The sequence below is a fragment of the Chelonia mydas genome, chromosome 2 (genome assembly GCF_015237465.2).
Source record: "Chelonia mydas isolate rCheMyd1 chromosome 2, rCheMyd1.pri.v2, whole genome shotgun sequence".
NCBI lineage: Eukaryota > Metazoa > Chordata > Testudines > Cheloniidae > Chelonia > Chelonia mydas.
The window spans coordinates 185,848,718-185,977,189 of NC_057850.1; the positions used below are offsets into that span (position 1 = coordinate 185,848,718).

Below are 128,472 nucleotides of genomic sequence, written 5' to 3' on the forward strand. Positions count from 1 at the left end.
TTTTCAGCAGGCCAGGATTCTTCTTGGCTCGGTACGGCTCCAGAAACAAACAGCAAAACGGTTGGGTCTGGGGGCTTCCACTCCCCTCCTCCAGGGAGGGGTCGGCAGTCCCCCCCCCGAGGGTTTCAGCCGGAGCAGTAGCAGCGTCCAAGGGCAGGCGTGGGGGGACTGGCAGCTAGCTGGCAGCTGACCAGCACTCGAACGGCAGCAAAGAAAAACAGCAAAACGAAAAAAAGCATCTGGCCCGGTCAGGGAGGGGAAGCTGAAATAGGGGCAAAAAGTAAGAAATACCCAGGCCAGGGGGCTTTAGGAGAGTAATGAAAGCAGATAGATTAGCAGCAAGCGAAGGAGATCCCTTTTCCCTGGGTAAGGGAGCAGGGAAGGTTACAGAACAATCAGGAACCTTCTGGAGACAATTAAGACAGGCAGATTAGAACACCTGCAGCCAATCAAGAAGCTGCTACAATCAATTAAGGCAGGCTAATCAGGGCACATGGGTTTTAAAAAGGAGCTCACTTCAGTTTGTGGTGTGCGTGTGAGGAGCTGGGAGCAAGAGGTGCTAGGAGCTGAGAGTGAGAACGCGGACTGAGGTGTACAAGCATTATCAGACACCAGGAGGAAGGTCCTATGGTGAGGATAAAGAAGGTGTTGGGAGGAGGCCATGGGGAAGTAGCCCAGGGAGTTGTAGCTGTTGCACAGCTGTTCCAGGAGGCACTCTAGACAGATGCAGTCCACAGGGCCCTGGGCTGGAACCCGGAGTAGAGGGCAGGCCCGGGTTCCCCTCAAATCCTCCCAACACCTGGTCAGACACAGGAGGAGTCGACCTGGACTGTGGGTTCAGAAAAACGGCCAAGCTGAGGGCTGCCGTGAAGCTCCAAGGCGAGCAAATGCGCCAATAAGCACAAGACCCCCCAAGGTAGAGCAGGAACTTTGTCACATATCACATAAAATAACCTATACAGAATATAACAAAATAGAAGTTATAAAAGTCTATTCCAGAGTCTGCAATTAAAACTGGATGTAATTTGGTGCAGATTTATGGACAAGGAGGAGATAGAAGTCTCTTTGAAGCATTATGCAAGTCAATTATTGGGAGACAGCAGAAATCTAGAAGTTTTTTATAGGCTTGAATATTTCATCTAATAAAAGTAACCAAAAAATTAGCATAGGTGCTATTATTCTCCAAGTTCCACATGTATGACAGTAATTCTTATAAAATTTGTAAAAATCAGCTTTGCTTTTACTTATCTAAAATTACCACAATATATCATTTATTAATCATTTTTGCATCAATATTGTGACTTAGCCCCCCCCACACACTTAATAGAGAATACTAATCTTTCTATAGCAGATACTTCTCAATTAAATTCCATAGGATAGTGTGAGGTCCCTAGAATAGAAGTTTTAGAAGTAGCTTCATATTGTTTCTATTTAGTAAGAATTTTGAAGAGTGGTTTGTTATTGTATACAAGTCATACCATAGAAATGGACCTGCCCCTTTAAGAATAAGGTGGGGGCACGCTCCGGGGGCTAGAGCTGTGGTTCCCAACCTTTTCTCTGCCACAGTACACCCTTGATACCTTTAATTATTTCAAGGCATGCCACAATATTGTCTCCAAATGTGGTCATGAATATTCATGAGCCACTCCAGAATAAGGCTAATAGGGCTAAAATCACAACAACCGTGGAGGCGAACATTGGATTGCAATCTGTCTTTTGTGCCAGAATTAACATTTTCAACAGTGGAAACTAACATTAAAGCTAAATATAAGAATTCTGGACAAGAGCATGCTCAGTGGAGAAAGTGATGCACCTGAGAATAATATTAATAATAAATCATTTCTTCTCATTCCCCAAATAGTCTGCCCAAATGTGTGTAACTTTCTCTCTTTTTTTTTAAATGCAATATAATTGTCCCACACAGTCTTGCCAACCTCAAAAGATCAACAAATGAGTCAGACCCAACAGATCAGGAGCTTAGGTCCCAAAATATGTGGTTATTTACAAAGATATTGGTTTTTTTTTCAGTCTGTCTGATTGGTGAAGTGCCTCTGCCCAGAGAGAGAGGGTTAGTGCTGTCCATGCTCCCAGATGTACTGGGTATGAGGATTCTGACCCCCTGCTGCAGGAGTTCTCACCCTCACATCTGCCCATCCCCTGCACAGCAATGAATTCTGCCTCCAACCTCCAAATCAATTCTGTGCCTCTAGTCTCCAAATCGGTTCTGTTCCCAGCCCCCATCAGTTCTGTCCTCACCATCCACCAGTCCAGTGTCACACCAATTCTGTCCCCCCAACCCCCTTCCTCACCTCTTCTCCTGGGGTTTTCCCCAACTCTGGGCGTACTGCAGCAGGGTCCCTGCTCCCTTCCAGGCTTGGGGGCGGGGGGGGGAGTTGACCTCCAAGTGCTCTTCCTCCTGCTCTGGCCAGTGGCTGCAGGTGAGCTGGAGCAGAGGAGCCAACTTGTTGCTCACAGAAGAGAAGGGGGAGAAGGAGATTGAGCTCTGATTGGTTGCTCTGCCCTGCTGGAGGCAGAGCAGTGAGATAGATGACCAATCAGAATGCGGCTTCCTCTTCCCCGTCCCCATTCTGCAGGACTCAGATTTGCTCTCTGAACCTCACTTTAGGGAATGGAATGTGACACATGTATAATACCTGAAAGGAGCCTCGTCCAGGAGAGCAAAAGTACAGACTGCGATCCAGCTCTAATTAAAATACTAATTAAAATACAAAGGAAGGGTTTTTGTGCTCACATGGAGTTTTTCCAAAAAATTCCACAGCACACCTGTTCAGGCCTGACAACACACCCAAGACAGGTTGGGAAACACTGGGCTAGAGCGCCCTCAGTACCCCACCACTGCTGCAAGAGAATGCTGGCCTATAGCTGGATGGTGAGGAAGTCTCTCCTTTAGGAGCCTCTTGCAGACAAAAGGTTTGAATTTCCAGAACAAACCACGTTCTCTCTGAAGGCTCATTCTTTTGATTAAGAATGATATCATAAAAAATTTATGGAAAGGTTATTCTCGCTATAGGTCTAATATCTTATATAGAATCCTATTGGTTGCATATCTATTCTACAGGACATTTCTTTAAGTGTTCCATTGAAGTCAATGGGCATTTAAACTAAGGACTTAGGATATGGTCTTGTGATTACAGGACAACAGCCACACAGCATGGAACTTCTTGAGGTACTTTTTACAGAGTCCGAGTAGATTATGCTGTTTTCTAACTGAATGATACACTCTAGGGTTTGCCGTGGGACACCTGTACTTCTTGGGTGCTGATGTCACTTGGATTCAGTCTTATGCCTAGCTATGCAACTAGGGTGAGATCTTTCATGTGTCTTAAAGTTTGGTGCCTAGCTGCCTTAGGCACTTTTGAAAACTTTGCCTCTTCGGGCTTGTATGTACCTCACTACAGTCACGTATTGTGTGGTGTTCTATCCATACGTTGCATATTAGCACCTCTATCCTATCAGTCAGTATACGTTGAATTGTTTCCAAAGAATTTGGAAATTAGCACAAAGTGTCTTTATAGCTCAGTGGTAATAACATGGCAAACTGTGAGCATGCATTTTGCACAACATTTTGTGAAGTCTGTTATAATCCATGTCAGGGCTAAATCTGGAGAAATCAGTGGGGAAAACTTCCAGGATCAAGCTCACAGTAAATATAGTAGACTGCTGTTCAGTGACAATAGAGGAGAGTAAGATACGTTTTTTTTTTTTTAAATTCTTTATTTTTAGGAAGGTTTCAGTATATTCTCCTGGTTATTACACTTCAAGACATTTTCTGCTATCCGTTATATCAATACAATTCCACTGCTTATTTTATATTCAAGTGCTTATGCCATACCAGTTGCTGTGTTGTCTGAGCCCATCAGTTTCAGTGCAGTTGCACTTAAGTCAAACTGATACACAGAGTCAAACTCTGATGTTAACCAGATTTAGTCAAACCTAAGCACAAAAGGATAATAGCCAATTCAAAGTGAATGCTGGCACCCTGATATTAACTGAAGAACTGCACATAACATTGCCAGAATCTTCTAAGAGAACTTCCACCACAGGTTTCCAGTTTAAATATATCTGTAGACATTGCATGTAAATATATAACTTGGAGGAAACTGTCTGATTTGTCTCCTTTTCTCATCACCTAAATTTCAAGTGGCAGTGTTTTTATACTGGAACTGTTACTGCTGATTCTAAGATGAGGGGAGAGAGCCAGCGAACCGGATACTTCTGAGCATTGTTGACCAGAGACACACGCATGGCCAATTTATTTGCAAGCACAACTGTTTTGAGGTCAGTGGACATGAAAGCAATTTCTGGAATTAAACACTACTGAAACCAAACCATGAACCCAATTTAAATCAACTGAGTTGCATTCTTTTATGCTAGTGTCTAATTTAGCTCCTAAACTAGATCATGTTTCAGACACTGTTTGGTCCTGTCAGCACTGGTTGATCAATTTATGCTAAAAAAAATTATAAATCTATGTACGTGAGATGTTAGTTATAGGCTGATAATGCCTATGTAACCCCTACCACCACCACCAAACTGACAGTCTCAGAAAGGCCCAGGGGTGATTTAACTGCCTTTTTACCTCACAGGATCACTCTCCAGCAACTGATTCTTAGCATAACAGTGAGGTATCATGTATGACTGTTTGCAGTGACATTGCCTGTAATGGATAGTGCACTTAATTTCCCAATCTGTCAGTTTGGTACATATCACAAGTACTACATTAATTTTTTTTTTTAAAAAGGATTGTTAAAATGTGTGCTTTACTTCTCACAGTCAAAGGAAACAAAAGGATTCTGTGTGGATTCTTTGTGCTTGGACAGTTTGGTAACAAATGCACATTTATTTTTATTCTACAAACTAAATTCCAATTCTGAACTGAACATTTGTAGTGGTTTCAGGCTCCCATGTGTACTGTTAACTTTGAATAGTAACTAAGGTTTAATAGTAAAATCTTTCCCTGAGGATTTGATGCTGATCCCACTTTTACAAGGGTAGTCTTGGCAGAATTCAATCTGTATTGTTCTATAATTATGACGGATATCTGTCTAAGCATTTTTTTTCAATTTTTGATTTAAATTTTCATAATAAACGGGATGGGGTCAGGCAATTATTTAATGGCATTGAGATTCAAAAAGTCAAAGCTGCACACCTGTTAAAACATTGTCAACAGCACATAGCAAAATATACAAAGTAAATATCTTTAATCAAACTCTAGTTCTCAAGCAGCATTTTTCTTGCTTATCTGTAAACTTTGATTATTACCAGGGGAAATATTTTTTTCATCTGTTTGTGTATATATTGAAATTGACATTTACTAATTTAAAATCTAATCCTTCCAAGCCTACATCGGGTAACTCCTTTGACATCAATGAACATACATCTGATTTACACCATGGTGAGAGGGGGAAATCAGGCTCTTTAGACCCCAGTCCTTGCTTGGGGTTTGCTACCATGGACTTCTGGTTGCCTTACTGGAAGATCTGCTTTAACCAAACAAGACAGGCTTTTAGTTATACACAATTACTGGACTCAATACAGGGTAGTCTGGGTGAAAGTTAATGGCCTGTGATATACAGACAATCAGACTAGATGATCTACTGTTGCCTTCTCAGCTTGAACTCTATGAATATCCTGCTGCAAACTTGACCGGTTTCAGTGGCATTACTGACTTCCCCATAGGAGATCAGAAGGCCTGGAGGCTTTAAGATTGGCCAGAGTCTTTCAGCAGGATAGGCTTTAGAACATGTTTTCATCAGGTTTTTTTAAATAAGAAATCAATGAACTATTTCTCCAATCAACACAGAGAATCAGCCCCCTCCACCCCACACACACACAATCCAATCCCACCACACATACTCTCCAGCTGCAGCCAAATGGATACCATTTGGTGGGTGATATCACTGTGATATCACCTCCTCCAGGAGGGAGACTAGATTGCGTTGTAAGTGCTATGTGACCACCACTGATGTGGGGGCAAGCTGTATACTGTTTCAAATAGGATGCTATGGGCTAGAGCCACAAAGGGGACTTAGGCTCGGTGTCGCTTCACTTTCTTTCAGGTGCCTTGCCACCTAATGAAAGTCACAGCCTCAAGCTGAGTGCCAAGGCTCCCAGTACACTGCAAGGGGAGGGTTAGGCACCGAAGAATAGGATGCACGCTGAGTGGGGAGCCACCTAAGCTAGCCAAGAGGAAATGATGAGGAGAGGAGCGTGGCCTACGCCCAGCCCCTCAAAGTCCTGATTCCTCTCCTAGAGTTAGGCGCCTAAGCCCTTTCTTGCCAAAAAAAAAAAAAAAAAAATGGTGGTGATTTTGCCACTGCCTCTACCCACCCCTTAACCTTTAGCCCAGGGATTAGAGCACTCACTGAGGATATGGGAAATCAAGGTGCAGATCCCCGTCTGCCTGCTAGGGAGCAAGGATTGGAACCCACCTCTCCGGAGACTGCCATAACCACTAGGAGATGGGGTACTCTGGATCAGGTCTGTCTCTCCTGTTGAAGCTGTTCCACTTTGTGTAAGTAATTAAATATCCATTGGGACAGAAAAAGAGGGTGAGTGACGCTGTAGCCCAATGGCTAGGGTGCTCGCCTGGGATGTCAGAGACTCAAATGCCCGTTCCAATGACCATTTATTTAATTATTTCTACAACGTGGCACAGCTTGAGCAGGAGGGATTGAAAAAGCCCCACCCCAGAATCTTCCATAGCCCAGCGGTTAGGGCACACTCCTGCCAGGTGGGAGATAGAGATTCCAATCCCTGCTCCAAATCAGGCAAAGGGATTATTTGAACCTGGGGCTCCCACAGCCTGAGGGAGTGCTCTACCCACTCTATTAAAGGTCATAAGGGAACCATATCTTCCTCTGATATTTTGTGCATGGCCTGATCTGTTAGGTGTCCTCTGAGAACAGCTACCTGATTAGGCCCCACAGGTGAGTTAGACGGGGGAATACCTAGTCTGAGCATTCTGCTGGGCCTTAGGTATGAGCTGGGTATCTGGACCGTGGCACTGTGTGCATGCTGAATGGCAAAATTTAAGGTGCCTAAGGACTTTGTCACCTGTCCTTGAAGGTGTCTAGCTGAGTTAGGGTTTTGAGGTCCTAAATTTTGGATTTAGGAGGCTAAAATAGCAGTTAGGCACCTAAATCCCTTTGTGTATCTAGCCCTATGGCTGTAAAGCCACATTTTTCCACTGGGCAATAAAACTCAGTGCCAGGTAGCATCATGAACAGGCTCTAAAAGTAGTAGCATGTGCACTTAAAAAAACAAAAACAAACCTTACCTGAAATTCTTTGTGCTTTAAAGAAAAATACATGGCTTTCCCAGCAGTACCAAACACTTATGACCTAATTCTTCTGTATTTGTCCTACACAATCATTGGCATTTCGTCTGTGTGTTGATCCCTCAGTGAAAGGAATTTGAGCTATGCTGATTTATATGTGCTGAGAAGCCAATCTACAAGGCTGTCAAAATCAATTTTAAAAAACACAGTGGCATACACCTTAATATTTTAGGCAGAAAGAATTTATTCATATTGGGTTCTTTAAAAGAAGGCTAAGAATTAGGCTACATTAGACACAGACCAGAGCAGAGTGACCTATCATAGCTCTACATCTTTTGAGAGCTAAAATATTGTTTTGACCCATTCTTTAACTAGGATTAATTCAGACAAATGAACCAAAACACTTTGACATTAACATCTCACCTCCAATATTATTTTATACAAATGTCTGAGGTATTGATTTATTTTCTTCAGTACGCTTAAAAAGTTCACGTTTTGGTGTTATGGAGCAGTATCAAGTGTTGGTATTAATTTTTACCTTACCCTTTTAAATAATGCACTATTGGCTAAGAAAATAATATTTCCTAGACCGGTTCTTCCTAAATCAATTTTTGTAACTCCATTTTCATTATTCAGTTAGTAGGTAAGAAACAACTAAAAATGCCCTCTTGCAACATGGATTTTAATAAGAATGTATTTGTTTTACCTAAAATTTAGAAGCAGTATTGTTAACTTAGAGCTTTTTCTTTTAATTTCTTTTTCCCCATTGTCCTTACAGCATAGTTGAAGAAGTGAAGTGGTTTGACTGTCTCCACTCTAAGAAGATGCTATGCACAAAGCTTCACATTCCTCTTGAGTTTCAAATCTGTTTTTGTTGCCTCCACAGCCGCCATACCAGAATGGAGTGCAGACTTTCTGCTCTTTGTCATAATGCCATTTCAGATTGTAATCTTGACACACTCCTCCATCATGATCCACTGCACAAGCATCTAAAAAAGGCAAATAAAGGTTATGGTTAAAGTTTGTGAGGGAGAGAACCAAAATCATCAGAGCTGGTACTTCAGAGGCAAAGAATATTCTGTTCAAGCTGGCAGACAACAGAATTAGTAAGCTCTCTCAGGTCTTACTAGAGAACACATTGTCTGTCTAGAACATGGTTGGTTGGAGGGAACACGATTCTATTCTCACTTCAACTAGTGAGGTTTTGAAATGAGCGGAGCTACATAGGGGAAAACAGAAGTGAAGGGCCATATGGTTTTCGTGTCTAGACTGGTTTATAAAACAGTTATACCTCGTCTATAGTGATCAGGCAAATCATGTTAGCATGAACTGTTCTAACTATGTAAAAACTGTTCTTATTTTATCCTATTGTAGATGTGTTCGTAAAGAGGTGTTACCAACCACATCTTCCTCCAGCAAACGACACTAAAGGCCATGCTTAACAGGAGAAATCCATGAAAGTCTCTGATCCAAGTTCAATGGTGATAAGTTATAGTGGGAATACGCTGTTCGGAAAATAGGTATAAGTAGTGTAACCTGCAGCAATCTGACATACAGCAGGCCAGATTTTGACCACATTTACACCAGTGTAAATTCAGACTCACTCGGCTGAAGTCAAAGGAGTGACTCCAAATTTTCACAAGTGTATGAAATCAGAATCTGGCACAGAAGGAAAGCCAGGTATCAGGAAAGCAAACAGGAGGATGTAAAATAGTGTGGGACAATAACTTTATCTCGTACTCTCCATCCTACCCTTCTTCCTCATCAGCATGGATATGCTGAATTGCAAATCAGTGCCAGTTACAGCTCCTTACAGCTGGGAATCCCAAGCGGTGGTAAGTGTATGCAGTGAATTGATGGAACATTTTTTTTAAAGTAGGTGGTAAGTGAACCAATGAAGTTTGGGAACTGCTAGATTATACAAGTCTTAAGAAGTTTATATCACTATCAATGAATTAACTTGAGAACCATAAGCTGCAGCTTGTAAATTATATTGTATTTGCATTGCAGCAGTTGATCAACATACAAATGCTCCCCATGCCCATGCATCTGCCCTTTGTCAACAGGAATTCTATTGGGTTGTAGATTTTCAAAAAGGTGAGGGGGAGCCACTAAATTAAATGTGGGTAACTCATATGGAATTTTTGTGACAATATATCTAGTAACCAGATCTTTAACTTTCAGCCTATTGCATCATATAAAGAAAATCTGCAATGAAATACACACAGCTAGGTGGAAAGTGAACAGTTATCACTGGCAGGGTATGATGAGCCTCTGTTTGGATGGGGACATACCTGATGGATGACTCAGTCCCTTGTGCAAGAATGGGCGGTAGTGGAATCATGGACGTACTGTCCCCCATGCTAAGGCCTGTCATCCCAGGAAAGGTTAGTGTTCAGAAGAAGCGGCCCTGTTAGCTCAATAATAATAGAGCAATTTGCTGAAAGTGTCAATATCCTAGCAGGCTTTGAGGATTCGGTTTAATTTGGACTGACAAGAATTAGCTGCCTCTTTGTTTTGTTTAACTAGAACTGCAGCTGTATTTCTCTGATAAAACATTCTAGATCCAAGTTAAAGACTAAATGACAGCACCAGTTCTGCCCTCTGTTACACACATGGAAATAGCACAAAGCAAATTAGGCTGTATTTCATTTGTATGGCCAACAAAAAGCTTAAGAAGCCAGGGAACTGACTAAATACTATGAGTCTGAGACAAAGCCCATTTCAAGCAACAGCAGTCTTTCCACTGACTTCAAAGGGCTTTGCCTCAGGACCTAGAAACCATACCATAGTTAGCATATGCAGCTCCAGTTTCTACTGTCTCCCCTAAGTTTTCTTCATTCTTCTCTGGGACTTCTCCATATTCCTCTAGCTTGGTCTCTTTGGCATTGCCCTCTGTGAAATACTTCTCCTCAAAATCATATTTTTCTTCTTGTCTGACATTTACAGGTTCCTCCTGAGTGGCTTCTGTAATTTCTTCTATCATTCTGCTTTCCATTAGCTCTTCCAAATTCCCAACACTGTCAACTCCACCAAATTCAGGGAAAGGTATCCTGCAGGGGAAATACCTCACTTTAGCAATAGTTTGTATGTGAAGAAGATGGAAAAGGCTCATTCACTCAAGTTATTGCTAATGGAAAACTTTGGGCCTGATCCTGTTTCCATGAAAGCTAACGGGAATTTTGCCATTGCCTTCAAGGGGACAGGTCCCTTATTTGGAGAACAGGCTGTACATATGCAATTGTACTCCCCACACCCCTGAAACAATTCAGAAGGAGTTACCCTACCTCTCCAGAACAGCTACGTGCTGTTGTGCATCTCCTCGATTTAAGGCTTCACACTCTTCTTGCAGTTCTGGAGAAGGATAACTGTTCATTCCCCCTGTAGGAAGAGCACAGGTAGCAAAGTCTAAAAAATGCATGAAATTATTCTTGTGAATTTAAGTAAGGATCTTCCAATAAATAAGCATAGCACAACTAGAGAAACTGGAACCAAGAGACAGGACAAAGGGGAAATAAGTCCACAGAAAATAGCACTGGATATCACCCATATAGCCTGTCCAATAACAGAGGCTCAGGAAACTCCAGATTCACCTTGTGTAGATGCATCTGATTCTCTAATATACCGAATATCTTTTTACAGAAGTTGGAGCTTCTATTAAATGTATTCCTAGTGTGGCTTGAAATCAAAATTAGACTTGATGCTTTTATATTGCTTATCTCAAAATGCTTATGAACATTAATGAATTATTCCTCATATCTGTGAAAATAGGGAAGTAGTATCCCCACTTCACAGAGATGGGGAAAAAACGAGATAGAGAATAAGTGATTTGCCAATGGTCACAGAGGAAGGCTGTGGTAAAACCAGGAATAGAACTTAGTTCTTCCTTGACTGCACACCTGATCCTTTTCAGAATTTGGCCCAAGACATCATTGTAATGTTTTGTATTATAGGTATTTCTATGGTGCTCATCACCATAGTATCAGAATTGAGTTTACCTTCTTTTGTATACTAAGTGTAGTAAGACGAGGCCCTGAAACAGGAACCCTTGTATCAGAGGCCTGAACTAAAGTAATGGTCAAGACTTTGCTAACATAAAGCAAAGTTCAGCTGTGAGCCAGAGGCAGGCCCTGCTCACAGAAGTTGGCAAGAAGAAGGCTGCTAATTGCACGTATACACATATCTAAAAGGTATCAAGTACTAATAGGATGAACATGTGCAGAACATTCTGGTACAAACACATTCCACAGAGATAGTGAGGAACAGGCTGTCCCATCCTAAAGGCAGGGTCAAAAGGATAATATGATGGATAGAGTTGTTTGTTCGAACCAACATGTACCAGAAGACAGGCAGCACCTCAACACACAGAGAGGTTGTACCTTGAAGCGTCAGGAGTGATGTGTAACTTGTTTGTACCTGTGTATAAGAATGCATCCCTGAGTGGATAGCTTTGTCCGGCCTAGGGGGCAGTGGAGAGTCCTGCCACTGACTGAGCCGGTCCATTGTCAGGGGGCACATATTTGTAGTATGTCCTGTAGAGTCTATAGGGAACTATTACTGTGCTTCGTTTGACAATAAACCCTTTGCAACTTATGAGAGTCTGTGGTCATTGGGGGTTCTCTCGGGGTCTGCTGTGTCAGCTATCTGCACAGAGGCAGGACAGCACACAGAGGGAACACATGCACGCAGCCAGCCGTTATCAACATTGAACAGAGCAGAGCACCACACCGGTGACATCTGACGACACTAAGCATGACGCTATAAAAAACTCAAAAACTTCTATTACTAGAAATTCTTGCGCTTCTCATGATTGACGGTGAATGTGCATGACTGATGGTGAAGCATTTCTCATTGCTTCAATAACAGGAGTAAGTTGGATTGTGTGCTACTTACGTTTTAGGAGGTTTAGGAAGACACGACTAAACTTCTGAGCATATGCCATTTCAAGTTTCAGAGCCCTGCCCAGTTGCACTAGGTGCTGTTCTGCTGGGAAGCTCGAAAGCTCTGTCAGCTCGCTGCTGGTAATATAGTTTCCAAGTGCTAGGGTGAACATGATGAATCCTTGGCACTTGGCTTGCAGTGAGACCTCTCTCAGTTTCTGTCTGTCCCAGGAACTCGTCTTACTTCCAAGTATTGTAAATATGACCCTGTGTTGTCTCGGCTTGGGGGCTTTGAAAAATATATTCTCAATTGTCCATTGCAGAGCATGACCAATGGCAGATGGCCCTTCCAGCTGGTGAACAGATTCTTGGATATGTCTCTTCATCAAATGTTTACCACTGTACGTGATCAGATCAAACTCTTTGTTCACTGGGCTTGTGTTTCAGTTGGAGATAAAGCTTCGAGGAGCCTGCTGCACCAATGCCACCCTCGCCCCTTCCTCCGATCCCCTCGGCTGTGAGGTGATAACAAAGTGATCGAGCATGGTACTCACAAAATCTTTGGCTCTCTCAAACTCATCGCTGTCAATGCTGCCAGAGCTGTCCATGACATAAGTGATGTCCATGTTCGCCATGACTTGTGGGGGAACTGTCACTTCACAGTTTGTATCTGGTTTGCATTTATCTAGGCAGGAAGCATTGAACTGTAAGCTATTTTACAGTGTAACAAAAGCAATCACTTTAAAACTGCAGTGAGGGTTTGTTTGTTTTTTCATTTAAAAAGTTTGTCCTAAAAATTATTTTGAAAGCTCTTCTAAGTTGGTCAGATAAACTACACTGACTGACTTCCTTTAAATTATGTTCTGAGATCTCATGGGACATAACGCAGCAGTAGTAACAGAAAATGACCAACATGTGTTGAAGAGCTCATCTGTTTTTTCTTTCCTTGAAACCTAAACAAAATAAATGATACTGGAACAAACTCTATTTTTTATCTGACTGTTGGCTGTCATTCCTAAATATATCTGTCCCGTCCACTCCCTTTTCCTTCTCCCTCCTGGAAATGTGGAAGTTATAGTAAATGAGCCTCTTTTCCCAGAAACATAACTCTATTTTGAGTAACTTCCACTAGAAGGAAAATGCCAAATTTTATCATTTCTTTCACCACGCAGTGGACAACTAAACAGCATTCTTATTCTTATATCTAATTCTTACTATCTATCTTGGCTAGAAAATTATTGCACTAATATCCAGAGGACCTGTTGCTGTGAAGGTCAGCGCATGGATACAACAACAGGCACAACTAACATTGATTTTTGTTAAGTGAAATGAGCAGCCTTACCATAGCAGAATGTGCAATATGTGATGCTTTCCAAGAGCTGATTTTGCTGCCTTTCCCAAATAAGCAGTTGAAATCTTCTAGTGTCATCCATCTGTTTTAAAGCAAACATTTATTTATAAATAGCTTAAACGAGAAGAACTGCACTCAAAGAATAGACCACTTTTCTGAACTAAGGGTATTTCTCTGCTGAAACAAACTATCAATAACTCAACAAGTTAATGGTCATAAGGCTGAACAGGCCCAAGCTAGAAATTGCGTAACTTCTTGGGTATTGTGCCAGTTGTCCATGAGCTCCTGCAGCTGCTGTCCATGATTAGGACAATTAACATGTGGAGGAGGCAAAACATTCAGAATGGAAGGAAAAGTTAGCAAAAAATAACAAAAATCAACCCCCACTCTGATAAAGTACATCTGAAATAAAACTTTATATAAATTCTGCATCCAAGTAGGAAGGTCTAGTAGGTAAAGTGTTGTACTAAGATTCAAGATCAGCTTTCAGTTCTGGCTCTGCCACAGTCATTCTATGTGACTTTAGGCAAGTTGCTAAACCTCTCTGTGCTAAGTTCCTGTCTGCAAAATGGAGATAATAGTGCTTCCTTTCTCCAACATTTTGTCTGCCTTGTCTGTTTAGATTGTAAGATCTTTAGGGCAGACGTCTCACTCTGCGTTTGCACAGCACTAGGCACAATGGGTTTCAGATCCTGGCTGGGACTGTTAGGTGCTACTGCAAACAAATAACATAGCGTGGTCTCAGGTTCTGTGGTGTTTAACTAATATGTGGAGAACTAGAAGAATTCTTCCACTGTCTCCACCTCAAAGAATTCTTTCACAACAATGACAACTCCACTCACAATTACCATGTTCCCACTGACAAGTTAAGAAAAAAGAATCATCTGACTGGATAGCACAGAGTGCAGAAAACCACACTCTTGATCATTACAGTGATTACTTCAGGAAAAAAAATTGACTGCAAAATCCTTAACAAACATCACATCAACCATAATCTCTCCACCCGCCAAAAGAACAGCCAAACAGTACCCAAAAAAATCTAAGCACCGGATAGTGATCAAACTGGCAAACAAAGAGTGTGACATTGTAGTCCTCAACATGATGACTACGTTAAAGAGGTCAACTGATAACTCTCCTACACCACCTACTATAAAGAAAGACCCCACACCACAATTTACTTGGGAATTTAAGGATTCCATCAAATCCTTCCCCATACAACTCCAAGAGAAACTCCACAATCTCACCTACCCACCCAAGCAACCTTCTACATGCTTCCAAGATACACAAACAAGGGAACCCAGGCAGACCCATCATATCTGGCCACAGCACCCTTACTGAAGGAATATTGGGACTCATAGAACCCATCCTCAAATCACTCATCACACAAAAGGCCAGCTTCATCCAAGACACAACTGACTACCTCCACAAAGTCCACAATATTAACAGCCTCCCTCGGAACACCAACCTCACCACTATGGATGTCATTTCCTTATACACCAACATCCCTCACAATGATGACCTCAAATATTTACAAGACAGTGGACAACCCTCTGATATCCACCCCAAACACATCATCAAACTCATCCATTTCATCCTAACTCATAACAATTTTACATTCAACAACAAACATTTTGTTCAAACCATGGGAACAGCCATGGGTACTATATGCCAACCTCTTCATGGGCCATCTTTGAAGAATTGCTGGACCATTGCACCATGAAACCAATAATACATCAATGATATTTTTTATCCTCTGGACAGACAGCTTAAACTCCCAAATAGATTTTCACCAAAACTTCAACAACCACCACCCATCCATTAAGCTCTCTCTGGAACACTCCCACACTAGCATTGACTTCCTGGACACCACAATCAGTTTCAACAATGGAACCCTACAGACAACCATGTAGAAGAAACACCCGGATCACACACCTACTCTCCATAGATCCAGTAACCACCCCAAACACACCAAGAAATCTGTTATCTACAACCAGGCACTCAGATACCACAGAATACTCTCCAAGGAGAAAGTCCAGGATATACAGTTTAATACACTTAAAATTGCCTTTGCCAAGCAAGGACACTGCACCAGAGAAGTAGATTGCATCATGGAACCTACCGCCCAAATGCCCCCAAAGAGAACCTGCTTCAATACAGAAATAAAACCCCCTATGACTGCACGCCCCTAGCTGTCACCTACCACCCCACACTGGAACTCATACAGGATATCAAACTACCACCCATACTCAATGGGGACCCCATCCTTAAAGCAATCTTTCCTGAACCTCCCAATCCTGACCTTCAAACAACATCCCCCCCAACATCACAAGCTCATCATCAGGAGCAAGCTCCCCACAGACCAGGACACACCAACTCAAAGTGGCAGCAGACCCTGCCAGAACAACAGATGCAAAACCTGCAGACATCTCTCCACTGCTACAATGAGCAATACCCGCCCCCCAACACACCTTTCAAGATCCATGGATCCTACGCATGCCTATCACAACACATGGTGTGCCTCATCCAGTGCACTAAATGCCCCAATAACAAATATGTGGGTGAAACCAGACCCTCACTTTGCTCTCAGATGAACTCACACAGGAAAATGATAGATAAAAACAACCTATTACCTATGGGTGAACACTTTGCAGAAAGCAATCACTCTATATCTGACCTATCTGTTCTCATCCTCAAAGTAACCTGCACAACACTTTCAAAAGATGAGCCCGAGTGCTTAAATTCATAACTTTGCTAGACGCTAAAAATCTGGACATAAGAATGGCCATACTGGGTCAGACCAAAGGTCCATCTAGCCCAATATCCTGTCTTCCAACACTGGCCAATGCCAGGTGCTTCAGAGGGAATGAACAGAACAGGCAATCATCTAGTGATCCGTCTCTTGTTGTCCACTCCCAGCTTCTGGCAATCAGAGGCTAGGGACACTCAGAACATAGGGTTGCATTCCTGATCACCTTGCATCTTGGCCAATGACCATTGATGGACCTAATCTCCATTAGTTCTTTTTTTAAGCCTGTTACAGTTTTGGCCTTCACAACATCCCCTGACAATAAGTTCCATTGTATTGTGGGAAGAAGTACTTCCTTGTGTGTGTTTTTAAACCTGCGGCGTATTAATTTTATTGGATGACCCCTGGTTCTTGTGTTTACCTAAAGGAGTAAATAACACTTTCCATATTCACTTTCTCCACACCAGTCACAATTTTATGTACTTCTATGATATCTCTCTGAGTCATCTCTTTTCCAAACTGAAAAGTCCCAGTCTTTTTAATGTCTCCTCATACAGACACTGTTCCATGCCCCTAATCATGTTTTTTTTTTTTTTTTTTTTTGCCTTTCTTGGTAGCTGTTCCAGTTCTAATAGATCTTTTTTGTGATGGGGCAATTTTGTTCCCCAGTCACCCAGTTCTGAGAGATCCCATTGTAACTCTTTGCAGTCAGCTTTGGAGGAGGCAGCATGGGCCAGGGGAGCTGAGGGTTGTGGGGAGATGTGGGGAACACAAGAGCAGTTCCCCTGAAACTGTAACAATGATATATTTTATTTCATTTTTTCTAGCACAGTACTTAAACATGCTTAAATTCAAGCACTTGAGCAGTTCCATTGATTTCAATGGGATGACTCAGAAGCTTATAAGTAAGCATATGCTTAAGAGTTTGCTGGATTGGGGCCTCAATGTCAGAATATATTTAATAAGAACTGGAAAGTCACACTATTAAACTTTGTAATATTAATAGCAAAAGTGGGCCAGTTGTGAAGCTTCCATCCAAATTCAAGTTTCTAAACTTCAGATCCAAACCCAAGCCACTTCACAAGAGTGTTGGGATTTGGAATTCTGAACTGGCCATTCATAAAAATAAACTTGACCCATGAAGGTGAAATCTGGACCTAGATCTGATCATCCTCATGTTTCTGAGTGGTTTGAATTCTCTGTCCTAGTTTGGGGTCCATCTCTAGTTAAAAGTGAACTGTAAAGAGAAAATGGAATGGCAGGCAAGCTGAGAAATGTGACTTGACCATCCCTGCTAACTGGGCTAGGCACAGGAGATTGAGCAGAGAAATCCATTTTTATTTACTTTCCAAAAATTCTTTCAAACCACTATCCTCCTGCCATGAAATCTGTTTTTACAGGTTTGCTAATCATGCCCCATATTCATCATTCTGTGATACTACAGATACCAGAAGAGTCAGATGCCAGAAGAGACATCATAGCCCCAGGAGGGTTAGCATGAGATTTCTGGTACCTGTGGTGCCCAAGAGCCAATGTCTCCTTGTAAACCCAGAAGAGAGAGCAGATTTAAATGTTCAGAGTTCAAGAGAGCATGAAACTGTTAAGAGGTAAATGGGTGGGGTCCGTGCAGTCTGCCTGGAGGATTGAAGCCGGTGGGTTCGGACGGCCAGCCTGGGACGATGGATCCCCCTCGTCCCCCTCCAGGGGGTGTCGAGAGGGGACCACTGCTCGGACGGCTCCAGCCCCCATTGGGTGCATTTCCACTGAGGCGATGCACCACAACTGGCTCTGGGTCGGCTGGGCCAGTGGACGGTGTGAGGTCGGTAGTGGCCCCCAGCGCACCGGGATTGGATCTTCTTCGAGTCGGGTGGCTTGGGAATGCAGCCCAAAGCTGGTGGTAAACTCCATCTAAGGCTAATTACTGGCACGAGACCGATAGTCAACAAATACCATAAGGGAAAGTTGAAAAGAACTTTGAAGAGAGAGTTCAAGAGGGCGTGAAAACATTAAGAGGTAAACGGGTGAGGTCCACGCAGTCTGCCTGGAGGATTCAACCCGGCAGGTTCGGTCGGCCAGCCCAGGACGATGGATCCCCCTCGCCCACCTCCAGGGGGTGTCGAGAGGGGACCACCGCTTGGACGGCCCCAACCCCCATTGGGTGCATTTCCACCAAGGCGGTGCGCTGCAACTGGCTCTGGGTCGGCTGAGCCCATGGAGGGTGTGAGGCCAGTAGTGGCCCCCGGTGCACCGGGACCGGGTCTTCTTCGAGTCCTGTTGCTTGGGAATGCAGATTTAAATGGAGAGGGAAAGTAATTTTATATGGTTAAATTAGAACTGATTCCTGACATAATTATTGGGTGCTAATATTATCACAAGAGCTTTAAAAGATCATATCAAAGGATTGGTTTACAAATATCTCTGTTCTTCACATCAGTGGTTCTCAACCTTTCCAGACTATTGTACTCCTTTCAGGAGTCTGATTTCAGCCCTAGGTGGTGGGGCTAGAGCTTTGACTTCAGCATGTATATCTTAGCTTCGCAGGGACCCTGCTTGCCACCCCCTAATGCTGGCCCTGCACTTACAACTCCCCCCTCAAACCCATCCCACAACCCCCAGACTGAGAAATACTGATCTAGTATATAGAGCAGTGTAAACACATCAATGTCTGTATGAAATTACAGTTTGTACTAACTTTGCTAGTGCTTTTTATGGAGCCTGTTGTAAAACTAGGCAAATATCTAGATGGTCTACCCTACAGAAGACCTCTACATCCACCCAGGGGTACGTGTATCCCTGGTTGAGAACCACTGCTTCCAACTGATAAAATACATCAGTGCAATCGAGAGCTTTTTCATGTGTAGCTCTCTTTTAGAACAGTCTCCGTGTGCTATTACATAGTATCGTAAAACATGACATCAAAAGTAGCTCTAGAAATCAAAACTCCTTTGTCTCTTGAGTACTTGCCCTAAACGCTGCTACATACCATCAGCACCTTTAAATTGTGCCCTCCCTGCCCCCCACTATCAGCAGTTACCAGTCGCCTCTGGTTTGAACTTTCATTTTCTTGCTGGAGGGTTCCTGACATTTCTTGAATTTGCAACCCGGGGAATAAACAAGACTGAAATGTAGACAATAAATTAAAGTAAATCTGAGGCTTCACACTAGTCTTGTTTTGTTTGGATTACAGTTCCATATGGTCTTGCCCTTGGAAAGCATTTGTTACAGCAAGAATAAAATATATGGTCCTGAAATGTGTTGCTTTAGCTTGCCAGTGTGACCTTCCACTGTGGGGGTCAGACATACGCCTTTTACTCATCCCGTTGATTTTAATATATTGCTACACAACAGGCAGATTAGCTGTGTTTAATAATGGAAAACAAAATCTGATCCTTAACTTCCTAATGGCAAAATTCTTTGTGGCACTGGTGGTAATAAGGACTGCCTCTTAAAATGTACTGTGAATACATGTAACATGGTGTTCATTATGAGATTTTTGTTACTGCAGTTATCTGATGCTGTTAACCTCACCTACAGTGCTTGGGTACACAAGCTGCTTATGCCAGAAGGTAGATATCTGTGCTTCTGGGTTTTTTCCCCCCTTGCATAAATTGAGGCAACAGTGGGATAAACCCTACAATCTTATTTTGAATCTATATTTTATTTATCAATTTTGTTTTGAATCTGTATTTATGACACCAGTGGGACTTTTGCTTGAGTAAAGAATGCAAGATTTGGCCCTATACATTCTAGTTGAGAGGAAAGAGGATGAGGAGCCCTGGTTAACGTTATTTTCTAATTACTGCAAATAGATTATTTATTCTATTCAGGTTCTTATACTACATGTATTACTCTGGTACCTGAGCACTAATTGGTTGTTTCACTCTGCACCTCTCCAAGTTGGGGCCAGAGTGATTTCATAGTCACAATACTCAAGCCAGTACTGGGAATCTATAGACAAAAAACAAATCTCAGGTTATCCTGTTTTTTTTTTTTTTTTTTTTTTTTGTATATCCATGTAATATAAAAGAACACTGATAAAGACACAAGGCCTAATTCTCCTTTCAAGGGTTGCACTGGTGCAATTGGAGAATTTGGTCCATTTTCTTTAGCCATAAACATAAGAAGAAAACAAGGAAAGAAAAAGTGGAACCACTAAGCATTGAGGTTGAGGTGGAGATTAAAGATAATCTAGGTATGGGCTAACACCTAAATGAATGCTTTGCCTCAGTTTTTAATAAGGGTAATGAGGAGGTTGGAGGCAGTAGCAGGGTGGCTAATGGGAACAAGGATATGGAAGTAGAAACTACCACATCCAAGGAAGAAGCCAGGCTCAAACATTTTAATGGGATGAAATCAGGGGGCCTGGATAATCTTTATCCAAGAATATTAAAGGAACTGGCACATGAAATTGCAAGCCCAATAGTGAGTGGTTTTCATGAATCTGTGGACTCAGGGGTTGTAACCTAGGAAAGGAGAATTGCACATACCAAGTACCTATATTTAAGAAAGAAATAAAAGATCTGGGAAACTGCAGGCCTGTTAGTTTGACCACAAGTGAATCAAAGATCTTAAAACAAATTTTGAAAGAGAGAGTAGTTAAGGATATCGAGATAAATGGTCACTGGGATAAAATACAACATGGTTTTACAAAAGGTAGATCATGCCAGACCGACCTGATCTTTCTTTGAGAAGATAACCAATTTTTTAAACAAAGGAAATGCAGTAGATCTAACATATCTGGATTTCAGTAAAGCATTTGATACAGGTCCACATGGGAAATTATTAGTTAAATTGGAGAAGAGGGGGATGAATAAGAGAATTGAAAGGTGGGTAAGGAACTGGTTAAAGGGGAGACTACAGAGGGTCACACTGAAAGGTGAACTGGCAAACTGGAGGAAGGTTACTAATGCAGCTCCTCAAGGATCAGTCTTATTTAATATTTTCATTAATGACCTTGGCACAAAAAGTGGGAGTGTGCTAATAAAATCTGCACAAAAGTTGGAGATATTCCCAATATAGAGGAGGACCGGAATACCATACAAGAAGATTTGGACAACCTTGAAAATTGGAGTAATGGAAGTGGGATGAAATTTAATAGTACTAAGTGCAGTGTCATAGCTTTAAGGACTAACAAGAAGAATTTTTGCTATAAACTAGGGATGTATCAGCTGGAAGCAACAGAGGAGTGGAAAGACCTGGGTGTATAGGTCGATCACATGATAACTATGAACCGCCAACATGATGAGGCCATGAAAAAAGCTAATGCAAATCTAGGATTCATGAGGCAAGAAATTTCCAGTAGAGATAGGAAAGTGTTATTACCATTATACAGGGTACTGGTAAGATGTCATCTGGAACACTGTGTGCAATTCTGGTCTCCCTTTTTTAAGAAAGATTAATCCAAATTGGAACAGGTGCAGAGACTGGCTACTAGGATGATCAGAGGAATGGAGAACCTACCTTACACGACTTACAGAGCTTGGCTTGTTTAGCCTAACAAATACAAAAGCTGAGGGGAGATATGATTGCTCTTTATAAATACATCAGAAGGATAAACACCAGGAAGAAAGAGGAGTTATTTAAGTTAAGGGCCAATGTTGGCACAAGAACAAATGGATATAAACTGGCCATCAGTAAGTTTAAGCTTGAAATTAGATGAAGGTTTCTAACCATCCAAGGAGTGGAGTTTGGGAACAGCCTTCCAAGGAGAGTAGTGGTGGCAAAAAAACCTAACTTGTTTAAAGACTGAGCTTGATAAATTTATGGACGGGGTGGTATGTTGAGATTGCCTACAATGGCATATCCACGACTGCTATTAACGAATATCTCCAAAAACTGGCAATCGGACACTAGATGGCGAAGACTCTGAGTTACTACAGAGAATTCTTTTCCAGGTGTCTGGCTGGTGGGTCTTCCTGAGTTGCTCCAGATCTAACTGATTGCCATGTTTGGGATCGGGAAGGAATTTTTCTCCAGATCAGAGACTGTTGTTTTTTTTACCTTCCTCTGCAGGGTGGGGCACAGGGTCATTTACTGGTTTGAACAAGAATAAATAAATAGTGGATTCTCTGTAACTTTAAATCAAGTCTTGAAAGCATGATCTGAAGACTTCAGTAACCCAATTAGAGGTTATGGGTCCCCTACTACAGGAATGGGTGGATGGGGTTCTGTGGCCTGCAATGTGCAGGAGGTCAGACTAGATGATCTTGGTTCCATTCTGGCCTTTGAGTTTGAGACTTTGGCCTAGTAGGGCCCCATAAGACTGGTGGGTGACTGCTGGTATGGTTAGTGTGTGCTTAAATCTGTTTAATTTGTTTTTAATATGTTTTGGGAATGCCTTTACCTTTAAAATAAGTATGCTTGCCTAGAAAGAGCTGGGTGGTAACTTGTAACTGCTGGCAATACACTGTTCATAGCCCTAGAAGAGAAAGCAACACACAGGCAGGCACTGTCCATTAGGCAGATTGGCTTGCTGGGGATATCACAGTATGTGGCAGGGAGCTGTGCAACTTTAAAACCCCCTGGTCAGAACTTCAGAAGGGAATGGGTCAAGGCTTCCTGCCCAGAGAAAAGTGATGGCTGGAGAGCTGAGACCCAACTTGGCACTTCTGGAGTTGACCACAGAGGTGGGGATAGAAGTGCAGTTACCCTGAAACTGTGACAGTAGCTAAGGCAGCATTTAGCCTCAAAGCCTGCTATTGCTGATGATACAGAAGGAGGTGAGAACTCAGCTTGCATCTTAGGTTGATCTGAAGGGCTGGCAACAAGAAAAAACGTTTTTATTTAACTTAAAACTGAGCACAGTTGATATAGAAATAATTCACAGATAAGGAATACGGAACCCATGGTACCATTTGTGGAGGGTTTCTTTGCAGAGCAGAACCAAAAACTTTAAACAACCCCTGAAATGTTTGTTGTATGTGTTCCCCGACAAATGCTTAGCAATTGTCAATGTTAGAATGGAACATTCTATGACACTGCAAGTGAAATGAGCCTGGTGTAATCTGGATTTACACCAAGACAGATAATAACAGAAGTGAGTCAGTTGTTTGTTATTCATGGTCATGAAATAAATCAGGATTAATTTTAATTCAGATGTCACTAAAATATTCCCTTCTTAAAAGCTGTTATGATCTAAACCAGAGGTTCTCAAACTGTGGATCGGGACTCCAAAGTGGGTCAGGACCCCATTATAATGGGGTCATCATGGCTGGCTTAGACTTGCTGGGGCTCGGGACCCAAGCGGTGCAATGAAGTTTGAGAACCCCTGACCTAAACCTTCCTTTTATAAGTTATTAACTTGAGTGCATAAATATTCTCATGAATTAGCAAAGTAACTGTTAATCAAAAGGATGATCACTTCTCACTGAGATTTCCCATTTGCTGTAGGCAGCCAGCTTACCGAGAAAGCACGTCTGATATTAGGGACTTCACTGAAGGCAATCACAACAGGAGTGATATCCAGGGCACCAAACTCCAGCACTGCTGTGTTGATGGAGGTAGCATCCTGTGATGGACCACTGGTGAAAAATATGGCAACTTTTCTTACGAGAACACCCTGACGAACCCGCTTGAACACATTCCTTGCAATGAATCTCATGGCCATTCCAATATTGCGTCTGCCCGAGGACCTCTCCAGCGGTATTCTCTGGACTGCTTCCAGCAGCAAGTTGTTCCTCTGGAATTCTGAGAATCGGATGAGGTACCTTGTATTGGTATTGTATGAAACTATGGAGATGCGGGCACCAGTCGGACAGTTGCTTTCGCTGAGCTTGATGACCCGCAGCAAAGAGATCACAATATCCCTCATTCTTTCAAATGCTGCTAGGGTAACATCTTCAGACATATCGAGGGCAAACACCAATTCAGTTGGATATACTGGACATTTGGCTGTACCTTGAAATAAACATACTGTGTGAAAGGGTATCCATAAACCAATGTTGTCATTGTTTCTACAGTCTAAGGAAGAAAGAGTATAGAGCTATTTACCTGATAAGCAAGCTAGAAGGGAGCGACGGGAGAGAAAAAAAAAGACAATTATTTTATTTTACAGTTACCTTGATTAGATTGTATCCATTCATACAGTGGCATGAAATTACTATAAGGTGAGTGCACAACTGGTTGAAGGACCAAACTCAAAGAATAGTTATCAGTGGTTTGCTGTCACTTTGGGAGGACATATCTAGGCATCCTGCAAGGGTCAGTCCAGAGCTATTTAATATTTTCATTATTGACTTGGATAATGGAGTAGAGTGTACGCTTATAAAATTTGTACATGACAACAGGCTGGAAGGGGCTGCAAGCACTTTGGAGGACAGGTTTAAAATTCAAAATGACCTTGACAAATTAGAGAGTTAGTATGAAATCAGCAAGATGAAATTCAATAAAGACAAGTGCAAAGTACTACAGTTAGGGGGGGAAATCAAATGCACAACTACAAAATGGGGAATAAATATCGAGATGGTAGTACTGCTGGAGAGGAACCTGGGGGTTACAGTGGACTAGACTGTGGCCTGCGTTGTGCAGGAGGTCAGACTAGCTGATCATAATGGTCCCTTCTACTTAAATATCTATGAATCTATGAATGTGTCATCAACGTGACACAGCTGCAAAAAGACTAATGATTCTGGAGTGTATTTACAGGAGTGTTGTATGTAAGACACAGGAGGTAACTGTCCCGCTTTATTTGGCACTGCTGAGGCCCCCAGCTGGAGTACTGTGTCCAATTCTGGGTGCCACAATTGAGCTGAGAAAGATGTGGACAAATTGGAAAGAGCCCAGAGAAGAGCAACAAAAATGATAAAAAGCTTAGAAAAGCTGCCCTGTGAGGAAAAGTTTTAAAAACTGGGCATGGTTAGTCTTGAGAAAAGAAGACTGAGGGGGGAACCTGAGAAACAGTCTTCCAATCTGTTAAGGGCTGTTATACAGAGAACCATGATCAATTGTTCTCCATGTCCACTGAAGGTAGGACAAGTAATGGGCCTAATCTACAGGAAGGGAGATTTAGGTTAGATATTAGGGAAAACGTTCTACCTATCAGCGTAGTTACACTCTGGAATAGGCTTCCAAGTGAGGTCACAGAGCCCCCATCATTGGAAGCTTTTAAAAACAAAGTGGACAAGCTGCTCAGGGATGCTCTAGGTTTACTTGGTCCTGCTGCTGCACAGCAGGCTGGACTTGATGACTTCTTGAGGTCTCTTCCAGCCCTATATTTCTATGATTCTGTGTGATACTCTTGCTTTGAATAAAGAGCCTGATTCAAAGCTGCTTGAACCTTTGGATTAGCTCCAGAATCTGTATTATCTGCTTCTGTCATCAAGGGGGAAATTGTACCTTCTCTTCTCCTATCCACTGGTGCAAAGGACCCTACAGCAGTCAAACTGCAGGTCTGCTGAGTAGAATTTAAGAAGGCCATGCTTAGGGTATTTACCTCCTACATGGCCCGGAGCCCAGAGGTGTGGAGGTTGCGTGTGTTCTATTGCAGAGAAGGGTGGGGGCTCCATGGCTGAGGGGCAGGTGATAGGAAGGTACTTTCCCCTCTCCAGCACAGAGTTCCTCAGTACCCAGTTGAGTTACTTGGGCAAGGTGCTTTGGAGAGCAGGTTAGCCCAAATGAGAGAGAGACAAAGAGGAAGGAAATATTAATGGGAGCCAATTAAGGGAGATCATGTAGTGGAAGACACAATGAAGATGACTGGATGTGGAAGCTGCGGTATGTACATGATCCTGGAGGGGGTACCTGGAAAGAGTTTCGTCTGCATGAAGTGCCATCTGGTAGAACTGATGGAAGAAAAGATCCAAGGATTGGAGATGCAGGTGGAAAGTCTGGTTGAGTTTAGAAGGGGGTTCGAGTGGATTATGGAGCAAAGACATGAGGCAGCTGAAGGGAAAAGCTCAGACTTGCATATGGAAGCAGGACTGAAGAACTCTGAGGGGAGACTGCTGGGTGAAGAAAATGGACAGTGGAAGCATGTGACTAAGAGAACCAGGCAGAGGAAAAGACGGGCTAGTGAAGGAGAAATAGAGCACAAGAACAGGTTTGCAGAGTTGGAAAATGAAGAAGGGGCTCAGCAGGTGGTCACTGAAGGTGGAAGGGCAAGGAAGAAGAGAAGAGCAGCTAGTCCTATAGGAAAAGGGGAAGAATCAATGGTGACTACAACAAATATGAGCCCCAAGAGGATACAGGATGGGTTGAAGAGGATTACAATGGAGAATAGGAATGCAAAGAATTTGCAGCCAGAGGGAACAGGGAGTAGACTGGAGAATCGCACTGTCACCAGGAAAAGGCAGGTCTATGTGATCGAGGACTCCTTACTGAGAAGAATGGACAGGCCTGTAACCAGAGCTGATCCAGAGAATAGAAGGGTGTGCTGTCTTCCAGGTGCTAAGATACGGGATGTGGACCTGAGGTTGAAGAGGATCCTAAAGGGAGCAGGAAAGAATCCACCGATCGTCCTTCATGTGGGAACAAATGATACCGGTAGATTCTCGCTGGAATGTATCAAGGGAGACTATGCCAGGCTGGGGAAGACACTTAAGGAAATCTAGGCTCAGGTGATCTTCAGTGGGATTCTGCCTGTTCCTAGAGAAGGGCAACAAAGGTGTGACAAGATTATGACTATCAACAGATGGCTCAGGCAGTGGTGCTATAAGGAGGGCTTTGGGATGTATGGCCACTGGGAGGCATTCATGGTCAGAAGACAGTTCTCTCGGGATGGACTTCACCTGAGTAGGGAAGGAAATAGTCTTCTAGGATGGAGGCTGGCACAACTGATTAAGAGAATTTGGGGGAGATGGTTGGGAGATCTCCACACCGGATTTTAGCATTGAGAGGAAGAAATCAAAGTAAGAAAGGATACAGCCGTGGGTAGGAGAATGGACATAAGGAGTTAGGGCAGTGTGGATACCAGTCTAGTAGGTCATACTGGCTGTAGAATGTCTCTGCCTAATCGGGTACAGAATGTGAGCGAGGCCAAACAGCAAAAATTAAGATGTTTGTACACCAATGCGAGGAGCCTAGGTAACAAAATGGAGGAACTAGAGCTACTGGTGCAGGAAGTGAAACCAGATATTATAGAGATAACAGAAACATGGTGGAATAGTAGTCATGACTGGACTACAGGTATTGAAGGGTATGTGCTGTTTAGGAAAGACAGAAATAAAGGTAAAGGTGGTGGAGTAGCATTGTATATCAACGATGAGGTAAAATGTAAAGAAATAAGAAGCGATGGAATGGATAAGACAGAGTCCATCTGGGTAAATCACATTGGGAAAGAAAACTACTAGAGCCTCCTCTGAGATAGTGCATGGGGTATGCTATAGACCGCCGGGATCTAATTTGGATATGGATAGAGCCCTCTTTAATGTTTTTAATGAAGTAAATACTAATGGAAACTGCGTGAAACTTTAACTTCCCAGATATAGACTGGAGGACAACTGCTACTACTACTAATACTAATACTAATAATAATAAGGCTCAGATTTTCCTGGATGCGATAGCTGATGGATTCCTTCATCAAGTAGTTGCTGAACCGACAAGAGGGGATGTCATTGTAGATTTGGTTTTGGTGAGTAGTGAGGACCTCATAGAAGAAATGGTTGTAGGGGACAACCTTGGTTCAAGTGATCATGAGCTAATTCAGTTCAAACTGAATGGAAGGATAAACAAAGATAAATCTGCGACTAGGGTTTTTGATTTCAAAAGGGCTGACTTTCAAAAATTAAGGAAATTAGTTAGGGAATTGAATTGGATTGGACTGAAGAATTTATGGATCTAAAGGCAGAGGGGTCTGGGATTACTTGAAGTCAAAGCTGCAGAAGCTATCGGAAGCCTGCATCCCAAGAAAGGGGAAAAAATTCATAGGCAGGAGTTGTAGACCAAGGGGGATGAGCAAGCATCTCGGAGAGGTGATTAAGAAAAAGCAGAAAGAATACAGGGAGTGGAAGATGGGAGGGATCAGCAAGGAAAGCTACCTTATTGAGGTCAGAACATGTAGGGATAAAGTGAGAAAGGCTAAAAGTCAAATAGAGTTGGACCTTGCAAAGGGAATTAAAACCAATAGTAAAAGGTTCTATAGCCATATAAATAAGAAGAAAACAAAGAAAGAAGAAGTGGGACTGCTAAACACTGAGGATGGAGTGGAGGGTAAGGATAATCTAGGCATGGCCCAATATCTAAGCAAATACTTTGCCTCAGTCTTTAATGAGGCTAATGAGGATCTTGGGGATAATGGTACCATGACAAATGGGAATGAGGATATGGAGGTAGCTATTACCATATCTGAGGCAGAAGCGAAACTCGAACAGCTTAATGGGACTAAATTGGGGGGGCCCAGATAATCTTCATCCAAGAATATTAAAGGAATTGGCACATGAAATTGCAAGCCCAGTAGCAAGAATTTTTAATGAATCTGTAAACTCAGGGGTTGTACCATATGACTGGAGAATTGCTAACATAGTTCCTATTTTTAAGAAAGGGGAAAAAAGTGATCTAGGTAACTACAGGCTTGTTAGTTTGACATCTGTAGTATGGAAGGTCTTGGACAAAATTTTGAAGGAGAAAGTAGTTAAGAACATTGAGGTCAATGGTAAATGGGACAAAATACAACATGGTTTTACAAAAGGTAGATTGTGCCAAACCAACCTGATCTCCTCCTTTGAGAAAGTAACAGATTTTTTAGACAAAGGAAACGCAGTGGATCTAATTTACCTAGATTTCAGTAAGGCGTTTGATACCATGCCACATGGGGAATTATTAGTTAAATTGGAAAAGATGGGGATCAATATGAAAATTGAAAGGTGGATAAGGAATTGGTTAAAGGGGAGACTACAGCGGGTCATACTGAAAGGTGAACTGTCAGGCTGGAGGGAGGTTACCAGTGGAGTTCCTCAGGGATCGGTTTTGGGACCAATCTTATTTAATCTTTTATTACTGACCTTGGCACAAAAACTGGGAGTGTGCTAATAAAGTTTGTGGATGATACAAAGCTGGGAGGTATTGCCAATTTAGAGAAGGACCAGGATATCATATAGGAGGATCTGGATGACCTTGTAAACTGGAGTAATAGTAATAGGCTGAAATTTAATAATGAGAAGTGTAAGGTCATGCATTTAGGGATTAATAACAAGAATTTTAGTTATAAGCTGGGGACTCATCAATTAGAAGTAACGGAGGAGGAGAAGGACCTTGGAGTATTGGTTGACCACAGGATGACTATGAGCCGCCAATGTGATATCACCGTGAAAAAAGCTAATGCAGTCTTGGGATGCATCAGGAGAGGTATTTCCAGTAGGGATAAGGAGGTATTAGTACTGTTATACAAGGCACTGGTAAGACCTCATCTGGAATACTGTGTGCAGTTCTGGTCTCCCATGTTTAAGAAGGATGAATTCAAACTGGAACAGGTACAGAGAAGGGCCACTAGGATGATCCGAGGAATGGAAAACCTGCCTTATGAAAGGAGACTCAAGGAGCTTGGCTTGTTTAGCCTAACCAAAAGAAGGCTGAGGGGAGATATGATTGCTCTCTATAAATATGTCAGAGGGAAAAATACCAGGGAGGGAGAGGAATTATTTAAGCTCAATACCAATGTGTACACAAGAACAAATGGATATAAACTGGCCATCGGGAAGTTTAGACTTGAAATTAGACGAAGGTTTCTAACCATCAGAGGAGTGAAGTTCTGGAACAGCCTTCCAGGGAAGCAGTGGGGGCAAAAGACCTATCTGGCTTCAAGATTAAACTTGATAAGTTTATGGAGGAGATGGTATGATGGGATAACATGATTTTGGCAATTAATTGATCTTTAACTATTCATGGTAAATAGGCTCAATGGCCTGTGATGGGATGTTAGATGGAGTGGGATCTGAGTTACTACAGAGAATTCTTTCCTGGGTATCTGGCTGGTGAATCTTGCCCACATGCTTAGGGTTCAGCTGATCGCCATATTTGGGGTCAGGAAGGAATTTTCCTCCAGGGCAGATTGGAAGAGGCCCTGGGGGGTTTTCGCCTTTCTCTGTAGCATGGGGCATGGGTCACTTGCTGGAGGAATTTCTGTACCTTGAAGTCTTTAAACCATGATTTGAAGATTTCAGTAGCTCAGACATAGGTGAGAGGTTTTTTGCAGGAGTGGGTGGGTGAGATTCTGTGGCCTGCGTTGTGCAGGAGGTCAGACTAGATGATCATAATGGTCCCTTCTGACCTTAATATCTATGAATCTATGTATATATTTTTTCTCTTTCAAAGGCGTAGTTGAAATGATACATTTCTATAGCTTTACTTTTTTCCTGATGAGTTTGACAGTGTTATCAAATGTAAAACGGATGGGCTGAATCTATAGTGACTGTGTGTGTGTCTCTCATTTATATTGTTAAAATGAGCATCGTACATGCAAGTGCAAGGTAGCCCTGGAGGCTAACGCCTTGTATTTATCCACGGGATGGGTACAGCACAGGCAGAGGCAGTGCAAGGTTCCCTGAACTATCCATCAAGGTGACCCAGCCTGTACCTGGAAGGGTTAGCTCTATGCAGGAGATGGTAACTCACTTTCCACATCCTCTTCAGTCCATGGCCCCTGTGCTGAGTCTGCCAACAAGGGTGCTCATTAACGAGGACTGTGACCCGTGGTGAATGATTTAGACGCAGAAAAAATAAACGGGGAGTACAAACTTGTTTCTCATACATTCCTGAATAGCCACAAGAGGTAACAACTTGCAGTCACTACCAGCTTGTGTCAGACTGATACCAGCCACCTAAAGACCTCAAAGCCTCAGATCCATCCCCTGAGCCATTGAGTTGCCCACTATGTTTCCATTTAAAAACTATGGCTATGCAAATTCCAACAGGGGAAAAGAAATAAACCCAGTACTTACAGCAGTTTTCTCGTGTGAAATTAACAAGTCCACAAGGCTGTGGGGGGGAAAATGAAAAGATGGTTAAGAGCCAAGAGCCAGAGTCAGCTCCCACTGGAAAATCCATGGGACTCTTTCCATTGACTCCCGTGGGAACTGGATCAGTTGCCAAGTCCCGAGCTCACTTAATCCTGCATAAATCCAAAGTAACAACCTTACAGTCTGTACAGTTACTCAGGATGTACACTGGTGTACTTGAAAGCAGGATCTTACCCTAACGCTATAGTAGAAGTTTCCTACGTTTCATTGGACACTTAACCTTTCTCAAATGTATGAAGTAGATACTTTTTGAACTGTTCATTTTGTATAATGTATCTGTGCATTAAGATCTATAAGATCATGGGACAGTCGTTGGCCTGGCCAGTGCTGCTGGAGGAGTGGAGAGGGTGCCAGGGGAAAACCTGATAGTCTCGGCAGGATTCTACAAGATGAGGAGAGCACTATTCTGTGAGGGGCATATTTCTGCACATTGGAAAAGGAGCAACAGGTGCCCCCTAGTTAGCTCATGCTATTGACTGCTGAGTGATCTTGCCTGAGTTGGACATGTGCCTTAGCTAGCAGGCATGTGACAGACCTGCAATAACCTGGACAAAGCTTACGGAATTAAGATAAACATTATTGATTTAAGTTTAATAATTTGAGGGTCCATTGTATTAAAAATGTAATTGTGTATGTGTTGTTGTGGAATTGTATGTAACTGCTTCAGGAGGCTGACTAGTGCAATCTCTGGAAAGTATTAGGAACTTCAAAGGGCTTTCGGGGATAATATGTGTGAGGTTGATTTCCTAGCCAGTACCTGGGGGAAGGAAATGCAAAGGGAGGGGCAAATTTGCATTTCCCTTCTCCCAAGTTACTTTGCTGTTTACCCTGGAAGTGTGTGTGCTTGGGTCAAGGCTTCTTTTGCCCTCTTTCCTCACTCTAGCACACCCATATAAGAGGGCAGGGTCTAGCCCGAAGTCCCTTTTGAGGTTCTGTAAACTAGTCCAAATCACAAAACTGAGAAAAGAGTTTTAATGTTTTAATTGTTTGCAAAACTTTTGCCTGGTTTAAATCCATATTAAAAAATTGTTTCTAAGTCCTTAGTTATTTATTTCACACAGGGCTGTAATTGTTTTACTGCAACAAGTACATGAAGGAAGCTTTCCTTCAATGGCTAGTAGCAAACTCTGTACAGTCAATGCTTCTTAACTGGAAAAAATGAAACTTAACTACATGCAGCATGCACTTAGGTTTTAGAAATGAGATGATTACATACAGCCATGGCTATGGTACCCTTTGGTGCCCTGGAAGAGATTTAACAGCGGGTTAGAAAATCACCCTCATACTAAGAGCAGGAACATATTTAATATATATTTAATGATGACAAAGGCCCTAGGAAAAAATCAGGCATTTCTGTGTTAGTGCACGTGTTGTTTTCTTGACAACTATTTATGGCTTTCCAATGTGATTGCCCAGAATATTTCCCGACACGGATGTCTGTAGACTGTTGCACAGTTGGGATGAAGACTGTCACTTTGACGTACTTTCTCCAACGAATTTTTCCTGCATGTTACCTAAATTCAGCATTTGCTGCTGCTGTAAAGTGGCATCACTCAGGATTATATTAGTTTCCAAAGTTCTTGCTAGTAGAGGGTATCACGGTTCAGATATATCTGCACATTCGACCCCTCTCAGTATGCAAGACCTCTTGCCTTCGCGTCTCTAGAGTGGAATCCCATGATTCTCCCCTTCTCAGACAAGGTGCTGGGGTATAGCACCTTGTGTACCAATCCTGATTGTTCAGCAGGCCCAACTGTATTTTGCTGCCCTGCAAGACTCCCCTTGAGGAACTCTGACTTGTGTGTGAAATAGGGACCCAAACAGCCTTTTCAGAACAAAGTATTGTTTAATCTTATCTGCAGGAACACAGCATAATAAGAAAAAGGGTTTAATAGAACAGTCTGCATGCTTCTGTCTTACCTAAAGTGTAGGCAGGCTTATATATCCAAACACTTCTACCTCCGGGACTGGGTGGACATTCTATACCCCTGCAATCTCTGCCTCTCTTTCTCCTCATTTTCAGGGGCTCGTGTTTTTACCCACTCTAAAGTTCTTTGTTTCAGCATCTGAATGGAATTCCCCTGCCTCTGTGTCAAGCAAGGCATGTGGAACCCAGCATGTCAGAGGTAATCTTTAAAGGGATCAACACCTGTATTGTCTCTAAGTATCAGTGAATATGTAGCTACCAGCAATGTTTGCCCACTTTCCTGTCTACATGCAAACTAACCCATGCCTAAATTTACCCGTAAGTAATCATATAGCAAACACCACAGGAACAATAAAACTAGTGGATGGAACATATAATATTTGGAAAAAGTTACAGGCAGCTCCCTTCCTTCATAGAGGGATCCCCCTGTCCTGGCTCCCCACAAGGATCCTGCTCCAGTGTGAGGCAGAAGACTCCCTTAAGGACAAAACAGGGAGTATTGATTGAAATAAAAGTGATTTAAGTCACCAATTTTAATCATTATCTAAAATCATCAAGGAGGAAACCTTAATTTAAATAATTGATTTTAATCTGGGTTTGCAACTGTATTTAAAGAAAGGTTCATTTACTTGGTTGGTAACCATTACATGTTGCTTTGCAACTCAGGATAGCCTTTACACTAAATTTGGTATTTCTCTTTGCTAACCAGGAGGATACACAATCACTACACACATTTTTAAGCAATTATACCGATACATACATTTATTCGGATTTTTTATTTTTGCATTTCTCATTATTTTTTTAAATGGTGAATGATATAACTCTTAGCTCCTAAAGTAACTTCATTCTTTCTTTAGGGAGGCAGTGTGGGGTAGTGACGAGAGCACTAGACTAGGACTCAAGAAACCTGTGTTCTATTCTTAGCTCAGCAACTGGTCCTGCTGGGTGACCTCTATGTCTCAGTCCTGCCTGTGACTTGCACTCCATATGTTTTATGGAAATATGCTTATGAGTGTGAACAGGATGTAACCTGAATATGCTTTATGCAAAAGGTCTCTTGTAAGGTATCATTAAAAAGCTTACAATCTACTGAGTGTGTTCATTCTATTTGTATGACTATCGTTCTTGTACCTAAAACTAGAAATATGAAGTATTACTCTGAGGTCCTATTGTAATTATACAAAGTGTGGGCCATTAATGGTGGCTTAGGATCTTGATGGCTCCCATTAACTAGAACAATTGGTTGTAAATGGCTCTGTTTACTTGTAAGCCTTCCTGTGTCCCTGTAAGTCAGGCCAGAAAGAACGGAGGCTTGGGGCCTCACAGGACAAGTGACCATGTCACCTGGTACTGGAATCCATCTTAAACCTGGTGCTTTTCCATTTAGAAGGAGGGGTGGGGACCCAGAGAGACAAAAGATTCCTGCCTTGTGCCAAAGCTATAAAAGGGGGTGGAACAGAACAAAGGGGGCTGCCAGTTATGAGAAATCCCCTAGTTACCACCTGAGCTGCAACTAACAAGAACTGTACCAGGGGAAAGGATTGGGGCCAGACTAAGAAGGAGTCTATTCTGTGAAAGAAGCTTATTGGAACATCTCTGAGGGTGAGATTTACGTGTATTCAGTTTCTTAAATGTATTAGGCTTAGACTTGCGCGTTTTCTTTTATTTTGCTTGGTAACTTACTTTGTTCTGTCTGTTATTACTTGAAACCACTTAAATCCTACTTTTTATACGTAATAAAATCACTTTTGTTTATTAATTAACCCAGAGTAAGTGATTAATACCGGGGGGGAGCAAACAGCTGTGCATATCTCTTTATCAGTGATTTCATAGAATATCAAGGTTAAGAAGGGACCTCAGGAGGTCATCTAGTCCAACTCCCTGCTCAAAGCAGGACCAAATGCCCAATTTTTGCCCCAGATCCCTAAATGGCCCCCTCAAGGGTTGAACTCACAACCCTGGATTTAGCAGGCCAATGCGCAAACCACTGAGCTATCCCTCCCCCCCCATAGAGGGATAGTGGTATAGAGGGTGGACAATTTATGAGTTTACCCTGTATAAACTTTGTACAGAGTAAAACGGATTTATTTGGGGTTTGGATCCCATTGGGAACTGGGTGTCTGGGTGCTGGAGATGGGTGACTTGCTGAGCAGTTTTTGGTTAAAGTCTGCAGCTTTGGGGGTGTGGACCAGACCTGGGTCTGTGTTGCAGCAGACTAGTGTGCCTGGCTCAACAAGACAGGGTTCTGGAGTTCCAAGCTGACAGGGAAAATGGGCTCATAGGTAGTTTCAGCACATCAGGTAACAGTCCCAAGGTGGTCTCTGTGACCAAACCCATCACACCCCCCATTTGTAAAATGGAGATAATGATGCTTATCTCCTAATAAAGTGTTTTGAAATCTATCGATGAAAAGTGCTATGTAAGAGCTAGCTATTCTTCTCAGCAGTTGGTATAACCACTGAAACATGTTTATTGGCTAATACATGGTTCATTTTTTCACTTGGGATTTGTGTCAAACTGTATTTAGATGGAAATAGGAATTCAATTTAAAATATACCAAAAAAGCACTATTTTTATTTGTTAACTAAAATGATCTTATGTGTTGGGAACATAAGAAATAGAAGTAGATTTATCAAAACATGTAAACTAACAGAGTTATTACACAAAGGTGGTATTAATTTAGTCAGTGAATTCACAGATTGTTTGGGTTATCACAGACCAGATTTTCAAAGGTATTTAGGTGCTTAAAGATGCAGATAGGCACTTTTAAAAATCCCACAAGACACCTAAAAAGATTATAATATTCATAAAATATTACAGACAGTAAAGAGCTCAATTAAGTGCCTAACTCCCATTGAAATAAACGATATTCCCCCCAATTGTGTACATAATTAAAAAAAGCAGCACTCTAATATTTGAGGTGGCCTCATTGATGCAGCATTGTATGTATTTAAACAATTTCAGTAGACTATAGTAAATTTTGGCCTTAACACAAGTTGTCATAATTTCACATTTAAACACGTTTGTTTTTAAAAATAAAAATGTGTTTAAGTTAAATAAAAATCCAATTTTGAAATTTTTTCAATCAATTTTTATCTTCCCTGGGAGTGAAAAGATTGGGGAAGGTACAATTCTGCCCTCAGTTAATCCCATGCCATTCCATGGACTCCAGCAGGTTTTCTTGGGCATAGCTGAGGGCAGGATACATCTGTCTATTCACGCTTGACTAGTGAACTACATTTTATTGTGAGCAGCATTGTCAAATGCATCATTAATTCCAAATCCCAAGGTTAATATTCAGTTTTTAAATGTGGCACCTGTGGTCCTGGAGGCCCTTGGTCCCCTGGATTTCCCTCTGAACCTGGAAATCCAGCATTTCCCTAAAAATAGAAACTCAAGAATAGTTATCAAGTCAAATTTTCAATTTGTTGATTCAATGTTTATAAGGACAGACATGGGGGACAGATCCATCGCCGACAAAAATCTTCATAGCTTCACTGAAATCCAGTTGAGGAGCTGGCTTACTGCAATTTAAATAAAGATGATGTAATATACAATATAGAACAGCCCTCATAAGTAATAGAAATCAGTGAAGAACATTAATGATTGAGATCATCATACCTCTTAGACCTTGAAGCAATAAAGTAATAAGACTGATTTTCAATCCCTTTATGACTAGGGGCCACTAAACTCTAGAAACTTTCTTCAAGGCCCCCTTAACATATACTTATCAGAAAGAGTAAGAGTGTTTATTATACTTACCCTTTTCCCTCTAATTCCTTTGGACCCTCTATCTCCTTGACTGCCTGGATCACCATCTTCTCCCTACGAGTGAGTCAAAACCAGAATCTCTGTAGTGAAGAACACACACACAAAAATATAGACACACACAGTCCACAGCAACATATACCAAAATCAGAAAATATCCATTTTATATACCTGTGGACCGGGGTATCCTGGGAATCCAGATTCTCCCTGGTATCGGGGAAAAAAAGAAACAGACCTTAAAACTTTATTAACCTTTTCACTGCTCCTTATTTGAAGATATTTTTTAATCAGAAAAAAATTAAAGATTTCTTAGGTACAGTCAATTTAATTTACAGCAGCCATTTTTCAGCCTCAAATGGCACCATTCCATTCTGCCCATTTTAAAGCTACAGCAATTTAAATATTTCCAATGGTTTTTATTTCTCTTCTAATTACTATTTTATTAATTTTTTTGTTTCATTTTCAGTGAAATTAAGTGGAATTCTATTTTAGTGATCATATGACCATTGTATATGGTTCAAATCTCACTTTCCAGGAGCTGTTTCCTAATGGTACCAATGTGTTGGCCCCTCCCTTATATCAATCAATGGGGCATTCAGATTCAAGGGTTAGATCAGAAGTAGGGTTGTGTTGTTGTCGTGTTTATGTTTACTTCAAAGAAAGGAAATTATTTCACAATCTTTTGTGTGCTTTTTGTCTGCAGGTAAGAAATGTAATAGCTTCCATGAGTACCAGTCAGAGCTAAAGTACATCCTTTCCTGACCAAGAAACTAGCAGAATTCACTCTGTGTCTTTGTAAGATTGTCCCATGCATGTGTCTACCATGCATAGGAAGCTCTCTCTTATGAATCGGGACACAGTGATTGTTCTCACACAACCATCAAAATGGGGGGTTGCCCAAGAGATCCTTCAAACATGATTCTACCACAAATGATTTATTTCCATTTGCATGGTAGGTTTGTTTTCCTAAGACATTGCATTTAATTAAGTGTAAGTTAGCTAGTGAACCTATACAATTTATAGTAACCTTTGTAGAGGACTATATTTAAGTCATCCCTTTGTTGTTGTTAAGTGTTCCCTTTGTTGTTAGGAGGATCCCAACTTTTTTTGGATTAGATTCTGCCTCAGCTTTGGCTAGGCACACTATGAGGGAGAAGGGAAATAAGGAACCTTGTATGGCTCACATAAGGCTCAGAACTGGCCAAGCTCACCTAGCGACTAGGCAGATTGCTATCCATTTACTCTCTCAAATGGTGGGAAAGGCTAGGGAGTGAATGGAGCCCTGGCTCCCCCTTCTGCTGTGGAACTCATGGCCACAGGAAGTTGTTGAGGGCAAGAACTGTTCAAAAAGGGACTGGATATTTACACTGGTAACAAGAATATCCAGAGTTAACATATTTAATAACATTTTTGCAAGGGATATTAAACCTCACGCTTCAGAACTAATCTCTAGCACTTAGAGAGAAGGATGAGATGTTTGGGCAGATTACCTCACTTCTGCCTACTACAGGGTTTAAACCAGTGGTTCTGAAACTTTTTTTTACCGGTGACCCATTTCACATAGCATGCCTCTGAGTCCCAATCCCCAGTTTGAGAGCCCCTGGCTTAAACCTTCCTATGGAGCATTTCATAGAATCATAGAATATCAGGGTTGGAAGGGACCTCAGGAGGTCATCTAGTCCAACCCCCTGCTCAAAGCAGGGCCAATCCCCAACATTTGGTGCTGGTCACAGGCAGGGATAGGACACTGGACTAGATGGACCTTGGGTCTGATCCAGTCTGGCAATTCCTTTATTCCTTGTTTCATGTACAGCATGCTGGGTAATAACATGAAAGCAATCCATGCTTGTAAAACTACACTGACTCTTTATGAAGAGAACTGTTGACAGTGATATTGCAACGGCAGCTAGAATTCATACCATGAGCACAGCAACTGACTTCCAGTGCCTCCTCCAAACTCTTCCCTCCTGCAACCCATGCTCCTCCCTCCAAGCAGGTTGCTATATTACTAAGTAAAGCTAAATTGCAATAAGCATGCCCACACAAGGTTTTGAACCAGTTTAAATCTTTTTTAAACAGATTTCAGTTCAACAAGAGAGATGCTCATATAGACAAAGCCCAAGGTAGCTATCAAGGAGTTAAGTGATTTAACCAATAGAAATGTATTCAGAACTTCCAGGGAACAATTTCTATTGGAGCTGTCATTATCACCCTTACGAAAGCTCAGGCTAACTGCAGCAGACTGGTAAAAACAGATAATTATTTAGCTGAAGTATGCCTAGCATAAAGTTATGAAGGAATTTTCTCTTTCTCTTAATGAAAGAAAAGACTCGCCGGGGCGGGGGGGGGGGGACGGGGGACGGGAGAGGGAGGGGCGGGGTTAGGAAACTTTGCTAAGAAGAAAAGACACCAGGAAGATGGCACCTGGTATGCCATTTGTTTACATATGAACTAAAAGGAATTATTAATGCATGCTTAGATCAAGACTGAGAAGATTCAGGGTGGTGTTTGAGCACAACACACTATTTAACATTGAATCTGACGTGTATCAGTATTAACAGCTAACATGGATATGCTTGCCGGTTCTTTCTATATTTTTCAAAAACTTCCTTCCCAACCTTTGTCCTTCGTTTTATTTCTTTTTTTTGGTATGGCCTTTAAGTAGAACAGTTGTTGGGGATTAACTAGAGAAAAATTTTACAGAGAAGAAAGCAGATGCAGTGGAGCAAGTTCTGAGATTGACACTCATCTATTCCCCTCAGATTTATTTTTGGAAAATATTATTATAATATTGTCTGTTAATAGACTTTCTTATTTCTTAAAGCCAGTTTTCACTGGATGGTGTCCAGAAATCTTTTATCATCCTTTGTTGTATGCAGGGTTTTCTGTTAATTCCAACCAATAAATATGCATAATGATTGGAATGAATATTATAGGATTTTTATTTATTTTGAATTAGTATTGTTGTAAAATTTTGTGGTCAGATTATTTTTCAAATGGGTCCCTGCAATGTGTTACACATTTTTTGTTAGCAAATCATTGCTGTCTCTCCATGTACTCGGGAAAGGGAATTGAGCGAGAGCGTGTCACAAGCTGTTTTTGCTCAAATTTCCCCCTTCCTGTCTCCACACCCAAAACAAAACAAAAAAACAACTACTAAATACAAATATCTGGGGAGAAGTTCACAGACTAGCGGGCCAGATCCTCAACTAGTGCAGAGGAGTTATCCATTGATTCCAATAGAGCTACGCAGAATTCTATCAACTTTGGACCTGGCCCTTACTTTAGATCTTTTATTGTAAATAGTTTCTATATTTTTAGAAGAGATTATTTAATTATTTTTGTAAATAAATATTAACTTAGGGCTAGATGGTCCCTAGCTCTTCCTTGCTGAGCATAAGTGCATGGGGATGTCCCAGGAGCCACTATGCCAGAATTGGAGGTAACTACCACTGCTGCAGCTCCAAATTCAGAAAGCCTGATATACAGGTACACATAACTGGGGATGGGATTAGCCTCTCGCATTCTGGGGAGGGACTCGGACAGTGTCCGAAATTTCCTTTGTCACGACAAATAAATGACTGGTATCTTATTAGGCATGACATTCCATGACAAAGACCTCTGCTTGATCTCACCTTTGCTCCTTTGCTTCCTGCAGGACCATACCCATTATTGCCATCTGGGCCCTGCACAGGTTGGAAAAGATACTGTCGGTTAGTTTCAAATGTAGAATTAGCTGTAAATTCAATACTCCATTGGCCTAAAGGAGCACTCATGATTTTGGGACCTTAGAAGCTGCGGCTGATTATGTAGTGGAGGGTGTCACAGACACAGTCTAGCAGCTATGGCAAAAGCCACCAAGAGAAGATACAGCCTAAGGCCAATATCCTCCTCTCCAATGTACAGGGCACCTCACTTATATTTTCTCTCTTCCTGAGGGCAAAATTCTTCTCTCCAATCCACAATGAGAGGAGAATTTTTCCCTGGAAGTCTTGAAAGGAGAGAAGGATAGGTCCAGTACAGAGATTGCATCTTGACTGGCATATTCATTTGCCTGGACTCCACACCAAATAAATAAATATGATTGTAAGATAGTTGCTTGAAGATGAGAATAAGTTGTTCTGCTCTTCTGTCTGATGGGTGGCTGAAAAAGCGCAAGTATCTTCCTTGCAACAAAATAAAGATACATAGACACTAAGACCAGAACACACCATTGATGATCATCTAGCCCGACCTCCAGCATAACCCAGCCAAGAAGGCTGTGACATTAGTGAGAAGACTGAAAACTGAGTAAAAAGATTTTAAAATATCCTAAATGGACAAAAATAGAATGAAAAAGAAAATGAGATGAACTGCAAGGCCTCAACTCCCAGCAGTTAACACAGAGAACCCGAATAGGAAGAGCAAGACTTACAGGCATGCCCCTTGGGCCAGCGGGTCCCAGCAGACTCGTCTCACCAGGATCTCCAGGTTCACCCTATTACAATTTAAATACAAAAGAGATGACACTTTTTATATTTGGCTTACCAGGGAGTATTTTGGTTTTAGTACAAAGGGGTTAGTCACTGGGGTAAGAGTTGCGCTTGCATTTTCTGCAGATTAAAAGATGTAAATAGTAAAAGTTCAGTAGCAGACCAGACTCAAAGCTTTTATGGGGGCTTCTTCTCATAGGAACTGGAAGGCACAGATCGAGTCAGACAATGCTGTGTGCACACATGCAGCCAAATCCCACAGGCCTTACTCTGGCAAAACTCCCATTGTTACCAGTGGCGGTAATGCCTGAATAAGGCCAGCAAAATATACAAATCACAATAGGAACCTGACTGGAACTCTTCTGGCATGAAACACAAGTGATGTCAGAGTGAATTGAATTATTCAGCTTGTCATTGTGAAGTATGCTCTTAGCTATGTTCTTGGTTCTAGTTGGATTCCTTATGCTTTTCACTATCTCATGACACAGTTTATTCCAGCAAGAACCACACCAACTAAATAACAAAGCCAGACTGAGGAGACTGAGTGTGGCACAGCACTTCTTAGATGGTGACTTACTCCAGTAGGAAGCAGCATTATCTGGTGGCTACAGGCTGGAGACAGGGAGTTAAAATTTCTAGGTTCTATTCCCAGTTTTGGTCTTCTCACTTCCACTCTCTTAACCTCAGTCTATCTCTGTAAAAAGTGAGTTTAACAATACCTACTTCAGAGAAGTTGGGAGGCTGAGTTAAGTAATATTGGTAAAGTACTTTGAAATCCTTGGATGAAACACCATGTATAAATGATACTGTTGCTTTTCTTTAATAGATTTAGACTGCATATCAAAGACATAACCACAGGTAATTCAATGAAAGGAAAGGAGGGGCTAAAAAGTCTTACAAAGAAACAAACCATAAATCAAAACCTCCTAATGTGATATCAGACTAAAAATGTGGATTTCAATCCATTTGGTCTAACATCCTCTTGACCTAATCATCCCCACAGTATGCATGCTTGGCGGATTCCAACGTGATGGCCACTGTCTTGCTTGACACAAAAGGGATTGATCCAAGGACCTCCAGCTGTAAAACCATAAACTGCTACCGCTTGAGCTAAAGAGCCAAGGATTTCTTGTTGGGGTTGTAATGGACACATATCCTCTGCAGATTGGGCACAGAGGGGGAACTGTAACACACTCATCTATGGGTTACACCTGCACCCCAGCATGCAGGAGCTTATTGTGAGTGACCCAGGCCAGGATCACTCTATGATGATTGATCTAGGATGGGAACCAAGGCATCTAGTGGTTAGAACAAGAAATGGGAAGTCAGGTTCCACATGTATCATCCTACTGTAGCTCTGCCACTGATTGGGCAACCTCGAATAAGTCACTTAGGTCCTGATCCTCAAAGATATTTAGGTACTTAACTCCCATTGAATCAGAGAGTTAAAGTGCCTAAATACACTGGACCTAAGCTTTGCTGCCCATATTTATCCATATGTAAACTATACTAATATTTACCTATATAAGAGGGGTTTTGTGTTTGTAAAGTGCAATGAGATCATTGAATGAAAGGTGCTGCAGAAGTACAATGTACTTCTTAAAATACTTACCTGTGGTCCTCTAGGCCCTGGATTCCCAGGAGAGCCTGCTGCACCTGAGGCTCCTGGATTAGCCTACAATCAGAAACACAAATTAAAGGATGCATTAGAAAAAAGATAATGGCTAATGTTCACCAGAGCTTGGAATGACTCTAGAAGTATTCATTACATTTGGCCCATCTACTGGCATTTCTCAAAGCTTTCAGGAACCACAGTAATAGTGATGTGCAAGACAGCCATGCAAATTCTTTTCTCTTTTCCGTGTAAACTCTTTGAGATTTCCAATATTCCTGAGATATTATTTGTTAAAGCATCATAGAGGCTATATATACACAAAGTAACTGGATCTGAAAGCACGAGTCTCATCACACAATTGAAGTTTATGCCTAAATCTTGATATATTTGTCCAGATCCTGACTGAGTTACACTGGTGTAACTCCACAGTAATTCTGTTGAAGTCAATGGTGTTACACCAGTGTAAGCGAAAACAGAATTCCACCCACAGCATCTATGCTGTCCCCTGTTCTTTCATCAGATCCCAGGCTTGAATCTCATGGGCAAGTCCCTGTAGCCACTCCCAAATGAAAACTCTTACTAACTAAAAGGGTTTAGTTACACTGGTGTATGCCAAGAGTAAGCAATGGAGTTACTCCAGTATACATCAGTATAACTGAGCGCAGAATCTGGACCTAAGCGTTTTCACTGTAACCATGAAAGAGCTCAGTAACACAAAGTTTCTCTTCTCTCCTGATTTACAAACCAACATTTACTTTCAAGTCCATTATTTTGGCACCATATTATCAAGGTCTACAATGACTAGTGTAACTCTCTCATTTGGATGTTCATTACTAAGCTTTATAACGAAAAAATCCTCCACTTACATAGATCGTATTTACAAAGATCCAAATATAATTTTGAAAAAACACACTGTCGAGAAGTAGACAAGCATAGGGTGCAAAATAAGGATATATTCTTTAAAACTAACCTGAGGGCCTGGTATGTCTTGTGGTCCAGGAGGGCCTCTGACCCCCTGTGGTCCTCTTAGACCCTGGTGGATAAAGGAGTTTTAAAAAAATTATAATGTTGCTAACGTGCCAGGGCAGAATTTCACCCAGGATATTTGAAATCGGTGTGAACAAAATATTCCAAAAGGAAAACAGAACATTGAACCTAATGGCATGCTTTCTCCATACATGTCATGTAAAATAACTCAGACTTTCTTTCTGCTACCTGTGAGCCTCGTAGGCCAGGATCTCCTGGATAACCTGGTTCCCCACGATCTCCTCGCCCACCCTGCCAGAAAGTGAGAGAAAAAAAAAAACAAACACTTTACTTCATGACACGTTTACATCTACAAATAAACTGATCAAGCAATATTACTGCCGTTTACAGAAAGCTACAGTGATTTGCAAGCAGCAACCACCACTGAAGAAACATCAGCTGAAAAGAGTGGGGGCCAGGTAGCCTTTTTCTTGTTTTGGGGTCTGAGATGGATGGAGGAGAGGGAGTAGGAAAGGCTAGTTGTATTTGTTTCACATGGTGATGAATTCATTTCAACAGGCCAATGTCAGCACTAATCTAGTGCAGCCCACTCAGTCAGTGCAAGAATTATCACTAGCCACAGTATAGAGGCGACAAGGGTGGTGGGAGTGGAGAGTTTCTTGAGTCTTCTTCCCTCTCCACATGCACACCTCTATTGAATGTGGACTAGCCCAGCACTGAGAGTTTTCCCAAAGGTGGGCACCGGTATATGCCTCCCAGTTTAATTCCAGTTGCTCAGAAAGCTGCATCCCAAATCTCTGTGGAAAAATTAAGTTGTTAGTTTTTAAGATCAGCAGCGGAGTGTCACTCACATAAAGATGGCATCTGCACATGAGTCAGTTCAACTGATATCCAGGAGAAAGATCTCTTCATATTGTCTCTGTTGGACTGAGTCAAGTATATGGGTTAGATCCAAGCAGTTCTGGAGAACACTGGAGGTGGTCTTTCATTGGGGAAATTATAAACATATGTCCAAAGATTCTGTGGAACTCAGGCAATTCCAAAAAAACAAGTCCTGGGAAAAATTGGATTTAAAATAATATACTCCACAGTTCTGAAGAATTCTTCATACTATGACTGAACTGGGAAGGAAATCAAAGGAAAAGAAAAAAAAAACCACGTGGATCTGAACAAACCTAGTGGTAGCCAAAGTTAAGATACTACAACATTGGGCATCTGATACAATGCCAGCTGTAGAAAAATGTGTCCCCCTCTATATTTTGCTGTATGCATGATTTTCTCATACAAGGCACATTGGAGTTGGACCCAAAGCCCATTGAAATCAATGGGAGTCTTTCTACTGACTTCAGTGGGCTTTGGATCAGGCCCAGAGATAACTCTCTCTTTTTCTTATGTGCTTCTCTTTTTTCTTTATTTCTCTTTTCTTCCTTAACACTTTCTCTTTTCCTTTGCAACCTTACCTAAAACTAGTAGTGTTGTTCATGTGTACAATGCACACATCTTCTCCTAGGCTCTAGCAGACTTACTGTCTTTCTGCCCATTGGTTATCCCTGTCTCAGAATGGCTGCCTTTTGTACTTCTTGTAATCAAAAAGTCATTGTCACGAAGTATTTAAAGTCTGCCTTTTTTGTTTTCATGGAACGCAGAAGCTGATTGGAGGTGAAACTCCAAAACGTTTTCCTTTTCAGAAAAATAGTGAAAAAGTGCCATGTTGCTGCTGGATGGCAAAGTACTTTATTTTTTTGTACCACTTTAACTCTAGTGCTGTCGGTTTAGCACCTCTTAGAAGCCATTAAAAATCGTAAAACTGCATGGACATTAGTGAGTGCCATTTTGGCCCTCTCTGTGCAATTAAAAGACATCAGAAGTTTTGTCAGCCCTGATCACAAAACACTAATATCTGTCTTCATTTGAACGGCATTGGTTTTTTGTTTGTTTGTTTTAAACACAAAATGCTCCAGGCTGCCTGATCTAGTAGGAGCAAAACTTTCCCATGCTGTTTATTTCGAGAGCCAAATCCTGTGGTCTAAAAAAGGGCTGCTGAAGACACTAGATGCAGTAGAGGCCAGGCGATTCTGCTTGCTGTATAGGGGGGAACAGCATGTGGGTCCCCCTGCACTAGTGTGCTGTGGAGCTGTGTTCTCTGCATCCCAGCACACAGATGGTGTCTGGGGTGAGACGAGGCCAGAGGATCTATGACTACATAGAACCAGCACCCAGACCTGCTGCGGAAGAGTGCAGCAGTCAGAGGGCTGCTGCTACCCTACAATTGCAATAGCAAGCAAGGAGCATCTCCATTATTGCTGGAAGCTTTCAGTCCGGGCAGAGGCCTTAGCCCTGAATGCCCATTAATTCACGCAGATGGCTATTCTATTTTGAAAAGCTGGGATGTAAGTAATTAAGAGGAATTGACACCATTGTAATTCGTGTGCAAAGTTCTCAGTTGTGGGCCCAGCTTTGCCCCCTGACTTTCTGAAGGGATGGCTGTGCATTAGGGACAACTGCCCTAAAAGGACTTGTCCGTTTCTACACCCAATGATTTTATGAAGAAAGGTCAACATTTTCTCTGACAACCGCATTAGAACTCCATTGCTTACTAGCACCACATAGTACAGCCAGACAAAGGACAACACCCCTCATCCCCTGCCCCATTCTCTAAAGCTGTGATTTGTAATGGTCTTAAAACTGACCTGTTAATCTCACAGAACATCAATTATTACTTTTTGGCTGAAGCCCTAGAGCAAGATGCAGTCTTAAATCACTTAGATTTCCTGCAGTGACACCTCCCCCTCCACCCCCCCAAAAAAGGGGCACCAGGAAAGAATGTAATTTTCTGTTTGTAACAGGACTACATCAATGCAAACTAGGTATCCTTTAGTTTGCACCAGCAGGGTTTACAAATTGGCATTTAAAGCACAAGAGCTCTACAATTCACACCCCCAGGACAGCACACCCACACAGCCATACCAAGTAGAAAAGACCTAAGACAAGGTTTATTGACACCAAAGGCAGTGATTAAAAAAGAGACTAAAGGGGAATTCTATATAAAGGAAATTCAGAGGCAGCAATACTAATGTGTAATATTTCATTTTAAATATCCAGTCTTTCTGCAACATTTTAAATTAAGCATTTGTCACAGGAACAGGAGATCAATTCTGAAAATGTCTGATCCTTTCCAAGGAAGCCCCCAGATACCACTGTAATGTGTTCATTAGAAAGTCACAAGATACAGCAGGCTTTAAATCCAAACCTTCTTAAATAAGGCATAAGAGTAAAGCTCTGTCTTTTTAAGGCTGTCTGAGGGAAAGGGTAGCTGAGTGACAGTTGATCATTCTTGTAACCTGCCTTAAGGTCCAATTTTGGTCCCCACACTACAGAAGGGATGTGGACAAATTGGAGACAGTCCAGTGCAGGGCAATGAAAATGATTAGGGGGCTGGGGCACATGACTTAGAATCTTAGAATATCAGGGTTGGAAGGGACCTCAGAAGGTCTTCTAGTCCAAACCCCTGCTCAAAGCAGGGCCAGTTCCCAATTTTTGCCCCAGATCCCTAAATGGCCCCCTCAAGGATTGAACTCACAACCCTGGAGAGGCTGAGGGAACTGGGGCTATTTAGTCTGCAGAAAGGAAGAGTGACAGAGGATTTGATAGCAGCCTTCAACTACCTGAAGGGAGGTTCCAGAGAGGATGGAGCTAGGCTGTTCTCAGTGGTACCAGATGACAGAACAAGGAGCAATGGTCTCAAGTTGCAGTGAGGGAGGTCTAGGTTGGATATTAGGAAACACTATTTCACTAGGGGGTAGTGAAGCACTGGAATGAGTTACCTAGGGAGGTGGTGGAATCTCCATCCTTAGAGGTTTTTAAGGCCTGGCTTTACAAAGCCTTGGCTGGGATGATTTAGTTGGTGTTGGTTCTGCTTTGAGCAGGGGATTGGACTAGATGACTTCCTGAGGTCTCTTCCAACCCTAATATTCTATGACTCTATGATTAAGCCTAATCCTTTAGAAAGTAGGGCCTGATTCAAAGCCCAGTGAAGCCAGTGGAAAGACTCTCGCTGAGTTCAACGGATTTTGGATTAGACTCTTAGGATATGTCAACACTGCAATAAAAGACTCACGGTTGGCCTGGATGAGCTGACTTGGGCTCACAGGGCTCAGGCTGACGGGCTATCAAATTGTAGTATGAACATTCAGGCCTGGGCTGGAGCACAGATCTCAGACCCACCAAGGGGGAAGAGTCCCAGAGCCAGGGTTCCAACCCCAGCCAAAACATCTACACTGCAATTTTATGGCCCCACAGCCCCAGCCTGAGACAGCTGACCTGGGCTAGCCATGTCTGTGCTATGGGTCTTTTATCACAGTGAAGATGTTTCCTAAGACTTGTGCTACAGTGTGAGGTATGACTGCAGTACAAGTAGACATCCCGGCCGAGCCTGAATAACAATAGCAGTGCAGCCGCAGCAGCATGGGCTAGCCACTCAAGTACATTCCAGGATCCTGAGCGGGTTTGTACAGCTTATACTGCTGCCCACGTTATTCAGATCAAAGCTAGCTCAGGTATGTCTGCCCATGCGGCAGTCATACCTCCGACTGCAGTGTAGACGTAGCCTTAGTGGGTAGGCAGACAAGATGGACGGAAATAGAAAGTGCAAGTAAATGAACTCAGATGAGGGGTGGTGGCAGGAGCAGTAGCAAAGACCAGTGACAGAATGAAAGGTACAACTGATTAAGTGAGCAGCCTCAGGACTCATTGTAGGTAGGTAAGTGACCATATCAGTAGGTACAGTAGAAAGGTCATGAAAGACAGAGACAGAGGAGCCTTAAACACAACAAGGGAAAAGGGCTTAGAAGCCAGAAAAGATAGGAGACCCCAGAATCAAGGAGAAAAAAAAGAGTATTGTAGAGCAAAAAAGTGACCCTGAAAATGAAAAGAAGGGAATACTGTGGCACAGAGACCCCCTTGGCAAAGAGTCCCCTTTTCTTAGCAAACAACTCTCACCTCAGACCTGACAAACTCACTACACCAAGCACATCTTGCAGGATATTTATCCATAAAGCAAAACATGTTAGGTAACTACAGAAGGCTCATAACTTGTCAAGATTTATAATCATTGCAAGATGTGTGTGCAGCTAATATTTAAGGAATACTGTATTTATATTGAAAATATGCTTTAGAGACTTGGAGTAAAAGTTAGTCACCAGGGGATAGTGTAGCTGAGTGATGGCCCCATTGGGGCTGTCATCCCGTCCTGTTTAGCTGGTGATGCAATGCAAAGCTCTATTGTTTAGCCTTTCACAATACTAAGACGTGCAATGTAAAATCATCAGAGGCAAAGCATCAAAACCTCTTAATGGTAAAAAAAAAAAAACCATTATAACAAGACAGGGCTTTGCCCTGCCCGTGAATAGAAACAAAAGGCTTTTTTCAGTGTAACATGAGAGGGAGAAGCAGTCTGTATCCATTCACTGAGGAAAACCCTGTGTGGAGCTGGGATGTTTTTGTGAATGTTGGGGCCTGCTTCTTGTGGAACCAGCCAGCTCTGCAACAGATTGAACTCTGGGAGGCGGGGGCAGGGGAAAGCCTACTTTATTAGATAGGAAAGGTAACAATTAATAAGGGTAGAGTCAGGTTATGATTTTGTTTTGTATTGTAGCCATTTCTATCACTGTCTCTCGTTTCTAGTTAAGTCTTTACCCTTCTTAAATAGACCTATTTTTGTTTCATTATAAGTGCTCATAAGTGCTGTGTAGTTTACAGGAGTAGTAATTTAAGGTAACACTGGTACACTAGGGACACTGTGCCTTTGGGAGCAGAAGATCTGGGATTTCTGAGAGTAGCCAGTGTCAGGGGCTGGATATCCAGGGGAATGATTCAAAAGGACTTAGGGACTGGGGTGCACCTACTTTTAACCTACAAAGTGAAGACAGAGCTGGCGTAGCCCAGAGGAAAGCTCTGGAGTGGCTGAAGGGCTGGTGCTATTACAGAGCTGACATCCAGCCAGGCACAAGAAAGACTCCCCTCATGGCGGAGGCAGGGGCTATCAAGGTGTCTCACAGTTCTGGGTGCCCCAAGAACGGTCATAAACACATAGGATCAGATTCAACTCTGGTAGCGAAAAAGGGCTGGACAGTGGCTGGATCCGGAATTGGGTCCCTGGCATACAGCAGCTCCCAAAGGGTGCAGAGCTGCCATAATCATCTCCTGTGCCACTCCCTCCAACCTACCCTGCAGGGGGTACATGCTGAGGGTGAGGGATGCTGGACTCTGGCTACCCTCAGCTGACATTCAGTCTCTTGGGTACCATTGCCACACAGCATCAAAGGCCAAAATGCTTGTAACGGATTCCAGCCCCGGGGGTTCCTGGCCAGGAAGCCAATGAGACAGAGGTTTCGTATTTAGATATAAACTCACACGGCAAGTTGTGAAGTAGGAATGTGACAAAGGCACTATCTGAGGGGTCACCTGGAAACCAGACTGCAGCTGTCATGTTCCCCTGGATACTGAATTTGAATCAGACTGCCCCCGATGTCACAAACTCGCGATGCCTCACAACAGCTCATAGCAAGCCAAAGATCAGTGCGTGAGATCCACCTCCACCAACAAAGAGACCCCATAAGCTACTGGGAAGTGCAGAAGGACAAAAACTCAGTAGGACTGTATATCTATTCAAAGACTGGTTGGCTGAAGACAGTGTTATGCCATTGAAGGGACTCTTCTGTAGCCTACATTTTCTTTGCATAAATTAATGTTTTATTCAATTTTGGATGCTATTGTTATTTATTAAGTTCCTCTTTGTGCTTGTCACTCAGTTTAAATTTATTCACAGCATTATTTTGCTTATGTTTGAGAAACCCGGCAGCCCTTAGACCTTTCTCATGCTCCCTAATGGAAATGCTGCCAGAATAAGAAGCAAGTAAGCATTTCAGTGCCTATCCTGTGCATATGGGAGGAATGTGACAAACTCATGTAAAACTCAGCAGCTATTTCCAGGGGAACGGCAATGGATATTTGAGGGGCTAACTCCACACACACATACATCCAACCTGAAGAAAAGCTACACTGCTGTGGAACAGCGGTACCACAATTGCTACTTGAGCCCAGTGACTGGAAGTGTGCTAACTGCCCTACTACACCAAACCCACCCCCATGCAGTTCTTAATCACTGGAACCACATCTGCATGAATTGGAATGAAGGGGATTGCACAAGGTGTAAATCAGGAAAGAACCTGTCTCTTACCATTTTGTAAGAGATAGCAGCCATGTATAGCATCATGTATTCAATAAGGTGGTGGAGCTCTGCTCTCCCCTGCAGTGTAGAGCAGGGCCCTAAAGGCACAATCTTAGCCTGAAGATAGTGCCATAGAGCCAGAGGCAAAAGCGCAAAGCTTCTCTACATTTAATTTTTGTTAAGACAAACAAGCGAACAGCTCTGGGAAATTGCTTGGTGAGATCTAGAGAAAGATGCAGACTAGTAAAAGGAGAAATGAAAAATCAGAAAAACTAATATTATCCAAAACATATGAAGAATTACATTAAGACATGCCTATTGAGGCACTATAGTTTACGAAGTGACTGGTCACACATCACTAACATCATTATTTGCACTGAAGGAGCACGTAGAGGTCAACCAAGAACAGGACCTTACTGTGCTAGGTGCTCTACAGAGTAATATGGTCTCTGCCCTTAAGAGCATAAAACCTAAGCAGACAAGACAGAAGACAGGTAGGGCAAAAGGATATAACATGCAAGCAGAATAAGCAAAGTCCTGGTTTATAAACATCATCACAGTCCCACCATATTTTCTTAAGGTACCATGGGGAGGGTTTGTTTCCCTGCTTTTAAAATCATAGAACCTTCTTGAATTTCTTCAATGTTATTTTACTTTTGCCAGCTCATTATTAGATCCATCTGCTTTCAGATTTTCTTTGGTAACTGCATGGTTGAAGTGACTCCTGAGATAAACAATTCTTTTTCAAGTACACTACCTAAAACTTAACCAGCGATAGAATGGAGACAGAAATGTCTTCATCAATTAAATCTCTCTACAGTGTTTCTCTTCTTTGTTGCATCGCAGGGGTTAAACTGCTAATGGTTTTATAAGGGAGATACATTTTTTTCAGATTGTGCTTTAAGGTTCTTTCCTGGCACCTCCAATCAGTAGTAATTACTGTAGTACAATTGTGTTCAATCTATTCCTGTAACAGGTCTGAGCCCAATAGTTTGGAAGTTAAATTTTCCCATAAATTCCACTAGTTCCTAGAATTCTCTGTCCACTGTAATTCAAAGAATTCTGTATTTTAATATCTTGGAGCTGATTTGCTAGTTCTATTTGCAATCAGAGCACAGCTTTTGATTGGGGGGGCAGGTATTTTTGTTTGTTTTTAAGGCAGCTTCATTTAAAACTAACAACAAGTTTGAAGAACAAATTATTATAAACTTGCCCTGAATCAATTTAGGCTGGAAATTACAAAAAGATTTCTAACCACCAGAGGAATGAGGTTCTGGAACAACCCTCCAATAGAAGTAGTGGGGTCAAACAACCTACCTAGCTTTAAGATGAAGCTTGATAAATTTACAAATGGGATTGTATGATGGGTCACCTATGATAGCAGGGGACTGGACTTAGTGACCCAGGTGGTCCAGTCCTGTCTTATATTTCTGTGTCTCAGATGCATATCTACTATCCCTAATCAAGACCATCAGCATTCCAGCACTTGGAATTTCTCTTCCTGGGCCGGCTTCAATCCTGTGTGTTATTTTTGTGAGCACCAGAAGCAGCTCATGTGTTGCGGGTGCTCAGAGCTGGATGAAATTTGGAATTCCCAGTTCATGGGGAAATTCTGCCATTTCAAAATTTCCTGCTAACTGGAGAGTCCAAACATTTCCATTTTGGAAACACAGTCTTTCCAAAATCAAATATGCTTCCCAGATTCCAGTGCCCCCCAGCTCCAGGGCAGACCACAGGGCCCAGAGGGCTTCCAAACTCCCAGGCCAGCTGGCTCCCCAACTCCCACAGCTTGGGCAGCAAGCTGACCCAAAAGTCAGGCAGCCTGGGGAACCAGCTGGCCCAGGTGTCTTGCTCTGTGGCTGTGAGTCTGGAACCCTGAGAGCCACAGCTCAAGTCAGGGCTCTTACTGCTTCCAGGCTCCCTGATGCAATGCCAGGCACCTAGACCCTGAGAGCCAGGGCTTGAGCTGGGGCTCAGAAGGCTCCCTGGGTTGCCACACTCCTGGTTCCAGTGGCAGGAACCTGGAACCCACACTAAGCTCGGAGCCAGGGCTCCCAGGGCTTTCAGGCTCCCACCTCAGCAGGAGAGAGCCTGGATGTCCTGAGATCTGCATATTCAGGACTTCCAGGCTCCCTGCCACAGAGCTAGAAGACAAACCACAATCAGAACCGAGGCTCCCAGGGTTTCCAGGCTCCTCATTCTGATACTGGGAGACGGGAAGCCTTGGGGTCCCTGGCCCTGGGGCAGACTGTCCCCAACAGCCCACTAAGTGAGCCGGCAAGGAAATAACAGGGTTCTGTTGGAACTCTGCTTGTGACTCAATGAAACTTCATTTAACCTAAAGTGTTGTCACAAAACTTCTCAGGTTTGACTCATTGCCATTTTCCAACAAAACTCTGTTTTGTTGGAAAATTTCCAATCAGGTCTCATTGTTGGTAACCCTGTAGTGGAAGAAGAGGGAACTCTGGTTGTGTGTGTGTGTGTGTGTGTGCGCGCGCGCGCGCAGGGCAAGGCAAGGCAGACGTAGAAGGAATCACTCATCTCTGTCTTGCCTTGTCAACAGTAGTGCAGATATTCACAAACCTTCAGCCAAGTTTTGTGTTGGTTTTAAGGAGGCTTAATATAATGGATCTGCACCAGCCTGCCTCCCTTCTTCTCAGTGGTCAGCTATTGCCCCTCACTAACTTTTTAATTTTTAACTGGTTGAAAAATATGTGTAAGCCTTAGAAGCTAGAAAATTCTCACATTCTTATCTAGCAGTGGTTATAGCTCCATTATTTGATAGAAATGGCACCAGTCCCTTGGTTTAGCTTTAAAAGAAACAAACCATCCACTGAACAGTGTTATCCTATATACACCACAGAGGCAAAATTCTGACTTTGGCTATCCATATGCAAATTTCATCAGTTAAAATGGAAGTTCCACATGCATATCCCAGTGGGAAATTTGGACATCTACTTTCTGGATTTGATTCTGAAACCAGAGATAACTTAAGCATTTGTTGAGCAAGGTTGCAAGATGGCATTTTGTTGCTTTACACCAAACATGACCAATCCCTGTTCTCCATTATCACATCGCTATACAGAGGGCTGGCATAAAGATTCTTTGGACATACCCCACATTTAATGGGGTCATTTTACATAGTAGTGTGTGTTTTCAGGTAAGGACTAGGGAGAAAATCATCAGGTCCCTCAGCCTTGTGTTGCAGGAATGAGCCCAGCTGCCCATTCCTTATAACCTAAGTGATTGACTTACCTCAGCTGATGTCAGTTTACATTGACGAGGCTACCATCACAAAAAATGAGCTAGAAACAGGCTTTTATTTCAGAGAAAGCTAAGATTCTCCTTTACATTTTTGCCCCTTCCAAATCAAAAAGACTGCTGGTCACATGTTTCCTGGGACCTAAAGGCTGAGTAGGCTTGCAATGGACTTCCTGATTATTAAATACTTGTGTTCAGTTTCTGTGATTACACTGAAAATATCCCCTCTAAGACAGGCAAAAGCTCAGACTTGAGAGATAGCTATGTACACATAGCATATACCAGTAATGATCACTGACCTTTAAGCCCTGGGGACCTCTCCGACCTTCTGCACCCTAAAAGACAAGCGCAATTTATCCAGAACTATGACCAGTAAATGAAAAATAATGGCCCTGGAGCCAAACATGGTACATTAACGGTGGGGAAATGGCTATTCCCAGACAAAAAACCTTGGTTAAGTGAAATTGAAGTTGAGTGTTCATATCAGTAAATTAAGGGTAGAAACTTTACAAAAGTATTACATTTATCAAAATACAGTCATTAGAAATGTAGGAAATTCAGAAGGAATTAAGCCTTAATAGGCTCCTCTGACTTCAATGAGTCAAAATAGGCTTGTCAGCTCCCAATGAGCTTATATAGGCTTGTGGGGGAGTAAGAAGCTTACTAAGGCTCATGGGTAGGCGGGGAAGGATTAAGCTTGTCTTTGGTGACTTTCCCAAGTTTCTAAGGCTCATGGAGGGTCCAAGGCCCCCACTGAGCACAAGGCTCAATAGTGGTCATAAATCAGGAATTCCTTGTATATTTAAAATTTGGCAGAAGACGGTACCTCCATACAGACCAACCCTTCCAAACTTGAGGCCAATATTCCTTTGTTGTAGATTTTTTGTGTGGATAAAAAAAGTGGGGAGCAAAATAGGGCTTATAAATGGCGGCAACATTGCATCCTCAACTATGGATCAGCTACTTCCATTCTATAAGGATAACTGCTCTTACATCAGTGCCCTCTTCACCCAACACTCCTGGCACTCCATCTGTTCCCGGTTCTCCCTGCAAAATGAAAAGACACAATCAGCCTTTTAAAAAAAAATATCAAGTACACATATTTCTTTTTATAGCCCTTCTTTGATATTTTTCCTGGAAATTTTTTCTTCTAATTGGATTGTAATCACTCAAAGCACAGCATTTGTTAGACCTAGTTCTGTGGAAAATGTGGTTAATTAAAAGTATCTAGCCAGAAGGAACTGGTCTGCTTTTCGGTTCCAACCCTTCAACCATAACCATCTGAGATTAGACAAAGGCTTTTGTGGGATCTTTTGTCTGTCCCTGTCTTCCAGAGAAAGCAAACGGTGGGGATTCTGAGGAAAGATTAATCAAAAAGCAGTGACTTTTGTTGCCAGGAATTTATTAAAGTGCAGCTTTTCTCTGAAAAGCGATTATGCAAAAAGGGCAACTTCTTAAGGTCCGGGGCCTGATCCAAAGCCCACTGAAGTCAACAGGGGGGTTTCCGTTGACTTTAGTGGTCTTTGGATTAGATCCTAGATATATTTTCACACAGTGAATCAGCTTACCGTAGACCAAGGAGTTTTTGAGATGTGACCAGATTTCATATGGATATGCCTATACCCACTGTACCTCTAACTTTGGTATTTGAATAGAATGTAGATAAACCCTTCCTTACAGCTTGGAAATCAAGAAATGAGGAACTATGGGCAGAGCTCCTTTGGTTATTTTATTTGTACTGCATCATTGCCTATCAGGATCAGGGCCACTGTACACACATATACTAAGTTTCAAGTTCCTGCCCCTATGCGCTTACAGCAAATCTAATTTAACCAGAAAGGATTCAGAAGACATTTTGTAAGCATATATCCAAATCTGAAGAAACAGATCAGAAAGGAGTTCAGTCTACTCTTAAGGAATAAATCATTTTTAGCAAGCTGACAAGGATGATTTTGGTATTCAGAATGCTTGATTTATTTTTTTTCTAAGCAGTACAGTATGAGAAATCCATGGTATTTCACTCATCAGAGTCCTATGAGAAATGAAGTTGGTGGCTCAATCCACCCTGAGAAGTCTTCTGTAGAAATATATTCATGCTGAATCAAGGTAACAAATTACAAATGATCTTCCTTCTGGTCAAACTGCATTCGACATCCATCAGCAAGCACAAAAACATTACCAGCTGTAGGCACAGCATGGCATTTCTATGGATTGATACAATAATAAAAAAGGGGCACACTTCTCCAAAGCCCTATGTGCTGCAGACACAGGTTATAAAGTAACATATAAAATTAAATAGCAGCTCACCCCCAACAACTGATAGAACTCAACCCTCTAAGAAACACACAGGTCTCCTCCCCACACAGCCCTGTTAGCCCTTAACAGTGCAAAGCTGTGTTTACCTGCTGCCCTGGCTTTCCTTTTTCACCCTCTGGACCAGAGACATTGTTGTTAATTCCAGGATCCCCCTGAAAAAGTCAAGACGATGTTAATTATTTTCGGTAATTTCTTCTTTGCTAGTGTAGCTGCAAAGGCAGGATATGGAAATAGGAGCAGAGTAATAATAGTAATAATAATAATAATAATAATAATAATAATAATAATAAAAAAGGATTAATTCAGAAGATGATGGTAGCAAGAGGCCTCTGCAGATGCATTTCCACAATCAAAAATGAAAAGCTCTTTGCCCAAAGAGATGAAAAGAAAGTATCTGGATGGGCAATGAATTCAAGCTTGTAATTAAATGGTTGATCTGTCTGTTTAGGTATAATTACACAGGGTCTATGTAATAAGATTCCAGGATTGTCACTGTTTGTCATTCTGAAGCCTAAAATGTCTGAGTCAGTGGAAGTGATGGAAACAGCTACATGCATGGCTGAGAGTTCCTTTCTCTTAAAAATATCACCAGGTTCATTCATCACTGGGATTCACGGTCTGTTAACACACAAATTGTAAGTTCTCAGCCATTTTGCCTTTACAAACAACACCTGTGCAGTGTACAGCTACAGTAGCTCCGTGTCTAAGGCGTGCCTAGAGTCCCAGATCATTGTGATATAAGAGGTAACTCAACCAATCCTACCTTTACCCTAGAGCTAATTTGTATGCAACAGTTTCATTGGTTGCATAAGGGAGACTGCTCAGATGGTGGATTAACTGGCCCAACAGCCACACCCCTGCAAAAGCGGGGGTTTACATGTGCTGATAAGAACATAATCAGTGATCTTCAGCAAGATTTTATCCTGAAACGAATTGAATTATGCACAAATATTGTCCTTTTTTAATACAATACAGTTGGACTCAGGGAATGAAATCCTGACTGAAATCCACTGAAGTCATGACAATGGCTAAATTCTCATTTGCTTCAGTGGGGCCAGGATTTCCCTGATTGTTACTAGGACATCTGACAGTGTTCCCGTCTTAACTGAGCATTAGAAATTGGCAGGAGCCACATGATACTCTTTGCTATTTGGAGAAAAGGTCTGCAAAATGCACCTGAAAAGGTCCTGAACCTATGGTGTGGAGAGAGCAGAACCTCCACTGCATTCTAACTCCTGGTCCTCAGACACAGCTGAAGCTGCTCCATAAGATTAGGGCTCTGCAGTTCATAACAAGGAGGGGTGAAGTAAAAAAGCAGCTGCTCTCTCCATCAGTGTACATTTCCAACCAGAAATCAGCCCCCGAGTTTCTTCTAGTGGAATCAGCAGTAACTCCTCCAGATGGCTGCAAATCTGTTTAGAGGATGGGGTTTCAGTTCAGCCAGCAAGTAGGGATTGCATGCCAGGATGTTTACAGAAGGGGCTGTGTTACCATGGATAAGGAAGCGTTCTGTTATTTTCTTTGTTAGGCCTGTCCTGTAGTAGGTGACTTCTGGGAACTCTTCTGGCTCATAAACAAAGTCCTTACCCATAACTATTTTACATTTGGGGACAATGTATACCTTCAGATCAGCGGCACTGCTATGGGTACCCGCATGGCCCCACAGTATGCCAACATTTTTATGGCTGATTTAGAACAACGCTTCCTCAGCTCTCGTCCCCTAACGCCCCTACTTTACTTGCGCTATATTGATGACATCTTCATCATCTGGACCCATGGAAAAGAAGCCCTTGAGGAATTCCACCATGATTTCAACAATTTCCATCCCACCATCAACCTCAGCCTGGTCCAGTCCACACAAGAGATCCACTTCCTGGACACTACAGTGCTAATAAACGATGGTCACATCAACACCACCCTATACCGGAAACCTACTGACCGCTATTCCTACCTACATGCCTCCAGCTTTCACCCTGACCACACCACACGATCCATCGTCTACAGCCAAGCTCTGCGATACAACCGCATTTGCTCCAACCCCTCAGACAGAGACAAACACCTACAAGATCTCTATCAAGCATTCTTACAACTACAATACCCACCTGCGGAAGTGAAGAAACAGATTGATAGAGCCAGAAGAGTTCCCAGAAGTCACCTACTACAGGACAGGCCTAACAAAGAAAATAACAGAACGCCACTAGCCGTCACCTTCAGCCCCCAACTAAAACCCCTCCAACACATTATTAAGGATCTACAACCTATCCTGAAGGATGACCCAACACTCTCACAAATCTTGGGAGAAAGGCCAGTCCTTGCCTACAGACAGCCCCCCAACCTGAAGCGAATACTCACCAACAACCACATACCACACAACAGAACCACTAACCCAGGAACCTATCCTTGCAACAAAGCCCGTTGCCAACTGTGCCCACATATCTATTCAGGGGACACCATCACAGGGCCTAACAACATCAGCCACACTATCAGAGGCTCGTTCACCTGCACATCCACCAATGTGATATATGCCATCATGTGCCAGCAATGCCCCTCTGCCATGTACATTGGTCAAACTGGACAGTCTCTACGTAAAAGAATAAATGGACACAAATCAGATGTTAAGAATTATAACATTCATAAACCAGTCGGAGAACACTTCAATCTCTCTGGTCACGCAATCACAGACATGAGGGTCGCTATCTTAAAGCAAAAAAACTTCAAATCCAGACTCCAGCGAGAAACTGCTGAATTGGAATTCATTTGCAAATTGGATACTATTAATTTGGGCTTGAATAGATACTGGGAGTGGCTAAGTCATTATGCAAGGTAGCCTATCTCCCCTTGTTTTTTTCCTACAAACCCCCCCCAAGACGTTCTGGTTAAACTTGGATTATTGCTGTGCACATTGTAAGATGAGCTATTGCCAGCAGGAGAGTGAGTTTGTGTGTGTAGTTTTTGGAGGGGGGTGGGGGTGAGGGTGAGAAAACCTGGATTAGTGCTGGAAATGACCCACCTTGATTATCATGCGCATTATAAAGAGAGGTTTCAAAGAGGGATGGGCTATTACCAGCAGGAGAGTGAGTTTGTATGTGTGTGGGGGGGGGGGGGGAAGGGTGAGAAAACCTGGATTTGTGCTGGAAATGGCCCTACTTGATGATCACTTTAGATAAGCTGTTACCAGCAGGAGAGTGGGGTGGGAGGAAGTTTTGTTTCATGGTCTCTGTGTGTATATAATGTCTTCTGCAGTTTCCACGATATGCTATGCATCCGATGAAGTGAGCTGTAGCTCACGAAAGCTCATGCTCAAATAAACTGGTTAGTCTCTAAGGTGCCACAAGTACTCCTTTTCTTTTTATGAATACAGACTAACACGGCTGTTACTCTGAAACCTAAGATGGGTATGTATCTTGGGGCATCCACAGATTTCAGGTGCCAAACCTCCAGCCATTAATGAGAGGGGAACGCTCAAAATTCCTTATCAGAGACAGGCAGGAAATGGGATTTTTGCTGGATGAGAAAACTATCAGAGAGAGAGTGAGAAAGAGAGAGACCCCCCAACCTGGAATAGCCAAAAGTCCCCCGTCTGTCTGAGTTATAGCAAGGAACTAAACCTGCGTCTTCCACATCCCAACTGAGTTCCCTAACCACAGGTCTGTTGGATATTCTGGGGTGGGGATTTCTCTCTCTGACCAGAAATTCCACCCTAGACCTGAGAAACTGATACATTTCCACAAAATGTTTCAGTTTTATCAAACTGGCATTTTCCAACCAAAAGCCATTTAATCATAAAAATTCCTGACCAGTTCTATTCCCGATTTCCTCAGCAGGGTAGTGCATGGTCCAGGATTATCAGGATGCCCTCAAACATTACAACAAAATTGACATTTGAGGCAACTTCATCACCAAAATCTGGACATAACATGACAAATCTGGACTCAAAGATGAAGGTTAAAAGCTCTATTGCTATTCACTTCACTGAAAGTCTTTTCAGCCTGTCAAAAGTTAAGAGATACCACAGACTTTACTTACATGGTCTCCTCTTAGACCAGGCTCTCCACGCTCACCCAATTCTCCTCTAGGTCCTTTTCTACCTTTAAGTCATGAAGAAAGCACATACAATTAGAATACAGGTAGAGAGCTACAGTATTAATGTCATTGTTACATCTTTAGGGCCAGATCCTCACTGCCATAAATTTGCATAACTATTAAATCAATGGAGCTACACTGATTTGCAACAGATGAAAATCTGGCTTTTACACTTAAAATATATCTAACCAGTTTATATCAAATAATTAGAGAATGTGCAGCTGTTAAGAGGTCACAGAGGTTGCAGATTTGGCAGTAAAGGTTGAAAAGGTGACAGAAGCTTCCATCAGGGCTAAATACACTTTACCTGTCTTCCTGCGCTGCCTTTTTCTCCAGAAGATCCAGGAGATCCTCGTTTTCCCTAGAAAAATAAAAATACAAACAAACAATGTTCTTTCTTTCAGGTGAACCTCATTAATTTAATTCAGTACATGTGAATAAAGGTTACCTCCGATCCATCAGTCCCATCAATTCCATTTTCACCATCTTCACCCTGTTGGTATAAATAAAAATCCACATTAGCACACTAGTGAGCATTTTGGGGCAAGGAACCTGTCTTTCTATATGTACAGTAAAGCACCTAACATGATTTTGAATACTTTCAAAAGAAAGAATAATAGTTATTAAAAATATGAACTTCTTCAAGAATAAGAACCCTCTTTACTTTGCCATCAGTCATTTTTTCACATCTCCTTTACCACTTGCAGCATCCTTAAAATCTCAACAGCTTCCAGTATATAATCAGTTTGCATTTGATCTAGCATTTAGGTTCTCTTGTATTTTTGGTGCTCAATTGTTTTACTTATTTACAGTGTATTGTGTTCTTTTTAGGGCATTTTACATTGTGGTTGTTATACTTAACAGCTGGTAACAATTCATAGATTATTTATGGATTCAAAGATGACCTCCTGTATAACACAGACTAGGAAACTTCCCCAAAATAATTCCTAGAGCATCTCTCTTAGAAAAACATCTCTTTACTGGAAGTACAAACTATGTAAGAGTTTTGTAGACTTTGGGACAAATAAAGGCAATCCATTTTAATGGATTGTTTTAATAGAATTGTGCTTATTGGCATCAGGGTGGATTTTGATACTTTGACTCTAAAACAGCTTCACTCAAAACTGTGAATGCCTCCATGTTGTGTTAAAGATGTCATTTATCCAAACATTCTTAGAGCCAATCTGATGGGTGTGTAATTAGTGTTGAGACACCTGCTTTTGATTACTCCTTTCCCAGGGCAGCAAGGGCTAAGAGCTCTGAGAGGACGACATAGTCAGATCCAGTGGAAAGCCAATGATTCCTCTGGTTGATCTCAGAAAAGGGTTGATGGGATCTGAAAGTAGTCCAGTCAGTCCTTCATAACTGAAATTCTTCAGCCAGGAGTTTTGTTTTTTTACAGGACTGGTAGGATTAATACATTACACAATCTACAGTCACCTTTTTGTATTGCAGCTGAGATCATATCACTAAAAAAATCAGAGCAAGTATCAGCCATTTCTGGAAGACAATGTCTTACAAAATAGCAACCCAAACCTCAGAAGCTTGTAATGTGAACTTGCTGTTCAGATGAAGAATTTGACCTTTGAATGTAATTGTCCTGAAGATTTACAGCTACAAGACATTAATGTCAGTGGGGGAACTCCTGAAATGTTTTAGAATTGCCCTAGTAGTTTTCTTTTAATTGAAAACTAAATGGTACTTGGAGTGCTCATCTTCTCCTTTTGTTTACCCTTTACAAAAAGAAGAAATCTGATGCTCAGCTGGAATAAAGAAAGAGATGAAAAGGGACCTTAAATTGTTTTGTTACCTTGAGAATTGAAATGGGTAATACGCAAACACCCTGAAAGTGACTTTAAGGGCCTCTTCTAAAGACCATTGAAGTCAATGGGACTCAATCTGATAGCTCTGATATCTTCGTAAATTGTTGTTAGCTTGGCCTTGGCAGTAATTAGCACTATATATTACATGCTTATGGGGCAAATTTCATTAGTTAGTGAAGGAGAGAAAATTAGACTGTTCCAAATCTTAGCTCATAAATCAGTGTTTACTGTATACTGTATAAATATTCCACAACCACATCCTAAGAGATCACCGCTTTTGTTTTTGCATTTTTTTATTTTTCTTTCTTGTGTTAACAGATCTGACCCCAAGTTTATAGTATCACATACCAAGTACAGTTTTTTCTAAATAACTGTCTCTAAAAGGCTTGCATGAAACCAAAGTTCTGATTCTCTTGACCTTACTGAGTTACCAATATTGAATCCTTTCTTTGAAGTGGAGAGTTTCATTTTTAAATAACTTAAGAGGACACAATGAGCAGAGTGACTGAAGTATGTGTTATGGCTGAGATGCACATCCCAGATGAGAATGTTAGCAATGAAAGATATACACTTTCCAAATGAAGTTTCGTAATGGTAGCCAAAAAAGGTGAAGGAGTCTTTGTATGTCAATAGGGTGGGCTTTGATTCAAGGACTGCACTAGTTTTTAGACTGCACTTTATCTATGGAACACACATTAAGGCTGACATTTTCCTAAGGCAATTAGGCATGCTCACGAAAGCTCATGCTCAGATAAATTGGTTAGTCTCTAAGGTGCCACAAGTCCTCCTTTTCTTTTTGCGAATACAGACTAACACGGCTGTTACTCTGAATACTATCATTGGGTTTCAGCGTGATTTGGATACCTAACTCCCCTAGGCTCTTCTGAAAATCCCACCCTAGATTTCAGTCCATTTGAGCCAAAATCAGCAATGGTTTTGAAATCAATAATCGGGGCTGAATTGACCCTTCTTTTACTGTTATGTGTTTTAGATCTTTAGAAAAAGAGAAAGGTAAGGGAATTCAGGAAACAGACTTACCTACTCCCAGTACCTTTGCATTACCTCCTAGAACCAGCTAACCAGAGCTAGGGGAAGTTCTGGCAACCCTCTCTTGTGCCCCAATAGCCATAATTTGGCCCTTGGAATAGTGTCACATTGGTAATTACTGCTGACTTTTTCACTGTGAGCAATTTAGGTCAAATTTCTGCAGTCGTTCAGTTCAACTGAATCACAAATCCATCGTCTCTTAATAGTCTAGGAGCAGTTCCCAACCCAGCATACATTTGCACAATTATATTGCAAATCCACACAATGTTTTTAAACTCAATTTTTGATACCCTTTGCCTCTGGGTCTTTAGCTAGCTTTCATACTTTCATCCTACAACATAAAGTAGAGATGACAGGACTGTGTATAACCAAGAGCCGTTTTATTGGAAGAAATTATAGAAAGAACACATACCCGAATTCCTCGATAGCCTCTTGCTCCCTGAAATTAAAAATAAGTTTTGTTAAAATTTAAACTATACCAAAAAACAGCTGAAGTGTTTTCTAGAGCTGGTGCAGGAGCAAGAAGCAGCTTGCTGAATCGATCACAGGCAGCTGCCAATGAAGGATCGAGTTTCAGGATCTACCCCATGAAAGCTCCTTGGTGCCCCAGGGCAAATTGACATTTCTGTTCCTGTCCTAGCAATCAGGTTGGTTCGGCTTTAACTCCTCACTAGGGCTCTGTAGCAGCTCCATGGGTGGGAGATTCATTGGGGAGCTGCTGAATCAGCAGACTGTCCAGCCACCATTGCAATGTTCTTGTCCTGGCCAGCGCCACCTAAGACTAGATACAAGACCAGCACACCCAGAAGCTAGAGGGTCACTCTGGTATTCTGAAAACAGGGCATAGCCATCCATAGGTCCTTAAAGAATGCAAAGAAGGGAACTCTTCTAGGTGCAAAATAGGTATATGGAAAGTAAAAATAAAAGGGGGGGGGGATAAAGAATTCTTCTAACACTTGCCTTAGGACCTCTAACACCCGGGCATCCTCCTTCTCCTTGAGTTCCATTGAAGCCCATTGGACCTCTCTCCCTCTACAAAGCAAGGTAGAGTGTTAAAATTCATGCGTTAAAAATTGGTCATTGTTATTTAAAAAGCTACAATTAAAGCAAGCCAGAGTTCTTTAACTATCATCATCCACTGCACTAGGGACCTGACTAGGGCCCACTGAACTCAATGGGAATCCTCATATTGTCGTGAAAGGGCTTTGAGTCAGTCCCTGCGAAGTTTGAGCTGCATCACTGTTCTATGTACTTACTATCATGTTGTGTTTTGTCCCCCCACCACACACAAAAAACTTCCTGACTCTGAAATCTTGATTTTTGAAGATTGATTCTTTTTAAAACTTGTCCTGAACTGAATACCCCTTTCCTCTCATATGGACATCTAATCTTGGAAGGATTATTCTATGGGTCTCTTAGGGATGACATGTAGACTGGTGAAAAGATACAGATATTTTGTTTGCAGTGTTGTTGTAGCTGTGTTGGTCCCAGGATATTAGAGAGACTAAGTGGGTGAGATAATATCTTGTTTCGACCAACTTGGCGAAAGAGACAAGCTTTTAAGCTTACGCAGAGCTGTTCTTCAGGTCTGGGAAAGGAACTCAGAGTGTCACAGCTAAATACAAGGTGGAAGAATCTTTAGCAAGTAAATGGTAATTAAGCCCCAAAATATCTCTGGTTTGACAGTGGCTCCATTTGGAAGGATTTACCTTGTAGACTGCAACTTTTATTAGTGTAAACAGTTCAGTTAAGTACCCAGGTGTTCTGGGCAAGGGGCCATTTCTATTCTTGTTTACAATTTGAAGGACTTTCACTGAAGTCAGTGGAGTTCTCCAGATTGACCCTGGTGTAACTAAGAGAATTTAGAGCGAGCAGTGTTTTTCCTTTGCGTGATGGCAGTTCAGGACTGGATTTGTCAGACTAACAACATAACAATGCTGGGCTGGGTTCTCTGGTCCATTCTGCCTACTTGATGCTTGATTCAGCCATAGCTGGACAGCAAAGAATTCCCCAAGCACACAAGAACTCTCCATTGGTGTAAGGCTGGCATATGCGGCTGAGTCAGCTCCTGTGCCAGCCACTCCACCCCCCCAAGATAGGAGGAGAGAAGGGGCATATTAACACCAAGACAGCGGGTATTGGTGAAGCAAAGCTTCACTACCCCTATCCTCCAATGGTATAAAGTCTCCAGTGGCATAAATTAGATCAGGCCCCCCATCTGCCCTAGTGGAGCTCAGATGCAGTGGCAAATTGAGCCCCTGCTGTGCAAATAATCTATCACGAAGTGTTGGAAAGTACTTTTCTGTTCCCACTCTAAGCATGGTGGGATCAGTTTTTGAGTGGAATAAATCCGAGTCTTGCTCAGTTAATGACTTCAAGATTGGCTTCAGTATTCCATAAACAAACATAACAACAAACAACAGATGAACGGCAAACTACAAAGAACCAGAATCATTGTGTCTCATCCAACTGATGAGCAAAAACTTGTTGCTGTTCAGTGACCTATGAAAAATGAATTCATGATGTCAGTCCTGTTCTAAGTAAATAGTCAGGTGTTTATGTCACGCACACAAGTGCCAGAACAAAGGGCAATAATGGGTGCCCTTCTGGCTGTCGCCAATAATTAAATGGGTATGAAGTCTGAGCTACCTTCCAATTCCTAGAATGGTGACGACAGTGGAGTCGTACAGATGTAGCTAAAAGCAGCATTAGGTCTGCAGGATCTTTGTTACTCGTCATCATCCATGAGGAGGGAAGAATTCAGCTCAACTCTCAGATTCCACATTGCATTAGTAGAATTGGCAGTTAGAAAAATAACATTTTTATAGGTAAACTGAGCAAATTTGTTCAGAAATCATTGAGATGCAATACAAGTGGACCCTCATGATGCCATTTCATAGTCGTCATTCAGAGAAGACTTGCACTTTACAGATTTTAACAGAAAAAGAAGAAAAACCCAAAACATTAGATATGCACCACTCCACACACCTATATAGAGAAGAAAAAATTCTAAAAATGCTGAATATGGAGTTTATATTCTTATCTGCCAGCCTGGGGATTTGTGTCTGCTCCTCAGAATGGAAGTGAGGATACACTTTTCAGTGAGCATTCTAAATTAAATTAAGACCACTCTAAACTAGCAATACCTTATAAGAATTCAACTAAGGTCTCCCTGGAAGATGCACTTAATATTCTAGAGGGGCTAAAGTGCCTTTCCTGAATTGGGATGTTTTTTCTGAATCAGGGCTTTAGTATGTAAAATTCTTTCCAGAACTAGTTTCTTAATCAGAAAAAAACATAAAAGGCACTGAATCTGAAATACTAGGAGGTGTCTAATTTCTATTCAAGTCAATGGAAAGGTTCCCCTTGACTTCAATAGGGATTGGATCAACCCTTTAGACGTTTGCTTTCTCTTGGTCTCATTTCAACCTAGATGAACTATTTGCAGTGGACATGTTAGTCTATAGATATAGCCACTTTTCTCTGTTCATAAATTATCCATTGATAGACCTTGACTTTACTCATTTGTTATTTGAAATTATGTATAAGTGGTTTCTGTGAATATGTTTCTGACATGAAACATTCACAATGATGTTTGCTTTGAGTCATTACTACCTGGGTTGTGTGATTAGCTATCTATTACAGAGTATTGTTCTGCTCCTTAATCTACTAACTGCTTCCAAGATGGACAAGTGAAAACTTCCCATGTAAGTACTTGCGAGCATATGGATTTGCCCAAGTATTTGAATTCCAGGAGCAAAAATTCACTCACAGAATTGTTTGCAGTAAGGGGTCATGAATGCTGTCAAAATGAATTCAAGGATTTATCTAAAAGAGCATTAATGATGTTTTTATTTCCCATGCAATGTTCACCAGCACTAGACTTAATATACTTTGAAACAATATAATTTATTCCATTTTATTTACCTTCACTTTAGCAGAGGCCAGGCTGAGGGATTTCTCCCAAAATGACTGTAAGAAGTCTGCATTCAGATATGTGTCCACAATTGTCTGGACAACTAAGAATTTCTGGACGATCTCTTCGTCATAGGCTTCAAAATCGGAGTCAAACAAGGACTGGCCGTTCTGTACAAACACTTGGTACTTGAACCTGATGTTGATTTGAGACTCAACAGTACAGCTGTTGTTAGTCAAGGACTCCATCCCGTGTAGAAGTTTGGGCAGATACTTTTGCAGTTTCTGCTTCTCATGCAGTGCAGATATAGACTTCATGCGCCTTGAAATATCAATTCCTACAGAAACATCTATGTTGCAGTCTGAGAAGGGGGTAGGGAAGAAAATCAGTCATCAGATCCAAGCACTATTTTATGATCTTGATTTCTATCTGTACCAGTGACAAAACATGCTCAATTTAAAACTGGAAGAATTAGAGAGCCAGATCTTCAACTGGTGTAAATTGGTATCACTCCATTGACTTGCATGGGGCTATGTCAATTTACCCCAGCTGAGGAGCTGGTTTATATTATTGCACATAGTCTCTCTAAACCACCTAGCTAGGAAATAGCACCAGCACTCAAGCCTGTAAAACTATTTCTATGTGATATTATTTACTGCTGGATTTGTTCTTCTGGGGCTGCATGCAGGGAGCCTGCCTTAGCCCCACGGCACCAGGGGTGGTGGCAATCCCGTGGGCTGGATCCAAAGCCCTGATGGGCCAGATCCGGCCCACAGGCCGTAGTTTGCCCACCCCTGCTTTAGCCACTGTCTGCATAGTTGTGGATGCACTGGTCATGTCCCACTGACCCAGCTTCCAAGCTGCAAGTCTCCCAAATCATCTGTGGTGCTCAGAGCAAGGTGCCTGATTCTGTGTCAGTCTTCTAGACAGGACAAGAAGCTGGAAGTCTAGAAGCCCTGAAAGCCATGGCTGAGCTGGGAGCGTCAGAGCATGGGCTGTATTTCATTTCAAAAGTTTTTTAAATGAAACATTTCAATCATTTTGAAAGAATTTTTTTTTCAGATTTTCCCTTCCACAGGAAGTTTCTAAAACTGTTACTTTTCATTCCAAAAATGGAATGTTTGTTTGTTTTTTAAAGAATTTCCCATGGAACAGAATTTCCAATTTTTACCCAGCTCTGCTACCGACCCTTGCATGAAAATAGGAGCTTTGCGTTTCTTATGAGTTAGTCTGCACCCGCTGCTTATGTCCTGCTGAAGTTCAAGGCCAGATTAGGTAAAATAGGAGCTTTGTGTCTCTTATGAGTTAGTCTGCACCTGCTGCTTATGTCCTGCTGAAGTTCTATCTGGCCCTAGAACTTCAGCAGGATGTAAGCAGCGGGTGCAGACTAACTCATAAGAAACACAAAGCTCCTATTTTCATGCAAGAGTCGGTAGCAGAGCTGGGTGAAAGTTGGAAATTCTGTTCCAAGGGAAATATATATATTTAAAAGTTTCATGTTTTGGAGTGGAAAAAAGAAGCCATGGCATGCTTATATATATATTGTGACAGGGTCGGGCTAGATGGCTACAGGAGAGTGATAGAAGGCAGATATATTAGCCCCAGATTAAGCAGGTCCCTTTTCCCTGGGTAAGGTAACAGGGGTGGTTCCAGAACAATCCAGAACTTGCTGGAACCAATTAAGGAGGCATGATCTACAGAAAAGTGATTTCTTTCCTTTGCTTAATCACAAAAGTGTGGGACACTTTAGATAGATATACTCAATAAAAGATTTCTGTGACTTACCCTGGCTAGGATGATCTTCCAATTCACAGATTTCAGTGACAACCTTCCTCTCTATGGTTTTCAGCTCTTCAAAATTCTCCAGCACATACACCCTGCGTGCATCACCAGCAATTCGAAGCAACTCAAATGAGTTTGGACTTCCTAGGCCAATTGCAAAGATGTGTGTCCCATCATTCCTCAGAGCAATAGCTGCCTCATCCACCATGTCGTTAGACTGCCCACCAGTAATCACTACTAGGCTTTGCAAAACTCCTTGTTTTTTCCTGCCACCATTGGCAGTCTCAAAAAAGCTCTTGACAAACCTCAGACCTTTACCGGTGAAGGTGGAGGTCTTTAATTGGACAATGCTGTCAATCTGTTCCTTTATGGCTGTGTCGGAGTGGAATTCATTGAGATATATTTCCTTCTGGGGATCTTTGCTGTACTGGATCACACCAACTTGGACTTTGTCCTGAGCGATAATAAAACTGTCCACGATTTCCTTCATGAATGTTTTCCTGGCAGAAAAGTTATTTGCAGGTATTCTTTCTGACCCATCAATCAAGAATATAAGATCTGCCTGTTGGTTGCCACAAGCTGCAGGGGGGAAAAAAATTTACTTAGCTATGCAAATCTGGGAGAGTTCAGTCATTGCCTTCGTTCTCATTCATTTCACCTTTCCAACACCCTGCTCTCTTTGGGTGAAATTTCCCTCTGGGCAGAGATGCCAGCACAAGGGCAATCCACCACATAAGTTCCACTTAAACCCTTAGGTCCTCTGTGCAGAAAGAAACGTCACCATGTATCAAGTAGCAAATGCTGGGAGAAACTAGCTCCTGGACACTTTATACACCATAACTATGACTTATTACGGAGAGGAGGTGAGACTAGACTATGCAGAACCTGTGTCTGAAGTCAGACTGTCAGCGGAATAAGGTTAATCTTTAATTCTCACTGAATGACAAGCAAGTGGTGGACAGTCAGCAGGTGTAATCAAGTAAAACACCATCCCTTTCTCGCCAAAATCTGAAGTGTCATACTAAGAAAAATTGCTTGCATTCTAGGAGACGAATGATGAGCTTCCTGACTGCCTTGAATGGCATGGGAACCAGAAGCTCTGTTGGTTTACTAGAAGGTTGGGCAGTTTCTTGTTTGTGAACAAGTTTGTGCTGCAGGAGCTCTCTATCTCTAGTGCATGACATTTATTACAGGCAGCTTCTCGTCGGTGAGCTTGGTACTTCAAACTGAAAGTTTACATCAGAATCGTACAATGCTTGTATATTTCAGTGAACTCAATACTGTAGATAATGTAGCAGTAAAAAAGTGATTGTGGTGAAAAGAAACCAGCACAATATGCTAGGAGAAGAGTGTGTAGAGCAGTGGTGGGCAACCTGTAGCCCATCAGGGTAATCCGCTGGCGGGCTGCCAGACAGTTTGTTTAAATTTGCATGGCCCACCACAGCTCCCAGTGACCGCGGTTTGCCGTTCCCAGCCAATGGAAGCTGAGGGAAGCAGCAGCCAGCATTTCCCTGCGGCCCACACCACTTCCTGCAGTTCCCATTGGCCGGGAACGGCAAACTGCAGCCACTGGGAGCTGCGGGCAGCCGTGCAAATGTAAACAAACTGTCTGGTGGTCCACCAGGGGATTACCCTGATGGGCTGCAGGTTGCCCACCACTGGTGTAGAGAGTCTTTTCTCAAGAATTGTTTGAGGTGAATGAAGAAGTAGGGTATCCAAATAATGTGGGTATTTTCCCCATGTCCCAGAAGCACTTTAGAAAGGGAGGACATTCTTCTGCTGGGAAAATCACCCATTTTGCAAGCCTACGGCCACACTCTCAGTGGGTAAAGGCCCATTTGATTTTTCAGCAGACAGAACATTTTGTGCATATATTTACCACAACTGCAAACAGATTTGTTACCACAAATGTGCACACAAATGGGTCTTTAGACACTTACATACACATTTGCAGTTGTCCTGCTAAATATAGGTGTGTTATTGTGGTACATTTCTACAAGCACAAGCGAGCCTCTACATGCTGAAAATTTGCCTCTCGTAGCTTAATTCTCACATAGTCAGAGGTGAAAATAAGCCGGTCCAGTCCGGTATGGCATACCAGAAAGAGCCGGTACACAGCCGACCATACCGGCAGGACCGCTGATGAGGGGGGCCAAAAGGGGCAGCTTCCCCAGGGATCGTTCTTTTCAAGGAAGCCTTATATAGGACAATTATGGAGTAAGGTGCCTATAAGGGATGTTTAAGCTAACCCAGGCAATTGGTGCTTACCTTATCTCTGGAAGTACAAGGGTTTTTATGCTTTATACATTTTTATTGGCTGAGTGAAGTGAGGCCCTTTACCTCAATTTCATGGCATACCTCTCTCTGTCTGTGACAAATAAATAAGAAATAATGGGGGGGAGAGGGCATGGGGTATGGGAAGGGAGAAAGGGAGACTCTGGCATAAGGAGAAGGGGGAACAGGGGGCACACAGAACGCCGGGCGGGGAGGGAAATGGAGGAGCCCAATATGGAGGGAAGAGGGATATGGAGAAGGACAAGAGCCCCTGGCATGGGAAGGAGAAAGGGTGGCCCTGGCATGGGGTGAAGGGAAAATGACGGGACACACAGAATCCCTGGCATGGGGAGAAGGACATAGGGGGGTCCTGGTATAGAGAGAAGGGGGATCGAGAGCACACAGAACTTCTGGCAGGAGGAGGAAAGGGGGGGCCCTGGTATGAGAGAAAAGGGAAACAAAAGCCGTGATCCAGCAAAAGCACTTGAAGCACACGAATGTTCCCATAAACATCAAAGGGCTTAATCATGTGCTTAAAGTAAAGAACGTGCTTTGCTGGAAAAATGCATAAGAAAACGATAGTGGGGGGGATCTGATTTTTGACACGTGTGCTGCTTTCCATACTGGAAACTGTCTCTACACTATTTCCACCCACCCCTTAACCTTGTCTCAATAGAACATTTTAAAAATGGATATTACCTGTGACTGACATTGCCTGTGACAACCTAGATAATCTGGATAAATGGGAGAAAACATATAAGAAAAAAAAAAACAACAGCTCAATTTAAAGGTCTCACTTACCTGGCTTTGCCTCATCACATACTGTATGAGTGAGGTCTTCGTGTGAGCTTTCCAGTTCATTATAGCTCGGTGCAAAGAACAATTTCTCTCGCTCTCCCACAATTTCTTCAAGCTCTGTTCTACTCGCTTCATCCACTCCAACAGCAAAGACATTGATACCATCTTGCTTCAAAGATTTTGCTGCTGCTGGAAGATTGGGTTTATCCAAGGGTGAAGTTGGCTGATCAGTAATAAGCACAAGAATCTGGGTGACACTAAAAGATGATGTACGACCTCCATAAGCCATACCAAATCTCTCCCTGGCAAAGTTCAAAGCCCTTGCTGTGAAGGTTAGCCCCGGCATAGGTCTCAAATTAGAGATTGCTTCTCTGACCTGCGATTTAGCAGAGTACGTATTCAGTGAGAAATGATCCTGAGGATCAGTGCTATAGACCACAGCCCCAAACTGAACATTGTCTTTTCCAACCACTGAGTCATTCACCACAGCCTCCATGATCCTCTGCATGCCCTGGAACTTCAAGTCTATGATGCTTCTTGATCCATGCTCTACAAATATGATGTCTGCAACTTCAGTCTTTTTGCATGCTGTTGTTCACAAAACAAAGGAAACAAAGCAGCAATGTTATGATCAGGTCTCTCTCCTCCTTGCTCCCCCCTGAGTAGTTCTTTTGATCCAACTGCTAGCTGAAACCAGAAAGTGCAGGGACATTCCAAAAAGCAAGATACAAAGAAAAACTAAAAAGGACGGCTGTGGGCATTTCTTTTTGTCCAAAAGAAAAATACATACCTGCCTGAAAAGAAATAAAATACGGCTCCTGAGGAAAACCATGAGACTATGGTCTGTAAAGAGAGTGGTCTTATTTTCTGCTATTGCATTTCACTTTACCATCATTGGTTAATATCACAATGGAAGAAAAGCTGAAGATCTCTACTAGAAATATGTGGGCAGAGAAGAATCAAACCTTATAAAGGATTAATAGTAAACACAACAAAATAAAGAAGAATTAGAAAGACCCAACAGGTTATTACTATCACTTACAATCCTCCGGGTTGCAAATTTCAAAGAGAATCTCCTTTTCCAGAAAGGTAAGGGAATCAAAGTTATCCTCGAAGAACACTTTGTCTTGACTGCCAGCAATCTCCACAAGTTGGGAGTTGTTTGCCTGGCGAACACCAATGGCATAGATGGTGATACCTTTGTCCCTAATGGTCTCAGCAGGCTCTCTCACGATATCTTGGGCCTCCCCATCTGTGATCACTATGAGATACTGTTTTACTCTGGGTCGCCCTCCTTTGGGTTCATCAAAGTAAGAGGAGGCAAAAGTTAGGGCTTTCCCGGTCATCATTCTGGATTTAATCTGCCTGATTCCCAAAATGGCTCTCCTTAGGTCAGTCCTGCTGCCGTAGCTGTTGAATTGGAACTCCTCCTGGGGCTCTGAACTGAACTGCAACAAGCCAATCTGAACTTTATCAGCCCCAATATCAGACCTGTTCACAATCAGCTGTATGAAATCCTTCAACTTCTGAAAATCAACAGGGTGGATACTCTCAGAGCTGTCGACTAGCAAAATAATGTCGGCTTTCATGTTCTTACAGGCTGGGAAAGAAAAGAAAAGACAAAATTCTGAATCTCCTCCTGAATGTATTTGCCAACCACTCAGACTGAAAACTACACAGAAAATCATGTCTTCCATAGCAGACCTCAAGGAAAATAAAAGCCTAGTGTTTACTAACAGCTAACAGTTACTGTTAAATTCTAAATAGTAAGGATTTATGTTCTGGTGCTGAAGATACTGAGTTTCATCTCCACTGATGACCATGGCATGTATAAATATGTAACCACATCCTGTTACACAGGCTCCTTCCCCCATCTCAGAATGTGGCACTGTAAGATTTAGACGCTGCCCTTGATCCACAGCCGCTCTGGATAAAGTCAGTAATGTGGCCCTAAAATGAGTACTTCATTTTTTTTGACAAACTCACCTGCTCATGCTCAGACTTGGGGATCCAAAATCAGAGCCTTCATCTGTCTCCTTTAGAAGAGCAATGCACTACAGCCACATGTTGTTCTGGACTGTACCCACAGTGCTCAAAACGTGCGTATGTTTAGGGTCTCAAATAGTCTAGCATTAGATTATAGGCACTTCAGAGCAGGGGGCTGCTTTCTGTTCTATATTTGTACAGTACCTAGCACAATGAGGTAGGAACCTTCAAGAGCTACCATACTGTAAATAGTAAATATATATATATTTTTACATACATAATGCCATCTTTAAGAATTTCAGCCTCTGGTGTCAGACTTCATTTTCTTTTGTGAGATGTTCAGTTAACGAAATTATACCCTCCCTGTGTCAGAAGGCGAAGGACAGCCTGGATTTCATCTGGCAAAGCATGTTGCGTCTTCTGAGACAATTTACACAAGAGTAAAGTTGTTTATTCCTGTTTATTTAGCAAAGCTATCTTCAATATGCACCACATCTGTGCTGAGCTAATGCAAATAGTAAATACTATTAATTATTATAATGAGCACATCCGGGTGCTGTCTACTTTCTAAGCGATTGGAGTGATTTAGGAAAACCTCTTACCTTCTGGGGAGCAGATATCCTGCACAATATCATGTTTGATGAGCTTTAAGGAATCAAAGTCGTTTACAAAAAACATTCGCTCTTCTGTTCCTGCGATGTCTTTCAGTTCCTTTTTAACTGCATACCCGACGCCAACGGCATATATAACAATCCCTTCTTGTCTCAGCTCTTCTGCTGCCTTTGTCACCTGATCCTGGGATTCACCATCCGTAATGACTATCAGCAACTTGGGAACATTGTCCCTGGTGGCCTTTGCAAAAAGACTTTTCATATACCTTAAAGCATCTCCAGTATTGGTGCCACCTCCTGACTGCTGAATAACACGGACTGCTTCCTTTAACTGATTCACGCTGCTGTACTGGCTAATCACGAATTCTGTTTGAGGAGTGCTTGCATACTGAACCACACCAAAGCGAACTCCATTGGCACTGACCGGGAACGTGAGGATCATCTCATTCATGAATACTTTCATGTCCTGGAAGTCATTTGGGAATATACTGCCAGACCCATCAATCAGGAAATAAATATCAGCTTCCTCTGTGTCTACACAACCTAATTGAGAGGAAGCAAAGGGAAAGGTGAAAGATCTTCCAATTACTGCAGTGCTACAGTATAGTTTAATAGCAATCAAAAAAAAATGCTGGCTATAATATTTGGTGTTGAAAAAATTACTACATTTTCTAAGCCAAGGGCAGACAAAAATCATAGGAGTCAGGATAACATGGGGCCAAATTTTGCCTAATTTACACCCTGTACACACATATAACTTAATCCAAGCACTTGGCATGTGGCCATAAGGTGTTCACAAGTGTTGCAGGACTTGCAATGCCAAAGTTCTCCAACACGAGCAAGACTATTGACAACCTATTGTCTGCATCAGTGTTCACCCAGATCCATGTGGATATATGTGTGCATTTGTGTGTATACAGGAGGACACACAACCAATTTTGTTTAACTTAAAACGTGGCTGCTAACACTGTAGCAAAGCACTCTTTCAATAGGATCAAGCCAGCTGTAAATCAATGCAGTACTTGTCCCATACAGTTGAATTATCTTTGAGCCACCACTAAGGCCCATTGCTTGGATCAAGGGGATACTGATTGTACCTCTGAGGATGATGGCGATGGTTTGGCACCCCAGAGGAGGCCTGGCCAACCCTGAGGGCTGACCTAAATTGTGCCCCTTCCTACCACAGCCCCTATTGGTGTTGCAGTGGCATGGAATAATTAGCGGGGAGGAACAGCCCAGCTCCTAACCCACATCTGTTCCTAACCCAATATGCCCCCAATGTCAGGGTCTCCTGCAGAGCTGGCTCTGTGCCTGGCAGAGAGGCCCTTGCATTGGTGGTATTCACTGGTGGTGAGCCTTAAACCCGCCCTACAGCATCCTTGCGTCAGCTGCATCACCATGCCTGTATATTTATCACTGCTGGTGGGTGGAGGGCAACAGTGCATGTCCCCTGGCCATGACTTCCAAGGCATGGGACTCTGGAGATAAATAGGGTCTTCCAAGAGGTCAAAGGCAAAGGGGGATGATGTGAGAGGGCAGATGAACTCAGCCCTCCTTCTCTGTGTAGGTAGGGAGAAGATCCATGAAAGGTTCTTGAGTGGAAGGGAGTCCCCTCCTCACCTCAAGCTGTACATTCTGATATCATCACAAGTCTCATTTTTCAATGATAATGTAAAAAGAATATGACTGAATTCATGGCCCTGGATACTTTATTTGACAAAGATAGAGGGCCACAGTCTGTTCTCAGTTACACTGATGCAAATTCAGAGTATATCCTTGAAAGCCAATAGAGTTACTGAGTTTCCATCAATGAACCTGAGCAAGATTTTGGGCCGGATGTTCATATGTCTCTCTTACCTTCTTTCAGGGTCCGTGATCGCACTGGGACTACAAAGGTTTGTGACACAATCTCACTGCAAAGCTGTTTCTTTATTTTCCATTCAATATTTGACAGCTGCAGAAAAGATTCCAAGTTGGTGACGTGTTTCCTTGCGGGATACGATGCAATTTTATCCATCTGGCTACTCTCTGAGATATTCTTGGTGCCCACAGCGTAGACAGCAACTCCATGATGTCTCAGTTTAGAGGCAGGCTCATCAAAGTCATCGTAAGACTGGCCATCAGTGATAACCACAGCTAATTGCTGTACTCCTTGATTTTTCCTGCTACCTGCCTTTTGAGTAAAAACCTTCTTCCTCAGGAAATCTATGGCAGCACCAGTGTACGTGCTCCCACCTCGATATGGCAATTTTGTCAGGTAGTTCAAGATATCTGATTTGTCCTCAAATGTATCCAGGGTGAACTCTAGCCTTGGTTCATCACTGTACAACACCAAGCCAACTCTGATATTATTTGGGCCAATATCCAGAGCATTGACTATTTTGAGCAGAAAGGTCCTGATCAGCTGGAAGTTTCTTAACCCAATTCTGCTGGATTCATCCACAAGAAATACAATGTCTGCTACAGATGCTCTGGAGCATACTAAAAGCAAACCAATCAAAGGAAAAGGAAGATAACACGGTTACTGTAGGTTAGACTGCGGGATCACTGAAGGATACAATTGGGATAGTTTATTAAAAGAAACCAACAGCACAAATAATGAGCTAGATGGGAATGAAAGAGAAAACCAGTTCCAAAATCCTACAAACTTCAGAGAGTTCAGATTTAGATCTGAACTTCATGGTTCAGGCCCATTTTATAATGAGTCTGAATCAGATATTAAACAGATATAAAGGGATATTAAACTCCCTTTTGTCCAAATTATGGGGAAGTTTGCAGATTGAGTCTCTCTCACAGCCAAACCAAGACACTTAATCACACTACCACAGGACTTTAGGGAAGTTCTTCTTTGGATCTGAATCTGGAGTTTCTTACTGCGACCCATCTCGAGAAAAAAAAAGTGAACAGAAAAACACTGGGCAAAATCCTCCTCTTAGTCACAATGGGCCACCCCTCTGAAACCAATAATAGGAACTCCTGGGTGTAACTGAGAGCAGAATTTCACTGCATATAACCAGTGCAGGTAAGTATTAGCAACTTTATGTACACAGATACTGCATCCTTACTGCCATGTGGCTACATAGGCGGTCCAATCTTTCGCAAGCACTAAATTCAGACATCTGCATTCTGCCCCCTTCTACCTAGTCATTTGATATTTCTCTTGTTTATGGGTGAATTATAGAGTTTCTCTTCCTACAAATGTATTCAAGCAGCTGTTTTCACTCTCGTGACATACTGTACCTGCTGGCACTTTTGCATCTAGGGCAGAGTCATACTGTTGTTGAACTGACGCTTCCAAAACATCAGTAATGTCCTGGTGCAGCTGACTGATGCTCTGCACTACATTGACTTGGTAAACCAAGGGAGAGGTGGCTATCACCTCCATTTCTTCCCGATCCGAATTTTGGACACCGACTGAGATGACTTTCACTCTGATCTCTTTCAGCTCCTCTGCAGCTTCTGCAACATCATCCTCTGATTTGGCAGAAGTGATGACCACTGCAAACTGGGGGGTGCCTTGGCTAATTCGGCTCCCAGCCTCTTCTTTGAAAAAGACTCTGTGCAGAAACTCCAGGGCACTTCCTGTTTGCAAAGGGCCCCCCAGGAATGTGACACGCCCCTGGATGTGATTGAGCACATCTTCCTTGCTCTTATAGGTGTTCAGTAAAAACTCCACATGGCCTTCCCTGCTGTACTGGGCTAGGCCGACCCTGTATTTGTCAGTCCCAACATCAAGCTGGTCAACAATTTGGTAAATGAAATTTTTTATTTGCTCGAAGGTAGAAGACCCCATATTCACAGAAGAGTCAACGAGAAAAACAATGTCAGCATAGTGCTTTGTAAATGCTGAAGAGAAAGAAAAAATGTGACAAATTAGTGAAAGGGGTGGCTGTCAACTTGGAATCAAGTCTGGATTTGAATTGTAAACAGAACTGAAATTGTAACTACTGCACTGATTGTTCTCTACTATTTTAAATTGAGAATTCTACAGCCTATTGCGTGGATGGTGCTGAATTATAACAAAGTAACATTATATGACCATTGTTCCTGCAGCTCTCTGGAATAGACAAGCATCCCACGAAGCTATCCCTGTGAAAACTTCCATGGGGAAAAAAAAATCCCAAATCTACATCTGACTATATTTATATACGTGGGGCCCTAGACTTGCTCCCATTGAATCTTCCATTTACTTCTACAGGAGAAGGATTGAGCCACTGATCTTTATGCTCTGGGGCTTCCCGTTCTGTTAAATCACAGCTTGTATATCCATAGACCAAACTGCACTTCTACTTTTGTTATTGAGACATAATTTCCATTGAAGGAGTTTATCTAGCTAAGGCTAAGGCTACACTTACAGCAACATGTAGAGTATGGGCACAACACATGTAGCTGCACACTGAATTGAAAGGTAGGCTGCATCCACACTTGTTACTGTGGTGTGTATCTACACACTGCAGCGAAAGGCCTTTTCCCGCTGCCTCCTCTCTGCCAGAGCTCTTCTCCATTGCTGGAGGCTTTCACTGTCGCAGTGAAAGGCTCCAGCCACAGGGTGGCAGTGGGACACTGCACTGCTAAAAAAGCTGTGTAGACATGGGAGGCACTGCTTGGGCATGTGGAATACATATCCTGGGGGTTCAGGCATGCAGGCATTCTCTTCTACTCGCTTAAGCCATGCTTCACTGTCTACATTGCTATTTATACCCATGCTACCTGAGAGTGCAGTGTCTTTACTCTACATTCTGCCGTAAGTGTAGCTGGACCCTAAGGGGCTTATATGAGCCCATCACTGTACTATCTGAGCTCCTTGCAATCTTTAATGTATTTATCCTCACAAGATTCCTGTGAGGTAGGGAAATGCTAACACCCCATTGTAAATACAGGGAACTGAGGCAAAGAGAGACTAAATGACTCGCCCATGGTCACACAGGCAGTCTATGGCTGAGCAGGGAATAAAACCATTTTCTGAGTCCCAGGGTAGTATCCTTGCAACTGGATCATCTTTCCTCTGTGATATTTTTTGTGAGGAAAAAAAATCCCTACTGAAATGTGATTTGCCATGGGAAACATCAAATGGACACAGAAGTTTTCATTTAGTATCACAATACTATTTCAAACTAAAAATTGTTTCATTTTAAACTGAAAAAATATTTTTTGTTTTTTCAAATTTGGGGGGAATCCCCTTATTCTTACTTTCCCTCCTTTTCCCCCTTTGGAAAAAGGAAGGGGAATTGAGAAAGTAGAGAAAAAAATGCTTTTCACACCTTTGACTGTTTAATCAACACTATGAAATGGTGTGAAAATATAGTTACTGCCCCCCTGGCCACACACACAAACACACACTTTGTTTTCCAAATTCTGGAAAACAGTACAAAAGTGTTGGACAGTGAAGAAACCGCAATCTCGAAACAAAAAACGTTGGGAAAATAACAAGTTTTCATTGAAAACTACATTGATTTTATTTAAAGAAAAAACGTCATCAGAAAATTCTCAACCAGTTCTAGTCAGATGGAATTTTAGCTATTTCACCTAACCTGTGAGCCTGAGCCTGATTTCATTTAAACCCTGACCTTGGAAAGCCCCTTAAGCATGTGCTTAACTTTCAAGTATATACTTAAAACCCACTGACTTCAATGGAACTCACCCACATGCTACAATTTAAGTACAAGTTAAAGCTCCCCTCCTGAATAGAGATGCTTTCCTGAATTGGGGCCCAAATCAAAATTAACTCCATCAAAGCGAGTGGAGTTACACCAAGGTAAAACCTGTGTAAGAATCAGGATTGTTGCATTGGTGCACCAAAAATGTCTGAAATGCCACCATTGTAAGGGCAAGTTATTTACCTTTAATCTGGCTCTCGACTGCAAAGCACATGGTTTGCAAAAGGCTTCTGGGGAGATCTTGAAGGACATCATAACTGTCAATACCAAACAGAAATGTATTTAAAGGCTTGTTGGCTATTTCCTGAAGCTCAGTTGAATCCTGGACATTGATTCGAACCACATAGACAAGATGCCTCTGGCTTTCAATTTGTTGGCTGGCATTTTGACCTCATCATTGGATTCCCCATTAGTGATCAGGATGACTACCTGGGGGACGTTTTCCAGAGCTCTGCTACCAGCAGACTCAGTGAAATACGTGTCCTGACAAAATCCAGAGCTGTGCCTGTGTAACTCCCTCCGCTCTTATATGGCAAATTCTGTATCTGTTCCAGAATGTCACTTTTCAGTGAATATTGATTCAGCAAAAACACCTTGAAGGTCTCATCGCTGTACTGGGCCAGTCCAATCCGGATCTGATCGCTGCTCACATTAAGGCTTGAAACCAGGATGTAGAGGAAGTTCTTCACTTTCTGAAAGTTTTCTGGGCCAATACTTGTTGAAGTAGGCACTAAAAATACGACGTCAGCCAAGGTGGCTTTTGTGCAAACTACATGAGAAAGGTGACACAAAAAATGAAAAGGCAAGTTGTTTCATTTCTTTCACAGTTGTGAGCTACTTCCCCCCACCAACCAAAATTAAATGGTTTTCAAACTGATTTTTTATTTTTGATTCAACAAAGTAGGTTTGTGTTTAGAGTCTGCCAACCCACGGTGCTGTTTTGGATATTTTAAGCTAAACAGATACTGTAGGAACTTGTCACAGTAAGTGTGTGTTCAAAGTTAGTTCCTCAGAGTGCCTGTATGAAGTAGAGAAAGGGATAAGGAAGATGCAATGAAGTTAAGACCCACGATTTGATTGCATGTCACAGTTTTAAACACTTCACCTATGAATATGAAAGAGAAAAGAGTGGGGGGGAGGAGAAAAGGGGCTTGTGGACATACCTTGGGAGAAGTGGGTGATTTGGTTCACCTCTTCTACTGTGCTACAAAGCACCTGTAGCATATTATGAGAGATATCTGCAGATCAGTGAAGTCTCCCACTTCATAGACGTGCTTGTCATCTGGATCACTAGCTATCTCTTGAAGCTCCTCCAAACTAGCATCTTTGATGCCAATGGCATACAGTGTGATGCCTGCATCCTTGACTTCCTTGGCCGGTTCTTGGATATTATCCTGAGCCTGCCCATCTGTTATCACCACTGCAATCTGGGGGACGCCTTCCTGCCTTCGACTTCCAACAGTTTCCTCAAAGTGATTCTCCAGCATGAACCGTAAGCTCTCCCCAGTTTTTGTGCCCCCTCCTTTGTAGTGTAATGCTTGTATCTTCTCTAAGATGGCTTCCCTGCAGTTGTAAGTGCTCAAGAAGAACTCAGTGTGTGGAGCATCGCTATATTGAATCAGACCTATCCGGATTTTATCTTCCCCAACATCAAAGCTGCTGACCATGATATACAAGAAGTCTTGCATCCTTCTGAAGTTCTCTTTTCCTATACTCCAGGATCCATCCACAAGGAATACAATGTCTGCAACAGAAGCTTCCCTGCAGACTGAAGAAACATAACTTTTTTCAGTTCTTACTGGATGTATTATCTAATATTACAATCTCAGTCCTTGTTTGCTTCCTGGGGAAAATAAGGCTACTTAAAGTAAAAATTCAGTAAAAAGCCACCACTCCTGCCTGTTGAAATTCCAGCTATCAGTTTGCCTGAAAACCCTACATACTGAAGCCAGTGGTCATGGATGTGCAAGTTCCTGGAATCACAAGAATGCAAAGGGATGATGCAATGTGCGTTTGCAGATCCATTCTTATGAACAGACAGGGTACTGAAATTCACACATACCTGACTTACTTATCTGGCCTGGTCACAAGAATAGATGGTAAAGTATACACATGCATGCCTGTTGATATATGCACTTAAGCATCTTCCACCACAATGCCCAGCACTTGTGGTTTGGTGACGGTGTGTTGTCTTACTGCAGTTTTAGATCACAGGGAAATTTACTCACGTGTGTTTTATGGGCCCAATACTACAATCATTTACTACGAGGCATAGTGTTTATTAGTATGGGACTAAGGGCTTGTCTACACAGCAGGACAATGCACACAGTCTGACAGTGTGACTTCTAAAGCGTTTCAAACAGTACTACGATAAAATGCACTAGAAAACCTTTAGTGCCCACTAGCTGGGACCACACAGACCAATTAATGTGCAACACACCAGTGCACTTCAGAAATCACACCCCAGAGTGTGCATTACCCCAACAGGTAGACAAGCCTTTAGTCATATTGACTTAAACAGGAGTAAGCACTATGTCATGCAATAAATACTTGCAGTATGAGGGCCCTGGGTTTTTAGTCATTCCAGAATGGCACGTCACCACCACCTGACAAAAGGGTAAAATGGTTATGACCCCCTGAATTGTTAAACATAAGGAAGATGGCCTGCATACTGACAGATTGCCTTCCTCAATTCTTCTATCTTCCAAAAGGGCTAAAGAATTGATTACAATAGTCAAAATGTTGGAGTGCTTATAACTTATCTAGAGTTGATAAGCAGCCTTGCAATTAGCAATCAGTACTAGATCTGAACTGCATGTGTTGATGGAATAATAGGCAAAGCTGGCATGAGTCTACTCCCAAATATAAATATGCTAATTGTCAGCTATTGCATGCTCATTTGTTTTTAGTAATAAGATTTTTCCCTAAATTTTGAAAGCACTGAACATCAGTACACTTGAACCAAAAACAAACAAAAACCCCAAAAAGAAAAAGAAACACCACTAAACCATTTGCCTTAAATTTAATTCTGTAAAATTATCTGTAATATCCTAATGCAAATGTACTCCTGGTGAAATTATGTTGCAAGAGCTGTCTGGAATTACACAAAGAATTAAATGGCACCAGGGGGTTGTTTTTTTACATATATTTGAATGGATAAGAAGCACAAAGCCCAATCCTGCTTCCATTAAAGGCAAAGGGAGCTTTGCCGATACCTCAATGGGAACAGGAGCAGGCTCATGCTGTATTACCAGTTGTCTGGTCAGGGGAGCAGAATTTGGCTGCAAAAAGAAGAAGAAGAAGTGTTTTCTGGTTGTCCATTCTGAAAGCCTCCCTAGAGAAAAAGAAAATAAAGCCATGAGAAACATACAGAACATCTGCCTGATAAAGAACTTGTTAGTCTTGAAAAATAAAGTTTCTATAGAATCTTATTGAATTTAAGGACATCAGCTCATGTGATGTTTCCTAGCTGTGTACAGGACTGCAATGTACTTCACCATGCCTTGATCTTTCAAAATGCTCCCATCCACCATATGGACATTTGCATTCAGATGCAGACAGACTGATACTGGAACGAATATAGATAATCTGATAACCTCACTGGATCAGGAATAGTCAAATCCAATACATATAATTTGAGGGGACTCAAACAAATCAGTGCTGACTCAGCAAATATTCCGATTCCCATTCCTGTTGTCAAGTTTACATTTTAAATACTATGAACAGTATTTTATCTTCATATTTTCCTCACTCACTATAGGAAATAAAGTGTTTGATCCTGGAGCGGATGAGACTTAGGCTACTGACTTGAATGGGAACATGATCAGAGCCAAAATGAACTGGCGCTGATGTATGCGTACGCAATGAGCTTTTGTTGCTGTACGAATCAAAACCTACCTTGAGCTAGGGTTAAGATGTTCAAAGATGAATAGGGGCTTAAAATTAAGAAAAATGGGAGTTGTGTCCCTAAATCCCTCATTTGGCTTTGAAAATCTCAACCAGATGGCTGTTAAATATTCAGATGTTACTTAGTGGCCTTTGGTTAAAACGGTCATCAATTAATAAAACAATAATGAATTTAGAAATGGAATACACCAATAGAGATAAGACCAACAGTAACACAAACTGACATTACTGAATCCATGAGCAAATGCCACAAGTATGCTCATCCCAATTCAATGTTCAATTCCCATCTCCTTTCCACCTAGGGTTGCCAGGTGGAACGACCGGTTGAAAAGGGACCCTGGCAGCTCCGGTCAGCTACGCTGAGCGATCCCTTAAAAGTCCGGTTGGCGGGGCTGGCAGCCTCCCTACATGGTTCCACGCAGCTCCCGGAAGTGGTGACATGTCTCTCTGGCTCCAAGGCACAGTGGCGGCCAGGGGGGCTCCGCACGCTGCCCTACCCCTAACTCCACAGCTCCAATTGGCCCAGAACTGCAGCCAATGGAAGCTGCGGGGGCGGCACCTGCGCGCAGAGGCAGTACACACCACACAGAGCCACCTGGCTGCCCCTACGCCTAGGAGCCAAGGGACATGTCTCCGCTTCCAGGGAGCCCCCTGAGGTAAGCACCACCCAGAGCCCATACCCCACACCTCCTCCCGCACCCCACCCCCCTGCCCCAGCCCTGAGCCCCCTCCCTCACCCAAACTCCCTCCCGGAGCCTGAACCCTCACCCTGCATCCCAAACTCCTACCCCAGCCCTGAGCCCCCTCCTACACTCTGAAACCCTCATTTCTGGCCCCAACCAGGAACCTGCACCCCCAGCCCAGAGCCTGTACCCCTTCCTACACCTCAACTCCCTGCCTCATCCCAGAGGCCCCTCCCACACTCTGAACCCCTCGGCTCCACCCCAAGCCTGTAGCCTCCTCCTGCACCCCAAATCCCTCATCCCCAGCCCCACCCCAGAGCCCGCCCCCAACCCTCTGCCCCAACACAGAGCCCCCTCCCACACCCTCAATCCCTCCATTTCTGGCCCCACCCTGAAGCCCACACCCACAGCCGGAGCCCTCACCCCCTCCTGCATCCCAACCTCCTGCCCCAGCCAGATAAAAATGAGCGAGTGAATGAGGATGGGGGAGGGCAAGCAACAGAGGAAGGGGAGGATGGAGTGAGGGGGGTGGGGCCACGGAGAAGGGGCAGGGCAGGGGCAGGGGAAGCGTGTTCTGTTTTGTGCGATTAGAACATTGGCAACCCTATTTCCACCCTCTTTTCTGACTCATGGAAAGCATAAGTTTGAGCCACGTATTCAGCATAGGCAATGGAAAGTGTTGAAATGGGCAGAGAGACTTCTTTTTAAAAATGTTTTAGCTTGTGTAAACTATGTGACAACAACCTATTGACCAGAAGAAAAAGAAATGTTGAACCACAGCAACGAAGCCCAGGCTCGTCTCTTTCTGCAAGCTCAGATGGGAAGATTTCACATGTTGTTTTTGTGACATGGCTGAAGAGCCACTTCTGCTCTTTCTGACTGGTTCCCAGCTGCCCTTCAAAAGCGGCCTGCTCTCTAATACTCCCCTCAAGTTCTGGCCAGGATCAGAACTGAACTCCACAGTACAAAGCACAGAACGTTAGCAGATGGAAGAAAATATATTTGGTAAACATTAGGAATAAAAGGGCTGGATGGCCCCCTGTGCTGACAGGAGCAGAGGGGAGCCAGGTGGGTTGGTTCTGTGCAGAGGAGGGAATGAGAAAATGAGGTATGGTGACTATTAATTCTATGGCCTGTGTTTTGTAGGAGACCAGACTAGATGGATCCAAATGTCCCTTCCGGTGTTTAAATTCTATGAATATATGAGCTCCACATCATGATTGCCTGCTGCATCAGAGGCCTGACAAAGGCCCTCCAACCCCTACGGTGTTCAGGCTCTTCAAGTCAGGAGAGAGGGGTGGGAGTTAATGGCTTCCATGTTTGCTCTCCTCCAGATCCTGTAGGCAGCTTAACATATATTATTCACACACAAGTTAATGCTGCTCATTATCTCAGGCTTCCCCATGGCTTCTCAAGCACAACTCCTGGGCAAAGCAGTCAATAGCAGCACAGACTCTCCAAGAACCATGATCAGGGAGGGGCAGAGGAATAGCTCATTACAGAGGTCAGGCCTTCCCTGCAAAATCCCCCTGATCTGCAAAGATGGGAGAGGAGTTTCCCACAGACACCTGGACTCCTCCGGCTTGGATCCCTTGGTCTGAGCACTTCCATTGCCCCCAAGCCCTTCCACTTTTAGGGGAGCAGTAGAATGAAACTCCACAAGCTGAGCAGCACGAAGCTTTCTGGACCCTCTGTCCCCCTCCCTCAGTTTTTCTGCAGAAGAGTATAACATGGCCCAAATCAGTGCCTGAGGTAAAAACGTGCACTCAGTGCCTCAGGTAAAAATGTAGCTCTGTGCTTTACTGTCATTTTCAAATTGCTTTTTCTGAATGCTACCTCCCCTACGACTGAAACTTCTTTGCTAAGATGAATTTTAAAATTTAAATACATTATCCTATGAGTTGGGAAGAAAACTATATAAAGTAAATAAAATGCATTTCAGAATCCTCTTAATAAGACAAAACAGTTCTACTGATGCTGTAACCAGGGTCCCAGGGAAGCCAGCTGAGGTCACTCCATTAGGGTGAACTGCAAAGCATGGGGTAGACAATCCCCAAAGCTGGTGGATATTACAATACATAGGTTTACCAAGCCAGCACAAAACAGCTTCTGTATTACCTCACTGGTTACTCAGAAGTCAACACAACAGTTCCCTTAAAGTAACCCAGCCTTGGGCCTCCACATAGGCACCCAGGTCAGATATGATGAGGATTAATGAAAATCTTATTTCGTCATATAAAAAGGGTTCTACCAATCCCAAAGGATCTGACACGTATTACACTTTGTATAAGATTCATTGCAATTATATAACAGTGGTAGAAATAATGATTTGTATGGTTATATTTTAATTAGACAATGTCACACCCCCAACACGAGATTGGTGTAGAAGGGCACAATTAGAGCTCCTGGATACAACTTAAAGACCTTCCAACATTGACATGAGCTGTGTTTATACTGAATTCCTTGCAAGGCCAAATTATTGATGCATGCGAACACAATTCTTCCAGGCTTTTTCTGTCAGGATCGTCATACGATCCTGGGTCACTCACTGTAACTGATTTTTAACCCCTAAACTCTCCATATCAGAATTAATTTTTACAACCATGTGGTTCTGATCCAAAAACCCAATTAACCTGTGGTAATTTGTATCCAAGCCAGACTACCCCACTGTAATCGGGGCCCCAGCTGAGGTCACTCCATTAGGGTGAACTGCAAAGAATGGGGTAGACAATCCCCAAAGCTGGTGGATATTACAATACTTAGGCTTACCAAGCCAGCACAAAACAGCTTCTTTATTAAATCAGTGGTTACTCAGAAGTCAACACCACATTTCCCTTAAAATAACCCAGCTTCAGGCCTCCACCTAGGCACCCAAGTCAGATATGATGAGGATTAATGAAAATCTTATATCATATAAAAAGGGTTCTACCAATCCCAAAGGATCAGACACATTACCTCCCAGATAAATGAATATTCTGGATCTTACCAAAATACACGCTTACAGCCAATTCTGATTAACTAAATTAAAAATTATTAAAAAACAAGAGAGAAAGAGTATGGTTAAAAGATCAATATACATACAGACATGAGTACAGTTTGAGATCAGATTAATAGCAGAGATGGTGAGCTTTGTAGTTGCAAAGAGTTCTTTCAGAAATAGTCCATAGGTTATAGTCCAATGTTTATATTTCAGGGCAGTCCAATCAGAACTGGGATCTCAATCTTGTGACTCAAACGTCCCCGATGAAGCTTAAGCAGATCTGAGATAAAAAGGATTGGGACCCAAGGGTCTTTTATATAGTTTTCTAGCATTCACTTGACCATCCCGGGTAAACAATAGGCTTTTGATGTAACCTTCTGTTTCCTAAACCCCACCAGTAATTAGTTACACAAATTAACATAGGGCAATTTATCCATTAGGCAGTCTATCACAACTTCAAAGAGACATATAGACAATGACATTATTTCACCCAAGATTCATCTAAATGTTAACATTCCCTTTCGATCTCTGAATTAATAGTCATAGTGACAGACAGAAACTATCTGTTTACATGGCTAGCATCTAAGATACATGCAATTAATATCACCTCTAATTCTCTAACAATATAGGTTTGCATTTCAAAGTTCTAGCCAATCTAACATCGAATGGCCCTAATTACCATCCACATACTTTCTAACATGCCTCTAAAGGTTGGCTTTGGGTTAGTTGGCCTGCAAGCTGTTCAAGCCTTTCTGGCCATGTGTCACGCTTTGTATAAGATTTGTTGCAATTATATAACAGTGGTAGGAATAATGATTTGCATGGGTATATTTTAATTAGACAACATCACAAATGCTATAGTACATTAGATGGAATGTGCTTTGTAAGCATCCTGTAGATATCGTGTTGCTCTATGCTAATACATGGTTAACCCTCTGAGCATGCACACACTGTGAACTCACTGTTTCAGGTGCTTGAGCAGACTCAGGGCTAGTCTACACTAGAAGCATCTGGTGAAGACACTCTATGCCGATGGGAGAGAGTTTTCCCATCAGCATAATAAGACCACCTCTGCAAGAAGCGGTAGCTATGTCGGTGGGAGAAGCTCTCCTGCTGACATAGCACTGTCCACACCAGTGCTTAGGTTGGTGTAATGTATGTCGCTCAGGCGGGTGGCTTATTCACACCCGAGAGACATATGTTGTACCAACATAACCATAGAGTAGACAAGCCCTCAATCTGAATTCAGTTCTCATGCAGCTAATCAAAGTGCTGGGCCTTCCCTCCTGACAATCTTGTCTCCTGACATGAATGGAGTGAAATTTTTCTATCAGAACTTTTTTTGCGGGAGAGGAGAGGAAATGAAGATTTAGTCTGACTGAAACCTTTTGTGAATTCATGTCAAATTTAAATTGTTTCGGACAAAAAACAAACCAAAACAAAAAATTCCCCCCAAAATGAAACATTTTGTTTCGACATTTTTAAATGAAATGTTTTGATTTGAAACAACTTTTTGTTTAAAAATTTCCTTTGACTTCATTTATAAAAAATGCAATTAAAAGTCTTAAAAACAGTTTTAAGTCAAAACCAAACTTCTCATTTCAGATCAAACAAAACATTTTGTTTGACCCAAAATTAATTTTTTCAATTTTTTGGAACTGCCAGCTAGCCAAAAAAATAATTTATTTGCACCACTCTACTCCTGAGTTCTTGCTAAATATTACTGTGACCTTGCGCTCCATATGTTTTATGGAAATATGCTTATGAGTGTGAATATGATGTAACTGGAATATGCTTTATGCAAAAAGTCTGTTGTAAGGTATCATAACAAAGGTTATAACCTATTGAATCTATTCCTCCTATGTGTATGTATGTATCATTCTTGTATCTGAAGCTAGAAATATGAAGTATAACTCTGAGGTCCCATTGTAATTATGCAAAATGTGGGCCATTAATGGTGGTTTAGAATCTTGATGGCTCCCATTGACTAGGACAATTGGTTGTAAATGGTTTATTTACCTGCACACCTTCCTGTGTACATGATGGCATATATCACATTGGTAGATGTGCAGGTGAACGAGCCCTAGATGGTGTGGCTGATGTGGTTGGGTCCTATGGTGGTGTTCCTTGAATATATATGCGACAGAGTTGGCCATGGGGTTTGTTGCAGGGGTTGGTTCCTGGGTTTGTGTTTCTGTCGTGTGGTGCGTAGTTGGTGTTGAGTATTTGCTTCAGATTGGGGGGCTGTCTTTAAGCGAGGACTGGCCTGTCTCCCAAGGTCTGTGAGAGTGAGGGATCATCCTTCAGGATAGGTTGTAGATCCTTGATGATGCGTTGGAGAGGTTTTAGTTGGGGGCTGTAGGTGATAGCTAGCGCCATTCTGTTATCTTCTTTGTTGGGCCTGTCCTGTAATAGGTGACTTCTGGGTACCCTTCTGGCTAGCAATGTCCCTCTGCCATGTACATTGGCCAAAATGGACAGTCTCTATGCAAAAGAATTAAGAATTGTAACTTTTAAAAACCAGTAGGAGAGCACTTCAATCTCCCTGGACACTTAATAACAGACTTAAAAGTCACCATTCTTCAACAAAAAAAACTTCAAAAAACAGATTTCATCGAGAAACTGCAGAACTGGAATTAATTTGCAAACTTGACATCATCAAATTAGGCCTGAATAAAGACTGGGAGTGGCTGGGTCACTACAAAAAAATAATTTTCCCTCTGTTGATACTCACACCTTCTTGTCAACTGCTGGGAATGGGCCACATCCACTTTGATTGAATTGGCCTCATTAGCACTACAAAAAGTAATTTTCCCTCTTTTGATATTCACCCCTTCTTGTCAAATGTTAGGAATGGGCCACTTCCACCCTAATTGAATTGGCCTCATTAGCACTGACTTGGTAAGGCAACTCCCATCTTTTCATGTGCTGTATATTTATACCTGCTTACTGTATTTTCCACTCCATGCATCTGATGAAGTGGGTTATAGCCCACAAAAGCTTATGCCCAAGTAAATTTGTTAGTCTCTAAGGTGCCACAAGGACTCCTCATTGTTTTTAGTAAATTGTGTCTCCCAGTTATGCGTGAAGATGTAGTATGTAGAACGACAACGAAGAGGAGAGACTGAAAACTAGCTAACACTTTCAAACAAAGGATTTATAGACTGAGGATTGGTCTGCAAAAAAAGAAATGCTTTGAAAAGATTTGCATTGTACATGATGGCCTAGTCTTACACAAAGCAGAAAAAAAGAATAGCCATCTGGAGATCAACTGAGGTCAACAAAGTACAGCATGATTCACATGCAGAGAAAGGCAGGAAGCAGACAATGTTTTCACTACCAGTGAACATACTGTCATCAGTATCCAATTTTTCTTTTCAATAATGACAGGCCAGCTGATGAATAAAATACTTGTGGCAAGTATCTGTGATGATTAAGAGCATTGAAACTGCAATCTCAATTACCCAATAAACTATTTCTTAACTGTCAAGTCACAAATAGTTGTGCATTTAAAGAACTGTTTGTTTCCGCAATAGAGTAGATTGGTTTCCTTGGAGCAGTTTGGTCTGCCATGATCATATGCTAAGCAAAACCAGAAGGGTCTGGAGTTTAGTCTAAATACAGAGGGGAATAATCAATATGCACTTTATGGTGTTTTAAATTTGACCCATGATTGAGGAAAGCCTGTGTTTCTTCACAGAGGAGTTCCCCTTCCCTTACTTTAGCCCTGTTTAGGATAATTGCAAGTTGGCCCTGCTCCACTGATTTGCTGGAAGGGGCTCTTAGGAAGCCCATTTTAGAATTCTAGCAGCTGGAAAGAAGGTTGGGACTATTTCCCTGCCTCTGGTGAAATTCCACCAGGATCTAGTGGATAAGTTACTGCACCTGGACCCAGCAGATCTGGTTCTGTTCCTGGCTCTGGCACTGACCTGCCATGTCACCTTCCATATGACAAAAAGTGGAGAAGTGACTTTATTTCACTCTCACCCTTTGTCTGTTTTGTCCATAGAAATTGTAAACTCCTCAGGGGACAGGGTGTTTCTCTTACCTTATGTTTCTACTGTGCCTAGTCCAATGGGGTTCCAATCTTAGTTGGTATCTCTAGATGTTATGGTAATATTACTACCACTAATAATAATAATGGTGACCAGGTGTGCAATATTCCTTGAAGTGTGGCAAATGTTGATGTTCTTCAAGGCACCACAAAGAATTCTTCAAATGCTAGAATGTGGTTTGATTTGGTGCTAGCAGGAGATTATTTGTTTTGCCTTTATTGAAGGTGGCAAGGGAAGCAGAGTATATCAGAATTAGTCCCCTCTGTATTTAGGATAAGGGTCCCCCAAAGGATTAGAGCTGCAAAGCACAGGACGCCTCTGAGTTTATCAGATCAAATGAGCCCATAGTGTGAAATAAAATCCATGTACACAGGCTTTTTAAAGTTCCAGGAAGAAATATATTCATGGCCATGACCTGTGCTAGGAGCTGGCAGGGTTTCTACAGGAGGTTTTTGGTTTTTGTTTTGTTTTTACTGGGGAGTTTTTTATTTATGTTTCTGCCGTGAGTGCTGAAATATTAATGGAAATCTCAGGGTAATGAAACATGATTAACAATTATTCGTCACAAACATTTATCCCATCTTGGCTTGCTTTTCTGAGTGGAATGCAGTTGAGGTTTGAAATCTCATAAATACAGATTAACAATTTAGAGATTTGTGACTTCTCTACTTGGAAACACATAAAAGTGTCTCCAAATATGATAGAAGAAATAGGGGGAACTGAATTTATAAGACTAGGATTGTGTGTATGTTTCTGAATCATTTCTCAGTAGTTCTGTGTAGAAACCCTGCCTGCCTAAATTCTAATATAATCTTCTTACACATTCTGCACAGGTTCCTTCTCCAAAGCGATGACTCCAAATCTGCCTGGTCTGATTGCTTTTGAGAAGGGCACAGATAGATTTCACTAAGCATGCCTAGGAAATACTCCAGATACTGCGAAGAAGAGGCTGTCCAATCTCCCCAGTGTACCTTCACATATCTTTCTCTCTGAATTATTAATAACTCTGGGCAATATTCCTGCCAAAGTTATTATACTCTGTTAAATTGAAATGGCAATGTCAGAGAGGCATATGCTAGGGAAATTTGGATTTAAGTCTTAAATATGAAATGCAACTCCAGATGTACTGGTCTCAGCATAATACCAGAAATATAGACCCCCTAAGAGATGTACGACCTAAGAGAGGTGGGCTCTGGCTGAGCTAAGCTTGGTACGACACACAAGTTTGGAAAAATAGGGGGCTTTAAGACACCTTTTTTGTTCCCCCCAATCCTGGGGTCAGCAAGGGGCCGATTCAACCCCAGAAGCAATTGCTCTATGCTACTATCAAGGTAATGGTCCCCCTAGAGTTCATTCTACTATCTGGGGACTGTCAGAGCATGAGGTTCTGAGGCCACACCTGCTCCGGTCTCCAGCCCAACACACCAGCTCCACTGGCTGTGCACCACTGAGAGATTTCGCTGCACAAGGGGAATCACCAGCTGCCCATTTAGGTAGCTTTTCAGGCACTGAGCAGCACAGACCAGCCCAAAGGGAGCTTAGGATCTGGCCTGTACAGGACTCTAATATCTGATTTAGGGTGGAATGTTGATGTGACGCTTTAAACCTGTTAAATGGGCTCTTCTTGTCCAGAGCCAAAAGGCAAGTGATCTTGGTTTAGAGTCAGTTTCAAAGGTGGAGGTACATGACTAGTGATGTGCTTGCACACCCTTGAGCTGACTATTTTAGTTTTCAAGTCTGTGAAATTCCTCTCAGTTTTGGAAGATGGGATCAAATTAGAAACTAGACTTCAGCTGTGGAAATTGCTCCTGACTTTAAGGTCCATTTAAAGGCAGTGCTCAGTTTTAGCACATCTCCAAAAGACACCACAAACCAATCTCTGATGCTAAACAACAGAAATGTGGATTGATGCCTATCCCAGGAAAACCCTCACTATCTATGGTTAATAGTTGTTGCCAATGTTCCCCCACCGCAGCCATTCTGATGAGCAGGAATTGCGGGATCATATCTGCCACCCACCTTATGCTACAGCAACCGAATTATGGCCCCAACACAAATGCTGGCTGGTGCTTTCTCCTGCCCTCCCTAACACTCTTACGCTGGCATAGCCACAAGACTTACTTAGTTGATAGACAAAACAAGTTCGGTCAAAGCCCTTGTAATTTAACTGTGGCATAGTCCATGCCATCATGGTTCTGTAGAAAGTTATGGAAGTGGACTTTTCCCCCCTAAACTATTTGGAATCACATTAAATGTTTCTCCGGACCGTGAAATAGAATCCATTTTATATGATGATTTGTGGAAAAATTGATGTACGACTGTAGTTTCACTCTCAGCAATCCCTTACAAACGAGGCAGAAATGGAAGCAAAGTACCAAACTGAGTTCCTAAAGTCCCAGAGTTACAGTTCAGGCTCATCTCTAATAGAAAGAAGCATTTGTGTTAGAAAGTGTGTGAAAACGATGTTCTTAGAAACCAAGATTATCTCTTGTAAACTCATTTTACCTTTTAACTGTCTTTAAGCTGACCCCCCTGTGCAGATGCATTTTATATTCATGGTTAACATGGCATTTGTGTTCTTCTCACAAACAACACTGCTAGAGAATAAACATCTGGACAACATTATTAAACCAAATACAGTAGAAAAAACTGGGGTAACTTCCTGATGTTCTTGAAAAGCTATGGACCACACAAGAGTGTTTGTCACACATTAGTTTACAACCAGACTTACTCCCACAGAGTTTTTAAAAGATAATTTGCAAGCAGCACGCAAACAATATATATTTTGCGAAGTTTAGTGTTCTTTTCTAAGGACAAGACATACAAATACACACACAAGTGGAAAGTCTGTCAAGAAAAACAAGAAGAAAAGGAGGACTTGTGGCACCTTAGAGACTAACAAATTTATGTGAGCATAAGCTTTCGTGAGCTACAGCATGCGTGCATCCGATGAAGTGAGCTGTAGCTCACAAAAGCTTATGCTCACATAAATTTGTTAGTCTCTAAGGTGCCACAAGTACCCCTTTTCTTTTTGCGGATACAGACTAACACGGCTGCTACTCTGAAAGAAAAACAAGGACATCCCTATAAGTTATACGTGTTCCTGGTGCGGGGGAAAGGACTTCCTTAGTATGACTAGCTAAGGAAGACAAGTCTAAAGTGAGAACATTATACTTATACAAACTCTGGAACCCCTAAAGCAACATTTCCTAAAATGTGGGACACATGCCCCTTTCTTTTCACCTCTCCCCAGAGGACCATGAAGGACTAGTCAGGGGAGCAAGGAAGATCCATACATCAGGATGGGAGAGCCTTTAATAACAATGGAAGGATTGAAGGAAGGGTGCAATCAAGCCCCACTTTCATTAAAATGAAACCAACTTTCAAAAGTTTGGGAAACATAGCCCCAATGGATGGCAACAATGGAAAATTATCACAGCTGCTGTAACATGAAAAGGATTTCCCAGGGGATATGGAAACAGCACAAGTTTCCGAAGACTAACTGGAAATGCAAGATAATGCAATACTCGAGTTTTCAAAGTCCCAGCAAAGGTCAAAAGACAAGCCAGTTTGTTGGAGACCAGAGTCAACACAAATGAATGGGCTACACCATTTGGCTGAGATTTGGGGGATTTAGTCACACAGCTCCTATTAATTTTCAGGAAACCAGTAAGGCTGTATCCTTTAGTTGGCTTTGAAAATCTCAGATGTTATTCCTGTAGTGAAACAATCTGGGCCAATATGAATTTATGGAGATTTCAAAGTGACCATCAGTCCTGTATTCAAAGTGGATTAATAGCCACCACCATGCACCACTATATTAAACCTACACTTATCATAAACTATTAAAATAATTGAAATTAAATACAAATAATTATACTACTCAGTACAAAAAAAGTCAGACCACTGAACTGGTGGAAGTCAATGGCCTAGCACCCGGAACCAGCTGAAGTGCTAACTAGTTTTTGACAGCAATAGCCTCTTCTGCAGGTACAAAGACTATTTTCTTCATTTTCAGTTTATTCACCTAGTTTAGTTCAATGACTAGTTCATTCATAGTTACAAAACCAATTCAGAGTTAAAAAAAAGCAGGAAGGCTTGTTTTTCTCTTCCAATCTATGAATAGAAATTAGGTCTGAAAGAATGAGAGCTACCACTTCTAAAATATTGAAGGACATAATGGCCAGAAACAATCAGTTCAATTCCCTAACAACAGATAATACTGCCTTTGTTTAATAAGTCAGTTAGTTTTAAATGCAAAACATGTTTAAATAAACTTACTTTTTGTTTCTTATATATCCAGCACATTTAAGGTAGTTTTATTCAGCGAATTTTAAAAAATTGGAAAAATACTGTTTTTGTGCATTTTTAACTGAATTCTAATTTCCCTCCAAATCTAGCTTGACACAAATCACAAGTAGAAAATTAATCATTATCTGGTAAATAAGAATTGCATCATTCACCATTTTCTAACTTAATACAAAATATAAAAATTAAAAATGCAAATACATGTAAATTAAGATCTATAATTGCTTAAATAAATGTGTATAGATATAGTGCATCCAGCTGGTTAGCAAAAAGAAGAACCAAATTTAGCATATAGACTATATTTAGTTGCAAAATAACATGTTTTAATAGTTACCAACCAATGAGAATCAATCTTTCTTTAGGTAAATAAGTACAAATGAAAAACACAATTAAAATTGATTATTTAAATCAAGATTTCCTGCTTGCTGATTTAAATGATTAAAACTGGTGATTTAAATCTCTTTGATTTAAATCAATCCCTGCTGACTGTCTCCAGCCTCCTCCTGGCAGCTGCTTTAAATAAATAAGATTATGAATTTAAAGCAGGTGGTGATCAAGCTCTCCATTTGCTACTGTCTATTTTGCCTTATTTCCCCAGAATCATAGGAATTCACTGCTTCTTACAGACTGCATAGATAGTTGGCATAGGACAACTTCATTCCTAGCTCCAAGAGATAATTTCATGGCCCTACCTTCGGAAACTCATGTAGCAAATCATTTAAGAGTACAGTATCATGGAATCACACCCTGACTAATCAATTCAGGAACGTGATCCCACACTAATGCTGCCAATTAGGTTAACAGTCCTTTAACTCCACATGTATCAAGATCTCTCTGCACACTCTGCTTATTGCTGTATACACGTTATTCTTCATTTTCTCTCTAATTTTTTGCCTCAGTTAAGCAGAAAGAATGCGATCTTGCTCATAACAAGTTCTAGCCCCACCTCTGTCTGTTTGAATGAATGGGATCAAATAGATTCCTCCTACCTGGTGAAGCACTTCAGTTTGATCTCTAATTTTTCTGTACTGCCTTCATTCTTTAGAAAGTGTATTGGAAAAGCTTAAGCCCTGGAGTACAAAGAGAAAGATACACACAGCTTCAGTCCATATGTCTAGTTTTTCACATCAGTTTCTCTCATCCTCTCTTTCCTCCCCCAAAAGCAAATTAGAAGTCTACATTCCTCCAGCACAACTTTCTTGTCCTACAAAACAGTGAAACAAGTAAGTCTCCCTACTCCCACCCCCATCTGGTTTCACTGAAACATTTTAATGCTAAGAGAATGATAATGCACTTATGAAAATAATGAAAATATTTTCCAAGTGTCAACTCTATGCAAATAAGGAAAACTTTGATCATTAGAAGTTACTTTATCTACGTGGAGGACCGATGCATTATTTTTATAAGTGCATTATCAATCTTTTAGCATTAAAATGTCTCTGTGAAAAAAGTTCCATCCATCTAAGAGGCTGTAAGGGGAAAGCATATTTTTCTGGTGGAGCCATACACAGATATATGGCAAAACACTAAATCACTTAAGAGAGGATTGGAGAAGCAAACATAATGCAGTTGGTGGCTTACCTAATTGCCTGGAGGTCAGTGTGATTAATGTGTCATGGGCCAGATGTTCCAGAGGTTGCTCTCCCTCAGGCTTCCCAGCAGGGTGAGTGGCTGCAACTGGCTGGGGGTAGGGCCAGCAGTGGGGGTTAGGTTGGGAGTGCCCTCCCACCCAAGCAGACCCTGCTAAGTATACTCCTGGGATAACCTGCCCCCTGCCTCAGCCTGCATTCATCCCTAATATCAAGACATAGGCTGCTGCAAGCAGTCAAGGGTCTGCCAGACACTAGGAGGAATAAGTCTGTGCTAGGAAGTTGCATCTAGACTTACTGAAAAGGCGGGTCACATTGAAGTTCATTCATTTACTGCTAGCTTTTTTATAAAGACTTTCCATCTTTCTTTCCCAAGTGGTGGTTTAAAAGTTTACTTGCTTAACCATTTAGATGAATGGTTAACTATTTATAAGATAGAAAAACTGCCTTCATTTTGTGATGTGATTATGAGTTTCCCTTTGGTTGGTTGTCTGTAGCTTTTAAATCAGCATTTACATTTTTTTAAAATGTCTAACGATTCATTATTACAAGTGCATTTATTTTTGCTGCTGGTGTGAAATGAAAAAAATACAATGGGCTCCCGATGTAAAAATTCAGATTCTGATCCAAACTTTCTTAAAGTTCCAATCATCCAATGTGAGCCCCACCTGGAGAACAAAGGGTTTACTAACCAGACCACAGAAAACAGTAATATTCCTCTCAATTCAGGAGCCCACACATATCACTGGACCTAGTAGCAGCACATCTAAGTATAATCTGTCTTAAACTCAATTCAACCCTAACAATGGGGCCACTAATGAAACCAATGGGATTACTCATGTGTTTACAATTAAGCACATGTACAAAACCGGAGTGTTCAGCACCTTGCAGAATCAAGCCCTAAACGCCTATTTTCCCCACTCAGGAAATGCATTTCCCCCTTTTCTGTACAAAGTATGTTTCAGTTATTTACATCAACACCTGCCAAATATAGTTTCATCCAACTTGGTCTGTGGCCCTAGACCAGAGCAGTTTGAAAAAAATAGATTTTTTTCCAAGGGGAAACTTCCATAAAAAGGGGGGGGAATCATTTTCAACAAAATTTTTCATGGACATTTTTGATTTTTGGTGGAAATTTGGGGAAAAAATGGGCTGAAAACCAAAATATTTCAATTTGGCAATGCTGCTGCAACGTCTCTTGGGAGTTGTAGTTCAGGTGCTTCAAGAGCTGGTTCTCCTTTATAGGCCGGGATCTCTGGTTGGACAACATCTCCCATGATTCACCACAGCCCACTTCCTTAGAGAGAGGAAGAAGCACATCATGGATGATGTAGTCTGGCTGGGGAGCCTAACCCATAGAGAAGGGGGACGTGAGACAACTTAACTATAACTCCCACAAAGCACAGTCCACAGTATTTCCAAATCAAAATATTTCAGTTTTTGGCTGAAATATTTCAGGTTTGGGTCTTTTGTTTCCTTTATACAAAAATCTAATTTTCTCCAGAAAACAGATGCTTTTTATGAAAAAAATCATTTTTTTTAAAACCTATTTATCTGTCAAAAACAGTTTTGAAGGAAAATTTTAAACATCTCTATTTTATACCTTTATCTAACTCCTTTGAGAATTTCACATATTATGAGTGCTTATAGCAACCCCATATAAGTATTATTTGTAATTTTATTATTATTTTAGTTACAAAAGGTTGATGTGAGCTTAACTTTAAGCACGAGTCCCCTCATGAAAGTCAGTGGGACTATCACATGCTTTAAATTAAAACATGAGAATAAGTGTGTACAGGATCATAGTAAGGGAGTTGATTAAAGCTAATTTCCCAGAAAAGTAACCAATCCCCTTGAAATTTCACATGGCACTTCTCATCTCAGGCTAGAATGGGAAATTTAAAACTTAAAATTAAAAATAGAGTTTTAAAGTTAAAATGTTTTAACTTAGTGTCCCCACAGTTGGCACTGACAAGGGTCAGCCTTAACAGTGTTTACCAGTAGAAAAGAAAGAAACAATGATCAGTAACAAATATTGTAATCAAACTAAAGCTATCCTAAAAGTATTGTAAAATGTCGTGTCTGAACCCCCAGGATGATACAGATATCTATAGGTATCTTTGTTACATTCATTTACTGGACTAGTAGAAAAATGTCAGTAGCCTAAAGGTTAATAATATCAGACCTACTTACAAGCTTCACATCTTTTCACTGACCCATTTAGTAGAGGATAAGAAGTTGAATAAGCACAAACATTTCATTCATGAAGATACCTTGTAGGCAGAGTCAAAATTGCTTAAGACAGTGGACAGATGTGAAACTCTTGCTCCTAAGAACATTCAGAAAAGCAGCTCATACACAGGAGTAAGTATTAAAATCCAGTCTTATCTGGAATAAGTTATTTATTAAAATCCCATTTTAGAATAGAAACGGTGTTAGGCATGTAACTCTCATTTGGCACTAACTAAGAAATTCAAAATCCTGGCCAACACAATGCACCATTAACATAAGAACAGCCATATTGGGTCAAACCAGAGGTCCATGTAGCCCAGTATCCTGTTTTCCCGACAGTGGCCAATGCCAGGTGCCCCAGAGGGAATGAACAGAACAGGTAATCATCAAGTGATCCTTTCCCCCTTTCCTTTCCCTTTTGCTCATTCCCAGCTTCTGGCAAACAGAGGTTAGAGACACCATCCCTGCCCATCCTGGCTAATAACCATTGATGGACCTATCCCCCATGAATTTATCTGGTTCTTTTTTGAACCCTGTTATGGTCTTGGCCTTCACAACATCTTCTGGTAAAGAGTTCCACAGGTTGTGTGAAGAAATACTTCCTTTTATTTGTTTTAAACCTGCTGCCTATTAATTTCATTTGGTGACCCCTAGTTCTTGTGTTATGAGAAGTAAATAATACTTCCTTATTTACTTCCTCCACTCCAGTCATTATTTTATAGACCTCAATTATATCTCCCCTTAGTCGTCTCTTTTCCAAGCTGAAAAGTCCCAGTCTTATTAATTTCTCCTCATACGGAAGCTGTTCCATACCCCTAATCATTTTTGTTAACTCATTGTCTATTCATCTTACCCGAGCCTCAGAGCAATGGAGCCATCAGTATGTATCCTGCTAATGTAAGCGGTACAGACATTTAGAATGGGGCTGTATAGCATGTGTGTGACCATAATAGGCACATCTAGACAAACCAAAGGTGGAGTGACGGCCTGAACTCTGATTTGCCGCCTTTTGTTGCTTTGAGGTATCTGTCTATACAGTGTTTCCATTTGCAGACCTGCTGTGAATATACAGCCATTTAGGAGTCTTCTGCAGCCATTTTGAAGTTTTAAAGCTTTGGTTGGGATTGTCAAAGGAGTCTAAGAGTCCCCCATCTCCCGCAGGCTTCTCTGAAAATTTCAGCCTTTGTTTTTACTTTAAAATGACAAATTTGATCATGAAACAAAGTTTTTAAAGCTTCAGAAACAGTCATGGGGGAATGCTCATTACTACTGTAGTGATTAAAAGGTGGTAGACAACAGCACCAATCTGTACTAGGAACACATAGTTAAATTAGTGTATGTGACAGGTTGGAACCCTTGGGAAGCCACCTGATGTGCTGAGATACCACTGAGTCTACCTGTTCTTCCAGCAGGGTCCACCTTTAACCTGTCTTGCTGAGCCAGGCTCTTAAAACCTCCTCTAACACACACACACACAGGCAGGGCCACACCCAGCAGCAGATCAGGTCTGGGAAGACTCAACTTAAGGGCCTTGCTCCAACACTCAGATGTCCACCTCCCTTGGAATGCAGACCCAAAGATATATTATGAAATTCGGCCCCTCCCTCAATGTGGAGAAAGGTATACACAACTTCTCAACCCCCCCCCACCCCCCATTAGAAATTACAGAAACCAAGTTTATTATTAAACAAAATAAATTTTATTAACTATAAAAGGCAGATTTTAAGTGGTAAAAGGGGTAACAAACAGAACAAAGCAGATTACTAAGCAAATGAAATCAAACACACAAACTAAGCTAGTTTCAAGTATTTCTCACCCTAGATATTGTTGCAGGCAGTCTGCAAAGTTTCTGTGGTTTAGAGTTCCGGTTATATTCCTTTTCAGACTGGACCCCTGTCTCAGTCTGGACTCCACCCCTGCCTTCCCTTTTGCAGTCTTTCTTCTTGGGCAGACAGGCCATGGAGAGGAGTCATCCTGTTTGCCTTCCTCTCCACCCTTAAATTGGATTTACAAGTTTCCCAAACTTGATTCCCCGCCCCCTTTCCTTATAGTGGAAAGTTACAACAAGTCATAGAATCATAGAATATCAGGGTTGGAAGGGACCTCAGGAGGTCATCTAGTTCAACCCCTGCTCAAAGCAGGGCCAATCCCCAATTTTTGCCCCAGATCTCTAAATGGCCCCCTCAAGGGTTGAACTCACAACCCTGGGTTTAGCAGGCCAATGTTCAAACCACTGAGTTCAAACCAGTCCCAGGTAATGTTTTAGTATCATGTGACAAGACCACCTCACTCAGTAGTATCACAACATCCTTGAGTCAGTGGCAGTATGGAGTGTCGACGGGAAGGCCAAGCTTTTCACAGTCCATTGTTCTCGCTGATGGACCATCCTCCCTGTCTGGCTTTTCCATTGTTGTACCTGAAGTGCTGGCAGTGGGCATCACCCAAAGTAGCATAGTTGAAATACAGATGCACAGTCAATATTCCTAACTTCAGATACAGAAATGATACAGGCATACAAATTGGATAATTGCATTCAGTAAATCATAACCTTTCCAATAATCCCACATGAGCCATCTTGCATAAAGTATCTCAGTTATGTCATATTCATATCAAACATTTTCATAAAGAATATGGAATGAAAATGTCACAGTGTGTGTTTTACTATCCCTTGGGCCAGGCATAGCATAGCGTAAAGTAAATGCAGGGATAAGCTTTGACAATACAGGGTTCTTTACTGAGACATGTTTGAACCCTTCTGACAGTTCTGCACTGCTTTTTTATTTCAAGGATAGCACATATCAGCTATTCATGTGACTACTCTACCAAATGTGACTTTTCATTTTGGGAGACATTTTAGTTTGCACTTGACCTGCATATGTGTCTTTCAAAGAGTTCTTGTGCTTTGTGCCTTCGTACAGGTGTTCATAGGGAATCCCAATGGAAATGAAGGAGGAGAAAAACCCTCCACTCTGCTTGCTCTGAGACTGGGTAAGAGAATAACAGAAGAACAAGAGGAGAGAGATGAAGGTACATGATGAATCCTGTGTATCTCTGGAAAAGGAGAGAGGACTCTCTGCAGACTACTCAGTAATTTAAATTGTATAATATGTTCTGATACCACAGTGATGGGCATAGTATGAGAACATAAATAGGTAGGTTTTGTGTGTGGGAGACTTTTCGGACTCATGATGCAATGTCTCATGAGATATGAAAACAATGCTGTGTGAAACTTTCAGACTGAAATCTCTAAACTCTAGAAGATTTACCTGGCTTTGGCCAGAAACAGGAACTCTTCAAGGTTCACACAAACCTTGAAGACTCAAGCTGGGCCTTTCCTTCTCACAATTTTCCCTCCCCTAACAGACTCTAGCTTCCACTTCACATGCTAGGAGCTGTATGAACACATAAGAGAAATCCCTACCCTAAAGAGTTTACAATCTAATTTAAGACTATTTTTATTCTGATGTGTATTACTATAGCAGCTAGGAGCCCCAGTCACAGACCAGGACCCCATTGTGCTAGGCGCTGTACAAACACAGAACAAAAAGACAGTCACTACCCCAAATTGCTTACAATCCAAGTATTAGACAAAAGACAATAGATACAGACAGACTGGCTGGGGAGCACAAGGAAACAATGAGACAATTTTATCTCAATAGACAGGACAGATACTGAGTGGAGAAAGGGATAGAACACACAAGCAGAATGAACAATGTGATGGTGGTTAGTTCCTTGGATGATTTTACTTAGGATGGGATCATCTAAATGGAAAGAAAAGGGAAAGGCAGGGAAGGGAAGGTGGCAAAGGGGAACAGGGCAGACAGAGGAGAGGGTGAAGGGGCAGGTGTGGAGTGAAGCTAGGGTAGAGACTGAGGGAGAGACAGGATTGGAGCAAACAGCCAATCAGTGCAGGCAGAGGAAGTGAGACCACTTTCTATGGATTTGACTGGAGTATCCAAAGGTGGAAAGGGTCCCTGCTTTGTCTAAAAGACAAGGTGAAAAAGCTGAGTTTAACAAACAGTTAGAGGGAATGAGGGAAAGAGGATGAGGGTGACAGTGAAAGGAAAAACATGGTTACACAGACTCGCCTTCGGTTGTGATGTTCCATACATAAGGGGTGACAATGGAATTCTTAAACAAATTAGATTGGGAATGCCTTAATCCTGACTACCTGACTTTACTTTTAAAAAAATGCTGTTGTATTCATTCATTTACTTTAAAAAATGATTACTTATTGCAAAGTATTGAAATATTCATTTCTCTTGCCAAATGGTATGATAACTAAATTCCGATAGAGTCTCACGGACTTTCAGATTCATCATTTTTAATACTTTACCTGGCAAATCTGCTTTATTATAGTATGTTACTTTCAGATCTTGTGTGCTATGCATTGAGGTTTTTGATGCAGAGCGGTTTTTATTTCAAGCAAATTCTACTCTTTCATATCTAATACCAGTTGTCCAGTTTAAATATTTTCCTGCAGATAAAATAGTTTGAAGGTAAACACAAACCAGCTGATAGGAGCAGGTATTTTCCTTACAGTATCTGCACGCAAGAGACTGAAAATGTATATTCCTATGCTACTGTTAGTGTAAACAACAGCCCACAGAAGGGCCACACGCTAAAGCTTTGATGCTGAAGGATTTTTATGTTTATCTTTTCTTTTAAAAGAGCAGTCTAATGACTGAATTACAGGCCCAGAAGGATAGTATCTTTCAAAATTAAGACTGAAGGGCCTCAGGGTATTGAGCGAAAGCCCCAGATTGAAAAACGGCTACCTTTTTAGGGACAGATCTTTCCTGTCACACGCCAGCTAATCTTCCCTGCGGGAGCATGAGAGTTTCAGACTCTGAACCCAGATCCAAGTTAAAGTTTGGCAGCTAGATCTTCTCTCCATAATGAGCAAAACCAAAGAAATATAGGGATAATAATCATAATCTGGATCTGACTTTTGCAGCTCAGACCCATCTCTAACAAGGAACAGATGTAAAAGTGAGTTACCATTTGAAATCACAGACTTTAAGGTCAGAAGGGACCATCATGATCATCTAGGCCAGTGGCTCTTAGCCTTTCCAGACTACTGTACCCATTCAGAAGTCTGATTTGTCTTGTGTACCCCAAGTTTCCCCTTACTTAAAAACTACTTGCTTATAAAATCAGACATAAAAATACAGAAGTGTCACAGCCACTAATACTGAAAAATTGCTTCCGTTCTCATTTTTACCATATAATTATAAAATATATAGATTGGAATATAAATAATATACTTACATTTCAGTGTATTGTATATAGAGCAGTATAAACAAGTCATTGTCTGTATGAAATTTTAATTTGTACTGACTTCGCTAGTGCTTTTTATGTAGCCTAAGCAAATACCTAGATCAGGGGTCAGCAACCTTTCAGAAGTGGTGTGCCGAGTCTTCATTTATTCACTCTAATTTAAGGTTTTGCGTGCCAGTAATACATTTTAGCATTTTTAGAAGGTCTCTTTCTATAAGTCTTTAATATATAACTAAACTATTGTTGTATGTAAAGTAAATAAGGTTTTTAAAATGTTTAAGAAGCTTCATTTAAAATTAAATTAAAATGCAAAGCCCCCCAGACCGGTGGCCAGGACTCGGACAGTGTGAGTGCCACTGAAAAAATCAGCTCACGTGCCGCCTTTGGCACGCGTGCCATAGGTTACCTACCCCTGACCCAGATGATTTGACATACCCCCGGAAGACCTCTGCCTATCCCCATGGTAGGGAATCACTGATCTAGTCTGATCTATGTGAGTTGAAGGGTTCTTTGTGCCATAGGGACCCTTGGTATGAGTATCTGTGCTTTTGTGTTTGGGCTTGTGGTAAAATTTTAGAACTGCCAGAAGTCTCTTAGTCTGCCCATATTCTGTTTTTTCTTGGACTCAGTCGTGCAATGAGCCCCATAAGGGATGGGAAATCGATGCCTGTGCATAGCTCATTGTAGGATCAAGGCCATAGTTTGCAAGTTCTTCAATGCAGGAACAATCTTACGATGTGATTGTATCGTGCCCAGCCCAATAGGGCTGTGATCCCTGATTATTGGGGGCTACTGTAATATTAACAAAATTAAGGCTAATTTCTGACTTGTGATTGTGGGTGTCCAAATGGAGGTGCCTCAAAAGGGCCAATCTAAATGTGGTTTTTAGAGGGTGGCTCCTCACCAAAATTACAGGCCTTAAAGCTACCACTAAAGAGTTCTAATTTATTAACTTTTACATGAATCAGCACAGAAACACTCTTCCTTTATTTCTTTACTTTAAGCATTTCAAATAAAAATGATGCTTTGTTGCTTATTTATAATAGAAATGAAAAACAAGGGTTACATAATAATAGAATGGGGGAATCTTGTGTGAGCTGTGTAAAAATGATTGAGGAGGACAAGGTCTCCTATGATTTCTGGATCTGAAAGTAACATTTGAAATATAGCTCAGATCTGGCAGCAATGGAGACAGGACAAGTAAGCAAGCTCAAAGGGCTTGTTTAGATAAAGTGTAAAGATAAAGTGGAAGTAATGGATACAGAAAGCATGAGCTATTGAATTCATGCTATGGAATTGAGATCTCAAGAATAAGAGAGTGTTTGGAACAATTGCAAAGAGAGCTGCCATTCTTCTTTTGTTAACAATTCTGATTATATATTTGTTTTTAATATAAAGGCCCTGCTCCTACAATCCTCACAATACAAAACTCTGACCCAAGTGAGTTCACAGGTCCTGATTTTCCTCTCATTTACAATGTTGTAAATCAGGGGTAATGCTGGTGAAAAATTTGTGAAAGAGAGAGGAGAATCCGGCCCACTGTTTTCAAAAATATCTTCACAAAACATGGCCAGCCTAGAATTGGAGAAGTTTCATTGTTGTTGGGAAACTACAGAACTAAATGTATATTCCTGTTCCCACCTGTTACGGGCATTGATAAGTAGTCTTACATATATGTTGTACATAAAAAAAAATTTAAGAGCTTTGACTAAGAGCCATAAAATCTATTTCTAATAAGAAACAAAACCAGCAAATGTTAGGAACAGATAGCTTTTTATAAGTGTGCTGCACTATTTACAGTAGATTATTTTTCAGTACACTAATAATATGATTTGACATGTTGTTCACCTCTCTCCTAAACATCAGCAGGCAACTTCAGATATTTCCCTGGGGTAGAGAGCTAGTTTATATAGGTAAGATAAGATCTAGAATGTTTCCTGGTTCTTATTTTATCTGCAAATTCAGCTAATTGTAGTCTCTTGTAGAGATAAGCAGATAGTAGACTATACATATCTACCTGTGTTTGCCTCTTTTATCTGTGAGGGTGAGTTACATGTGGTTAATTCATCATATGCCTGGGAAGTGTGTATAATGTGAAGACATTTTCTGATACACCTTTACATAAAGTTAAGTGAATGATTTACTTTGAGTTATTTGGAGTAATCTTTTTTAGTCAGGCAAAATTCCTGTTCAAACCAATGGGACTTTTATCTGAATGAGGATTTGGCTGTGGATTCTTGGAGCAAAAATGTAAAGGAGTTCACATAATCAAGCTGGAGCTTAAGAGCTTTGTAGCCATCAGCATTACAACAACTATAGCTGTTGCTAGAGTGATAAGCACCAAGCAGCCATCTTGGAAAGTCTCATGCTGTTTTGAAGACACAGCACAGTAAGTGAAAAGTGCTGGAGAGAGTGGGGAGGCTGATACTTTGTCGGATATGTAATAGAAAGAGCAGTTAGGTGTGTCACTGTTATGAAAGATGATTTGTGAACTTCTGCATGTCATAGCTAAGGTAGAATTGAAGGAGATATAGATGTAAACATTAATCATGAAAATCTTATTACTGTTAGAGCTGTACAAAAGATGAAAGTTCCATTGTGTAAAGGATTTTGAGATTTCAATGTCTGCCTTCGTTCTGAGTCAGAGCAAAAACTGAACATTTCAAAAACTTTCCACAAAGGAAAATTCACAAGAGAAATTGTTTGGGGTCATTCAAAATGTTTTATTTCAGTACTGAGTTTTTAAAAATAGTATTATATAGTCTAATATATAATAAAGCAAAGTCAAAAAAAAATCACTACCACTAGTTCTGAACATATCCAAATGAGACATTCACATTGTTAGAACTGTTTGCCATTTTTTTCTTAAACGAAGTCCTAAAGAAATCGATCTGATTTTACAAAGCATTTGGATGGAGCTGCAATGGAATATGGTTCTGTCAAAGTTTCTTAGACTAGCTCCAATCACTATATTGATACATACTATGAAGGGTTGCTTTTAGGTGCAAAGGTGTCCTCATACAAGGGGCATAACAATTGTAATATCAGCCTGGATCACCCACTCCCACAGAAAATCTCACAAGAAAGATCTGGGGAGTGAGAAAACCTGAGTTTGCACCAAATTGTTGTCCCTGGGGAAGGGTGAGGTTCCCTCTCTTACCTCTGGAATGAGCAGTAGTTCTGCTCCCAACCCAGAAGTTTCTGCAATGCCCATTGGAGACACGGCCTGCATGTACATGGCCCTCTGTGACTTTGTTAGCGCAGCACTGGGGGGCTCTGATGAGCTTTGTAACCCTTCCCTTTGCCCCTGAGTTGTGCACTGTGGACCTTGGCCATAGCAGAGGATCTGACACCAAACATCTGCTTAGTAATGGAGAAATATATGTAATTTTATCAGCTTGTAGATGGTAAACTTCTATTTGTCTGTTACTATATTCTATTGATTCAGAGATCAAAAGGGCATATTAACATTTAGATGAAACTTGGTGTAAATAATATTGTCTTTATATTTCTCTTTGAAGTTAGTAGTAAGCTACTGATTAATCTTTGGATGGTTAATGGCCTTATGCTAATCAGTGCAACTAATTATTTGTTTATACATAGGAAATAACTGTTAAAGCAACAATATACATTTCCTTGTCTGTGTGTTACCTGCTGTCAAGAGGCTATCACAGCCTGCCAGAGATCTATACAAGAACTCTGGCACCTGATCCTTTTTTCATCTCAAGTCTGCTTGAGTTTTACTAGGGGAAGTTTGAGTCACAAGACTGAGATCTTCAGTTCCAGACTGGATTATTTCTCATGGAAGAATTTAAAACAGACTCTGCACATGGATTGCCTATGGGACTATAACCTATAGAACTGATTCTGGAAGAACTTTCTACAAATCAGCAGCTCACTATCTCTACTATGTAACTGACCCAAGAACTTTCTTCATAGCTGTATGTATAATGATCTTTTAACCACAATACTCTCTTTAAGAGATCTTTTAGTTTAGTTAATAAGAATGGGCTATAAGCATGGATTTGGGTAAGAGCTGAAATATTCATTGACCTGGATAATGTGTCCGATCCATTGGGATTAGTAGAACTTTATATATGGTGAATAAGATTTTAAATAATCCTCACCATATTTGACTTGGCTCTCTGGGTGGGAGCCGAGGGCTGGGTTGCTTTAAGGGAACTGTGGTTCTGGGGTAAACAGTAAGGTATTGTAGAAACTGTAAAGGAGTACTAGTGGCACCTTAGAGACTAACCAATTTATTTGAGCATAAGCTTTCGTGAGCTACAGCTCACTTCATCGGATGCATTCAGTGGAAAATACAGTGAGGAGATTTATATACACACAGAACATGTGTTGTTGCTGGCTTGGTGAATCTAATTATTAGAATAGCCCAGCAGTTTTAGAGATTGACTGCCCCATTCTTTGCGTTTTTCTCTGATTGAGTAATCTCAGGGCTTGTCTACATTGGCATTTTACAGCGCTGCAACTTTCTCGCTCAGGGGATGAAAAAACAGCAGCCGAGTGCTGCAAGTTTCAGCACTGTAACATGACAGTATAGATAGTGCACCAGCGGTGGGAGCCGCGCTCCAAGCTCTGGTAGCTACGCCCCTTGTGGAGGTGGGTTTTTAGAGCTCTCTCCCAGCACTGTGCCATGACTACACAAGCCACGTTAAATATACCATGATACTTGTTAATTCAGAAAAGTTCATAGGTAATCTTGACGTGCATGGAGCTCAATGTCTTATTCTATAGCTTTAATTTCTATATTCTATCACTTTAATTTCCTTTCCCTCGTAATTTCTTCCAAAAAAAAAAAAACCACTTTCCACTACCAAGAAATCTATTTATAAAAGTGAAACTACAGAGCACTGCATAAAGTCACATCAAACCTTTGGTACAGACGAATTGAGATTTTTTAATTCAAAAGTTATAAGTGGCAACACATACTCTAAGCAACATTGAAAATCAAGCCTCATGAATGGAATGTAGTATTACCATATTATTTTTTGATTCGGTTAATTCTTTGGAAATTTGTGCCCTGAGGTATTTCCCTTTCACTGTGAGTAGTATAAGGGGCCTACCATCAATCAAATGTAGGCCCTACCCACCTGTCACCCTAAGACCCGCCCCCTGGGAGTATTACTTCTGGGGTCAAGACTGACACAAGACCAAAAGCAAAGGGTCTCATGTGACCCCTCTAAGAACTTCTTCCACCTCCCTCTACCAATCAGGCTGGGTTTCAACCAGAGGACCTCCCCAAGAGCAGATTTGACCAATCATGGGGGAGTTCTGGGGTGGGATGACCTGCCCAGAGAGGGTCATGTGACTCCTCTAAGAGCTCCCCCTACCAATCAGAGCATAGCACTGCCCCAGGAAGTCCCAGCACCATGCGGAAGATGCCATTTCATTCCAAGAACGCATGTTTTAAAAATTGTGGAAAGTCTGAGAGGAAACATGGACTCCTTCACCACCCCTGTGCAATCTTCAGATTTTGTTTTAGCTCCAAGGGCCTTCAACCGTCTGCGGAGAAAGCGCTACATCAGTGACAGTTCTGAAGAGGAGGAGGGAGCAGCCATGGGTAGCCCTTTGGCCCAGCCATTTATGGATACACTGGAACCCAACCCCGAAGTGAGGAAGACCGACGAGCATGATGGCCTCTTGTTGTCCACCGCTATGGAGGAAGGCTCATGGGAGTCACCGGTAGACAAGGTGAATGGAAGACGACATCACTCAGGTAAATGAACAATTAAGAAGTGATGGTTGAGGATGGGGTGTAATGGGGTTAGGAATCTACCCCGGGTTGTGTAAATCTAAAAACAAGTGGGGGCTTACACTGTTTCTTTTCTGAAAAAGATCTCGACAGCTCGACAATGCCTTTCTAGAGGCCTTTGAGAACTTACACATCGGTTGCCCTGTGGGAGTAACTATATCATGCATCAGCTGTGTTTGCTCATGTCTGAGACACAGATCTGAAGAGGAAAATCCAGAAAAGGACAAAATGGAAGAATGAACCAGCTCAGACTCCCTAACGGTAGGGGTCATTGTGTCCATTTTCACAGGCAGCTGTAAAAGGTCATGTTAAACCAGGCGATTAATAAAACTTGTTTAAATTTATCAATATGAATGTGTCTCTGCCATACTTGTGTTATGGAAAGATGGTACAAGTAACAGTCATGTCTACACAGATGGCTCTGTTAAAGAAAATATATTACACCCCCAGGGAAGATGGGAGCTTCAGCAGGGTGAACCCTCTTTTTCAAGCAGCCAAAAAGCATAGTAAAACTTTAAATAGAAGACAAGCAAGAGCTTGGCTTTCAGACGAGGATGCTTACACTTTACACAAACAGGCTTGAATACATTTTAAAAGAAACCAGACCATTGTTTCAGATGTGGATGCGCAATGGCAGGCAGATTTGGTGGATATGCACCAGTTCTCCAAACACAACAGCAGTTTTAGGTACATCTTAACAGTGATAGACATTTTATCCAAATATGCCTGGGCCTTAGGCCTAAAAGACAAGATGAGTGGTGAGGTATCCAAGGCCTTTAAAGCTATTTTCAGTGAAGGTCGCATGCCTAAAAAATTACAAAGCGATCGGGGAAAAGAATTTTTAAACAAACCTTTAAGCAGATTGTTAAAGCAGCATGACATTCACCATTTTGTTACTAATAATGAAGTCAAAGCAAGGGTTGTGGAGTGATTCAACAGAACTTTAAAAACTAGGATGTGGAGATATTTTACAGCCCATAACACCTTTCGCTACATCAATGTTTTACCTGACCTTATAAAGAGTTACAACCAGAGCTTTCACAGAACTATACATACAAGACCCACTGATGTTAACCCTTCAAGTTTTCTGAAGGTATGGAAAACGGCTTACAGAGACAGTTTTAAAATAAAACCAGTTGTTGCCCCTTTTAGAAAAGGTGACCACGTGAGGTTTTGAAAAAGGTTATGAACAAATGTTTACCGATAAGATATTCATAGTGGATGAAGCCTTAACTAGGGGCCAGAGATCTGTATACCAATTAAAAGATTACAAGGGTGAGATGGTTACTGGATCTTTTTACCCTGAAGAATTACGAAAAGTAAACCCCAAATGAGACAGGATTGAAAAAGTTCTAGTGGAGAAAGGAAAAGGGAGAAAAAAGCAGCTACTGGTGAAATGGTTGGGGGTGGCCCGATACATTTAACAGCTGAGTGGAAGCCTCTCAACTCTATGACATTTAGATGAAAACAAAAACGATTCCTCCAGGAGGGAGAGGGTTACATTACTTTGCCCAGCAATGCCAGCCCTGCGATTTTTCCCCAAAACACCAGCTCGAAGCTAATTAAGCCCTTGGATCTCCTGGGTGCCTGGGAGGTGGGGTTAGTGGAAATACCGTACCCACACAGCTGGAACGCTATCAACAAAAGACACCCCTTTCAAAATCACCTTTGGAGATATGGTGTGGCGTTTCATCCTACGATGAGGTTATTACTCATCCACACCTGAATTACTGGATCATATGAACAGTACCATAACTCATCATCCTGGACTGCATGAGGTGTCGTGAACTATGACCCTGTGGGCAGAAAAGTTAGACTTAAATCTGCCGATTTTACTTATGTTTTCTACCAGCAGGGAGCTAGCTAACATTCTGGATCTGGGCCCCACGCACAGCGTCCAAAAAAATCCCCTTCTTGGCAGATATCACAGCGGGTTTCAACTCCTTGTATCTATACACTGATATCGTAAAACACCAGTTTGTGGGGAACTTTTCCATAACACTGTGTCCCCGTCCGAGGAAGGAACAATGAGTTTGTCACCATCACCTACGATAAACCTCATTACGTCCCTGTCAGTAAACAAACACCATCACCATTGAAATAAAGACAGATCAGAACAGACACGTCTAATTTCGCTTTGGCAAGGTGATCATCAAGCGGCACCTGCATCCCCGGAGAGAGCGAGGTTTCTAAAAAGCAAAGCGCTATGGTGACCCTAAAAAATTATGGTGACCCCACTGTCTACAGCAACGATGACAAAGCCCAGGCTGGATATGCCCTTCCTGGATATCATGGGCCCCCCCCGTGATGTACGGGGCTCACATGGGCGGAATATTCCATAGCGTCTCTTGAAACGCCATACTGCTTTTGAGGAGGGGGCTAGAGATTATTAAACCCCAAGTAAAAACCGCTGTTCAAAACATAGTAAACCACTTCTCCCGTGCTGTTCTGCAGAAGGTGGGGAATCCAGTTACACAGGAGGGATTGGGGCTGATGTACATTAAAAGGAGGAAGAGAAAGAGAAATGAGTCATACCTGCAAAACCCTTTAAAAGAAGGGTTTTAATGCGCAGGCCCGGCCATAAGCGAAAGTCCAAGAGGAAGCCTGGGCAAAAGAGGAGATGCTCTCTGCCTGGTAAAAGAGATATTTTAACCAACATGGCTTTTATTCACCAAATCCGAACTAGCCTTGTTCCAAATAGCCCTTATGCAGACCAGCATCGAGAAAAGCATCTACATCGAGGTGCTGCCTCCATTGGCCATTACAGAGGCTGCCCCACATTGACTTTTTTATAGCAGGGAATGGCATAGATTATATGGATTTAAACAGGCTGCTGTACCTATTGTGACAGGTTGGGTCACAGAGACCCCCTTGGGACTGTCACCTGATATGCTGGAATTACCTCTGAGCCCATTTTCCCTGCCAGTATGGGACTTCAGAACCCTGCCTTGTTGAGCCAGACATGCTAGCCTGCTGCAAACAGACCCAGGTCTGAACCACATCCCCCAAAAGCTGCAGAGCAGGTCACCTATCTCCAAGACACGCCAAGACAACATGAAGAAATGGAGTTGGATGGCGGGAATCTAGGGTTTGTGTGGCGGGCAAAGCTGACTGCCCTGAGCAGAACAATAGAGCTGCTGGGTCACCTACACAGAGACCTGTTTTTTCAAGAAAAAACTTTTGTTGAATGGTGTGGATGTGAAAATTAAACTGATGTGCAGTAAAGATACCTTCTGTTTAATATGCAGTGCAGCCGAAGGCTTTAAACTGCTCATTGTATCAGCATCCCTTTTTGTGAAGGGAGTAAGGGTGGCCCCGGGCGTCCGTCTGGGGCATGTGGAGGCCCTGCTTACTGCTAATGCTAAATACCCCGTGGACCATGTGGGAAAGAAAGTGTTTAGCATCCCTGTGAGCAGCAGGGTCAGTAAACAGGAGAACCTGTTCTTGGGACAGTTACCCAAAATGCTTGTCCTAGGATTTGTGGATAATGATGCCTTTAGTGGAAGTTACACTAAAAACCCCTTTCATTTTAAACATCATGGTATTAATTTTGTGGCCTGGTATGTGGATGGTGAACATATACCAACCAAGCCTCTGCAACCAGACTTCAAGGCCGGACACTGCGTGAGAGAATACATGAATCTGGTACAGATGGCTGGTAAACACATGAAAGATCATTCTCTGTTAATTGACTGTGAGGAGTTTGCACAGGGTTACACCTTGTTTGCCTTTCATAGAATATCAGGGTTGGAAGGGACCCCAGAAGGTCATCTAGTCCAACCCCCTGCTCGAAGCAGGACCAATTCCCAGTTAAATCATCCCAGCCAGGGCTTTGTCAAGCCTGACCTTAAAAACCTCTAAGGAAGGAGATTCTACCACCTCCCTAGGTAACGCATTCCAGTGTTTCACCACCCTCTTAGTGAAAAAGTTTTTCCTAATATCCAATCTAAACCTCCCCCATTGCAACTTGAGACCATTACTCCTCGTTCTGTCATCTGCTACCATTGAGAACAGTCTAGAGCCATCCTCTTTGGAACCCCCTTTCAGGTAGTTGAAAGCAGCTATCAAATCCCCCCTCATTCTTCTCTTCTGCAGACTAAACAATCCCAGCTCCCTCAGCCTCTCCTCATAAGTCATGTGCTCTAGACCCCTAATCATTTTTGTTGCCCTTCGCTGGACTCTCTCCAATTTATCCACATCCTTCTTGTAGTGTGGGGCCCAAAACTGGACACAGTACTCCAGATGAGGCCTCACCAGTGTCGAATAGAGGGGAACGATCACGTCCCTCGATCTGCTCGCTATGCCCCTACTTATACATCCCAAAATGCCATTGGCCCTCTTGGCAACAAGGGCACACTGCTGACTCATATCCAGCTTCTCGTCCACTGTCACCCCTAGGTCCTTTTCTGCAGAACTGCTGCCTAGCCATTCGGTCCCTAGTCTGTAGCGGTGCATTGGATTCTTCCATCCTAAGTGTAGGACCCTGCACTTATCCTTATTGAACCTCATCAGATTTCTTTTGGCCCAATCCTCCAATTTGTCTAGGTCCTTCTGTATCCTACCCCTCCCCTCCAGCATATCTACCACTCCTCCCAGTTTAGTATCATCCGCAAATTTGCTGAGAGTGCAATCCACACCATCCTCCAGATCATTTATGAAGATATTGAACAAAACCGGCCCCAGGACCGACCCCTGGGGCACTCCACTTGACACCGGCTGCCAACTAGACATGGAGCCATTGATCACTACCCGTTGAGCCCGACAATCTAGCCAGCTTTCTACCCACCTTATAGCCTTTGACCTGTCTCCTGACCAGGAATGTGCCAATCACTATTCCCAGATTAAAACTGGGATCCTGAGAGCAGAAATACGTTTAGGAAGGCTTTGACGGCCACTGTCAATATGATCGTGTAGGGGGTTTTTGACAACATCAGAGAGAAAGCAGAGGCGAAATGTTCTGTTTGACTACATGTGAACATGGACGCTGTGCAGCTCTCACGTGTTTTATTAGCGGATCCTTACACGAAAAAGAATTGCTTAGATGTGTTCCCTTGTGATTGGCTCCCGGGCGACAAGCTGTCTCAGAGACCCCTAGGTTTGGTGGTCAACACACATCCACACAACCAACTGGCTGAACATTGGCTCGCCTTGTATCTGGTGGAGCATAACCATGTTTTTTGGCTCATACGGGCATCCCCTGAACACTGTGTTGTTCTATAAAAGCATTATGAATTTTTTAAACAAAAATGCCACCAACATTGCGTTTCACACTAGACGATTACAAGACCCACACTCCATTGCCTGCGGCTATCACTGTGTGTTTTTCTTATATCATAGTAAGGGTTTATCTTTTGAGCAGATTTTAAAATTGTATTCTAATGACTTAGTGCAAAAGGACCGGATGGTGATTAATTTTGTAAAAAAATATAAAATGTAAATTCTTGGGCATGCCTAGCCTTGCTCAAAACATGTTTCAACAAATCCAGACATGTATATCTTGCAATGATTTTCATAGCCATGTTACTCAATAAAGCACCCCAGGTGAGGGGTTTAAAGGCAATTGATGTTTGATGGGTTGTTTGTTTTTTTAAATTCAGAAAAAGTACACAGATATTAAATTTTTTTGGAAAAGTATAGAAATGCTTTATTTAAAGCAGAACATTACCAGTTTTAATTTTTTTTAGAACATAAAAACATTACACAGCCATTTGGATCTTTTAGCCAATTTTCATTTTTTAGATGGCAAAAAAGGGGTCACTGTTTCTCAATCCACCCTGGTGTCGGCGGTCAAGACCTTCGGGCATTCCAAAAAGATCTCTGTTGGCCACATTGCCCATGACAGAAGATGGTAAGTTCCGTTCTGCCATGGCATTCATAAACACATCCCCATCCTTTAGGTACGTGTCTGCTAGGAACAGGGTGCGTCTGGGTGACGGCTCTGACTAAGCGGAGCATGTTAGAACCATTAACCACAGAGCCTCTGTACACAAAAGGCTCTTTATCTTTCCAAGAAGAGATATTTTTATCCTGGCCCAGCTTATTTAGCAATATTAATGCATTTTTCTTATAACACTTATTTGTGTTATCCAGCACCTCCTAAGCAACAGAGTTTGAGGTCTTTGGTGTTTCTGGGGGTTTGGCAATCACACTATGTTCCTGTTCCAGTAAAAACAAACTTATTTTCCCTTTATCCGCTTCGCTCTGCTTCATGTATGTTAGGTACTTTTGAAGCATGGCTCTGTAAAGTTTAGCCTTTTCATATTCGGCCAAGTCAGTCCTCTGAAGAACAGACTTCATTTCAACATCCAGTAAGTGAGTTGCGGTCGTTCTGATATTTTCCTGTGACGGAGGGGGAGCCGTTATTGCTCCAGTTGGTGGCTAGGAACCACGTACACTTTTTTGGCACACTCCATTATCGATTAGTCAAAAGCCCCGTTATCAGAGGGATAGCAAAACTTAAGAGGTCCAATAAACCCCCCAGACTGCTTCACCAGAGGAAGCTCTCTTTTAAGTGAAACCCTTTTATTACAAAGTTTTTTTTGTTTTTTTTTTTATAAGCGTGTCTTTTTCAGCATGCGCGCTTGATTCTGTGTCAAAGGTATGTTTTCTTTCAAGGTATTGAGTGCTATTTCTGAGATGGCTGCTACTAAATCGTCAAAGGCCGAACACAGTTTAACCTTCCTTTGCTGCAGGGACTATTTGATAAGTAATTTTAAAAGGACCAGGTTTCTTTTCATGCAGCTAGACAGGTTTTCAGTCAGCAACCCCGGCTGTTAAAAAGGGCCTGCTGATAATTCGTCTCTTTTTATACCCAGCTGTTGTTCTTTTCAAAAGTATAAGCCACTGGCCAGTCTGGAGGGAAAAGACTGATTCTTAGTCTGTAAGCTTCTGGTGTGGAAGCATTTAAATCCACCACCAGGTAGCTATAAGGTCTTTTGGTAGCATCCTCAAAAGCTTCTAGAAAGGATTGTGCTTTGCCAGGGTACATTTGCCAAGCAATCATAACGATTTGTAATTTATCACTGGGGTTTATGAACAGAACCATGTACCTTTGTTTAGGTTCATCGTGCGACTCTTTTCCCCTGACAAAATACGTTCTGAACTATTATATAATGCTCAGGTTCCTGTGATGCACGTACTTGGTAAAGGCTCTCTTGATTTCATAGCTTTCACAAGCAGAGTTCTTCAGATCGGCTACAATAATCATATTTACTTTATTGGTAGGAAACAAGTGGTCACCAAAAGTATCGGGCAGCCCCTCCACAAAATTGATAAAGGGATATTTACCAAGTAGTTCTTTATACGGAGGTTGCCAGCAACTGTAACACCACACAATGTTCTCAAGCATAACACACAACGTTTAGCATTATCCAATGCATTTTTTATAAAATAACTTTTCCCACAGTTGTAGGCCCTGTGAGAATCACAGAAAAGGGGTGTTCCACCTCGTATCCATTTTCAAAAGCTGTAGGGCAGCGTTTTAAACCCTTCTCCAAGGACCCTCTTGTTGTAAACTACTTTCTGCATTTTCTTAAGGGTCTTGGTCTCTATTTGCCACTGATTTTTGTTCTTTATGATAGAGGGCTGCTGCACCTCTATCTTTTTTTGTGGTGTTCTCTCCCAGGGCCACACTATAGTCCAGGACTAGATCTTTCAAAGTTGATCTTTTCACAGTTTGCTACATTCAGGGTAATCCCTTTGACTTTCATACAGGCCTTTCTTCTGATAGCTTGTACCCATATGTTTTTGGGCCAGCTGACACAAACTTGGTGATGTGTTGATCTGGCGGGATCTCCCCTAAATAATCCCCCAGAGGAGGGTTCCAGTCACCCTCCCTTTTCACAGAGTCAGTGTCATGGTACAGGCACTGCTCTTGCAGCCTGTCTAGCATGTTGTCTAGTTCTAAGTGGGCCTAAGCAGTGGTGAAACAGGCTATGAAGATGTTGGTATTGCCAGAGACCAGTCGCATTTTTTGCATGCTTGCAAGACACTCACACTGTTGTCCAAAGTTGTCCCTGTCACAGGGTTCTGTGCTTTTTCACAACAGGTGACACAGCCCTGGTAAAAACACCTGTTAAACTCAAGGTTGTGCATACCCCATCAACGACAGTATAACCGTCTAGAAAGCAGGGGCTTACCTGTAATTCCCCACCCTGTAAAGCATGCCGTATCTGTATATTTTCTTTGTGAGCGGTATACAATAGCCACTGAATAGAGGGCGTCAAATATCTCTTCTGCCTGTGATAGTTGTCTGGAGGGAGAAGAGCTACTGTGTTAGGCCACAAAAAAACCAAACTTGTACATGGAGACAGGAGACAGATGCCAGCGTTCTGTACCAGAAAGGATCTATACACAATTTTACCTCTGAATTTACCAGGGCCTCTTGCTACAATATCTCCCATTTGTCATTTTCATGATCTCTTCTCTGTACAGGATACAGGCTGTCATAAATATAAAGGGAAGGGTAAACCCCTTTAAAATCCCTCCTGGCCAGAGGAAAAATCCTCTTACCTGTAAAGGGTTAAGAAGCTAAAGGTAATCTCACTGGCACCTGACCAAAATGACCAATGAGGAGACAAGATACTTTCAAAAGCTGGGAGGAGGGAGAAAAACAAAGGGTCTGTGTCTGTCTGTATGTTGCTTTTGCTGGGGACAGAACAGGAATGGAGTCTTAGAACTTTTAGTAAGTAATCTAGGTAGGTATGATTTCTTTAAATGACTGAGAAAAGAGCTGTGCTGAATAGAATGACTATTCTGTCTGTCTTTTTTGTAACTTAAGGTTTTGCCTAGAGGGATTCTCTATGTTTTGAATCTACCATCCTGATTTTATAGAGGTGATTCCTTTACTTCTATTAAAAATCTTCTTGTAAGAAAACTGAGTGCTTTTTCATTGTTCTAAGACTCCATTCCTGTTCTGTCCCCGGCAAAAGCAGCCTACAGACAGACACAGACCCTTTGATTTTCTTCCTCCTCCCAGCTTTTGAAAGTATCTTGTCTCCTCATTGGTCATTTTGGTCAGGTGCCAGCGAGGTTACCTTTAGGTTCTTAACCCTTTACAGGTAAGAGGATTTTCCTCTGGCCAGGAAGGATTTTAAAGGGGTTTACCCTTCCCTTTATACAGGCACATCTCAAAATGTTGACATCCTGCTGATAATATGCAAGCTCTTTCTGCAAGTCAAACATCTCATATCGGTTGTCCCGATACCAGTCAAGAAATTCTGCTTTCTCCCCAGGCATCATGCTATCTATGCCATAGTTCTCCACCCTGGGCACAGGCCCCCCATGTAAATTTAGTTTTCTAAAGTGTTAAAAAAAGTGGGCAATTCCCTTTGCAGCCTTCAAACCCCATCGCCTGCAGGAGCTTGCTAAGCTTCATGGGCAAGAGGTTTAAAGAGTCTGTAAAATGAATGCCCAGGGCCTTAATTTCCACACACATTAGTTTACTACCCTGAGTTATCAGTTCTATGCACATCTTTTCCTTCAGTAACAGTCTAATGACGAAGTACGCATTGTAACCTTTGGAATAGTGCACTAGGAATGTGTAGTCCTGGAACTTTTTGCCAATAAAGGTCTTAAAGGTAGAAGGACACTCACCACCCTCAAATTCCCTGGATTTTTCTGGCTTTAGGAACATAGCAAAAAACTTAATTTGGCACATGCAACCCAGTCTCCTGCATGCATTCAAAGTTGTAAAAAAATATTTTTCCGATGATTTGGGCTTTCTAATGCTATCCATAAAACACAGGTGGCTGTCTACATCACTGGTGATCAAACCCTGACACTGCTTACAATGCCTCCCTTTACACCTGTGGCCCTTGTCTATGTGAGACTGACACTGATCACAAACTTTTAAGACAGTCATTCAACTTGTTTTTTCGATGCACAGTTGACTGGTTTGTCTAAACACTCTTTGTAGTGACAATACAGTCTACAGCTAGGATACCTCAGCTGCATGGCCACACTGTCTGAGCATGTTGCACTCAAGCAGAGGTAACAATGGTACCTGCAATTGGTGAATCTAATTATTAGAATAGCCCAGTAGTTTTAGAGATTGTCTGCCCCATTCTTTGGGGTTTGCTCTGATTGAGTAATCTCAGTGAGGCCCCTCCAGTGACCCCAGTCACAGCTGCATTTCAGTAATGGTAAACTGAATGTCTTATGTAATTTAATATACCGGGGTACATTTATGTTAATTCAGAAAAGTTCCTCTTTTCTTGACAGACAATGAAGCGTACTTGACGTAGTCTTGACGTACATGAAGCTGAATATATTACTCTATATCTTTAATTTCCTTTCCCTCGTAATTTCTTCCAAAACTTTCCACTGCCAAGAAATCTATTTATAAAATTAAGACTACAGAGCGCTGCATAAAGTCACATCAAACCTTTGATACAGGCCAATTGAGATTTTTTAATTTGAAGTTATAAGTGGCAACACATACTCTAAGCAACACTGAATATTAAGCCTCATGAATGGAATGTAGTATTACCATATTTTTTGGTTCTGTTAATTCTTTGGAAATCTGTGCCCTGAAGTATTTCCCTTTCGTTGTGATTAGACTTATATCACAAAAGCCTTTATGTGTATATGGGATGCCTGTCTTTCAGAGTGGGAGCTCTCTGAGCTTCCTCTATATGTTCGCCCTCTAGCACTGTAGGGGCAGGCAGCTCCTGCTGGGAAATTAACCTATTCCTGCCATTACCTAAACCTGGATCTGGTCTGGGTCCATTTCCCTGTTAAACAATTGTTCAGCTGTCTCAGTTTACAAACACATTTATTAGAACTTAAATTCCCTCTTCCCAAGACTGGCCACTTCTCACTTTCTTAACAATCACCTATATGGGCTTGATCCTGCAAGATATTGAGCCCCAATCCAGCAAAGCACTCAATATGCTTAAATTTAAGCACAAGCAGGGACACTGACTTCAACCTAACTGCATCAGGGCTGGCATGCTCAGCATCTTGCAGGATCATGCCCTTGATGAGCAACTCAAATCCCCTTTCATTTTCATCATTCCTAAGGACCTTTTGACCCTTCTCACTGCAGTCACCCTCTTTTAGTCCCCTCCAACATTGTTAAGCCCATGTCATTTCTCCTCCACACATACCATGGAAAAAATGTGGCAAGGGGCTCCGTGGGAGGATGTCTGGAGTGTTGCCAACTCTTACAATATTATTGCAAGTGGTCATATTTGGTGGTTTCTTAAAGACCCAGCTCCTGGAAGCATGTGATTAGGTGAGAATCTTGGCTATCTTTTTTTTAAAAAGGTAAGTTGGTAGCCCTCACAGTTGTGAAGAAAAGCTTGAAAACATGATCAAGTGCACTTTAAGGGCTCACACACCAGAAGGCAAAGAGAACTCAAGATTTATTATTGGTTTAATGTCACAATTTTTAAGCAAGTCTGATTTCTGAGCACTCGAGGCCGTTAAAGCAGGTAAGGTATAGAGGGAGGTGGAAAGCATCCCTAAGGATGGTGCAGCCTATGCAGTCCTCTTAAGCATTGCATCTGTCTGAGGCCCAGTCCCACCCAGAACCCCCAGCCTTGCGTGTCTCAATAGTGCCCTCAAATGAAGGGTAGGTCTAAAAGGCATAATCTAAGTTTACTTATTCCCCTTTGCCTGCAGTCTAGAGTCTACAGATTATAAAACACAACCTTGCTCCTCCCTTTTGTTTGTTATAACCACTGTGCCTACCTCCAGACAGAATAAAGACAGAAGACAGTAGTGGATGTGTATAAGCAATTGTGTGGCACAAATGAAAGTCTACTGTGAAGCATTGTGTGTATAATAAAATGTCTAAGAACACCGTGTTCTGCATCTTCAAGTGGATGTGCATTTGGGTCAAGAAACAAGAGAGGATTAAAGGTACTTGTGTATAAGTAGTTTGTGGAGGCTGCCAGAAAAAAAAAAAAAAAAAACACTGAATGTTTCTCAGAAAAAATAATCTTCACCTTCAGAGCATGTGTTTAGCTGGAGAAAGTTTATACAGCTTGTGCAGAACTGACCTGCAGGAAATGGGAATCTCTACAGCTCTTCTTATTTGGGTCTGCCAAGTCTTCCCTTTCTCCAGTACTAATAGTGCTTGTAAAAGCCTCTGTCTTTACAAAGAACTTCGGCCCATTATAGACAGATTCATCCCAGTGTAACTCCACTGATTTTATTACAGTTAGCTGTAAGGGAGTGATATTCATGTATGTGCAAAAGGCCAGCACAAGATCTATGCACCACTGAATTCCTCAAAAATAGGTTTAAGTGGCGCCTTAAGTGGTGCATTGGTCTCATGCTGGCCTTCTGTACAAGGTGAATTGGATTGGGGACGAATAAGACCCACGGAATGTCATATGTTAGAGTTTGAAAGTGTGAGAGTATGTGCGGAGGTGGGGATTCTCATTATTTAGTGGGCAGTATATGGTGTGTTGTCTGTATGCATTTCTAAATTCAGAATATTTCCTTTCAGTCACAATTGCTCAACTCTTTTCATAGGAATTTACAAATTGCCAGAATGGATCAGACCTGCAGTTCATCCAGTGCAGTGTACTGTCCCTGATAATGGACAGCACTAAATGCTTTAGAGGAAGGGGTAAGAATTCCACCATAGGTATACAGGAGATCGTCTGCCTCCCCCCCTCCCTACAACATTAGGTTTCATCCCAAACTGACAGATTTGCTTATAAACCTGGCACATGAGGTTTAATATCCCTTCCACAAAAATATATCATTGCTAACAAGAACACCAGGTTATAATTATCAGTGTGAGTGTCTGTTCTGACTCTTATGAAATTCTTGGACTCAATGACTTCCTGCAGCAATGAGTTCTACACTTTAATTTCTTTACTGGTTTTGTATTTGGCACCTTTCAAGGTCATTGAAGGTCACCTTGTTCTTCCTGATCTACCTTCTCTAGGCCATTCAATATTTTATATGCTTTGGTATGTCCCCTTTCATCTACCTCCTTTCTGAGGTAAGCAATCCCAATCTTTTCAATTTTTCTACATGTGAAGTTTCCCCCCATGCTCTGCTCGAAGATTGAGATCGAACCCTTTGTAATAGCTATTTGATGAGTATCTCCTGCAAACAACCTACAAAACATTTCACCAAATTGAGATATCTAAGGAAAGTTAAAGAAAGGAGAAGCCCACTAATTCTCTCACTCTTCTGCAGTCGTACAGTAATTAGTAAAACCAAAAAGAGAAGAGAAAGATTAGTGGTTTTCAGTTATGACGAGGCAGATCTCCAGGAAAGGAGCCATTCCTACATATTGACAGACTATTAGAAGGTTGAAGCCAAAGATTAACAAAATATGGTACTGTTAATTGGGCCACGTACTCAGATGGTGAAAATCAGCATACCTACATTGACATCAAGGGAGCAACACATTTACACCAGCTAAGGATCTGGCCAGAGTCTACAGTGGCTCATATTTCTCCAACTTTTACGGTGCTGCTGCGTGGGCAGGGATATAAAAGTTACAAAGGAATGCTGCATATGCTTGAGCTCCAAATATTTCTAAAACAGAATAACTTCACCATGAAACACTTCCCTTATCACACAAAGTTAGTTGGACTCCATCTGCATTCCACTTCCAAAAGCAGATTTTGCCAGCTACTGGTTGAGCTTCTGGGTCTGCATTCACTTGGTGGACATCCACCACCTCAAAATAAGCCACGTAAGAAAAAGTCTCAAAACTGGTCCTGTCCCTCCTATAGTGTATATGCTTTATAGGAGTGACAAGTCTTTTGGGGCACACCTTCCACCTAGGATATTCTAGGCAACCTCTCAGACTACATCCTTCTGGGAGAGGAGATAATGCCAAGACTCTTACAGCCACATTCAACTGGTACTACCCCATTAACTTCAGTTCACTTGTCTGCTATAGGCAAGTTAATTTAGAATGAGTTCACACGGTTTTCCTGAAGACTACAGAAGAATAGCATCACCACTTCCCCTCCATGCCCCCACAATAGCTGCAGATATTTCCTGGCCAAAATTTCTCTTGATTTTCCCCATGCCTGTGTTTATTGACTAAGATTCCTAAAAGCAACTATACAAGGTAAATGTGGAGACACACTGGAATTCATTTACATAAAAATTAAACAAAGCTAACAAGTGGAGGAACCAGTATGACATCTTCACTAAAATGCATGGCATCTCTTCCCAACAGGAGGAAAGGAACTTCATAGACCAGTAATCCTTTGAAATATATTCTCAGATAAAGATGGGGGAGAAGGGGGCTGAACCTCAGATGAAGAACAAATTGAATTCACTGATATTATATAATATTACTGTATTATACAAGTCTGTCATAAGGTTTTACATGAAATTCTGACATATTGGTGATTAATACTGTTGTGAAATGTATGCATTAACACTGTATGAGGAGTTATAGGTACTCACTGATATTATGCTTTAAAGTCAGTGACCAAACACTGGGAGAAACACGTTCTTTCCCTGACAGGAGGGAAGGCAGCTATTTACCTGTCTCCAATGTAAATTAAACAGTGTGGAATCAAAACAATGGAAGCTCCATTTTCATATGAGTCAGCAGGGAGATCAAGTCCACAGGAAGGGAAGAACAGCAAGAAGTCTTCTTGGCTCTTGAAACAGCGACTTTGGGGTAATATAAGTCAGTTGTCCTTCATTTGGAGAACTCAAGGGGTCAGAGCTCTTGAAATCAGAGACCACTATGCCCTTCAGCTAAGAGGGTTGAAATCTCTGGGAACTGAGTTTAAGGTGAGAAACCTGCATAAGTAAAGATTGTAACTTGCTGAAGTTCAGTTTTAGTCTTAGCAGCATCCTTTTACTTTTGTTTGCTTGGAACCCTGAGTCTTTATTCCTTATACTTGATCTCTCTTCAATCTATGACTGTTTAAGGAACTGGTTTTACTTTTCCTATAAAACCAACACATTGCTGTGATTGAAATAAGGATGTTCATCAAACATCAGCTAAATTAATGAAACGGCAGGGTATTGACTCTTAAAAGGAGCAATTAACTTCTGAGAGTGTTCCACGAGAAAGAGCTAGACTCTACAGAGGCTGATGGATTGGGGGAAATTCAAGACTAAGGGGGGCATTGAGGCCACATGCAAAACATAAATGGGCTGTGAAAGCCAGGCTCTGACCTACATGCTTGTAGGTGGGCTGTTGGTGTCAGGGCTGTGAGCCACAGCACCTAAGGCGCCCAGAGTTGCAGGGCAGGTAGTGACAATTCCTTACAGGTCTGGGTTGAAACACCTATTTCTTTTTAATGAAAATTCCAGTGTCCAGGGGTATGCTTGAAAAGGTCTGCACTTCTTCAATGTAGGTTTTCCACTTAACTTGGAAACTGGGAGCCCTAGAAGAGGAATTAATGTGAGGGTTCTCTATTTCTAGCCAGTTTGCACATAGAGGAGAATACTACTCTAGCAAGCTTCCACACCGTTATGCAGTAGTACAAGGTAAATTTAGTAACTCTTATTCTCACCCTCAAGAGGCAGGAAGGAAGCAGTGTTTTTCCTCCACAACCTAGATTTCTTACCCACCAAATAAATAAAGTTGCTCAATTCCTCTTCTCCCCCATGTGCCTAATGCAAGGTTCCCTGCATTTCACCACCACCCTCCCATACAGTTTATCCCCAGTTTCCCATGAAGGCCCTATGTCTACCTTCATCTCAAAATCATTGTGAAAACATAACTGCCATTACATATCTCAACTGTCTCCAGAGGAACAAAAGCACTGCCTCCCTCCAGAGGGGAATGTGATGTCTCTTCGGTATTTCCAGGGTATACTGACCACAGGAATTAAGTTTGTGTGACTAAGAACTCCAATATCCCTTATACCAGACAGAGACTGACTACTAAGCCACAGGTACAGCCCCTATATCCAACTTTGAAAGAAGGAGTTTCCTGTATGCCCAGATAGAGCAAGAGGTGAGCCTGATCCACAATTTCAAGGAACCATCCCAAGGAACGGAAAGACAAAACAGTACTCACTGAGACCTAGAGGAAAGTTAACAGATGTATTTTTGTGGACCTCTGTAACAGGGCCTTATATCTTGCATCAGATCCTGTGGAGGCCTTAATTTTCCCAGTCTTGAGGTCTCAAAACTGTCCTAGTTGTGTGTGCAAGTCAAACATCCCATCCCAGGCTCTAGGATATAACAACTCAGTCCAACAGAACCTGAACAGATATCCAGCAACATCATGCCGAGTCTTTCGCTGTTCAATCAGAGACACCCTTGCATAGCAATATCCTGTCTTCACCCTCACTGGGCTCAGCAGTACATTGTACTTCTCCTGGGCTGAGGGCAACAGAATAGGGACTCCGTCATACCGTCACTGAAAGTCCCAGCCTGGACCCTTAATCCAGTGCATGTATCAATTCCCTATAGCACCCATCCACACTACCTGGTATCATGCTACTTACAGCAGGTAACACCTGCCAGGCCTTTCCCTCTTCCTATTATGAAGAGCCCTGAATGGGGTCCTAGACTGGGCGGGGCAGCCGGCTGAGCTGAACAGAACAGTGGCATTGAACAGACTCCAAAGAGAAACTGCAGAACTACAATTCATTTGCAAACTTAATACAATCAATTTAGGCTTGAATAGGGACTGGCTGGCTCACTACAAAAACAATTCTCTTGGTATTGATCCCTTCTCGTCAATTATTGGGAACTGACCTTTAACATTGGTTCTCCACTTGGAAGGTAACTCCCTTCTCTCCATGTGCCAATGTATATTTATGCCTGTATCTGTAATTTTCACTCCATACATCTGAAGTGGGTTTTTACCCATGAAAGCTTATGCCCAAATAAATCTGTTAGTCTTTAAGGTGCCACCAGACTCCGTTTCTGTGGGGTGAGTGTTTTGCTCACAGTTGAATCCTGCTTGCAGCATTTTCCCTAATTAATGTC

The 128,472-nt window shown here is 41.9% G+C and overlaps 1 protein-coding gene across 1 annotated transcript; it reads right to left on the reverse strand.

The window, feature by feature from the left end:
* Window positions 1–4,503: 4,503 nt before the first annotated feature.
* Window positions 4,504–109,047, reverse strand: LOC102929645 (collagen alpha-4(VI) chain). Its single transcript, XM_007071233.3, is given in 41 exon segments — window positions 4,504–8,289; window positions 10,088–10,353; window positions 10,588–10,681; window positions 12,194–12,865; window positions 13,523–13,613; window positions 23,680–24,173; window positions 24,267–24,278; window positions 31,148–31,184; window positions 32,442–32,469; window positions 35,103–35,110; window positions 36,470–36,532; window positions 36,915–36,977; window positions 37,092–37,127; window positions 40,556–40,606; window positions 41,335–41,397; window positions 43,005–43,067; window positions 43,978–44,040; window positions 44,223–44,285; window positions 54,783–54,818; window positions 55,477–55,530; window positions 56,886–56,951; window positions 60,826–60,883; window positions 61,185–61,243; window positions 61,331–61,375; window positions 64,165–64,191; window positions 64,713–64,784; window positions 67,680–68,029; window positions 69,454–70,029; window positions 72,526–73,110; window positions 73,565–74,122; window positions 75,111–75,662; window positions 76,977–77,600; window positions 78,360–78,965; window positions 80,960–81,127; window positions 81,130–81,258; window positions 81,261–81,545; window positions 81,940–82,017; window positions 82,020–82,544; window positions 84,028–84,110; window positions 97,698–97,747; window positions 108,970–109,047. Coding segments are annotated over 41 exon segments (8,004 nt in total). The 3' UTR covers window positions 4,504–8,116.
* Window positions 109,048–128,472: the final 19,425 nt, after the last annotated feature.